The sequence below is a fragment of the Diceros bicornis genome, chromosome 39 (assembly GCF_020826845.1).
Source record: "Diceros bicornis minor isolate mBicDic1 chromosome 39, mDicBic1.mat.cur, whole genome shotgun sequence".
In the NCBI taxonomy this organism is placed as follows: domain Eukaryota; kingdom Metazoa; phylum Chordata; class Mammalia; order Perissodactyla; family Rhinocerotidae; genus Diceros; species Diceros bicornis.
This window is the reverse complement of record NC_080778.1, coordinates 11,474,086-11,598,702: the sequence shown is the minus strand read 5'-3', so window position 1 is coordinate 11,598,702 and position 124,617 is coordinate 11,474,086. Positions and strand designations below refer to the sequence as shown.

The window sequence follows — 124,617 nt, the reverse complement described above, 5'->3', positions numbered from 1 at the left end:
TCCCCTGGTAGTCAGGGTCAGTCACCCCAGCCAGCCAGTAACTCCCTTCTTCGCCTGTTGATTCAGAGGCATGAGGAGCCCAAGGTGGCCCGGTGACAGTCTTAACTTCCGGTTCAGTGGAATCATTGTCTCTCCTGGTGGAAGCGTTCCTTCCTATGGAAGTAAGACCTCTAGACCAGCAGAACATAAGGTCATGGGAATGAGAAGCAAATTTGTTAGAGGTAATAGGTAATATCAAGGACCAGTATACGTAGGTCCCTGATTCCTGGACCCATGAATCCTGGCTATGGGAGAATAGCACCATATTGGACACTGATTCAGAGCATATACAGCTTCCTAGAAAACCCTGCCCCAGCCCTGCAAGGTATTGCCACCTAGGCAGCCCTGTAATTGAGTCTTCAAAAAGCCGTTTCACCATTCTGTCAACCAGCTTCTTCAGGATGGTGGGGAACATGGTCAGACCGGTGAATTCAGTGAACATGGGCCCATTGCTGCACTTCTTTTGCCCTGGAGTGAGTTCCTCCTTCAGACGCAGTGCTGCGTGGAATACCATGACTGGATAAGGCGTTCTGTAAGTCCCCGGCAGCAGTTCCAGCAGAAGCGTTGCATGCAGAGAAGGCAAATTCTTATCCAGCATGTCTATACTGATAAGAACAAAACACGGCCCCTTCCATGTTGGAAGTGGTCCAGTGTAATCGACCTGCCACCAGGTAGCTGGCTGGTCACCCTGGGGAACGGTGCCATATCGGGGGTCAGTGCTGGTCTCTGCTGCTGGCAGATTGGGCACTCAGTGGAGGCTGCAGCCAGGTCAGCCATGTTGAGTGGAGTCCATGGTGCTGAGCCCACGCATAACCTCCATCCCTGCCACCATGGTCACTTTGTTCATGAGCCCATTGGGCAATGACAGAGGTGGCTGAGGAGAGGGGCTGGCTGGCATCCACAGAGCAGGTCATCCTACCCACTGGGTTATTAAAATCCTCTTCTGCCGAGGTCACCCTTTGGTGAGCACTCACATGGGACACAAACCTTTTCACAGGTTTTGCCCATTCAGAGAGGTCTGTCCACATACCTCTTCCCTAAATTTCTTTGTCACCAGTTTTCCAGTCATGTTTTTTCCAAGTAGTGACCATCCAGCCAAACTGTTGGCCACAGCCTAAGAATTGGTATATAATAACACGTCAGGGCATTTCTCTTTCCAAGCAAAGTGAACAACCAGGTGCGCTGCTCGAAGTTCTGCCCCCTGGGAGGGTTTCCCTTCACCATGTCCTTCAGGGATGTCCCAGGGAGGGGCTGTGGTGCTGCAGCTGTCCACTCTCGGGTGGTCAGCTCTTCCTCTGTCAGCTGATCGTGGATGATCTATGGCCCGTGAGGTCACATATACAGGCTGGGAGGAGAAGATAGTGGAGCAGGAGGGGGGACCAGGGGCATTTGGGCTGCTGCTTCATGTGACTGACTTGTGCCTTCCGGCCTGCTCGGGCCAGAGGTATCTCCCACTTCCATTTGATGATGGAGTGCTGCTGTGCACGCCCAGCTTTCTGGCTTGATGGGTCAGATAACACCCAGTTCATGATGGGCAGCTCAGGTCTCATGGTAACTTGGTGGCCCAGGGTTAACTGCCCAGTCTCTACTGAATAGCAGGCCACAAGCTGTTTCTCAAAAAGAGAGTAGTTATCTGAAGAGGATGGCAGGGCTTTGCTCCAAAATCCTCAAGGTCTGTGCTGTGATTCACCTATAGTGGCCTGCCAAAGGCTCCAAACAGCATCCCTTTCTGCCGTTGATGCTTCAACCACCAGTGGAGCTGCTGGATTCTGTGGTCCAGGTGGCAGAGCAGCTTGTACGGCAGCCTAGACCTGTTGTAGAGTGTTCTTTTGTTCTGGGCCCCCCACCAAGTATCTGGGCATCCTTTGGCCTAATCCAGTTAACACCTAAAATTAACCATCACACCCAGTGTCCACCTCCCATATATTCTGATTAAATTGATCTGAAGAAGGGGCCAGGAAAATGAAAAAGGAATCTAAGAAAGGAGATGACATGGAATACTCAAAATAATGGCCTCTGTGAGCCAGGAAAAGTAAAGGGAATTTGAAAGAAAGTGAAAAATTATCCATTGGATGTTGATACTTGGAAGATTGTCCAAGTGGCAAATTTTTTTCAGTGTACATTTCATTCTTTATGGGTTCAAACACATACATGGTTCTTATGTGATATGTTGATGTTTTGATTTTTAATTATTTGTATCAACCTTTAGATATCACAGAAGAGCTATAATTTTAGAATAATTTGTAATTTTTACAAATCTTGACTGTAAAAATTAGAGAAGTATTTGGAGAGGAGAGGTAAAGTCATGGTGGAAGAAAAGGTCGGTCTACTTGTCAACAAGTGACACCAGTTGCCTCCCACCAGAAGCAGCAGCCCCAGGATGTCGACCCCCTGTGGGGTGTGCAGGTGTCGGGGTCACCAAGAAAGACACGACTCACAGGCACTGGATGGAACAGCGCTTTACTCACATGGAGAAGAGACAGAGCAAGATCAGCTTCAATAATGAGCATCCGTCCCCCATGGCCAGCAGGTCTGGTCCCCCAGCCAGTGTAGGGAGATGGTTTGCACATGCCCCTCTCATGTGGCAGACAAAGGACCTGGACCCCTCCCCTCCAGGAACGGATAGAGCAGTAGGATTTCCAGGTGCCCTATGGCAGACATACTTAAGCAGAACAGAGAAGTACCCATCAAGCCTGGAACAGGGTAAGATATTCCCGGATAAAGAGCTATGCCCCGCACAGGCCTGAGGGCTCTTGATTTCAGTGTAAGGAACTGTTCCAGGCTTGAGACCACTCTTAGGGGGCTGTGCAGGGGTCTAAAGACTGTGCCTGTGAGACTGGCTTTCCCAACACTCCAAACAAAGGCTGGGAATCCAAGCTATTCATGTCTATTATTTGAAGTAGCGAAAGCTCTCAAGTAACTATGGCTATTTGAGTGATTGCTGAGTGGTACTGATGGCAATACTACTGAGTGAGGAAGGTACTTTTTTCCTATGTGTGTCTTAATTTTTTCAACCTGTTTGATTTAAAATCCTTTTCTCCAGGAAAGTAAGGAGAATTTGAGTTCCTTTTTGCGGGGACATTTTCCACAGGTCTTGCACTCTACCTGGCTTTGCCGGCTGTGCCAAGAAGTTGGAGCTCTGACTGCTTTTCTCAGGACTGTTGGCAGCAAGCATCATTGATGGATGAGATGATGTCTTCTGGAAGAAGAGCAGGCTTGCTTGCTGCTTGCTATAAAATGTGGGTTTCCCAAGCTCCAGGTTCCTTTCCTATAACACAACCCACTGCATGTGCAGGCTTCCTGCAGGGCCCTCGAGTCACCCCTGAGGGACTTGCAAGGCAGAGGGAAACCAATGCCCAGAGGCTGAAGCTCATGCTTCCTACAGTGCTGTGGATAATGAAGTCCTTTGTCTCTGACTCAGGAGTCTCGTGTCTCCTGCCAGCATCCATGAAACAGCAACAGACTAACGTATTTGCTTGTCAATAGGGCAAAATCACATCCCAGACTCAGCAGTTACTTTTGTAAGAAAACATTTTTAAAAACAAAATAAAAAGAAAACTAATAAAGCCATTAAAAATATATACACTCGCATAGTTGGTTAAAGGGTGAGGAATAATCTTTCACACCCCATCAGCAAACAATATAAAAGAACCAAGAGATCAAGTTTTTAGCAAAGCAAAAGATTTTTTCCCCCAACTTTATTGAGAGAGAATTGACATAACATTGTATAAGTTTAAAGTGTACAACATAATGACTTTATATATGTATATGATGCAAAATGACTACCACGATAAGGTTAGTGAACACATCCATCGCCTCACATAGTTATAATTTTGTGTGTGTGTGGTGAGAACTTTTAAGATCTACTCTCTTAGCAACTTTCAAATGTATAATACAGTATTGTTAAGTATAGTCACTATGCTGTACAAGGAGAGTATTTGAATGCTGTTGACAATTCAAAGGATAATGAGTGAGGTTGTCTGAAGGCCATTAACCTTCTGTGGAGAAGACTGTTTAACTTCTGAGTCAACAGTCAAAGGTCTTTAGGTGGGAATACATGTTCATATCTTAGGGAAAAAAAATTATAAAGTCCAATCAAGCAATCAGTCTAGGGTTGGCAGAACTCAGTGGAGAGAGAGAGAAACAGGATGTATATAACTTGAATCCGGGTACCTGGGCCACGCAAGACCAGCTGCTTCTAAGTTTTGAAGCACTATTTTTTTTAAAGGATATGGGCTTCCCACCTGGCTCACCTCTGGGAGCTGCCCTGCAGAGGGGGTGGGGAGCAGGGTGGGGAGGCCCAGGGCGTGAGCTGGTGGTGAGTCACTAATTCTGGAGAAAAGCCACTGACTTCGCTGAAAATAATGTTGCTTTACCAGCAAGCCAGAGTCAGGCTCTTCTCCTCTGGGTATAAAATGGTGTCATGACGTCTGGTGGTGAGCGTGGACACAGTGGCCACCTGCGGCAAATGCCTGGGCCCCTGGGGAACCCAGAGCCCCACCAGTTGTCCCTAGAGCAGCGGTTCTCAGCCAGAGGTAGTCTTGCCCTCGAGGAGACATGGCGATGTCTGGAGACACCTGCTGAGGGCGTTACTGCCAGCTGGTGGGTAGAAACCGGAGAAGCTGCTGAACGGCCCCCAATGGACAGAACAGCCCCCACAATAAAAAAAGTCTCCACCTAGAACGTCAAGGTTCCCAAACTGGGAAACCCTGCTTTAAAGCAAATAGACAACTGCTGTTTGCCTGGGGATCAATAAGTGTTTCGGGTACATACAGAAGGTGCTCAATAAATGCATGTGGACGAGGATGGAAAGCTATCGTCAATAGAATCTAACAGAAGAGCCCAGGGTAGTAGCTGGAATAGAGGGCGGCAGGAGAGGCTGTAAGGCTGAAAATGCAGCGCTTGGACCAGGACGCAGGACATGGGCTAAGATTGAGTTTCCCCAGTGGTTCTTTGGGGGTATGATTATGAGTGGTATTTATTATAACATTTTTCTGAGTTTTTTTTAACAAAATGAGCTTGTATTATAATTTTAAAAAAACTTACCCTATTAGAACGGTTTAGTTTCCCAAATCATCTGTTCATGGGACATACATTAGTACCAACTGTGAACCGGGCACCGATTCCGTCTACACATGCAAATCTCCATCCGCGCTGTTCAGTTCACCCCTGCGACGAGGAATCATCAAAAGTTTGAAGACCTTCCTTCCAGGTAATGTAGAGAGATCTGAATTGTGAGTTGGAGCCCTGGGCTCTGGCTGCAAGTCTGACGCCAACATCTGTCCCCTTGAACAAGTCTTGGGAGCTCTCTGGACCTCAGTCTCCTCATCCATAAAATACCAGGATGAGAAGAGACATGTCCCAAAGCCCTTGAGTCACTTACAGAAGAGTAAGGTGGGGGCTCAGGCCCACGACCTCCTGGCTTCAGCTGGGGGGCAGCACCTTTCTGGGACAGCCACCCTTGGGACTGCCCCCCAAGTAACCCATATGGGACACAGTCCCAGTGTGTTGAAGCGTAGGGCACAGTGTGTCTCAAAACTTTCTGCTTTCATCGCCCGTCAGCCCTGCCAATTCAAACGCAGGACCTGGCCACCAGGTTACACCGGCTGCTCCTGGCACATCTCACCTGGCAGGAGATAAAGGTGAGCTTGAGAACAGATGTGATCCAGGGGAATGCCGGGACACCCTCTTTTTCCTACAAACCTTCTTGATCTCGAAGTGGTCAGCAAGCACCAGCCGACTCCCACGGCAATTAACAGGGTGAGGTGCGGCTGCCAACTCCCTTCTATGAGAGTCATTGTCACTGTTTGCGCAGATGGGGAGATTGAAGTCCAGGAGTGGCACCCTCCGCTCCACGCCTCCCAAGCACCTCATAAGTTCCCAGCATCAGGAAGCACTCACTGATTTCCTTTGCCTTGAAAAACTCTGATCCTTCACAAAATGATGAGCCTCTAAAATAATGAGGGAGTTCTGTAATCTTTCTCCTTCCCCATGTAGATGTTAGTTGGGCTACAGGAAAGGATAACGGCCATCTCCAAGGTTTTTAAAAGTTATTGCTAGCACTTCGGCAGGCAGCTCCTGTGGCCTTCCCAGCTTCCTTCTCAACAGCACAGACTCTCAGACAAGTCCAAGTCGGCTGAGACTCTTGGAGCTTATTATTTGAACATTAAATCCAAGATCTTGTGATGTGCTTTGGCTGGAAAGTTAACCCAAAGCATGTGACAGGCCCCGAGTGAGGCCAGGCGCCTTGTTAATGTTGAGCAGTGGAGCTGGAGGCAGGGCCTTCTAGAAGGACGCTGGTGCCTGCACCACTCCCTCTTCTGGGGTGAGCTGGCACACTCGCCCACTGCTCACTCTGCTTTGCCTATATTTAGATTATTCTTTAAATGGATTCTGTTTCTGATCAGCACCTGTGTATTTTTGGCAGTCAGATATTAACAGTGGTTTTCTGTTTTGTTTCTTAGCCATCGGATATAACTAATTCTCGCATGAAGAGGTGAAAGGGTGGTTAGTAGCAGAAAGGTTAGGAGAGGAGGTGGACCTAGAATCCGATGTAGGACACTAGCTCTGCCCAGGATGTCTCGCTCACCAGCTCCTCCCCATATGGATAAGGAAACACTCTCAGGCTAAATTCAGTTCACTCCTTCATCTACTGAATGTTGGCTATTAGGGTTATTGAGTTCCCTGGACCTCAAGGAGATGCCATGTCTGAGCCACAGAGGACCACAGTCGGCTGAAGGGACCGCGAAGCAGAAAGGCCGTCAGGCAGGAAAAGCAGGCTGGATGCAAAGAACTGAAGGAAGGCCGTGTGGCAGGAGCGACCACACGTGGCCTGGGCTCCAGGCTGACAGTCCCAGCCCTTCTCCTGGAGTAACCAGAGCCACGACTGGACTTGCATTTCTAATGGCTTCCTCTGGCTACAGAGGGGAGAGCGGGTTGTGGAGGAAAAGCTTGAGCCCCCTGCTAAGGTGATGCTCTTCTGAGGACCCTGCCGGATGCCTGTAACGTGTCATCACACCCTGGCTGGTGACTCTTTGACCTATTTCCTGTCCCATGTGAGTCCTGGGAATTGTTTGGCCTATTGCTTTCTGGTGGTTCTGTCACTGTCCCCACAAACTTTCCTCACATGAACACACCCAACAATATTCACCCAAAGTCTTGTCTTTCTAGAACACTCTCCTGCAGGTCTCCAGAACACATAGGCGCTCTCGCTCTCTCTCTCTCTCTGTAGCCCCTCTCTCTCTCATGCTCAGCCCTTCAAATCCTAGCCACCTTAGTCTCCCTGAACTCGGATCTCTGTCTCCTCAGCTCAGTGAGACCACAGAACTATGTGGTTTCCCCTCCCTGTGCTGGGCCTGGAATCTGCATTCAGGCAGTAATTTGGGGCCATCATGGGACTCGCCTTGTTTTTTTCTCTCCTCTCAGTGATCAGAGTCCTGCATTGCCTGTGGTCTAATGTCTGAAACCATTTTTCATATATTCTATCGGTTTTTCTCTTTATTTAAGAAGGGATAAACCGGCCTCTATTACGCTATCATGGCTGGAAGTGGAAAACCTCTCGTTTGTTTTTTTTTGTTTTTTTTGAAGTTGGTTATTTTATTTAGGTTTTATGTTCATGGAAATGTGGTCACAAGACTTTTTTTTTTTTTTTTTTGGTGAGGAATATTGGCCCTGAGCTAACATCTGTGCCCATCTTCCTCTATTTTGTACGTGGGTCACCACCACAGCATGGCTTGATGGGCAGTGTGTAGGTCTGCACCTGGGATCCAAATCCGTGAACCCCAGGCCGCCAAAGCAGAGTGTGTGAACTTAACCACTATGCCACTGGGCCAGCCCCATATCATTTGTTTTTAAAATCTAAGGTGGGGGTGGTTTTCCCAATCACAGAGAATATCTTGGCACACACATTCCTCAAAATTTATTTTAGTTTTCAAGCATGTTCTAGTAGTCCCTGCAGTAGACATGACAATTTTACCATCATTTGGTTCTCATCTTCCCCTGGGCCCACTGATGAACCAGGCTTCCCAACCCCATAAAATTGGGCATCACTATGTGAATTGCTTTGGCCAAAGAAATGTGGTTAGGAGCAATGCATGCACTTGCAGGTGGAAGCGTGTCATCGCTGGCTCTCGTCTCTCCAGCTCTCCAGTCCCATGGTGACAATGGGAGTAAGTGTTGACATAAAGGGGCCGAAGGGTTCAAGGAGCTTGGAACGCTGAACCATCACAGAGAGGAGAGATGGCCTGGAGAGCTGCTGGGAGCCACGGCAGAATTTGCACAAGCAAGAATAAACTCCTGCCGCGTGGAGCCACTGAGAATTGGAGTTGCCTCTTATGCAGCATGAGCGCACTCGCCTGTCCTGCTTGGGAGAGTCTCTCTTTATTGAGCCAGAGTCTGAGTTCACCTCGACCCTAAACGGGTGTCTGAACATCCATTGGCTTAATGAAGCAGGAGTATTTGAAAATGTACCATTTGGAAAACTATCAACCCACCGTAAAATGAAGAGCAGGAGGATGCAGAACAAAACGAGAATTTACGAGAGCAAACAAACTATTTCTGTGAGATTGAATTCTTTTGTTGATGTGTTTAAATCACTTCCAGACGGATCAATCCCTTATGATTCAGAAGGGTTTATCATTCCCTTGCCACACATCTGAACAGAATGGAAAACAAGTTCGTGTAAATGGTAGAAATATGTATCTCTGCAACAGGAGAAGAACTGACCCCTGGTGAAGTAAACTTTTTCTTTCAGGAGCCCTCGGTTCTTGATCCTCTTCTTTTGCATGATGTTGGCTCTGCACTTCCTGGTGCCGCTGGAAATTTCTTTGCAGCTAAGATTTATTTCCCAACCACCTTCAGAGGTCCTTCTGTTAGCAGCTTCTTCCAACTTGCTTCTAGAATAGGAATTCTTGGCCTGGGGCCCATATAATACTGGGGCGTGTGTATCAATGAATCACATGTGATGGTAGGCAAATTATTCATATGCATGTTTTACATTTTTTCCCGGGAAAGGGTTTGTACCTTTCATCAGATTCTTAAAGGCGTAGGTGACTCAGTAAAGAGTCACTTCAAAGACAAAGTCAATTTCCTCTCCTAACCAGACTTTCATCTCACATTTCATCAGCCACATCCTGTTCTTTTTCTTGTAATTGCTTCTTCTTTTCTGTCCTTTTTTCTTATAACACTGGAACTGAAGGAATGTCCTGAAGGGGGCAGGATGAATAATTTCACAAGTCCATGGGAGCTAGTTTCTACTGAGTCCTCAAAAGTTGCCCCCCGATTACCCAGGTCAGCTGTCTGAGCGAGACACAGTATTTCAATCTGTGCTGTCGTTGTGGAAAGCGCCCGGGGCTCTTTATGCTCAGAACAACTGTGGCCAGCGAGGGCTGAGCGAAGATCTACTCTCACCCTTTGGCCAAATGAAGGGAGAAATGGAAAGGAGCTTGAGGAGAAGGGAGAGAAAGTCTTTCCTCTGAACAGCTCTGTTTTCTTTTGAAGCTGACTGCCCTGTGTGCTTGGCGTGGAGTTTTAGATTTCCATATACATCCTCACTCACCACCTCCTGATGAATCTTGGCACTGAGAGCCAGAGAAAGCTTATTTAACTAATTATGAGCAAATCCTTCTGGATATAAAGAGAGTGAAAAATTCTGGCTGTCTAATCAATATTATTGTCTAAATAAATATGTGAAAGCCACTGGTGGTCTGCTGGGCGTCGGAAGGGAGGGAGTGAGTCAAGCCTGAAAACAGCTGCTTCGACTGAAGATGCTCTGCTCACGTGGCCATGCTTAGATGGAGCCAGGCGTGGAGTCATCACAGATTTTTAATGTAAAAATAAGCTTAAAAACACAAACTATGGCGCATTTTTATAGTACAAAATCCACGTCCTCACTGAGAATCAAACAGAATACCTCTTTTGGAAGCTAGAGAAGCAAGGACTCGTAAGACAGATATGAGCCAAGTGACCTGAATTAATAGTTCACTTTTGCTTTTTATTGTGTTCACTAAACTGGGGCACATCCTTTTGTAGTTACCATTTTTTTATGTCTTACTTGGATTCATGTTGTTTTGTGATTAAGTCACATAGCTTGATCTGCAAAACTGCTGTAATATTTTTTCAGTTGCTCTCAGGTTTTTATTTCACTCTATCTTTTTATTCCACACTGCTGTAGAAATATGTCCGTGGGTCCAGTGACAAGTTGGTCTCCTGTTTCTAGAGCTGTGCTGAAAATACCCATGATCTGTGTATTAGTCAGCAAACGGGAAAACCACTTTACTCTGCTGAATTTGTCAGCAACACAGTGGAAAAACAAGTTCTCTCAAATAGATAAAATATGAAATCAGAGAGGCAGTGTAGCCAACAGAAAAAAACACTGGGTGAGAAGTTTGGAGGACTGTGTCTAATAACAAGTCCTATCAGGGCTTCAGTGTTCTCATGAACAAATCAGAAATAATTCCTGTCCTTTCTACGAGTCTTAAGTGGAAATTTGTTGGGGGCTTCTGGAGAAGTTTTTGTCTTTTTCTTATAAAAGAGACAGATACAGCTGGCATGGATTCCTTTCTTCTTTCTACCTCAAATATCGGTGTTATGCCTGGAACGGAAGCAGCCATTTTGTGGTCATGAGACAACAAGCCAACATGCTAAGAATGATGCAACAGAAAGAAAGAGCTTGCCTGGGTCTTTGATGACTTTGCTGAGCTGCTACCCCATCTGTGGGTGGCTTACCTTGAGACTTCTTGTTTATTTAAGACTTTTATAGTTGAGTTTTCTATTACTTACAGCCAAAGCATTCCAAAACACCTCTGGTACACTGGCTATGTTATTACAGGAAGATTTAACTAAATTAATATTAATCAAAATATTCCTTCTCCATATAGTAATCCACAGTTTCACTTTACTTTTCAAAACTAACTATATGATGAAGAAAATTTTAAGAGCAAATTTTTAAAAATTTATATTTCAATAATTTTTAAATGTACAGAAAAGTAGAAAGCATAGTTTATTTTAGATTTTATGTTTTATTTATAAAATTTATATTTTATTTTAAATTTATATCTTATTTTTAATTCCTTTAAAAATTTATATTATGAAAGTTTTGAAATATACAAAAAACAAATAGAGCCAGCCCTGATGGCCTGGTGGTTAAAATTCGGTGCTCTCCACTTTGGCAGCCCAGGTTCAGTTCCCCAGGTGTGGAACCACACCACTCATCTGTCAGTAGCCATGCTGTGGCGGTGGCTCACATAGAAGAACTAGAAGGACTTACAACTAGAATACACAACTATGTACTGGGGCTTTGGGGAGGAAAAAGAAAAAGAGAAAGATTGGCAACAGATGTTAGCTCAGGGCAAATCTTTCCCAGCAAAAAAAAAAAAAAGTGTACATATGTTACTTTGATATAAGTAAAAAACATTTAAAAAAAATAGAAACATAAAGAAAGTTTCTCCTTTCTCACATACCCACAGGATGGGGCCAGTCCTCAGCATCTGTCTGCATCCCTCCAGGGATGGGGAGCTTTCTTCTACACAAGGCAGCTTTTTATTTACCACAGCCCATCTCTAATTGCTAGAAAGGTCTTTTGGTCACCCCCTGTAACTTTTTTCTCTGCTCTCTGGAGTGACGATGTACAGGCCTTGTTATAAAATACTTCACGACATTTTCTCTGTCTATGGATCTTGCAACCCAATCAGAAAAGGGGTATTTCTGGAGAAAGGTTAAGGATAGAAAGGAAACAGGCCTGCCCACCCCTGAAATGAGAGCATGTTCGGGAGGCCTGTTCTTCCTCTTGTGCAGGGAATGCCAGGGAGGAGGGGCTTTCTCCCGACCCCAGGTCTATTTTCCCAGCTCACATCCTGGGGCACAGGGCTGCGGGAGACAGACCTTCATTGTCGGAGCTGCTTCAGTGGGCAATGACCGAGCAGCCAGATTCCAGTCTGAACACTCGTCCTGCCCAGCGGGTTCTCCCTGAGTGTGGAATTGGACTAACAATGGACAAGCAGACCCCAGCTGTTCTTGGCAAGTGAAAGGCCTCCCACCTGTGAGAGGTGTGCTTGGGTTGTTTTTCCAGCTGTGATGCTGGTTGGGGGCCCGAGGCTCAACTGGCAGCTGGCATGCTGTGTGTGGGCCTCAGTCTTGATCACAGACGTGAATGAAGCTCACCTGGCCTCCAGGGCCCACAGGTGCCCACACAAACTCTGTATCATCCCATCTAACCAATTGTTGACTTTCAGTGATACACCAGGGGCAAGGGAGGCACCTGGGGACCTCGGGCAGAGAGTGCAGGCGCCACGCAAACACATGGGGCTCTGAATCACTGGGCCTCTGGAGCTTGCTGAGCACACCACCATCTGAGTGGGACCCAGAGCAGCCAGGCTGCCAGGCACACGCTGATGGGGGAGGTTTACCTGGTGTCGGGGAGGCCCCGGCCCTTGGGCCAGCTCTGGTGCCGTCCTCTGAGGGTCCCAGTCTTGAAGGTTCTGCTGTTTGAGGTACATTCTGAAAAGCTAACAAGAGTCTACACTCAGTTATCTCAACCCGAGGTCATAAGTCCAGTCGTCTGTGTGTGTGTGAGGGTGTGTGTGTGTGTGTGTGTGTGTGTGTGTGTGGACAAATACAGATAGATCAGTGCCTCACATTCCTTTTCTACAAAAAAATAATAAATGAACTACCAAACACCCCCTCCTATTAACTCTACCCAACAGCCATCCCCCAGCATAAAGCCACAGAGCCAGGCAAGCTGTTCCTGAGCGCTGAGCCCAGTGACTTCAGACCTCACCTGCACCACGTGGCTCTTCCTACCCACAGTGGGTGGACGGTGGCCAAGACGCACAGCTGTTTCTGACACCAGAGGACCAGAAAGGAACTGGTCAATGTCAGCTCACTGACGGGCAGCCCTCTGTTCCTGGCTGTGGGCCTACAACAGAGAATGCAGAGCCAGCCTCCTCCTTCTCCAGTGACTGAGCTACTCAGTTTTTCTCTTGTGTTGTTGGTTCCTTGTGCATCGGTGTTTGGATTCTAGACTCTGGGAATGAAAGACAACAGCGTGAATCATCTGAGCTGCGTTGGCCCAGCGTCTACTTCAGAGGCTCAGTTTCCCAGCCAGCTCCAAGGCGGTGTTCACATGGCCTTCATTCCTTCACTCAACGAGGACTCGTTGAATGCCAGGCGCTGAGTGTCCAACAGTCACTATACACATGTGGCGCTGGCTTCACAGAGCCAGCGGGACATGGGGGACACACGTGGTGACGGCTTACACCTACACAGTGCCCACCACGGGCCACTTTACAAACACCAAATGTACTTAATTCCACAGCTCCTCCATATGAAAGATGAGGAATCTGAGGCATCGAGAAGTTAAGTAAATTGCTCAGAGTGGCCCAGCGTGGGAAGAGTAGATCCAGGCCTCAGACCCAGCCTGCCAGGCTGCAGTCCTTGCATTCACCTCCAACATGATTCTGAGTGAAGGTGACCAGGTAAAGCACAGATGAGTGAAGAATTCAAAGAATGAAAAGATAGGGGAACGTGGTGGGAAAACAGGTGGTCGGATCCCACATACTTGGGGTCACATGTAGGCTGAAGAAAGAAAACTGAGAAGGACCCCACTGGTGGACGATGGTTCATCCTGGCATCTTGAGATGGGCTCAAGTGGCTCATGGGACCAAGTGAGGGCGGCATGCCTGGAATTCGGGGGTGAGGGGAGAGTAGACGGGGGTGGATGGGAAGACAACAGGAGCAGGAGGGGGGCCCACACCCAAGTGCTGTTGGAAGCTGTGGCGAGGGGGTGACATGACTCACCCTGCATGCTATGTGGCGAGGAAAGGACGCAAGAGGCCAGTTACTGCCAGAGTCCAGCGACAGGTGGTCACAGCGGACAAGAAGAGAGGGGGCCCAGGCCAGGTTCACCTAGTTTGATGTAGAATTGATAGTCAGCGCTGGAGATGGACATCTCCAGCTCGCTTCCAACACCCCTGAACAGTGCTGGAAGAAACCTACAATCCAGCAGACTGGCTTTATTTTAAGTTCATGATCTCTGAGAAGGGCCACAGGAGAGGGGATGAGGGGTGGAGGGAGCGTGACGAGGGACAGTGGGGACAAGGGAAGGAGCAAAGTGGTGAGGGAAGATGGACGGGGTCAGACACATGGAGGGAAGCGTAGAGGGAGGGAGGGAGTGGTCCTCCCCATCACCGCAGGGAAGAAGACGATGCACAAGATGCAGTGATGGCAGGTGAGGGAGTTCTTTTCTGGGAAGTTCTATGAGGCCAGGTAAACTGCTGCGAGTGAGGGTGGAGGGGATAGGATGTGTGAGGAAGGAGGAAAAGGTTGACATAATTGTCTTGAAGAAAACGGGCTGAACTATAAAACTGTCCCGGATTAACAGGCAGTTGAGTCCTGAGATCATGAGGTTGGAATTCTAGGTGTCATAGCCACCAGCTGTGGTCTCGAGATTCCTTTTTCTACCAAAAAGAACCAGGGCTTCTTGGAGAAATGATTGATCCCAGGTCTTAGGAGTATAAAATGTACAAGATGAACCTGACACTGTCATACCAGAAGGCAAGGATCCCATCAGAGACCACTGGGGTCCTGTGAAGAGGACCCAGGAGCCAACTGGAAAAGGCTCCCACTGGCTGAAGAGGGAACATTTGGGGCATCAGTAAGGCTAAGGCTGCAGTGGACTGAAACACATCAAATATGTTTAAACTCAAATATGAGTTCCTAATGAAAGTGAAAAAAAAACTAAACTAATTGGTCACCGGTGGAGGGTGTTAATGGACCAGTTCACTCATTATTTTGAACGCTAGTTAGTAAAGGAAAAGAATCCTATTCTACCTATTTTATGTTATCATTGAATAAAAAATAGTAGATGGGAATTTTCTGTTTAGAGAAGAATTTTAGCTACTAAATGGAGAATAAATGGTAGAATAGAACATAAAGCTTTTGCAGGGAGTGTGGCATTGATGATCAATGGCTGCTACATGACAAAGAGGAACAATCAGACAGATGCTTCCTGATGGGAAGAACACACCCCCAGCCATGAAACAGAATCTTCTGGAGCCTCGGTATTCAACCACCGAGCTACAGATAATAGAGAGGCCAAAGGAACACGCTACAGGACATCACAGGGACACACTCAGAAAAATCCAGTCCGTGGAGGCCTGCTGGGCATGCAACCTAGTTTTTTCAACAAATAAATTGCAAAGGAAAAAAAGAAATGGAAGGGAAACGTATACATTAAAAGGAGCTTGAGAGACACATTAGTCACGTCGTGTAAGCATTATTTGTGTGATTCACACAAATTGTGGAAAGTGACTTACGACATTTATGAGACGATTGGACACGTGAACACTAACCAAATATCTGATAATATTAAATAATTATTGTTTAGAAAAATGACACCTGTCCCCAAGGTTATGCAATTTCTCCAGCGACGTTAAGGATTCCGAGTGAAGGGAGAGGAAAGCCACTAAGCAAATTCATGGGAGGTCGCAGTCTGGGTGAATGAATGAATTCATTAATTAATGAGTTCAGAATATTGGTTTTTTGCCTTAAATATTCACAGTGTTGTTAATATCTGATGAAAACTGTATATAAAAAGTACTTTGAAAAACTGAAACTTTATTTAAAGATTAGGGCTAGAAATCATTGAAAGCCAGCCAGTCAGTACACATAGAGACTCAAGAAACACATTATTTGCTGATGGGTTGATTTAGTTTGCCAGAATACTTATTGTGATCATATTTTTCTGACCCCAGAAAAGGGGCATGTGGTCTGACAAAAGGATATTTTCTGATTCGTATTTAGATGAAAACTCTTATTAAGGTATAAAATTTAAGTCATAATTAGTTGTACGTTTAATGAATCCCTTTTAAGGAAAGTACAAACGTACATGAAATTGACATGAACCCAGAAAATCTTATGTACCATCACCTTAATTATGCTCCACATGAGTCAGAGCCTCGTTAGAGAATTGTGTCCAGTGTGTCCACCGCATTTTCAGAAGTGGGGAAGGGGAAGCCAGTCCAAGAAAAACGGCAAGTGTAATTGGAGCGACGGAGAAGAGGAGGCACAAGGAGTGTTCGCAGGAACCCAGAGTGTTTCACCAGGAGAAGCTAAAGGGGTGAGAATCACTGTCTCCAAGTTCAGTGCATGCTTTTAATAATCTGAGGTCGATGACTAAATCCTCGGGTATACAGAGGGTCAAGCAAGAAGAAATGGGCAGTAAAAAAGAACTACTTGGTGCTGGCCTGGTGGTGTAGCAGTTAAGTTCGTGCGCTCCGCTTCGGCAGCCCAGGGTTTGCAGGTTCGGATCCCAGGCCCGGGGCTACACATTGCTCATGAAGCCATGCTGTGGCAGTGTCCCACATACAAAATAGAGGAACATGGGCACAGATGTTAGCTCAGGGCCAATCTTCCTCACCAAAAAAAAAAAAAAGAAAGAAAGAACGAACTACTTGTACCCCTTCCTGTCCTCTGAAATTGCTCTCATAAGGAGCAGCCGTGACCTCCACGTGGCTGAATCCAAGGGACCAGTCCTCATCCTACTGTACCCATCATAGCCTTTGCCATCGTTGAGTGCCACCTGCTCCTTGAGCTACTTCCCTTGGATTCCAGGACACTGTAACTGCCGGTTGTCCACCCACCTCGTGGGCCTCCTTCTCCCACTCAGCGCCACAGGTCAGAGCACCCTGGGCTCAGGACTGGAGCTTCCCTATCTGACCAACACTTAGCCCTCCAGGCCTAAGGCTTTAAATACCATCAACATGCTGATAACCTCCATATTTACATCTCTGCCCCAACCTCACCCTTGGACTCCAGACTCACGTAACCTACTGCCCACTTGACACCTCCACCTGCACTTTTTTTTGAAGAAGAAGAAGAGCAGCCCTGAGCTAACATCTGTTGCCAATCCTCCTCTTTTTTTGCTGAGGAAGATTGGCCCTGGGCTAACATCCGTGCCCATCTTCCTCCACTTTATATGGGACGCCACCACAGCATGGCTCGACAAGCAGTGTGTCAGTGCGCTCCTGGGATCCGAACCTGCAAACCCCAGGCCGCCAAAGCGGAGCGCGTGCCCTTAACCACTGCGCCACCGGGCCGGCCCATCCACCTGGGTTTTTAATAGGCATCTCAAAGTTAACATGTCCAAACTGCCTCCCTCGCCCCAGCCGCCTGCTCCTCTGACAGCAGTGTCCATCTCAGCGGATGGCAATTCCATCCTTCCATTTGCTCTGGTCAAAATCATGAAGTTGTCCAAAATCATGGAGTCGTCCAAACTCCTGTCTTTTTCTCATATCCCACATCTACTCTAACAGCAAATCCTGTGGTTCACCCCTCAAAACCTACCCAGAATCCAACCGTTTCTCTCCTCCCCACTCTCATCACCCTCGTCGGAGACCACCAGTGACCCCATAGGTGGCCCTCTCTCGTCTCATTCTCTCCCTCCCTCTGTCCCTGCACTCAAGTTTCAACTCAGCAGTTAGGATGATCCGATGAAAACCTCATCTGAGCATGTCACCGCTCTGTCCCCCTCACTCAGAGCAAAAGCCAAAGTCCTCACTGTGGCCCAGAGCATCGGGCCCATGTCCCCTCACCTCCTTTTGTCCAGGACCTCTCTCTCCTTAAGGTTTTGCACTGGTTGTTCCTGGCGCCAGGAATGCCCTTCCCTTAGATACCAATGCGGCTCCTTCCCTTGATTTCTTCCATTCCTGACTCTATCGTCACTTCTCAACGAGGCCTTTGCTGACCCCTATTTAAAACTGTTCCCTCCCCCATCTGGCACCCTCTGTGTCTTCCCTGCTCTCTTGTCCACACAGCACGGTCGCCACCTAGCATGGTATGCATTGTGTGTGTATTGGTGTCCCCTCTGTGTCAGGGACTTCTGTCCGGTTTGTGTGCGGCTATATCTCCTGCATCTAGAACAATGCTTGGTATACAGTAGGTGCTCAGTAAATATTTGTTCAATAAACCCATCGGTCAGGTAAGCATCACTGCAACGGACAACCAAAGAAGCTGTGAATCCTCCACTCCTGCAAGACTAGATGGTACTAAGGAGACTCATTTCTTCCCTGGACATGTACTTCTGGAGGCCCATCACGTGTCAGGCACCATTCCAGGCTCTGGGGATGTGCCCACAACAAATCAGAAACCCTGCTCCGGGAGCTTATGTTGCAGTGGGAGGTAGATGACAGACAGGATAAATAAGCAAACTGTTTATTAGATACTAGAGAGGGAGACGTGCTAAGGAGAAAAATAAGGCAGAGAGGGAGATAGGAATGTTGCAGAGTGTATTAGTCAGCTCCGCTGCCATAACAAGGGACCAGAGAGCCAGGGGCCTAAATAACAGACACTTATTTTCTCACAGTTCTGGAGGCTGGAAGTCCAAGATCAAGGTGTCTGCAAGTTTGGTTTCTTCTGAGCCTCTCTCCTTGGCTTACAGATGGCCATCCTCTCCCTGTGTGCTCACATGGTCACCCTCTGTGTGTGTCTGTGCCCTGATCTCCTCTTCTTATAAGGACACCAGTCATATTGGATGGGGGCCCACCCATGGGACCCCATTTTAGCTTAACCACCTCTGTAAAGGCCCTATCTCTGATTATAGTCACCTGCTGAGGTGCTGGGGGTTAGGGCTTCAACATATGAATTGTTGGGGGGAGGGACACAATTCAGCCTGTAACAGGGGGTTAGGTGGGTGGAGGGAGGCTCAGGAAGGCCTCACTAGGAAGACAATTTTTTAACACCCCTGAAAGAGTGAGAGCACCAGCCACAGAGATGTGCAGGGGAACAGCTTTCCAAGTGCAAAGGCCGGAGAGGGGCTCCTGGCACACGTGAGGAAGAGCAGCCAGAGGGATGTGCCCGGGCTCAACAAAGCAGAGCACAGCCACAGATGGTGTCAGGAGGAAGGGGCCAGGGCACGCAGGGCCGTGGCTCACAGCGGAGACGGGCTTCTGCTGAGGATGGCTGCTGACGGGGCCAGCGGGGAGGGTGACTTGTTCCAGGTTCACAGTTTTGGGGCAGGTGGGACAGCACGTGCAGGGGTGCTACGGTGGAAGGAGGCGGTCATTCTCCCAGAGCTGGAACGCTGCTCCTGGCTGAAGGGAGCTGCCTGCACCAAGGTTATACCTTCCCTGGAGGCAAAGACTGGTCGATGTATTCAGAACACCTCCGGGGCCACCTCACTCTGGACATACCAAGGGATCCCGCAGGGCCTGCATCCCAGTTCAACTTCTTCACTCTCCCTCCCAAGGGGCGTTGGGCCTGAGAGCCCCACCCACCCACCCAGTATACCTCCTGCAGGCAAATCCCCTGCTCAGAGTCTATGTCACAGGGCACCAAACCTAAAACAATGGGAAGCCAACAGGGGTCAGACCCTGGGTGTATTTCTGAGGCAGAGCCCACAGGATTGAGACCAGAGAGACGATAGGCCAACGCTGCCCCCAGCCCGAGGATTCCATTACCTTCTCAGGCCCCAGGGATGTTGAATACAACTTCTAGATACCCTGCACCAGCAAATTTTCTGGGTCTTTTCCACTCTCCTCAATTCCCATTCCCACTCTTTTTTGCTTATTGGGAATTCACCAAGGGCCAGGCCTCCAGAAAGATGGCACCACCTCCTCCTCCCCCTTCTCAGCAGGCACCCTTTGCCTCCTCACTGCTGTCTCCACGCCAGCCCTCCCATGAGCGTCTCCTCCCTTTGAAGAGCTGATCCTACCACCTGTGTTTGGGGGCCTTTCTCATCTCTAGAGACAGGACACTTTCTTTCCACGAAGCATCTTTAATTCTCCTTCTCCATTCTTTTGCTGCTCACCTTCCGACATGTGCAGGCTTGGCCCGTCTTGGAAAGGTCCCTGCTGTCCCCTCTGCCTGCCATCATTTTTATTTTGTGTTTCTCCCAGCCAGGCCGGTAGAGCTGGCAGATGACACTTACTGCCTGCATTTCTTCCTGAATTCTTTGCAAGCCGACTTCTTTGCCCAACCCTCTAATAAAACTGCCCGCTCAAAGGTCACCACTACCTTCTCTCCAGCCAACCAAGGTTCTTAGAGACCTCTCTGAGGTTTTCAAACCACTGACCACTCCCTGCTTCCCAGAGCTCTGGGTGGCCACACCCTTGGCTTCTCCCGTCTCTCAGGCTGCTTCTTTCTCATCTTTTCCTCCTGCCCCTCCCAGGCTCAGACAGCAGCCTTCTCCGGCCTGGCTCCACTCTCCTCCAGAGAGCAGCTCCCTCACAGCCGCCTCTCCATTTCTGGCCTTTCCCTCTGGGTTGCCCTCCTCATCTCAAACTCGGCACCACCGGAACCAGACCCACTTGGCCACACCCAGTTCCTGTCTCTGGTCACACCAGCTCCCACACCCAGTGCTCCTGTCTCTGTCGATGGTGCCTCCGCTGTCCCATTCTCTAAACGCTGGCTCCTTTTGGACCCCCCACCCTCCTTTTTGCCTCTCATGCAGTCAGGCACCGAATACAGCCTTTCATTTATTCCAAAGCTCTCTCCTCTATCTCTCCCTGCTTTGACAACTCGCTGGGCTCCCCGGCTCCCCAGGGCCAGACTGACTTCCCACACCAAGTCGGATTTCTTGCAGGATCTACTCTAGGCTGATGGAGATGTCTTTCCTTCCTCCCTTACCTCCTTCCCATCACAGGCCCTCCAGGAGGCCTATGTCTCAGGAGTGGGATGTGCCCTAACTTGCCCCACCCAGATGGGGGGGTCCACTTGTTTTCCCAGGTGCCACTCATGGTTTAGGTAGCAGAGCCGAACTTGCTTCCTGAATGTCTCAAGATCTGTTACTTTCTCCATCTGCTAACCGTGCCAGCACCCGGTGACCCTCTGCCTATCAGGGCAGTGTGTATATAAGGATGGTTCTTCCTCTGCTGCCCATGTTGACCGTCCCACTCCAAACCACTGGGCAGCGACGAAAACCCAGCAGGCTCTTGGCTCATTCAGCCAATTCTCAGAGACAGGGGAAAAGCCACCGTAGTTCACTGAGTCTAAGATGCACATTATAACATTGCCAAATTAGGGCACAGCTCACAATTTAATTAAATAGTTTAATTGGCAGCATTTCTTCTTTCTCGGTGTTACATAAAATAGTGGTTCATCTTACAGTTGACAGTGTCATAGATTCTATAAGCTGTAAAGCTTAAGTGCTGGTCTTGACTGTAGGGAAATTTCTAAAATATGTACAGCATGCCACTGGGCAGAGCTTTAAGTTATGCGATGTGAGGGAAGAGGGGGAGAGATAAGATAAAGGACCTGGTCCCCTCCCTAAGATCTTACTACCTAATTTGTGAAACAGGGCTAAGAGAAGAAATATAAAACCACTTCCCAAGCAACAAACGAGCACATGAGAGCTGAAGTGTACATCCATGAATCTGAGTGTCTATAAACGCTATTATCTGGAACCTCAGCATTCCAGGAAGGCTTCCTGGAAGAAGTGAGCTTCAAGTTGAAAAGGAAAGGAGAGGGGCCAGCCCGGTGGCCTAGTGGTTAAGCTCACGTGCTCTGCTTCAGTGGCCAGGGGTTCGCAGGCCTGGATCCTGGGCACGGACCTACCCACCGCTTATCACACCAGGCTGTGGCAGGCAACCCACATATAAAGTAGAGGAAGATGGGCACGGATGTTAGCCCAGAGCCAATCTTCCTCAACAAAAAGAGGAGGATTGGCAACAGATGTTACCTCAGGGCTAGTCTTCCTTACCAAAAAAAAAAAAGGAAAGGAGAAGTGGGCTAAAGGCTACTCTGCCTCATTTAGTGCACATGCTGTTCTCATGAGGAGGTAACATCTCCATTTGACAGTGAAAGAAACTGTTTGGACAGCTTATGAGCATCATAGCTGGGCTATCTCCCACATCATAGTTGAATTTATGAGCCAGGGGGCAGAAGGCTCAAGAATGAGATGATCTCTGCTGGTTGTTCACACTTACTTTATTCCCCAAATCATCACTTAGGAGGTTGTCCACAGGATGGAAAGTCATTTCTGGTCATTCCTGAATGTGTGCAAAGGCATCACAGTGTCCTGCTTGGCACTGGGGGCTCTGCTCCTTCTGGAACATGCCTAGGAGACAGACGCCTTGACTCATAGTCTTCTCCTTCTCACTGTGAGCAGAACCAGGTGAGAGAGGGGAACCAGGTCGGCTTGGGGGCCTGATGGAAACACCCTGATGGAGGTCTCTGGGGCCATGCACACATACCCATTATAGGAGAAGGAAATGAAACCTCCAAACCCACCCAAAGGGAGATTCCAGGTAAGCCTGGATGCCCCTCCTCCCTCCCCTGCAGACCAGTCCTGACATCCGGGCTAGAGCCCAGTGCCAAGAAGGGCCCTGCCTCCCCTTACTGCGAGGTCATCCTGGCACATACTCCACATACTCCGATGGACGATGACGGATATAAGCTGGTGTCCCTAGACCTCGAGTATGACCTAGCTTATTGTAGTATCTGCCCTTAAGTCGAGGACCATACTCAGCAGAGTGGGAGGACGGATTGCAAGTTGGAGGGGGAAAGACACAGTCAGGGAGAGGGGGAGAGCATCCCTCGCTCCGGCACCCACCAGCATCTCACAGCTGCCCCTGCTCATTATTTCCAAGCTTCAGCCCTTAACTCCTCTGACCCCGCACCCAGCCTGTAAGCCGGTGAGACAGGTCCGTCACCATTAGACAGGTGAGGACAGCAGGCTCAGAGATGTCAAGGTCGCATGGTCAGTGGCAGGTCTAGAGGTCATGGTCTCAGTTCTCTCCGAGACAACACACCTTTGATGCCACCAAACACACCAAAATTCTGCCTGGTGTGGAGAGTGGACGGCGATACCCTCACGTACAGAAAGCCAGTAAATGGCAACATTTATGGGACACTTTCCACTCACCCGGCACTCACTAGCCCTTCACGCGAATTAACTCGATGTTCATCGCAACCTTAGGAAGTTGGTCCAGTTATTAATCCCGCTTTCCCCGCAGGGCAACTGAGGCACAGAGTCGAAGTGACTGCCCAGGGTCGCAGAAGCAGAGAGGGTGGGAGGCGCAGCGCCCCGGGCCGGACTGGGGAGGGAGGTTGCCGGCCCCGCCGCCGGCCAGGCCCGGGCTGCCCATATAAGGCCGCGGGCGTCCTGTTGCGTTTTCAGGCTCATTAGGGCCCCCCGCGGCCGGCATCCTCCTCCGCGCCCAGGAATGTGTGGAATCCTCCTCCTGGCTGCCGCCCGCCGCCGGGGGGACTTCCTGGAGGAGCCCCGAGCGAGCCCGGGGCGCGCGGAGCCGACGCCGGGCCTCCCCGTGCGCCCTGGGAGCCGCGCCCCGGCCGGGCTGCAGCCGCCTCGCCGCTGGGGGGAGCGCGGCGCCGTCGCGGAGCGGGGCCGGGAGCCGGGAGGCGGGAGGCGCGCTCACCTGCCCGGGGCGGCGCGGCGAGGGCGGGGAGGCGGCCGGGGAGGAGCCTGCGCCCGCCCGGAGCGGGGGCCAAAGTGAAAGTCCTGGAAGTTGCGGGAGCGGCGCGCGCGGAGCCGTGGCGGGCTGTGCGCCCTCGGGCGGACGCGGCCCGCGCCCATGGCTCTGAGCAAGGGGCTGCGGCTGCTCGGGCGGCTGGAGGCGGCGGGGGACAGCAGCGTCCTGCTGGAGGCGCGCGGCCGCGGGGACTGCCTGCTCTTCGAGGCCGGCACCGTGGCCACGCTCGGTGAGTGCGGCGCCGCCCAGGGGCCCGGGCCGCGACCCCGCAGCGCGCCCTCGTCTCCTGCCCGCGGGGAGGGACGCCCAGAGGACGGAGCGACTGCCTCTGCTGAGACTTAGAAAAATGGGCACCTCCCTTCCCCGAGGTGACCGGTCCCCAGCGGCGCGGGGACAGCCGGGGCGTGGGGGTCGTGCGCGGGGAGATGGAGGAATGGGGGGTGGCTTGTTTGAATGAAGTGACGCCGGCGACGCCAGAGAGCACTTCTGGCCGGGCCCAGTGCGCACGGCGGCCCGCAGCCCCTCCTCGGGGGTCTCCCATCTGCGCGTTCGCCGAGGGGTCTGTCCGTGGAGAGCCGGCTCTGGCCTTTCATGCCCCGCGCTCCGCCGGCACACGTTACAGATTCGCGACGATCCGAGGGGGTTGACTTAGGAGCCGGCCCCACCATGTGCCTGGCGCCGGTTTCCTTTCGCACCCGTTGATGAAGCCAGTGATTGCCCGTTGGTTATGTCGGCTGGCTTCACTCCCGGAGGGGACGGGGAGAAAAGCACCATGAAATAGTCTCCGGAGAAACCGCTGATGGCACCTCTGCCGCTTGTAAATACTTGGCTGATTAGCGTTAGTACTACAGAGTCTAGAACTTGGAGGCAAATAACCTACCGGATGACTCTCCCTTTTTACTCCCTTTGTGGTCGAAGCGAGATACCAAGCCAGTCTATTTCCCATATGGGCTTCGGGAAGTCTCCAGACATTTGGCACATTTGGCATTGTGCCAAAGACTTTAGAGACAATCTCTTTTAATTTTTACAATTCTAAAAAAGAGCTTTTATTATCCTCATATGACAGATGAGTAGATTGTAGAGGCTAAGAAATCTGCTTACCCAAGGTGACCCAGCTCTACCTGACTCCTGTGTGGCTGTTTCTGTCATGTCATATAATGCATGGCTTCCTGGAGTCACCAACCACCCTGCCCCTTGTTTTGTGACTAATATTTACGAGGAAGGCCTAGGTAACACCGAAGTGAGCAAAACCAGGTAGGGTTGTTAGAACTTTAAACTTGGGCACTGGAAGCTAGGCTTACAACTGGTGTCCCGCGGTCCCATCTTCCCTTGTTTGTAGCTAAACAAAGCGCAGAGGGGGGTCGGTCCCCTGTCCTCTAGGTGGTGGACGACTAGAGCACTCACTCCCACAACACTTTATAAATGTCTCTAGTCCTTTCTTCCTGTTGGTATGCATCGATTCTTCGATTCTGATCTATGTCTTGGAAGGACAATTTCTTTTATTTCCACTTCCCTAATCATTTCATTAGCATATAGTTATCTGGTTTGTTTTCAGTCACTTGGTTACTGAAACAATGTTTCCAGTATTCTGAGCACCACAAGTGTGCATCGAATCATGGCTTAAATTATTATCAGATTATTCCAATTTGTGTTCTGTCCTGAAAAGTCCAACTTTGGTCATTTGCTAAGATCTTGAAAGAAAACTGCAGAAATTTCCATTCTATTTTAGATGTCTACTTCATACCACATTTATCAGAACCAAGAAGTTAATTTCATGGTATACAACTACTGCTTCACCAGAGAGATGAAAACGTCCTTCAGATGGATTATAGCAACCTTAAGCAGGGTTCATACACATTTCAGAGTTCCTTTGAAGCCACCTGGAGAAAAAGGCTTTATTTTTTCAAAAGCGAAGATTTAAAAGTGATTAATGAAAGTAATAGAATGCATATTTTCCATTAGGAAATTAAGTTTGGGCTGAGATGCACGCACATTATTTTGGTGATTACAGTACACTGGATACTAGAACAGACGGTGTAATGAAAGAAATTGGCAGGTCTTCAACTCATGTGCAGTCCACATTTGTTACTTAACCTAGTGTTCATTTTTCAGTAAACCTTGGGTTGAATACTTAATTTTTTTTTTTTTTTTTGCTGAGGAAGATTTGCCCTGAGCTAACATCTGTGCCAATCTTCCTCTATTTTGTATGTGGGTTGCCACCAGAGCGTGGCCGCCATGAGTAGTGTAGGCCCGCGCCCAGGAACTGAACCCAGGCCACTGAAGTGGAGCATGGCCAAACTTAACCACTAGGCCACAGGGCTGGACCCTGAATACTTAATTTTTAAAGTCTGTTTTTCTCAAATGAAATGAAATGAATCTATTTTTTTTTTTAATTTTTAAAAAAATTTTAAAGATTTTTTTTGCTTGAGGAAGATTGTCCCTGAGCTAACATCTGTGCCAGTCTTCCTCTATTTTGTATGTGGGACAACGCCACAGCATGGCTTGATGAGTGGTGTATAGGACCACTCCTGGGATCTGAACCTGCAAGCCCCTGAAGCAGAGTGCCTGAGCTTAACCACTGTGCCACTGGGCCAGCCCTGGAATGAATCTATTTTTAAAAAGCAGCTGTAGCATTTGGTGGTATCGCTGATCCAGAGAAGGATTGTAAGGGCCTTCTGTTACTAGAAAGTTGTTGTCTCAAACTTTTAAAATATCCTCAACATGTCACCACTGGATGAATGGCTCTGACCTTGAAATTCCCATCTGTGTTCCAAAGGGCTAGCTTTTTTGCTTTTTTTTCCTTGACAGGGTTAAGAGTGCTTTCATTTTTTTCCAGAAGGTTGCAGTCTCTACTTTAGGGTGGGACAGTACTCCTGTGGCAGCCGGCATGGCTGGTGGCAGAATCCTGACCGTTCACCCTTTCCATGAGGTTCAAGGTTGGGGGCGGCATCCTTTTCACTTCAGCTGTGGTTTCCTGTGGTGGATTCCTCCCCAGTGAGGAATGAGAAGCCAAGGAGACTTAAGTTGAGGGTTTATTCCCCTGCAGGTCGTGGTTTCTCCTCGGCCACTGAGTGGTCCTACATTCTGCCCAGCTCTGTGGCAGATGCACGCTGCGGCTTTTACGTGGAGCGGCAGGAGAGTTAGGTGGGTCCTACGTGCGTACGCACAGCTCTTGAAGGCACATTTTGCCCCATAAGGATCCTAACTTGGAAAGGCCTCACTGGCAGGGGCTCACAATTGCTTAGCGTTTTCAGGCTGTGCTCACAGACAGTCAGGGGCTTGAATTGGGTTTAGGAAAAGCTGATGATCCTTGTCGGTCAATTGCTGGGTACAGTCCTTCTGTTCCAACAGGACTTTGTAGCCAGCGTCCACACCAGGCCATCCAGCCTGTTAGCAAGACTTCCAGATTCCTGCTTCTAAGAGAATTAGGTTGAGAATCTATCTTTAATGTGGGTCAGTGGAAACAGGAATTCCAGAGGCAGAAAAACAAACACTGGCACCCATTTCAAAGGTTTTTATAAAGTTTTCTTGATGACCTGATTCAACGGTAGGAGGCTTCTCAAGTAGAGGTGAAAAGCCATCGCATGGAACAATGCCCCTTGGTCCACAATCCAGAATTAGCATACAGATGTTTTCTTCTTTGCACATTGGGATGAAAAGTACTTGCTGTCTTTCTCTTTGTCTCTTTGAGACCTAGTGTGGACCAGATGAAGGGACATGTGCCAGTTGTTCATGGATTTTATTCGTTTGCAGAGCGATCACTGATGCTACAAAGTTCAGTGTTCTCCGAAACCCCCCCCCCACCAAAGGGCAGCCCACGAGCGTCCCTGCGTTTGCACATGTGTTTGTGAGCGGGTGGAACCCTGCCTCTCCCTCCCCCAGCGGTGCTGCCAAACAGGCAGCAAGGAGCCGGGGTAGGAAGGAGGCTCGAGACTTAATTAATTAGTGAGTGTCCCTAAATTACTTTGAGCTTCTGGAGGAGAAGTTTCTGTGTAAACACTGGGCCTGGGAAATCCGGCTACTGTGTTTGTACAGAGGCCACAATGTCGCACTTTGTTTGAATTGGAGAGATGGCTGTGGAGCCAAGCAAGGCGGTGTCTGAGGCCACTTTCTGAGGCTTTGTGGCCCGGATTTATTTGCTCAGTGGTTTGAAGTTTGACCTATTTCAGAGCATCTGAGAGTCGAATGAGTGGCCATTCTATCAATCCTGCTGAATAAAGATTGAAGCACAGGTGGGGCCAGATGGGGGCTCAAGGCTCCTGACCTTGGAAACCTGGGCAGTGACCCGGGCCACAGAGCACAGTGGCTCGTGCACGGTCTTATCCAGTCCTTTCCACGTTGTAGGTTGGTTTAGCACAACATTTACAAAAATGCAAACTGGGTTAGTGTGGGCTTCTGCTTGTCTGTTCTGTAACTTACCGGCGAGACCATGATTTCACATCTTATCATGCCCATTTTTGGGCTGTGTGGCTCAAAAACTTTTCTTTTAACCTTTAATTTTGAAGATTTTCAAATGTATGCCTAAGTGGAAGGATACGTGAATCCCCGTGACCTGTCAGTGAGTGTTGACAGTTATCAATATATTTCAATTCTCTGTCATCCATCCCTATATTTTTTATGAAAAACTAATCTCCTAAAATTTAGTTGTTTCGGGTTCCACCTGTAGTTAGTGGCGGAGCCGTGATTTGAACATGATCAGGAGGCTCCAGAGAATAGTGTTCAGTAAAATCTCATGAGTAGGAAAAGAAGAAAATTCCGCGGTATATGAAAAATACTAGCTTTGTCTCACTGTGTGCTTATCTTGGGTTTCAACACACAGGTGTGGTCAGTGAAGTTAAGGGTTGTTGGTGAGCATAGCATCAATGACTACCAATTCCTGAATTGCAGCTGGATTTTCATGTGACAGTTTTTTTGTTTGTTTGTTTTGCTGAGGAAGACTGGCCCTGAGCTAACAGCTGTGCCCATCTTCCTCTACTTTACATGTGGGACGCCTGCCCAGCATGGCTTGATGAGCGGTGCCTAGGTCCTCACCGGGATCTGAGCCGGCGAACCCTAGGCCGCAGAAGCAGAGCATGTGATCTTAACTACTACGCCACCAGCCAGCCCCTGATACAGTTTTCTACAGAGGAGCATTCAGGCTTAGGGAAGCAGTTGCCCCCTTTCTGAGCAGCAGTGTGATGTTGCGAAGGGGAGATCTTCAAGGGAAGCGTGTAGGCTTCAGTCCTGTGTTCCAGCAGAGCCCAGGTCTGCGCGGGGTCTTAGCCATCTGTGTGGATGTCCCAGCACCTAGAGCAGAGCCCCATGCAGTCTCCAGGCACTGAAGAAAGCACCAGGTTTCTCTGCGTAGAGGCAGCAGTGAGACACAAGGCCCCCCAAGGACATGCTTCTGAGTGTGAGGACTGTCAGACAGCTAACGTGTTGGACTGGTGTCATCTGGAAAATCTCCCCTTTGAGTGGGGAGAGGTTCCTGAGGGAGTGTGCTGGGCGCCCTATAGGAGTGTAGCTTCCTGTCTGTCCTCTGCTTGTTCTGGGGGGCTGGGGGTGGCTCTGCCGAGTGGTGGACAGAACAGTGCTTTGCACCCGAGGCGGGCACTGGATCACTGCTGCGGGCCAGGCACCTTAGCAAAGGGCCCCGTCCAAGAATGCTGGGTGCACCTGGCCGGGTCCCAGGCAGGTGGCAGTCTGCACTCCTGGCCTATGACGCTGAAGGGTTGCCATTTGCTTGTAGAGCTTCCTGGTTCAGAAAAATGACTCCAGGCGGAGGACTCACTCTGAGCATGTCGGCTCTGGTGGACGGGCGGCTCCTTCTGGTGGCCCAGTTCACGGGAGCAATTCCAGAGTGCAAATGCGAAAGTCTGAACTTAATTTTAAGGCACTCTTTTGAGGACATGGGACTCTCCCACAGAGGCTTCTGTAACATCATGGGAGCTGGTACTTAATTCTATGCCTGCATCTATGCCCACTTCTGCCCTGCCTCCTCCCCTCCCTGAGACTGGGGCGTGATGGGGCTATCCCTCCTGGACCTCCTGGGACCCTTATCCAGCCTGAGGATAAGCTGCTGTGTTCTCCCCTTCGACTCTTTCTTGTGTGTTTCAGTGAAACCATTGAGCAGGGCTTCATCTTCTGCCACTTCTGCTCCTTGACAAGGTCTGAGGGGATGCTCAGGGAAAAACAGGTGATAAGAAATGAAGAGGAACTTTCCCCATGTTCTTTAAAGCAATGTGAGGTCTCACAGAGCAGAACTTGGGCCACCAAGTGTGCTCCTAGTTTCCGTGTTGAGGTGGGATTTGGGGGGTGGGGTGGGGAGAGGGCAGGGTGTTCCCAGCTGGTGCTCAGACCCAGCAGAGCACTGGGATGGTCCCACCACCCATCCAGATCTAGGAAAAGGGCCAGATTTAGGGTGAGCATGGCATAATGTACAGCTTCTCATCCCTGCTGGCCCACTGCCTTTTTATCTTCAACTTGTATTGATTTATTACTGATGGATGGTAGTAATCTCTACTCAGAAAAAGCAAACTACTTCCCTTTCTTCAGGTCTGACCCTAGAATGTTCAGTGACACCTCCTCCAAACCTTTCACCTGTTTCCTCTCCCGCTTCTCTGCTGGAGAGAGAAGCCCCGAATTCTGGCTCTGGCTCCGTAGGCTGTTCCTGATCTTGGGGGAATTTAGTTAATCCCTCCAGGCCTCAGAATGCTCATCTGAAAACAAGTGAATTACACCCTATACTGCCTTTCCTGTTCTGAGGTTCCATGTGTCTTAAAAAAATAAACAGAAAAATCTTAAACACTAACTATAGCACACAAGCACACCCCCTACTTCACACATCTAGTTAAAATTATAAACTACCCAGAAATTTGAATCTTAGTAGAAATAATCTGGCAAGGTAAAATCTAAAATTGCTCAGATCTAAGTCTGAGCTAAACCTAGGAATCTGATGTATACACTTTTTATTGGAGACTTATGAATTAATTAAAATGCATGGAATTATCTCTCCTTCATTCTGCCCCTTTCCTGTAACCAGGAAAAAATCTTTTAAAAAGCAATAGTAATTTAAGCTTAAATTAGGAACACAAAGTAGGTATTTATTAAAATATCATAAACTATGCTAATTCAGTAGCTCCTTTAGCAGATTCTTATGACTATCCATTGACATTCTGAAAATCATATCTTTAATCATATTGTATAACTTTTTTTTTAATAATCTGGACTGGAGGGGGGAGTCTGTGTGTCTGGGAATGTGTGGTCTTGTTTCCTCTGTCTCCTGTAAGTGACTGTGGTTCCATGAACTTTGGTTCACCATGAATCCTTTCCATGGCTGATAAATATTGCATGTTGGAAAAACTCTCTTTCAGCAGAGGAGACAGTTCTCCACAGCTCTTGCTTCCCATTAAGCAAAACGGAGGGCCGGTGGAGCCAGGCTGGATCCTGCTGGCAGAGAGGAGTGGTAGGATGCTGTCCCATGCGGTGACAGTCCACGTGCTCCTGCCGAACACAACAGTGACGCTCGTGTCAGCGCCTGTTTCAACAATGGGCTTGTTTGTTTTTATTTAAATAGTATGGATAAAAAAAATAATATTCAAAAACGAGGGCTGGTAATAAGTTGCCACTTACCCCGGCCTGAGCCAGGACCACCAGAAGGGAGGAGCCCGTGGGCCAGAGGAGAAGAGGCGGTGGACCAAAGGGGAGGAGCCCGTGGGCCAGAGGGGAGGAGTCCGTGGGCCAGAGGGGGGTGCCTGTGGACCGGAGGGGAGGAGCCCGTGGGCCGGAGGAGGGGGTGCCTGTGGACCGGAGGCCGGAGCTGTGGTCAGAACACATCGCAATGGGTGACATGGGAGGGCCAGCAGTGGAGCTGCACGAATGGAATTCCATATTGAAATTTTATGTCTCTGGAGTGCACAAACAGAATCTTATATTTCTCATTTCAAAGGGCTACTTGCCTCTTTCTCTAGATACACTATGTAAACAGTGTTTTAGGTTGAGGACTGAGAGATTTTGTCTGGTAGTATGAACTGATTTAACCAAAAGTAACAGAACTTTATTTAAGTTATGCCATTTGTTGACGGGGGAAGATTTCCATTAGAATGTTGAAAATAATGACAATTCCAAAAGCCCCAGAAGCCTGGGATGGGAACATAGGGGAAGGTCCAGGCCTCCTTGCCGGGTTCTGGGGGGTGTGGAGGGGCTGAGTTCCCATTCTCTCCCCCGTCCCGCATGCTTTCCAGGCTGTGACTGTTTGAATCTGTCCAGAGGGGGTACCTTTTTCTAATTCACAAAAAGGCGCCACGTGTTCTCCAGACTGCCCTGGAGAAAGTGGACCAGAAAGGCCTTTTTCTAACTCGTGTGGTAGGGGTAAAACTTGAATCCGACTGTGGAACTGGTATTTGTAGCTGACCCCTTTGACATAGGAACAGACTCTGTGAGACCACATATACGCAGTGAGAAATTATAATGAAATACCATTGCCTCAATGAATGGCTGCAGACTCCCAGGGTTTGGGTGTGGGTCTGACTTCAGCAGCACCCTCCCCCTTAGGTTTCTGGTTCAATTTGCTGTTAGGAAAATTGGGTTACTGAGAGCTTAATAGAATTTTGTCTTAAAAGAGAAAATAGACCCAGAGCGAAGACTTCGGGAGTGATCCTATAGGAAAAGTTTGTGAGCGTTAGAGGATGAACTGTGTGACTTTAGTTTGATCACCACCTTTCTCCTGGGCCCTCACGGAGGGTCTTCAGTCCTGTGGGATCTGTCTTCTCCCCTCCTGAACACTCTCGAGTCTTTTGGGTGTGCATGATAAGATGGTACACTTAGAAAATCCAGGAGACAGATCGTGAAGTATCTATGAGGGCAATGATACCATGTCTGGGATTTATTTGGAGACAGGAGACAGACAGATGGACACACTGGAGCACACACAGACAGCGGGGCGGGGAGAGTAGGTGAAATAAGATTGGGAAAACATTGATAGCTGTTGGAGCATCTCCCCCCATCTCCTGAGCTCACTCCCAAGTAGGTGTGTGGTGGTTCATTAGACTTAGTGAATTAATAAGTTGGCTGCTTTTCAAGCTCAGCAGATGAAAATTGACAGCTGTCCCCTATACCATCATAGTCGTCATTAGTCAGATCAGTCAATCAATTAGTCATGAGTCAATCATTAGAGTATGTGATAGGAAAAAAAGATTCCACTCCAGTGACAACAGTTTCTGAGAATAAACATAGTATAATATGTCAGGTCTAAAAGAAGAAAGCAATAAAACTTTACTGAGGCACCAAATAAATACAAGAAAGGTGTACCAGATTCTTGGGATAAGACCATCAACAGTATCAAGATGTTGGTTTTTCTCCGGTTAATCTATACATAGGCAAGTATCTATGCGTAAAATCCAGTTCAATTCCAACAGGAGTTTGATATAAAAAGTAATGGGTTGGTTGTAAAGTATATCTGGGGACCCCCCCCCCCAAACTCCTTCTTATCTTAATCCTCCCATTTTGGTTAATGGCAGCCCCATGTGGATGGGGCCGATGGTCAGGACAAAAACCTGTGAGTCATCCTGATCCCGCTCTTTCCCTCAACCCCATCCCATACACCAGGCAGTCCAGACCACTCTTACCTCCACAATATACCTGAATCCTGCCACTTTCCCCTGTTGTGGCTGCTACAGTGCTGATCCAGCCACTACTCTCTTTCTCTAGGACCAGCGGCCACTCCCCGGGCATCCCCCTAGACCGCACCTTTGTCCTCTGCCCTGGTTCTTTCTCCAGCCTCATCTCCCCCCATTTCCTGGGCTCACTCCTGAGTAACCCTGACTGGTTCCTGCCCAGCATCTCTGCACCTGCTGTGCCCTCTGCCCACGGTGCTCCCCCCTCAGACCTCTGCCTAGCCGCCTCCTCCTCCTGCAGGCCTAACTCAGTGACTCAGCGAGACCTCCCTGACTGCCCTAGGCAAGCCAGCCCATGGCCTCCATTCCCCAGCCGTCTCTGTTCCATCCCCTGCCTCTCGTCTTTGTAGCCTTTATCACTGAAATCACCTTCATTCTTTGCTCGCATCATCTGTCGTTTGCCGTGAGAAGGCGAGCTCCATGGGAGCAGGATGTTGTGGGTTGCATCGTCCCCCAAAAAGATACGTTCAAGTCCTAACCCCTGGTAACTGAATGTGACCTTATTTGGAAATAGAGTCTTTGCAGCCAAAATGAAGATGTAAATTAAGATGAGGTCATACTGGAGTAGAGGGGGCCTTAATCCAGTAGGACTGGTGTCCTTGTAAGAAGAGGAGACACAGAGACAGACACACAGAGAGAGGAAAATGTCATGTGAAGACACAGACACGGGGAAGACGGTCACGTGAAGACGGAGGCAGAGACGGGGGTGATGCTGCTGCCAGCCGGGGAAACCGTGGGGACTCCAGAAGCTGGAAGAGGGAAGGAAGGACACTCCCCTAAAGCCTTCAGAGGGAGCGTGGCCCTGCCAACACCTGGATTTTGGACTTCTGGCCTCCAGAGCTGTGAGAGAATAAATTGCTGTTGTTTGGAGTGGTGCTCTGTTACGGCAGCCCCAGGACACTGATGTGAGGGGCGCTGTCTGTCTCGTTCAGTACTGTCTTCTCAGCACTGTCTGGTGCGAGGAGGGCTCAGGAGACACTCTGGAATGAGGAAGGAATGGCAAAAATAGGCAAGAAGATTTTGGAAAAGATCAGCGAGGACACACTGTATCTACCAGATACTAAGACATACTGTAAAGCCATCACAGTGGTATAATGGGCAAAAATCAATACAGTAGAGGAGAGGGCTCAGAACAGACTCGTGTAAGAGAGTAATTTGGTTTACTAGAAAGGTGAGCATTTAAATCAGCCAGGGAAAAGGGTGGGTACTCAATAAATGGTGCAGTTGACAGATGCTGTGCCTGATATTCAGACCAGGGACCCCTTGGCTCATCTGGTCAGAAAAGAGAAGGGTGGAACCTCGGCTTGCCCGCAGGACAGGGCCAGCTGTCCCTCTGCCGGGGGAGTGAGTGGTCTTTGCTGAGTTCCTGCAGGTGACTGCTCGCACAGCCGTCCGTAGCTAGCTTCTCCTCTGGCTTAAAGCTTCATGCCCCACAGAAAGCTACGGGGTTTAAAACCCCCATAGGTATAGACTCCAAGGTTCACGCAAGGGCCATGCTGGTTACAAGAGTTATCACACTTAAGGAAGCTCCAAGTCTGGTGTCCCATCAGGGGTTTATAATTCATTTATGGCTCTTCCCCGTCCAGAAGCAATTTGCAAATGAAGGTTGTTTGTACCATAAGCAGTGTTATCTAGTGACATAGTTTTACCTTTATGGGGTTCCTAGGGAACAGAGGTGGAGAGTTAAACAAATGTGATTCTCATATGGAAGGGAAAAGGGTTTTGTTAAGACCGTGTGGACTAAGTAAGTTAGAGTCAGCCCTACATTAAAGCATTCATTAAAATAAAGTCCAGAGGTATTTAAGAGTTAAATGTAAAGAAATCCAACTTTTAAAGTATTAGAAGAAAATATAGGAGAAGCTTTCACTGTTTTATCGTCTGGAAAGCCTTTCTAAGCAAAACATGGAACCCAGAAATCATAAAGAAAAAAAACCCCTGACATATCTCAGAAATATTTTTTATTGAAGTATAACATATAGAAAAATGAACACATCCTAAGTGTACAGCTCTGTGAATTTTGACAAAGTCAATGCACCCACATAACCAGCACGAGATCTGGAAATAGAGCAGTGGGGACAAGCTAGGACCACCTGCCCCACCTTCACCATGTGTCAGATAGATAGATTTGACTCCGTAAAACTTTAAAACTCTAGGATATCAAAAGAGACCATACATGTAGTTAAAAGACAAGCAACAGCCTGGAAGGAAGCCATGTACAACACTTTGAAGCATATAAAATGGTCAGAGATTGATAATCATCGGATATAAAAGAGCATTTATAGATCATGAAGGAGAAGGACAAATAGTTCAACAGAAAAATTGGCAAAGAATGGACTAAGCCATTCTCAAAGGAAAAAAACAAGTGGCCGGGACGGTGGGGCCAGCGCCGCAGGCTCTGCCTGGCTTGGTAATCCATGTTGGTTGGGCGAGTGTTGATTCTCTGTCCCCTTTCGTTTTTCTCACCATCTGCCTCCTGTGATGCAGGCGTGGAGGCCCCGGCGGACAGACAGTGCACTCCACTCAGCGTCGCCCCTCCCTCCTGGCCCTGCAGCTGTGCCCTCACACCTGTCTCTCCCCTTAGGCCGACCCTTTTCCCAGGAGACCATGCACTGGCTCCCCAGGTCAGCCCCGCAGGCTTCCAGACAAGCCCAGACTTGCCTTGTCCTCGCGGGGACACACCTGCTCAGGACCCGGCCGAGCCAGGCTCAGTGCTGGGAACGTCAGGGCTCGGGTGCTTGAGGGGTGAAGAACAGCTGTGGCAGGACCAGGAGCGGCGGGAAGCAGGAGGGGGCCACTGGCCAGAGGTGGGGAAAGGCGGTAGATATGGCATCTTGTTCCAAAAGGCCAGGGGTGGGGAGGAGAAAATAGGCTCCCCGGAAGGAGGGTGGGACGCACTCAGAGGACGCAAAGTGTTCATTTTGTAAAGGCAAGCTTTCCCCAGAGAGAGGCTCCTGGAACAAAAGGATTTCACAGGCAAATGACTGGGGGAGTCTGGACATGGTGTGTTGTCCCCTCCACCAGCCCCCCCACCCCCCCACCGTGGAGATGTGCAGCTCGAGTCAGCATATGAAAACCTGAGGCCCTGCAGCAAATACACCTGCTCCGCCGGTGTTCCCCAAGCACGTTCGACCTTTTGTTCATAGACCACACATCAACACCTTAGGGTACCCAGGCTCCCTTGGGGTGCATTCGGGGATCCCTGCTGTGAAGTGAGTAAGGTTCTAAGGCCGGGTGGGGACCCAGCCGCAGCGGCTTCTGTTTCTCAGGCTGGAGCTGATTCCAGGTACAGAAAGCCTTTGGCTGAGTGGGAAGTTGGAGGAGGGAGTTTCCAAATCAATGAAACGGCGGTAATAGGGTCATTTGAGAAGGTTTCTTCTGCCCTTTTGTAAAAATAGTGTGAATATTTTCCCCCGATGTTGGGCGGGGCCTCGTGAATACGCAGACATGTTTAGTTAATAGACATGTACGGAGAAGGAAGCCAAACTAGTCACAACAGTATGTGCCCCCAAATATTACTGATGTGGGGATGTGGATAATAAAGCTCCGAGATGAACTGAGTGTGTTCATTCCTTCATCGTTCCTGGACCTGGGTGCCACTATGTATCAGAGGTTGGAGGGTCCCAAAGGGCATGGCTGCTGCTCTGTGACAGTCTTGGTGGGGCATCTAACACAGGTGAACAGGCTGGTCTAATCACATCCCTAACTGAGGCTAGTTTTTTCACCAAACAACAAAAAATTTTTCAAAAATCAGAGAAACCTGAGAAATGAATTATGACCTGTCTTCTGGATTACAATATAGAGTAGGATTGGGGCCGGCCCTGTGGCCTAGTGGTTAAGTTCAGCACCTTCTGCTTCGGCAGCCCGAATTCGGTTCCCGGGTGTGGACCTACACCACTTGTCAGTGTCCATGCTATGGCGGCGACCCACATACAAAATAGAGGAAGAGTGGCACAGATGTTAGCTCAGCACAAATCTTCCTCAGCAAAAAAAAAAAAAAAAAAAACACTAGAGAGAGAGTAGGAATCGACTTTTGGTAGGTTGATCAACTCTTCCCCCAGCTTCCAGGAACTGTGTCCTGTCCTCAAGTCCCTCACATTGTCAGCCTCTTCTTTGAACTGCCTTCACCTGCACCACTCCCTCAAACTGGGCCTTGTGGGAGGTGGGATGGGCATCCTGGGCCCCTCACAGCTACTCCCAGGCCAGGCTCCTTGCTCTCTGGAAAGGGCGCTCCTGTGGAAGCACATGCCTCCTCATTGAATCTTCCTTCCTGCCGGCCACGCTGTCCATTCACGGGCGAGCTGGGCTTCTGGCTCACCGCTGCTCCTGTCTCCATCCCAGGTGAGCACATGTCCATTCGCACGAGCCACCTGCTCTGCTGGCCTCTCGCTGCCCTCCCCTCCTCACTGCCCAGTCTTTCCTTCCATCTCACTTCACACTGCTAAGACCTTCTCACCACCAATTATTATACCATCTCGGAAGTTCAGCTTTAAGCATCCTTCTCTGCTACCTTCTGTCCTCCTAACTCCCTCCGTGCCCACCAAGACCTTTAGTCTATGGACTCCTAAACCTTCCCACCATCCTCACTCCCCTCACATCCTCTCTTCCCTCCTTGTCTTGCTTAGATTCTGATCCATGGTGATGGTTACTCTCCAGCATACACACTCCACTCTTCACTTTCTCTCCTTCGTACTTGGCAGGAAAAATCCCCAACGCTGAATAAGTCCACTCACGCATGCTGTTGCTGGATGTGGCTGGAGAAAAACACATCATTGACGTGTCTGTTGTAACCTTATAACATATTTTTGGTGCTGTTTGGTAATCTTACTGCATTTTCCTAGTCAGATTTCTCTTCCTCTCTCCAGGATGACTATTTCACATCTTCTTAAGCCTTCAATGCCTTGCCCTCTCAGCTAATGATTTTGCTTCCTATTTCACTGAGAAAATAAAAGTAATTAGAAAGAGAACTTTCACAACTCATCACCTCATCTGCTTGCCCGGTGCTGGTGGGCGCTGCCTTCCCTGCGTTACAGCGGGTGACCTCCTATGCGCCTGCTTGTCCACATTTCCACCAGCTCTTGTCCCCTCTCGCCTTTGAAGACTGCTCCCACAATTTTCCCCTTTCCTTCCTCGCTAGGTGATTTCCACCGTTACGTCAACAGACTGTCATATCTCATGTTAAGAAACTCTCTTGGCCCCAACCCCCACCCCCTTTCTCCCTTCCCCCATGTGAAGGGGTCGCCCATGCATGCTGTCTCCTCTCTCCCTCCTCCCACCTCCCTCCTCCCATTCTCCCATGACCCAGTTCCAGCCAGGCTTTGGTCCCCTCCACTCCCCTGAAGCCCCTCATCAGGGTACCCAGAGGCTTCCACCTTGTGGGTCTTAGGCCTCCATCCAGCAGTGTCACCCAGCGGATCACATCTGCTTCTTGAAGGGATGCTTCTTCTCCTGGTCCTATTCTCGCCTCACTGCTGTTTGCCCCAGGGCCTAGAGCAGCACCCGGCACGCAGGGGATATCTAGAATCCTTGTGGAGTGAGGGAATTGAAGTGTGACGGGAGGTGTGACTCTCCCCTACTCTCAGGCTCCCTCATCCCCAGAGCCTCTCTCCTCCCTGCGTCTCATGTAGCATAAGAAGACATAAATGGATCATACTACATGGCTTCTAAAGGGGTGTGTGTGTGTGTGTGTGTGTGTGTGTGTGTGTGTGTGTGCGCGCGCGCATGTGTGGAAATAGGGCTTCTCTGCGAGGGGGGAGGCACTGAGGTGGGGTTGTAGTGGGGGTGGAAGGGAGGGATAACCTGAGTGAGGAAGAAGAGAGGAGGAAGTACTGGGGAACTGGTTTGGCTGATCAGTTAGTGAAGAAACTGGAAAAAGTAGCATCCGGCTCCTTTTCCGGTTTCTCCAGCGCCAGGCCCAGGCCGTGGACCTCATCTGTTAGTCATAGGAAGCGAACTGAAGGGTTTGTTATATGAGGAAGTGACACATCAGGACTTGGGGGGAACGGGGAGACTGAGGACCTGGGAGGGAGATCTGTGGTCAGGCCATGAACGCTGCCCCCCCCCGCCATGTCTACAGAGAACATGCACACACTTGGGTATTTTTATGCTTCCTTGTTGTCCCCTGTTGGGATGGAGGATGCATGGCTGCCCCAGGCCTTCCCATGCTGCTGCTCCTAAGGTGTAAGAACTGCTGACCAGGGCTTGGGACCCGTTGCCTGGCTCTGCCAGAAGCATATTCAGCACTCTTCAGTATTTTTTTTAAGGCCTGGATTCCGTCTTTTTAAGGGAAAAAAGTCTCAACTATAAAAGCTCGGTGTCCTGCCCTGTGCTCAAGCCCTCTTTTCGAGGAGCCGGCCTCCTCCTCTGGCCTGGTCACCTCAGCCACCGCTGACCTCGGCACAGGGAGGGGAGTGTGGCGGGGCCAGCTCCTGCCCCACAGATGTTTTCCAGCTGTGGCTGCAGGAGCTGATACGTTTTCCTCTGATTTCCTCTGGCTGGGCTGTGCACGCTGGTGCAGCCTTGTTAGGTAGTGTTTCTGAGTGGCCCTCGCTGGCTCTTTGGTGTGGCCTGGACTTTTTGGTGAAGGAGAGAGGCCGTGGGGAGCTCAGCACTGTTTCTTAGCAGGGCTGACGTGTCTGCCCAGTTGGCTTTTGTCTTGGCTCTGCAGCTTCTGTTTCAGGCTGATGTTTTGATTTCCACTTTGCTTAGCAACCCTCCTGCAGCCTCCTCAGCCCTGGGAAAACCATTGTCTTTCTCAAGAGCTGCCTTAGCTCCAAAATGATATCTCTGGAGGGAAGAGCTCGGAGCTCATCTGACCTGAGCTCAGAATTAGCACATGAAGGAGACACTGACCTTGATCTGGATGATTTTTTCCTCTTGAGACCCTGAAATACAAGAAGGTGGTTTAATTTCAGGCGCAACGACGCGGCCACAAATGCTACCTTAGTCGTGGGCAGTCTGCTTTGTTAAATTGACCTACTTATTTTTCTGACCTGTGGGCTGGGCTCCGCTGGAATTTCCTTATGGCATGTTATTGTGGAAAATATTATGAAAGAAAGAAGCACGTGTGGTTGGTTTGCGTATTGATCCAGACCGGCTGTCTGCTGACCAGGATCATGGCCTGCCTGGCCTGGGTTTTAGGTAGCAGAGCAGACTCCGGCTACAGCCCTGAGCACGGCCACTCCCACTGAGACCAGCCCCGGCCTGGGGACGTCTGATGACACAGCTCTGTCCTGGGAACCGGAATTCATGGGCCAAGTTTGCTCTGCTTTGGAGCAAGATACTGTTTCCCCTGCAGGCCTCTCAAGTGGTGGCTGTTTCTCTTCCAGTCCCCTTGGCCCACTGGACCCAGGGTTGGGACATGAGTCCCCTAGGCTCCTCTTTGCCACCTCCAGACTGGTTGCCTTCCCTCCTCCATCAAAGCGCTTAACTTTGAATCTCATGTGCATTGCCCACCAGGTGGTCTTCCTAGGCTCACCTAAACATCTAACCTGTCAACACCGCACTCAGGACCCAGGGCGGGGACCACAGCTCGCTGGCAGGGCAGCACAGGGCTTTCTCCTTCTGTGAGTCATCCTCATGGCAGCCCTTGCTGTCCACACAGCCATCCGGAGGCCCCCAGGCACAACTCACTCACCTGGCGTGGATGCCAGGGCCGCCTTGCTGGGAAGTCTCACTCCCGACAAGATCCAGTATTGGGTGGCTGAGCTTCCAGGGTCTCTCAAAGGACAGGCCCTTCCAAGAGTCTCCACATGGCCCCATTGCTATTTATAGTTCACCTGTGGTTCCTCTCATCCAGATGCCTTTTATCAGTTGGGACTATTTTTATCATCAGCTGTGTTGTCTAGTAACACAGACAACTTTTATCAGGTTACCAGGGAAACAGGACTAGAAAGTTAACCTAAGGTCAAATTCTTCTGCAGGCTCTGTTAACCCTTTGCCCTCACACACCAAGGAACCACATCACCCACTGCCCTCCTTGAAATTGCCTGGTTCCTTGGTGATTTTACCTTCCTCTCTGTCAGTCTCCCAGATGCTGGGTCCTGTCTTCGTTCTTGGTACCCTCAGTCGCCATGTTGATCCTTCTGAAGACCTTGGCATTCAGTTCCCTGGCCTTCCCTCCTCCAATGAGTGTGTCCTCTGCCCCGGCTCAGCCACTCACTCCCATGGCCATGCCTTTGTCCCTCCACCATCTGTGTCAGCCATCCCGCTCTGCATCTTCCACCTCCATCTTCCTTCCCCAGCTCATCCCTCAGTTCCCCAACTCCAGTGACCTTTGACCCTACTGGGACTGTGACCCCTTGAACCCAGACCTCTTCACAGTCCCTGCCCTGGCCCCCATACCTCTCCTCCCTCTTCACCATCTCAGTCACTGACCCTGCCTTGCAGTCTCCCTCCCTCCCCTGCTCCTCCGTTGCTTGGTCCTACTCTCCTGGGGAAACCACTGGCCAGATCCTCCTCTCCTCACCTGTATCTGCCTCTGGGCGGCTGGAAGTTTCTGGAGACGACGCACTACTACACTGATGGGTCTCATTGTCACGTCATGACCCCTGAGTCCAGGGGGGCCCTTCAACTACGTTTCTGTATTCCGTTCACTCACCCACCTCCCCAGACGGCTGTTTCACACCTTCCCTCCTCTCAGCTCTGCCGCACCCTCTCCTCCTCCTCCTCCTCGCTCTTAGCTGATGGAGTCGCTTCTCATAGCGCTGAGAAAATTGAAGCAATTGGGAGAGAATATCCACACACTGCCTGCAGCACAGCTACCCGCCCACCCACATCTGCCCCATGTGTTCCCCTTCTCTTCTGTTAACCATGGTGGACTGTCTGTGTTTAAGGCTGGTCCCCACTTATACATCGGATTCTACTGGCCTACCTGAGGGCGTCGCCCCAGCAGCCCCTCTCTCTCTTGCTGCATCACTTTTTACCTCTCTTGGATCATTTCTACCAGTGTACAACTTGGTGTTAACTCCCTTATCTTGGAAAAATCTTTTTTTTTTTTTTTTTTGGTGAGGAAGATTATCCCTGAGCTGACATCTGTTGCCAGTCTTCCTATTTTCTGCTGAGGAAGATTATCCCGGAGCTAACACCTGTGCCAGTCTTCCTCTATTTTGTATGTGGGTCGCCACCACAGCATGGCTTGATAAGTGGTGCATCGGTGCACATCTGGGATCCGGACGTGTGAACCCCGGGCCACCAAAGCAGAGCTTGCAAACTTAACCACTACACCACCAGGCTGGCCCCTGGAGAAATCTTTTGATCCTACTTCCCTCTCCACAACCTCCACTTCTCTGCTCTACACACACACACACACACACACACACACACACACAAACACACACACACGTGCGCACACACACGCAGTTCCTCAAAGAATTCTCTCTGCTCACTGTCTCTGTTTTCTCTCTCCCTCTCCGTTTAGGTTTCAGCTCCTCAGTTGTACTGAAGCTGCTCTTTTCTGGCTCAGCAATGCCTGACTAAAATGGTGAATGCTCGGTCCTCATGTTATGGACCAGTGTCTGACTCGCTGACCACTCTTGCCTCCTTGAAATGCTTTCTTCTCTGGGCTTCCAGGACACATGCTCTTCTGGTTTTCCTTGTATCTTTGACCATTTCTCCTCAGTCTCCTTGACCTATGAACACACTGCTCCCTACACTCACTCTCGAGGTGATCTCCTCCAATCTCATGATTTTAAATACCTCTGTTTGCTCGGGACGCCCCCGTTTGTATCTTTAGCCAGGCTTCTCTGCTGGACTCCAGGCTGGAACAGATCTGTCCTCGACTTTGGGCGCCCACTGGTGCTTCAGGCTCAGCTCGTCTGACCTGAGCTCTAAAGCTCCACCCGGGCCTGTCCTGTCAGTCTTCGCCATCATGGGTAATGGCCACTCCATCCCTTCAGTTGTTCAGGCAAAAAATTTGGGATCGTCCTTGAACTCTGTCTTTCTCTCATATTCCACATCCAGTCTGCCCACAAATCCTTTTGGTACTACCTTCAAAACATATGCAGATATTTGATGATGTTAAGGAATTATGGTTAAATTTTTTCAGATGTGATAGTGGTATTGTGGTTATGTTTTTAAAAAGAGCCCTTATCTTTTAGAGATTCTTACTGAAATATTTATAGATGAAATGATATGATATCTGGGATTTACTCAGAATAATCTGGGGCAGTGATTCTTACTTGGAGGGCTCATTAAAACACAGATTTCTGGGTCTCAAGCTCAGAGTTTCTGATTCAGTAGGTCCGAAGTGGGGCTCCATAATTTGTATTTCTAACGGTGATTGATGTTAAGTCTGAGGACCACATTGTGAGACCCACGGATTTAAGGTGTAGGAGAGTCGGGGGATTTGAAGGAAACAAGGTTGGCATGAGTTGATAGTGGTTGGAGTAGGGGGTACATAGTAATGTGTGTACATAGGGTTCATGACACTACTGTACTTTTCTTTGGAAATTTCCATAATAAAACAGTGTGTGTTTATCTCCAGAATTTGACTGTTTCTCAGCACCTCCTCTGTTCCCATCTGGTCCAGGCTAGCATCATCTCATGCCTGGATCATTGTAGTGCCTCCTAAATGGTGTCCTTGCTTTTCCCCTTGCCCCTTATGGTCTGTTCTCAACAGAGCAGCCAGGGTGATCCTCAAAACTCTCTCTCAGAGTGAAACCTCAAGACTTTTTATGACCTAGAAAGCTCTTTACAATGTGGCCCCCACTCCGTTGCCTCTGTCAGACACAGTGACCTCGCTGGTCCTTGGATATACCAGGAACGCTTCTGCCTCAGGACCTTTGCACGTGCTCCTCTGGGCCTACAGTGCTCCCCCAAGCTCTGCTCAGCCATCTCTCTCATTTCCTTCAGGTCTGTGTTCAAAAGTCACCCTTGCAGAGAGGCCTTCTCAGACCATACTGTGTAAAATTTCACTCCCCATACCCCTCACCCCCATATCCCTCTTTCCCTACTCACTTTTCCTCCTTAGCTCATATCAGTGTCTATATAGTGCTTATTGGTCTTGTCTATCCCTCTTGGCAGGAAGCTTGCCTGGCACCCTGCCACTCCACCGCCTTCATGGCTGTGCCTCGGTAGTGCCACTGCCCCCGGCTCCCACCCCCACCCAGGTTGGCCTCCTCTGTCAGCACTCATCCATTCATGACACACGTCCCTTCTTTGCCACTGCCCAGTGCCTACCTCGGCTAACTCTGTCATCAAGAGACTTTTGTCTGTTTGGTTCCCGGCTAGATCTCGGTGCCTAGGACAGTGCCAGCCCCGGAAGGCTCTCAGACACACGTTCACTGAATGAATGGCCGAATCCCAGGGCAAGAGGTGGACGAGGAAGAGGGTGGGAGAGTAGATGAGAGGACTTTCCTTAACAGGCTGGAAAGTCCTGGCTGACGGGAAGGGAAGCAAGATCGTTCCCACATGGAAAAACCTACAGGAAATGCAGCGAAATGTGGAAGACAGGAATATTCTATTTTTGAGATATTAAGTAAGGAAGGACAGAAGTTGCAAATGGGCCGACCAAATACGGCCTGCAGAGGTGTGTGTGCAGCCCACACGCTGCTTAAAATAAATTTGGGTTGGTTGCCAACACTGGAAAATCAGGAGTGTCCTATTTCTCTTGTAAAACTGGAGACTTGCTGGCACTGGGCTGGCACGCCTACCTGGGGGCAACTGGCTGGAACTGACCATGTGTCCCTAGTAGAGGGCCGGTGTGTGTCATCTGGTCACCCACAGCCCCTTCCAGCAGCTTCTTTCATTCATGACCTGCCTGGTACCTGTAGTCATTCGATTTGTAAGCTCCCCTTTGAAGAGCAAAATGGATTTCTTCTTCCTTCAAACCTAACTGAGGACCAGTTGTTTGGGGCAAGAGGTGGTGTCGAGTGGTTTTGGAATAGGTTGCCAGGGAGGCCAGGCCTCTGGGAGAGTGGAGGTGGGGCAGTGAGAGCAGCAAGGGGGCCCTGCATCACAGTGGGGTCGCACCCTGCCACCCTGCTTATACACTGGAGGGGTCAGAAGGGGCGTTGGAAAGGAAGCCATTGAGAAAAGAAAATAAGTGTACTGGAGAGACGGTTTGCTTTAAAAGGACTGGCTCACCAAATGAAAAGATTACCAAGTGTTATGGGTTCAGATGTGTCCCCCTGAAAGATTGGTTGAAGTCCTAACTCCCAGTACCTGGGAATGTGACCTTATTTGGAAACCGGGTCATCGAAGAGGTAATTAGTTCAGTTGAGATGAGGTCATACTGGAGCAGGGTGGGCCCCCAATCCAATATGACAGGTGTCCCTGGGGAGAGACATGGAGACACACGGAGCGGATGGCCACGTGACGCTGAAGGCAGAGAGATTGGAGAGACACAGCTGCAAGGCAAGGGAGGCCAAGGATTGATGGCCACCACCAGAAGCTGGGAGGGGGCAGGGAAGGGTCCTCCCCTGGAGAATTAAGCCACCAGGTTTGTTTCCAGTTAGTCTGTTTGTGGTGGAGAAACAGCATCTCCTTACAAGACTCTCACGTCCGCTAAGGTCGTGACCTGCTATGAGTTGTCACATGAAAAGTCAGGGACAAAGACGTTTATATTAGGGAGTCAATAATTTACAGGATTTGAATGGGACCAGGTGGCCCTGTGGTGTTGGGGTTGTTTGTTATTTAAGTATGAGGATGAAAAGTCTTCTTTTATTTGTGTTTAATTTTCCTGGTGACCGGGGACGTGATGTGCACATTTGTCGTCTGTGATCCAGCAGGGCGAGGGGTCAGTGTTGTTTCCACAGCTTCTCCTCGTGGTTACATTCCCCCCTCTGAAGTGTGGATGCGACCACATCACTTTGGTTAGCAGTTTCCTGATGTTTTGTTTTATTTGCTTGGGATTATCTGCAGAGGTCAATGAATGCACAAAGACCTCCTTGTTTTACGGTTCACAAAATGGGAACCGAATGATACTGAGGCGTAAGCGTTCTGTTTGAAGGCTTTGTAAAGCTCCGAGGGTTGAAATATATGTTTTTGTGTCAGAATTATCCACTTGCGATTATCAACTTGTCTGTGGAGGTGAGGACCAGGAGCTCCTGGCTTACCTCTCCCGGGTTCTGCCTGCAGCCCCTGCGGACAGGGAGACCCCACGTTTGGCCAGGCCCATGGCCTGCAGGAGGGACGTTCACTTCTTCCTGTGAGGTTGGGATTCACAGGATTTACCTGTCCTAGAGCAGCGAGCAGGCCCATTTCCAGGAGGACTCTGTAGACACATGACACAGTGCCTGTCCCTTAACAGATGTGATTGAGTTAAGGACGTTGAGATGAGGAGATTGTCCTGGGTGTTCTGGGTGCGCCCAGTGTACTCACAAGGATCCTGAAAAGATGGAAGAGGGAGGGAGGAGCGGGAGAGAGAATGAGATGTGAAGATGGGAGCAGAGGTCAGAGTGATGTGATTGCAGGTTCTGAAGAGGAAGGAAGGGGCCAGGGGCTGAAGGATGCAGGCCACCTCCAGGAGCTGGAAAAGGCCAGGAAATGAAGTCTCTCCTAGAGCTTCCAGAAGGAACACAATCCCGCCAACACCTTGATTTTAACCCGGTGAAACCCATTTCAGAGACTTCTGACCTGCAGAATTGTAAGATCATAAATGTGTGTTGTTTGGGGCCACTGAGTCTGTGGTCATTTGTTACCACAGTCATTTATTAGGAGACTAAGAAATCATTTCACCACCTCTCCCAGCTGCCCTGTGGTCTGAGACAGGTTGAGGGAGTAGGTGGGACTATGGCCTCCCAGTCCTTTTCATAATTATCTTCAGGGTACTCTGTCCACCCCCCACCAGTCCCCCAAAAAACACTAATCAATCAGAAAAATTCGTGTGAGTGTTGTGGGACAATGTAATTTGTTAAACTGGTTCTTAACCTTTCTGGTGTCGCACTCCTTTGAGATTCTGATGAAAACTATGGGTCCCAGCCCCATAAAAATATACATCCAGAGCCAGCCCGATGGTGTAGTGGTTAAGTTCATGTGCAATGCTTTGGCAGCCCGGGGTTTGAGGGTTCGGATCCCGCACGCAGACCTACACACCTCTCCTCAAGCCATGCTGCGGCAGCGTCCCACATATAAAATAGAGGAAGCTGGGCACAGATGTTAACTCAGGGCCAATCTTCCTCACACACACACACACACACAAATATATGTATATATGTCCAAAAAATTTGCATACAGTTTGAGAGATTATACAGATTCCTCCAGTGTCTGCCTGGCGCCCCTCTGCCACCCCAGGTTAAAAGCTGTTGTATCAAATTCAGTTGAGGCTGAATGACTGCCTTCCTAGTAAATCTCCCTAATTGCATTTGCCAGGCCCTTATTTGAGGATTCATCCATGTTTGTATTTTGTTCTGTGCATTTAGAAACATTCTTCTGAGAAGGGGTCCCGAGGCCCGCCCCTGTGATAGCCAAAGGTGTCTGCAGCATCGTTGTAAAGGTTAAGGGCTCCCTGCTGCTAAGTGTCCTTCCCTCTGTCAGTTTTGCTTTTTCCTTCTGCTTTCCCCTGGGCTGTGTCTGGCCGTGGGTGCTGTCGGCGACTGCTGGAGACCCAGGGGCTTCTGCTCGCGCAGCTTGCCTCGGGAGTCACTGGGGGCACCCAGGCCTTCTGCTCAGGCTCCCTTGTGTGTTAGCAGGCCCCTGGGGACAATACGTAGGAAGGAAGGTCCTCCCCATCGGGTCACGATGACTCACCCCTGTTTCTGAGCATGTGGACTGCAAAGTGACAGGGCCTGGCCCATGGCATCTGCTGTGGGCTCGAAGCCAGTGCCTCTGGCCAGCCGGGGCCTCCCCTCAGCCTCTCCAGCCCCCGGGAAGCTGCCGGCACTTCCAGAAAATCAGACAGCAGGCTTTTCCTGGGAAGGTCTGAATCTCTGCAGCTCGGTGATTGGCTGATCATAAAGCCTCACACACATGACTTGGGGCTGAGTTTTGTCTGTGTGTTTTCTGTTTGGGGAGGGTGGGGAGCGGGACGGGGAGGCTGCGGTGAGTGGACTCTGACAGGGGATGCACGCTCATGTTGTCTGTGATGTGTTTCTCCCCCAGCTCCGGAAGAAAAGGAGGTCATTAAGGGAGAGTATGGGAAGCTCGCTGATGCTTATGGCTGCCTGGGGGAGCTCAGGTTGAAATCCGGTGAGTACCATCCAGACGGAGCAGCAGCTGTCAGAACGTGTGATGCGAGGCTTCTGAAGCTCTGGGCAGAGCCTCTTTGTGTTAGTTGGGGAAGACTGCAGGATTTAGGCATTTTATTTTAACTGTTGTGATCTTTTTAAATGTTTCTTTATTTCGCCGAGCCTGCACCTCCACGCTGGGGTGGAGACCAAGGTGAGCTTAGCCCGGCTCTCTCCACTGTCTGTGCTGGCGGAGGAGGAGGTGCGGCCAGCCCTGGTGCCAAGGAGGTCATTTTCATTGTTTGCCCACCAGGACCTAAGTTTTTCGGAAGTCTGGCCTGGGGGTCCGCCCAGGGGTTGTTTGTCCCTTACAAGGGATCTGTACTCTAGAGGGGTGGATGCGGGGAGTCTGTAGCCCCTGGACTCGCTGGGTGTGTCTTAAGGGAGAGTAGCCAGGTCTGGGCGATGTTGACAAGGAAAGAAAAGCCACCAGTACCTGACCGTTAGGCACCCAGGGTGGGCGAGAACGTTCAAAAAATGGGCCATGTAATCTGACTTGAAAAGGCAGAGAACTTATAGGATCAAGTGGGCATCCTTGCTCAGTATGAGACTTGCAGGGCCAAGCCATCGGCCGGCCACACTGCCGTGGGGGCCACAGCCTTGCCACAGGGCCACAGCCTCACCTCTGCACTCCTGGAGGTCGTGGGTCTGCAGTCCCCATCCTTCCTCCTCTCTCAGCCACCTCATTTATGTTGGCCCCACTCAGTGTCTTCAGTGACTTATGAGACCAGACCAGAGCACAGGTAACATTCCTGATTCTCGGTCCTGCTTGGTGAAAATGGGGATGGCTGTGAGTTGACCAAATTCGGGTGGTGGCTTTTCCTGAGCCCAGCTTGTGCGTCTCCACGTCTCACGCAGCAGCTGTTTTCCTGGACTGAGGATTTTAAAAGCCGACAGAATAGCAACTGTGGTCTGGCCTGACTTTTCTGGGTCTTTTCTTTCATGGGATGGTTTTTCCTGAATTATGATGATTACGTTGATCATTTCCAAACAGTTTTTAGATAAAACCCTCAGTCCCCACATGACAAAATGCATTTATTAATTGTCTGTTTTATGCCAAGGGCTAGCTATACATTAGCTTATTTCCTCCTAAAAATAAGCCAATATGATATGGTATCTTTTCCCCTGTTTACAGCAAAGGAAACTAGCTCAGAGGGTTAAAGTAACTTGCCTAAAGTAAGAAGCTTAGCTCGGATTCAAACCCGGATCTAGCTGCCTCCAAACACTTGCTTTTTCCAGGAGAATGTGCTGCCTGCCAAGGGTTTTCTCTGGGATTCCCCCCCTCCCTCCGGCAGTGATTTTTCAGAGGTTACGAAAAATTCCCGTGGCCCTTGCCTCGATCGTGATGGTGCAAGGATGACAGCTGACCTTAGAGCGCGTGCTCTGTGCTGGATGCTGTTTTAAGTGTCTTAGTGCATTAACTCAGCTCTCCCAACAGCCTGTGAAGTAGGTACTCATGCTGTCCTGCTTTACAGACACAGGAGGAGAAGCCCAGGTAGCCGAAGTGCTGTATTTCATCTCTTCTGTGACACTTTTTTTGACATTGTAACATCGAGGCACTCGGGATGTGTTACAGTTGTTGGCATCTTAGCGTTATAATTGGCAATGTTTTTCTTGTACTGAAGTTAATGATCCGTTTTGCATCTGGTGGGGACCTGGATTCAGGGCAGGGCCGTAACTTGCCCAGGGTAGGTCAGCTGTCCAGTGGAGACCTGGGTTTGAAACTCGTGCCTTCCGGCACCAGGGGCTGCTTTCACCTGCCAGGCTGTTCTTTCCTGAAAGGGGCAGAAAGGCTGAGCTTGAGGGACAGGAAGAGCAGTACCGTCCCGCATCCCAGGGAGAGCGTTTTCTCCTGGGCTATGATCTGAGATCAGCCACAGGAATTGGTCCTAACCGGGAAGCGCGGCAGCCCCCAGAGATATATTGTCAGATGCAGCCAGGGTGTCTACAGGTGCCGGCCCAGGGGTCCGGGCGGGCTTCAGCAGGAGGAGGGAGGGCGGCAACTCCTCGAGCTGCCCTAGAGGAGGCTCTCCTCGCTTCCGGCAGCCAGTGCCCACCCACCTGCCCCTCCCCTGAGGAGTGAGCGCACACAGCCTCTGGTGCCATGAGAGACTAGCCGAGTGGGGCCGTGCCCCGGCATGGGGGGCCGTCAGGTCTCCAGCCCCCATTCCTGATGTCCTCTCAATACCCCCAGCCCTGCCTGCCAGAGTCGCCCTCCAAGTGGGCTGCGAAGGCCCTTTGAGTGTGGTGAGGATGAGTTTGACTTTTGGAAGGTCAGGATTATTAGGCCTTTTTCAACGCATTTCTGTAAGTGCCCTAGCATATCTGAAGGATGGAAGGATGGGGCCTTACAATCAACTTTTCCAGACCCCCCTTTTTTACGTTGAAAAGCGTTTGGCTTTAACTTGATTTTCTTTTCCCACTGCACGTCCCCAACCTTGAACTATGATCTGTTTTGTTTTGGTTTTTTTCTTACCTGTTGAGGGTGTCGGGCAGCCAGGAGGGAAATTCCAACTTCTAGTTGCGACCCACGTGACCAGCCCCAGCGGAGGATGGGCTCCCTTTTGACTTTTTTAGGCTGAGGGTCTCTGTACAAAGACAGAGACTTCTCCTCAGGCTCTTAACTTGGGGCAGTCGTTCAATTTCCATCTTCCTAAGTGAAAATAGCCTTTTATGTAGGAAATTAAGAAACATGCACAAAAGTTGCATAAAAGCTTTATCTCAGGTTCCTAGGTTTTCATGGAGAGCCCAAAGTTCCTCCTTCCTCCCTGAAATGCCAGCAGGAAGGGGGTGGAGCCCCACGATTAGCCTGGGAGTTGGGCTTCCTGATATATACACAATACAAAACAGAAAGTGAGAGTATAGCAATAAAAAGAGTTTATCCCAATGATTATAGGGATTTAACTCCCTTTTAACCTAAGATCTCAAGGCCTGCCTGTTTCCTAGCTTCAGGGGTTGAATAAATTGAAGTCTATAATGAATTGTGTCTCCTGGAGTTGTGCAGTGCACAGCCTGTGAAGCTGTGCATGACAGCCCTATAAACTTTCCACCAGATAGCCCTCCTAGGTTCTAAGTCTAGCTTCACAACAGACTGACCTTCTGAGTTCATTTACTCTCTCTAGAGCTGTTTTCCCCTCCATGAAACCAGGAAAACCGCCTCATCTCTATCTTACAGTTCTTAAGAGATTTACATGACAGAATGAACATGGTACTGAGCATAGGTACTGAGTGGGAGGGGGCTGGCCTGCAGAGGGGTCCCTCAGGGAGAGCTGGGTGTGAGGTAAAGGCCCCAGCTGCATGCCTTTGGGCCGTTGACTCCGGGGGGATGGTGGATCTGCAGAGGCCAGCTAAGGGCTGACTTCGTGGGGGTAGTCGCTACAGAATAAGGAGTCTCTGGAGAGGGAAATTTGAGTCTTTAGTCTTACGAAATTCAGGGTATGCCGTGTTCTCCAGCAAGTCTGGAAATGGAATGGCCTTCATCAGTCTTAGAATAGTTTGTTTTAATACCTGTAGCGCGTGGTGTGCTGGTGAATAGTTGACATCCAGCTCTCCGGAGGGGAAAGCCCTGACACGCAGTGTTTGCCGGTTTCCGTGGTGTAAATGCGCTGAGCCTGGCTGATTGCAGGCTGTGGGCGCGGAGCTGGGAAAAGATACGCGCGGCTGGCTCCCGGGGGCCCGTGTAACTGCCGGCACCCCGCTGCCCACACCACTGTCGCGTTCTAGGAAAGGAAGGTGGAGGAGGTCCTTGTGCACGCGGAGAGGAGGAATTGAGACTTCTGGGCTTCTTGGTGTGGGGGAGGGCCTCGGGCATCCTCTGGCCAAAGCTCCTCACTTCGCGGTGGGAAGCCTAGTGTTCCTATGTCCTTTGTTCGCGGGTTTAAGTATGAGAGTATCCTGTACGAGCAGAAGGGTGGATAAGAGGGTCTGTGGGCACCCCAGGCTTGAGAGGGTACAAGGCTGGCCGGGGAGAGAACTCGGAGGCTGAGCCAACGCAGAGAAATGCCAGCGCAGGGAGAGCAGCGAGAACACGCCCAGCATTGTCCCCGAATAAACGGCATTGTGTCTGCGCATGACTCACCGCGATCCCGATGCCAGCCCCTCCCGGCCAGATGACAAATGGCCACAGCTAAACAAGACACGGACCCTCTTACTGCAGGGGTTGGGGGTACTGGGTGGCTTTGACGTGGAGCTGGGTTTTAAAGGCAGCCCCCTGAGGGAGAGAATTTCTAAGTTGATATTGAGGTTTCAGAGTTGTTTTTTTCTTTATTAGGGTAAAATATACAAAAGGTAAATTACAAATACCATTATAACCAATTTTAAGTGTACGGTTCAGTGGCATTAAGGACATTCACATTATTATGCAACCATCACCACCATCCATCTCCAGAACTTTCTTCATCTTCCCAAATTGAATTCCTGTACTCATTAAACAGTATATTTGAGGTGGTTGCATTCCATTTCCCTACCTGCTTGTTCAGGCTGCAGGCAGAATTGTCTAGACTGTGAGCTTCCTGCCCTCCGGAGGGTGTGTGTGTGTGTGTGTGTGTGTGTGTGTGTGTGAGACCCCATCTGGTTCTGCTGTGTCTTCTGGCTTGTGACCCGTTGCTTTCCCTCCCCGCCACCTCATCTGACTCTGTCCAGCAACCTCTGACCCGGGCCTGGTCTTGCTTTGGCCAGAGCCCTGGAACCAGAGTGTTTGAGCTGGAAGGGACATGGAACCCATCTGGTGCATCCTCCTCTGAGGCCCAGAGAGGGTAGGACACTTGCCTGAGGCCCCGCGGGCCACTGGAGGCGTGCAGAGCCGAGAGCCCCATCTCTGAGGCCGAGACGAGTTTGAGTTTTGTCTTTCCCTTGCTACAAGATCCTTACTGGGTTCAAGTCCCTGGACTCAGCCTCAACCAATGACTTCTGAGACCCTCCCTAGCCGGTTTACTACTTGGCTGTGAGAAGACTGATCCTGCCTTAGTAAAACCAGAGCCTGGATCCTGTGCTCAAGGTGAGCATCAGAGGGGACTTCCCACATTCCTGGGGCAGGTGACTACCACCAGTCTCACTTCTACCCCTGAGAGACACCTTCTTTGTAGGGATCACAGGCCAACACCGCACTGACAGGTGGGTCAGGGGGGCAGTGACCCCCCAACAGTCTGGTGCTAGACTCGAACCAGGAGCCTTTCCTTAAACCTGTAGTGTGTGGGGAGCACACAAGGCTGGTAAACAAGATTGGGGAGACGCGGTCAGGCCAGTATTGGAGTAACAGGAAGCCATTTACTGGGCGCGTCCCCCTCCTAGAGTGGCTGTGGCCTAGGGCAGTTCTTCTGGGGTCACCAAGACTGTACCCAGGACACAGACATGGTTAGTTCTAAGGAAAACAATTTCCAGGTCCTCGACTCCTTCCGATTATTGGTTTGTCTAAGAATGTGCTTGTGATGAGGGCCAGCTTCTCATTCCCTCTGTCCCATCCACAACCACCTTTCTCCCATCTTACCTTTCTCACAGTGGCCCAGGAAGTAAATTCCTCCAGGGTACCAAACAAAGGGACACTTCAAAATATTGTTGTCAGCCCTGTTGAGGAAATAAGTCACCTCAGTGACTAGGTGACAAATTTGTTTACAAGTCAGGTGATATTCAGTTGTTTGCTTTCCACAAAATTGAAGAACTTAATTGAAGTATCAGCCGACAGCATCAACAGTAATTTTGTCGATAGATCCTTGTTATTTTTTTTAGCATGTAACTCAGAAGGGCTTTGAAGAATTGACTGACATTTCTATAATGAAGCGCTTTGTATTCCCATTAATGTATTGATGTGAACAAGGTTTCTTAGTGTTCACATCTATAAAAATGAGAATAGAACTAGAGTTGATATAGAATCTAGTTTCATTCCATCAATAAATAATATTTATCCATGAATATGTGAACTAGAAGTTCATCCATCTCAGTAAGAGATGCCCTTCCAACAACTCTTTACTTTTTATGTTAAGTGATTTTTTAGCGAAATGTTTTGTTTACATTGTTTGATCAGTCGTGTGCTGAAAATCATTGCAATGATAACTCAAACCAGAAGCAACTCTTTTGAATCACTTTGAGCATTAGGATCAGATTCCTGCGCAGTATAATCAACACAAGACATGGAAGTACAAGATGTGTTATACCAGGGTGATTTTCTGTGGGGAAAGTGGAATGGAGATATGAGTGAAAATCCCATCTGTTAAAGAAGAACTTGTTCATATATTGCTTTAAATAACAGGCGATGATGAGAATCAAATCACTGTCTAGATTCCGTTGGATACTGGTAAAGAGGCCCACAACAGTTTCCTTTTCAGATGTCAATATTTAGCATATGCTGAAAATCTATTACTCACAACCATGTAAACTAACAATGAAAACTTTTGGTGTCAGTTTAAACATGAACAAGAGGCACATGGGTCAGCGACACTCTTAGGGAGACAACAAGCCAAAGTGATGGGAGACTGCTGGATCTTCGGGCTGGATGGAGCCCGGGCCAGGGCGAGACCCGTGTTTGCATCTTGGTTCCAACACAGACGCGCCGTGCCCTTGGGCGGGCTATTCAGCTCCCTGGGGGACAGCCCCTCATGTGTGACGTGGCAGCGTTGTCAGGCATGTTGGCCCTACGTCTGCGAGGATATAGTCAAGAACACCAGCTCTGAAGCTGGACTTGGCTTGAGTAACTTGCCCAGCTGGTGTAGCCAGAAAGTGGCTTTGAATCAACAGCTCCCCCACTGTGTTACCTTCACTAGTTAACCTCTCTGTGCCTCCATCTTCCTTCCTGTAAAATGGGGCTAAAAATGGTCCCTCCCCGGTGGGTTGCTGGGAGGAGGTCTGTGGACTGGTGCTTGGCGCCTGTAAGCACCGCCCTGAGAACTAGCTGTCATCAGAGCACCTGGCTGCAGCCACACGTGGCTCTCATTCACCAGCCCCCTCTCCTGAGCCCCTGCTCCCGGGACCAGGAGCCCGAATTCTCAGTGGTGGCGGCACCTTCCCTTTGTCCTCATTTATTTTAAGAGTCTTTTCGTGCCTGCTGCAGCATACTCATCCCCAGCCTCCCCCCGGCCGCTGCCCTGAACAGGAAGTGCCTACTGCCTTCAGAGCAACCTGGGACTCCTGCCAGGGACTCGGTCCCCCACGCAGAGGCTGTTGAGGAAGTGCTGCTAGACATCAACCTCACGGCTTGGATGGAGGGATGTAAAGTAAAATTTGCCATGCCTGTCCTTGAACCCAGTCCCCACAGAGTCTAATCTTGGGCTTGCAGCCTAGACCCCAGGGATGGTCTCTGGCCACTCCAAGGGGGCTGGTCTTGAACTCTGCTTGTCCCTGTGCCGAGCCCATCGGAAGAGGCAGAGAGGATGGCCGGGCATTGGTTCCAGCACAGGCTGTGGGAATATTTGCATTCGTGAGGCTGTGATTTGAGGACGGCAACCCCACATAAACCCCAGCTTGTCTTCCAGAAGTGACGCCTGTGCTACTTAAGAAACTCAGCCCCCGACACCTGTCACTGTCCGCAGCATAACTGCCTTTTTCTCTGTTCTTTTAAAATGGTTTCCTGATAAGCTGCCTGGAGAGGTGGAATGTGAGCCACTGGGTCCCCGTGTTGGACCTGCCCCCCACCGCCCCGCCATAGACATGGTAGGATTGGTGAATGAAGGCGTCTTAAATAAAAACCAGACATTACCTACCCCACGGAGCGCTCTTCTCCCTCGTGAGTGTGGGGAGGGAGTCGGGGGAGGTGGTGAGCAGGGGAACTGGCAGTCCTGGGGTCTTTCATCAGAGCCTCCAGAGATCTGGGAACATTGGCCGCCGTTGTTCTGCATCATGACCACTGACCGTTTGGAGCAGGTCTTGCTAGGAGTGGGTCCTTTAAACCTCAGCAGGGTGGGGGGTGGCCTCTGCACCAGAACCACACCAGCCCCTGAAGGCCAGTTAGTCCCCCAAGTTATCCCTTGGGCCCTCTCCTGAAATAGAGGAGAGTGGGGGCGCTGGCCCCACTGTCCCCAGAGCAGAGCTTTGCTGTGCACCCCCACTCACACAGCGTGTGTGTGTCAAGTGCCTTTGTGTGCCAGGGCCTGCTGTGTGGTGGGGGATGCGCAACAACCCTGGACAGTGCATGGGGTCCCCCGAGGGGGGTGTCTCCTCCTGGCAACAGGGTCAGCTGTGGTTTGGGTAACCCTTTCATGGGGGGTGGGGGAGGCTTGAGCTGCTCTCGTTGGCTTATTTAGGAAGCATTCATCAGATACTTGCTGTGTGCAGTGCTGGGATATAACAAGGAAACAGAGCCCTACTCCTAAGGAACCCCCAGTCTACTGGGGGACACAGATGGGGAAGGAGGTTGTAGCTTTGCATATGACGAGGGCTAACAGGGATGCTGTTGGCACATGGAAGGGGCACCTAACAGTGTCTTGGGAAAGCAAGGAAGCCTCCTTGGAGGAGGTGCTGCTGAGTTGACCCCAGAAGGGTGGAGAGGAGTTCTCCTGGAAAAGGGGTGGAGAGGTCAGGCAGGATGGTCCTGACAAGCACTGGGAAGGCTCGTGCTGTTCTAGAGGGTGGAGGGGCGGGGAAGGTGAGTAGGGAAGGAGTCGTGGAGGGCCTTGCTGGGCAGGTGGTGGTGGGGCGTCCTAGATAGAGGCAGCATCTTGTGCAAAGGCCCAGGGGTACAAGGGCGTAGGGCACATTTGAGGAGCTGCAAAGGACAGCCCTTGAGAGCCGCCGGGCCCTGAGTGTTGTATGTGAGGAGGGACAGGGTGGGCAAGGTTGGGATGGGAGGGCCCGAGAGGAGTTCCCGTTTTGGTCCTGTGGGGCGTGGCAGCCGTGGAAGGATTTAAGCAGAGGAGAGAGGTCTGCGATCAGGTGAGTTTGAAGGGTGACTCCAGTGACGGAGCTTGGAGGACTGACCCCAGCTGGGGGCCCGGAGCCAGTCAGTGGCTGAGGATTAGTGGGGAGGGTGCATTGGAGACGTGGCAGATATGGGCGAGGTGTGGGGCTGGGAAGGCTCCAAGCCAGTGGCCCTCAGACTCTGGTGGGCAGCAGAACCACCTGGGGGCTTGTGAAAGCATGGGCTGCCAGCCCACCTGCAGACTGCAGAGGTCTGGGAGGGGCCGAGAATCTGCATTTCTAATGAGGTCCCAGGGGCAGCTGTTGCTGGTCAGGGGCGTTACTCTGAGAGCCACGCTCTAGGTATCAGGCTGAGGTGACAGGGCGGATTCCTGAGACACTGACTTTAGGAACGAGATGCGAGGTGCCCCAGATGTGAGGGAGTGAACAGGAGGTCGTGAAGTTGCAGTAGGAAACTGGGCAGTTTGTACCCCTTTGTCACTCTGAGCTGTCCTGCAGCATCCACTGTGATCCTAAGTGCACACATCTGATTTCCTTTCCAGGTGGCACTTCCCTGAGCTTCCTGGTGTTGGTGACAGGCTGCACATCTGTGGGCAGAATTCCGGAGGCCGAGATCTACAAAATCACTGACACCGACTTTTACCCTCTTCAGGAAGAGGCCAAGGAGGAGGACCGCCTCACAGCCTTGAAGAAGATCCTCAACTCGGGGGTCTTCTACTTCTCGTGGCCCAACGACGGGTCGTGCTTTGACCTCACCGTCCGGGCGCAGAAGCAGGGCGATGACAGCTGCGAGTGGGGCAACTCCTTCTTTTGGTGAGGGCCCTGGGCCCGTGTCCCCTGCCCCTGGGTCACACGGAGGGCGGGCTCTGATTGGCGCCAGGTCGTTGATCTCAGCTTTGCATCATCCCCAGGATCCTGGCTTACCTCTGAGCCGTGATCGTGCCTGCTGGCTCTCAGCACAGTGAGAGGAAAACTAACCCGGATTCCCCACCCCCGGTCAGGAGAGGTGTCCAAAGGGGTCTAGTGTAGACTCAGGAGAGAGAATCTGCTCCGTTAGTGATGAGCATAAGAGCCACATCTCCGGCTGCCTCCTAAGGGTCCGGGCCCGTGCTCAGCGCTTCTGTGGGGATTCGCCCTTTTGGCCTTCTCGGTACCCTGGTTATCCTCCAGCGCACACGTATTTACTGCTGATGTTCATAAAGCACTCATGATCCAGGCACAGTTTAAGTTCTCTGCAGCTAGTAACTCATATAATCCTAATAGAAATCTATGGGGTAGAGTCTGTGATCCCCATTGGACAGATAAGGAGACTGAGGCTGGGACAAGTGAGGGAATTTGAACCCAGGCCTTCTGGCTGAAGATCCCATGCCAAGCCAAGCCAGCTCCATCAGTGGGGAAACTGAGTGATCCTGCCACAGTGATGTGCTGTAGTGTGGCAAGACATGTCCTGAAGCCCAGACAAAGGTGGCTGGATTTCTGTATGTTTAGGGTCATCTGTAGCCAGCCCTGGTGGTCCGGCAGTTAAGATTCAGTGCTCTCATTGCCTAGAGTTTGTTTCTGGGTCAGGGAACCACACCACCCCTCTGTCGGTTGTCGTACCATGGCAGCTGTGTGTTACCGTGATGCTGAAAGCTATGCCACCAGGATTTCAAATACCAGCAGGGTCACCCAGGGTGGACGGGTTTCAGTGGAGCTTACAGACTAAGAAGGACCTGGCCACCCACTTCCATAAAAAGTGGCCATGAAAACCCTGTGAATAGCAGCGGAACACTGTCTGATATAGCGCAGAAGAGGAGAGGGTGGCACAGAAAGACCAGGCAGGGTTCCGCTCTGCTGTGCACAGGGGCGCTAGGAGTCAGAATCCACTTGAGGGCACTAACCACAAAGGATCATCTGGGCGCCCCTTCATGGACATAGCTAGGTGTGGATGGCCCTATAAATATGTAAGTTATCTCTTGCCCTCTCTGGGCCCTGGGGTTCACGCCCCTGATGAGTCCTGTGAAAGGGGGCAGTGATTTACATACAGTGGTACCCAAGCCTGGGTTGTCAGTGGTGCTGTTCCCCTCAGATTCACCAGGAGAAGCAAATCAGAAGCAAAAGTGATGAAAATCATGCTCTAGAAATTGTCCAGTGTACCTCATATACTGAGATGTTGTCAGAATTCCAGTGTTGGCCTTTTGGGCCCTAAGACAGGATTGGCGAGGCTAATTTCGCCCTTTATTTGTGCCTCTCTCCCTTTGCCCAAACAGAAGAAGTCATAGGTTTCCATCACCAGATAAATCTTCTTTCCTTGGTGCTTCGGACCCCCCACAAGTGAATTCCTGGCTTCTGTCTGGGGAAACGGCGGCTTCACCATATCTTTCCATCTGTCCCAGTGCTCCCCACCCTCAAATCCTCTTGGGTTCTCTAGTTTTGTTGAGTTTTTTGGGCAGTAACATGCTCAAACTTCAAAACGCATGTGAATCTCCTGCTGATCTTGTTAAAATGCAGATTCTCATTCAGCAGGTCGAGGCTGGGGTCCGAGACTCAGCATTTCCAGCAAGGCGATGGTGGTGGCACAGCTGCTGCTGGTTTGAGGACCACACTCTGAGTAACAGGCCCAGGGGATGGAGTGTCTGTGAATCACTAGTTACATTTTGCAGGGACCAGCTGGTGCATGTGCCCCTTGAAGGCAGCCGAGCTTAGGGACACAGGGGCTGTGGATTATGAGGGTCTCCGTGCTAAGGCCATGGAGCCATTATCAACCCCAACTGTCGGGCGAGCAGAGGCGAGGGGTCTCAGAGGCTGTCACATTCCTTGGAAACATGGTTAAGGCTGTTAGAGATGCCTCCATCTGGATCCCCCCAGCACCTTTGCAGCTGCCCTTCCCAGGCCGCCTCATGCTCTGTGGTTGGAGATTCGAGGTACACAAAAAGTAGTAAGACAAAGGGGAGGTTCACAAAGTGGAGGCTGAGAGGGGCGTGGGAGGCCCCGAGTGGACACTAGACTCTGTCCTGAGTTGAGAGGAGGCGGCGGCCCTGGAGCGTGCCAGACTGCAGAGCTCTGCCACACTCTGGGGCGTGGTGTTTGGGCTCAGGGCGGCGCCCACGGAACTGACCACAGTTGAGTCAGCCCCAGCAGAGCGGTCATGGGCTTGACTGCCTAAACCCACCATTTGGGGTGGTGCGTTCAAGGTCTGGACCTACATCTGGAGTCAGATGGGGTCAACACTGAACATGGCCGGTGAACGAGGGAGAGGGTGCAGTGAGGGTGGTGAGGTCATTTTTCTGGGCTGGTTATTGACCCCACTGGTCACTGCTTCCCAGTACAGTCAAAGCTGTTTTCCTGTGTAGTTTTGGGCCTCTTCCTCCCGGGGGATGAGCTGCCCTCCCTCAGGGGGTCAGGCCAGCATGACTACAAACAAGGATTATTCAGAGTTGACCATTTGGCAGAAGGCTCCTTCTCCTGACCCCTAGTGACTGACAACAGCTGTAGATGTGTGGCTGAAGATTCTAGAATATTCTGGAGACTGTGCCTTGACACCACATGCAGATTTAATACGTTTGTTACTAGAGCTGGTTGATCATCTGAATTTTAGAGAGTGACTCAGGAGAAGGAAATGTCTTTTTGTAGAGTAGGGCTTCCTGATCATCAGCTTTCAGACAGACATGCGCTGTGGCCATGAGAGCTCAGACGTGGCCGTGCTCCCCGAGGGGGTGTCTCTTAGCGCCCAGGTGGAAGTGGTCACAGTCACAGTCCAGGAGGGTGGCCTAAGAGCAGGGACTCCTGAGATGTCAGAGCTCACAGCCCTCTTCTCCAGCAATGAGAAAATGCTGCCATCCTTGAGGAAGGCTCGAGGGCGGGAATAGTGCTGCCTTTGTTAAACAAATAGGGCATTGTGATCTAGATTTGCCTAATACTCTGTAAGAGAGAGGCTCAGCTGAGGGTTCTTGCCTCCCTGGGAGCATGTTCCGGGCCTCAGGACAGCACTGCTCCAGTCCCCTGGGCGCTGGGTGGACCCAGAAGCAGCTTGTGGTCTCCGGGTGTCCAGAGTCTCCACATGCTCTCCAGAGTCTCGATGCGGCTGCACACAGGTGAGGCTGTCAGTGTAGGGCTTCATCAAGAGAGGTGCGGGGCTGGACGTGCTGGGTGAAGAGCACGGGCTCTGAGCTTCCACGCCGTCACTTAGCGCCTCCGTGACCTTGGGCAAAGCCCTCCCTTCTCTGTGCCTCAGTTTCTGTATCTGTAACATGGGCTGAATGATGATACCTTTCACAGAGGGTTGTTTCAAGGATGAAGTGAGCTAATCCACCCCAAAGCACTTACAGTGGTGCTCGGTGTACTGGATACACGCTGGCTGTGTTCCCCACCATTATCATCATGGACACCAGGGGTCTCCACAGGCCCAGAACAATCCACCCACCGCCGATGGGGAGGAAATACTGGAACTTCCCTTCAGCTTTATTTTCATCTCATCCTTTTTTATTTATTTTGGGTTGCTTTGTAATGCTCTCATTATATTCCCCTCATGGGATGGGTATATAATTTAAATAAGCATGCATATATCTAATATGATTATTTTTTTTGTTATTTTATCATTTATTATTATTATTTAATCGTGAAGCATATGATTAATTTTTTTACTGATGGGATTTATAATTTAAAAATGTGGAGGCCACGGGTCTAAATGGAGGCATCTCTGAAATTCCCTGAAAGGCCCATGATGAGCTCACACTCCACACGTGGCTTCCAGTCACTGATACTGACAGCCTGGAAGTAGCTCTGGGAAAGGACTCCTTCCCTTTCCTGCTGCTCACCTCTCAGTGGCCCTGCTGACTGGGGTCTTTCAGAAGCCCGTGAGTGCCCCGGGCCGCGTGCCCCACGTGCAGGGTTCATGGGGAGCTGTGTGCATCCACTTCATCCTGAGTGGGATTGCCAGCCCCACAGGTGCCTCATCCCTACCTGCTTTGGGCAGAGTGTTTCCTGGAGGATGGGAGGTGACCTGAGTCTCTGTGGGGCTCTATTTTGCAGGAACCAGCTGCTGCACGTGCCGCTGAGGCAGCACCAGGTGAGCTGCTGTGACTGGCTGCTGAAGGTCATTTGCGGGGTGGTAGCCATCCGCACGGTGTACGCCTCGCACAAGCAGGCCAAGGCCTGCCTCATCTCTCGCATCAGCTGCGAGCGTGCCGGCGCTCGCTTCTACACCCGTGGCGTCAATGACGATGGCCATGTGTCCAACTTCGTGGAGACGGAGCAGGTCAGTGCCCAGGCCAGGCTGTGGCCTCTAGTGGTTCAGAGTAGACACAGCCTGGGCAAACGTGTTTCCCTTTGGGGGGTATGAGGCAGTTTCTGATGATCGTGACTATTCTAATATTATTCTAATAGTAAAACAGAACGTGTAATTGGGGCTCTGCCTGCAAATGTGGCCTCTGGTTTGCATGGTGTATCTTTTTTGATTCACTTCTCATGCTGGGAAAGTGTTTACTTGAGATATTTTCAGCTAAAAGAAAGCAGGAATTTTTGCTGTGGTCATGAAGGGTGGGAGTTATTCAGAGAGCAGCTGATGGATGAACCAGTAGGATTTGAAAATCTTTTTAAGACAAAAATAAGTAGATCAATACTGGAAGGATGAGAGAAGAAACAATTATTTTTCATTCAAATCAACCAAAACTTCACCCTTGTAGCCGGAATTAGCACCTGGGCGTTGTGAAATCTGCATGTTAAGCAGCAGTGGCTTTCAGCTCCCATGGAATATAACCATCTGCTTAATTTCTCATTGATTTCTTATTTCTAAATTCTGTTCTCATTCCCAGAAATGCTGTCTTACAACTGTTTTTTCTCTAACTTGCAATCTGTAGGATAATGCCGCCATGTAGACCAACAGGTATAATAAATGGCAGGAAAGGACCACCCCATGAAAGGCACAGGTGCAATATTGCTGTGGGCATCAGGCTGCAGACGGCCTGTGTTCATTTAGTGGTGATGTCACTCTGCGTCCCCTCCTTGACGTGCAGCTGTGAGAGGTGTTTCCTACGAGGGCTTTAGCCAATTTAATTCAGCACAGATTTGAGCAGCCGCCTTCCGTGTGTGAGCTGCTGCCTGCTTGCCTTTCAGAGGCACAGAGGTGAGGAGGGTGCTCTTGGGGTCAGACGCCGAGGGGGAGCATTTGGAACAAGAGCCTTAAGATGAGGGGCCATTGCTTGCCTGTGACTTCTGCTCACGCTGTCTGCTCTCCTGGATATGGACGAAGCTGGTAAATATATGGTTAAAAATGACGGAGAAAAAATGTGGCCCTCAAATGGAGACTATTTTCCTTTTTGCTGGGTGTCTGCAGGATGGAAATTACTTCCTTTTGTTGTCATGCCCACCTTCATTAACACAGTGTTTCTGCTTGTGTTATTAGCCTTTGAACCATTGGATTCATTCAACAAATCGTTATTTTTTATTGCCTGCCATGGACTGGGTGCCGTGCTGGAAACTGGGGGCCAAAGGTGCAAAGAATATTTGTACAAATCAAATACCGGAGAGCCTGAACCTGGTAACTGAGCCAGATGCAGGAGTTCACCACCGGACGGCCCCAGAGCGAGTCCCTGCAGCTCAGCTCATTCTGCGTCCAGCCCTTGCACAGATCATACCTTGCTTGGTCCTCTTGTTGGGTGCTCTCTGGATTTTTGCATTTCAACCAGCTTTTTAAAAAATTGGGGTCTCACCTACTGTATCTTATTGATAAGTCATTGGAAAATCAACTGCCCTCTATGTCACTATCCTTTCCTAAGAGAGAGGGCATTTTAACGCTAAAAATGCAAGAGGACCGTAGTAGTTTCCTCGGGCTGCTCTAACAAAGTACCACAAACGAGGTGGCTTAAAACAAATGTCTGTGAGAAATTTATTGTCTTGGTTCCGGACGCTAGAAGTCTGAAATCACAGTGCTGGCCGGGCTGTGCTCTCTGAAGGCTGTAGGGGAGGATCCTTTCCTGCGTCTTCCAGCTCCTGGTGGTCCAGCTCGTGGCAGCATCACTCCAGTCTCTGGCTCCATCTCCACGTGGCATCTCCTCCCTGTGTGTCTCTGTCTCCCTTTTATAAGCATAGTCATACTGGATTAAGGTCCCACCCCACTCCAATATGACCCCATTGCAACTAACTGCATCTTCACTGACACCATCTCCAAAGAAGGTCACATTCCGAGGTGCTAGGGGTTAGGACTTCAACATATCTTTTTGGGGGACACAATTCCACCTGTAACAAGGACATAATCTGATGTTAAAGGACTACACTTTAAAAGTAGTACATTTGGCTTTATGAAAAATCTCCTTGTCTTTGCTTTTCTCATTTTTCTGCAGACTAGGGTTGGAGTCTTTGCTCTGGTTGTTTCATCTCCGTGTGCCCAGTTTACTTGCTCAGGCTTAGAGGCAGGGACCTTGTCCCCTCCTACACCTTGTGGCCAGCCCAGCAAGGCCTTAGAGATACCAACAGCCTACGCCTACACTCCTGGGTCCTATAGCCTGGTGCTATTTAAATGGCCTCCCTTCTCGGGACTTGTGGGGTATTTCTTCCCGTAGCCTTTGTGGTCTTCCTGGTTTGTGTTTTTCCTCCCTTTCCTCCTCCGGGCTCTGGATCAGACAGTGCTGCTCTCTCGATGAAGCTCTCACCCCAACCTTGCTCCCAGGAGCAGCAGATGAGCTGATGGGCAGCTGGACACACCCATCTGCTGTCCACCCAGAGATGGCAGGCAGCTGTGAACACAACCCCCGCCCAGACCATGAGATTGCAACTTAACCCCACGGTGATTTCATTTTACCAGACGCACACTGTGGCAGGAGGGTCGTGGCCTTGCACCCAAAGCAGTTCTTTGTGGGGCGCGTACATTTCAGGCTGCTCTGGAAAGACCACATGCTCTCTGCTGTGGGAAGTAGGAGCCCAGGATGATTCACGCCATCACAGCCCCCAGACAGTGTGACCACGATGGCACAGGGGGAAGGCGACCACCAGGGGAGGGGAGGAGTCAGTTCCTAGGGCCGATTCCAGGGGTGTCCTTGTTGGTAACATGGAAGCAAATCCTGAGACCCTCGAGTTTGATGGTGAGCCTGCCAGGTGGGGTCGCAGCAGGAACAAGACAGATGGGCTGGCCCTCCCAGGCAGGCAGCTTCGCCCTCCCAGGGGTGCCTCCCACAGTCAGTGCTCAGCTGTGAGACTCCCACCTGGAGAGAGACGGGAAAGACAGCAGAGCAAGTGAGGGCAGGAGAGATCTGTGTGCTGGAAGACAGTGCAAGGTGGGAGGAGCAGAGGGGGAGGAAGACACAGATGAAATTGAGGAGGGCAGTGAAGGCGCATGCTGCCTTTGGAAAGCATCCTGCTGAGGGACGCCCCAGAATACCCATGGGACTGGGCATGGTCCCGATGGGGAATCCTCCCTTCCTGGAAGCCAGCTCCAGGTAGTGTATACTGTAGGAGCATCATCCCCTTTTCTAAACTGCTTACGGAGGCAGGATGAGCAGAGATGGCTGGAAGGAAGCAGCTGCTCCCAGAGAACGAGAAACTTGCATTGCTTCCACTTACAGCAAGAGAGCCACTTGCTTTCTGTCTCTGGGATCGTGGGATGTTTTTATCTGTGGTGCTTTGTAGCAACAGAGGTGCTTAGGTTGATCTAAGTTGTTTTCTTTTTTAACACACAAATCTTTCTCTAAATGGAATATGTACTTACTAGTGTTCCTGCCGAGCGGCAGCTATGCCTTCCTCCCCCTAGCTGCCTGCTGGTGATGGCACTTCTAAGGATACATCGGAGATTGGCGCCACGGGGAGGATGCTCAGCATGCAGGGTTTTGCTGAGCTTGGGGAAGCAGCTCGGGGAAGGGAGGACGCACAGTAAGCGTGAAGGAAACCTACCTGTGCCCCTGTCCACGTTCACCCAACTAGGACTGCGGTGATCTGATGGGATCCTGGAGAAGTCACTCACGGAGCCCTGCATGTCCTGTTCCCTTGAGCTCGTGGAGCCACGATTGTGAGCCCCTGGTCAGGGTCGTGTCGTGGGGCAGAGCGTGCCCTCAAACGTGTGGCCTTGGTGGCTTTGTTTATGGTGAAAGAACAGATGGTGCATCGCATCCCGTGGCCCTCAAATCAGTGATTGAGTAGACACGGGGGCTGGGGGGCGGGTAGGTCCTTTCAGGTAGCCCATCTTGCCTGCTTCGTGAGCTGACATCTGGAGAAAGGGCAGGCTTTGAAACTCGGCCTCCTCACCTGAGAGTGGCAGGAGGAAACTGGTACTGAGCCTGCGGTGGGAAAGAGACTGCTGGGGCAGCTCAGCCCCTCTTGGTGGCTACCCGCAGGTCACCTCTGGCCCGGACCCCCTGCTAGGGCACTGAGGCTCTCAGACCCAAGCCCTTAGCCTCCTGGGGTTGGATGTCCTGCCGTCAATGCATGCGGGGGAGCTGAAGAATTGCCGAGCTGTTGTCATTTGCAAACAAACAAAGGGACTAAGTAAAGAACAAATTGGCAACTGGGCTTCTCCTGAGTGAAACGCCCAGGGAGCCAGAAAAGGAGGTGCTTTCAGCACCATCCACTTCTGCCTGGTTTTAACATTTTTCCTAAGAGGGACAAACAGTCTTTCTCCTCCAAGGCAGGCTGTGTGTGTGAACGCACGCACGTGTGGGGGTGTTTTGTGTGTGTGTGTGTGCTTTTGTGTGTATGGTATGTTATGTGCATGCAGGTGTGTGTATTGTGTCGTGTGCACACACGTATATGTCGCATGTGCATTTGTGTGGTGTGTGTGTGTGCACGGGTGTGTGTGCAGGTGCAGAGTCACCTCAGTCTCCCCGGGAGGAAGCCTTAAGTCCTTTCAGCTCTGCTCTGAGTCACACCTGGGGGCTGGCTCTGCAGCCGTGACTCACCACACTGAAAAACAAAACCTCAAAAGTCCCCTGGTCTGCCAAAAGATAAATATCTGGCTATTGAAGATAAGGCCAATGATTAGTCCAGGGAGGTTAGGATGACTGTGCATGTCCTCCCAAGAATGCAGGCTTGCAAAGAATTGGTTTGCAAACACCTCATCCGGAAATCCTAGTTCAGCAAAAAGCCTTTTAGATAAAAGTGTATTTATGCAGTCACGAGGCTTCCTGCTTTGTCCCTTTCTCTTTGTGGTCGTAGAGTTTCTGCTCCCACCACTCCATGAAAGGGGCTGCTCAGGGTTGCCAAGTGCAGGGGCTCCCAGGCCTGGCCTGGCCTCGCCGTCACGTGGCCTTGGTGGACTCCCTCCTTCCCGAAATGCCTTGCTGGTCTCCCTCCCCTCTCTTGTCTGTGCTGTCCTGGATTAAACCCTCTTCCTGCAGTGCTCTGAGCCCTGCCCAGTCTTTTCTCCGTCCTCTGCAGGGCGGAGGGGTAGCGAGTTCCCAGCCTGAAGAGAACGGAGGCCTGCCCCTCGCCAGGATCACCCTGCCTCATTTACTCCTCCCTCTGTGACTGGGTGACATAACTCCATCGAGAGAGAGGGAAACTGAGGCTGAAAGTGGCTAAGGAACGTATCCAGGGTCATTCTGCTGGGTAATGGGAGTTGGCACATGGAAGCTGGACCCAGGCTGGTGTCCCAGAGCGCAGTGCCCACCTGCTTTCACTCTCCATCCTGCCTCTCCTCCCCCGGGGACCTCAAATGCCCTCTGTTAAAATTACCTATGTGAGGTGAGGCACTGCATCTCCCACTAGCATTAAAACCTATGTTCTTTAGCCCGGAAAGGAAAGCACCGTAAATCCCTCACTAGTGTTTGATGACCAGGTTTGTCCTATCACCTTGGGAACAAGGAAGGTGGTCCTGATGGTAGGATGGGGACACCGAACTAGAATATTTTCACGTGGGAGGGAGGAGTGGAGAAATTTGGAGGCATCTTTTCTTCTGGCCCCAGGGGTGGGGGCTGGAGCACTGGGACTGCCCCTTGGTGTTTTCTGAAGCTGGTCCTGTGCAAGTTGCAACTCAAGAGGATTGTGGTCTCATGCTGGAAGTAGTGCAATTAACGTGTGTTAATTAAAGTGAAGAGTAATAGTTCCTTAGCTTAAATCAGATCCTGGGCACTGTTGAAGAGTTGCCTTTATAGAAAGATGTTGGCTGAGTTGGTTGCTTTCTCAGCATTCTGGACCTGTGCAAGTCACACCTGCCACTGGGTCTTATGCACTTAATCTCATTGTAGCCAACTATGCCTGCAGTAGTTTAAATAATCTGCTACTTTCTTCTCTTTTTGTCAGTTGAATAATGGAGAGTAACAAATTGGCTGCTAGTCAATATCTAGAAACAGACAACAAATTCTTAACCCAGTGCTTTTTTCCTTTGGGGATTAAAGGATAGAATTTCAGCTCAACAACATAGCCACAGGCCCATGGAATTCCTGTAGTCCAGGGAACCTGCGGGTCTGATGTTCAAGTCCTCCACTGCAGAATTACTAATGCATGTGTGATCTGAGCGTGATCTAGCTGCCTGGAAAGCTACCCTGTAAGGGAGCAGGCTGGTAAGAAATGGAAAGGACCAGCAGCATCGCCCAGGCCGGCCTTGGCAGGCCAGGGTAGAGTTACTCAGATCAAGGGCAGCGCATCCGATAACTGCCACAGCCTCCCCCTCGTGATGCTCAGAACTGTACTTTTTGTCTTTTTAAAACTCCCTTGCACTACATTTCAGTGGGGGCCAGCAGGCAGATGGGGAGTTGGTGCACTCTGAAATAATTGTGTGTGCGGATGGAGGAGGAGAAATATTCTTTAACGTGTAAGTATCATCTGCTTCTATGCAGGTGCTATCACGCTAGAAGCTTGTGGAAGCTGTGTTGTGTTGACTTAGTGGCGTGTTCAAGAACACGGTGGCATAAGGTCAGGACTGGCTACAGGTTCAAATCAAGTCTTGGCTTGCCTTGTCAAGTAGAGGCCTGACTAGTGCAGACAACTAGATCTTTGGGCTGTAGTTTGTTCATTTCATTCAGTCCTTTTCTAGTCACTCTCTGCTACTTGGCTGTTGACCAGGTGAACACAGAGGGATTAAGAAAGATCTTAGTTAAATCCCAGAGCACATTTGCTTCTGTTCCTAACATGGGGTGGGGGGCCATTGCTGGGTTTTGAGGGAGCTTGGCAAGGTGGTGCAAATTCCCTGCCAGCTGCAGCAGACCCTGGGAGAGCCCGCGTCTGCTCTGGACTCCTCGGAGGCGGGTCGGCAGCCAGCATGCCCATGAGTGCACTGGGCTGGCCTGTGGGTCACAGAGTAGCCCGGCCACGCTGGGGACAGGAGCAGAGGGCGCTGGAGTCGCCGTCTGCCCTTCATTCCTGCTGGTGTCGGGTCTCAGGAGCCGGATCCCATTACCCAGCCCCAGGACGTTCGATTTCGTTGAAGAATACTTTTCCCTTTTATGTTTCCCTCTGGTGCAGACGATTTACATGGATGATGGAGTGTCGTCTTTTGTCCAGATCAGAGGCTCGGTTCCACTGTTTTGGGAGCAGCCAGGGCTTCAGGTAGGTAATAAAAAAAGGTATGTCCACTTGTGTCATTGTTCACCCTGCCTTGGCTTCTAAACAGCTGTGGTTTGTTTCTTTTAACCATGTTTCTTTCATGGCACAGTTTCTGGTCTTAGTCCTAGGCCCAGTTGTATTGAGCTGAGCTGTCAAAATGTGTGCAAGTGTGTGCAGTGTTTATACAGAAACATGTACATTGTGTGTAATTTTCTGATCATGAGCTCGCCGTTGATGCAGGTGAAGTGGGAAGGTCTTTGCTGATAAGTGAACCACAGTGTAATTGAGTAGAATCACCTTAAGTTAGACGCCAAGTTCAGTGTATTGAAAACGTGGCCAAAGATTTTTTTTGAGAGCCGTGACTGTCCTAGAGGGCTGTGAGAGGTTCTCAGGGTCCTGGTGGCCGTGCAGCAGGTCTGGCGTCTGGAGGTGCCTGTTGTGGGGCCACGTGAGAATTGCACAGAGCTTTCTTATGATTTCTAAAAATACACCTTGCCATCCCAAACAGGGCTCTGGTCAGTGCCAGAGGTATTTGGCGTTCTGGCTCCTGGGACAAGTTCAGGGTGTAGTGCCATGTCCCAAGAACACATTTGTCGTCAATGGAACACACGCTGCCTCATTCAGTGAGTCCCTACCCAGGGGGTCACGGGCGAGTGAACTCGAGATTCCTCAACACCGGTCCTGGATCCTCCTCCCTGGCTGGAGGGAGCGCTGGTGCACTCAGAGGACCTCTCTGCCGTGGCGTCTGTCGCGTTGGCTCTTCTTACCCAGGGCTCTGTGTGATGGCGGTTGGGTCATCAGCCAGTGGCTGAAGAGGCTCAGGGCCATCTGCCAGGTTCTTGGAGTGTTTGCCCTTGACTTGACCCAGTGTCAGCAGTAGACACTTTGTCCTCATGCTGCATGTCATCGTGCTGCAGTTGACAGCCACGGAAAGGAACCATGTCAGTTCTTCGAGTGAGATGGATGGATGGGGATCTCATTTAGGCTCTGACTTCTGTAGAGGGAAAAAAAAAGCTTTATTAACATTCAGTCTTTCCATTAGAAAGGAACAACTCAGATGTATGAGGATGGCTGGTGGCTTTAAGTGATGGCATAGAGAAGCACTCCTGAGGATAATTATAACGTGGAAAATTCCTCTGGAGCTCATCCCAAAAGAGTTATTTTTTTTTAAACAGCTGTACTGAGATATAATTTACATACCATAAACTTCACCCATTTCAAGCATACAGTTCAATGGTTTTCAGTGCATTTCCAGAGTTGTGTAACCATCACCATAATCTAATTTTAGAACACTTTTATCCCTGCTAACAAACCCTGTAGCCATCAGTGGTCACTCTCCATTCCCTCCTAGCTCTCCCAGAGCCCTAAGCAACTATTAGTCTACTTTCTGTCTCTATAGATTTACTTGTTTTGGACATTCCAACAGGGTTCTTGAAATTTGATTTTCTTTAGATTTAGAGTTTTCCTTCTGAGATTTCTGGAGCTCTGCATTTAGAAGAATAAAAAGTGAAGATCAAATGAGTAGAGTGCAAAAAGAAAAGAGGGAGCCCATGTTATATTTCATGTGAAAATTTGTAAGAAAGCCAAAAACTGGGGGCTGATCATGGTAGCCTTAGAATTTGGGAAGGACCCTTTGAAATCCATCCGTTTCACCCAGTCACCCAGTTCAGGGGTCATTCTTCCAGGATCTGTGAGAGGCTGACCTCCAGACACTGAGCTCAAGGCCACGATTTGGGATGGCTGTGTTATTAGCCAGTTCCTCCTTGCATTGCGCACTGTTTGTGCACAGGGTGTTTGGGAACACTCCAGAGTAAGTCTGATTCCTCAGACCTTTGAGGAGGATGCTCATGGCTCTCCCTTTCTCCATTTTGTCTTCTCTAGGACTTTCTAGCTCCTTAGGGCGTCTACTGTCATATTTCTAGGACTCTCCATGTTCTGGTCTCCCCCTTCTAAAAACAAAGCAAAACTCATTCATCATTTTCGTTTTTAATTTTGGTCCCCAGCTTAACCCTCCTGATGCTCCAGATGTAGCCTGACCCTGCCCTGGAGCAGCTGTCCCCCGATCTGACACAGACGGTGTCCGTGGAACCTGGTGGCTCGCTTTTTAGCAACTATAGCCTCTTTCAGATTCATAACACTTGTGCTTCTCCAGGGCCCCCATGGTTCTTCAAAATAAGTTTCAAAAGGCTTCAGTGTTCATTAATCTTATTAAGGATTTGCTAACCTTTGGGTCTAATACTCATGTTTATCCTCTAGATACCATCCATCAGCAAAGACAGATTAGGTCATCTTCATCAAAGAGGGCAGCTTTCAGTGGTGGTCCACAGTCACCCTACCTGAACTATCGATAGCAAGCCTGAGGATTGATTCTGGTTGTTTTTCTCCATTTTGAGCTTTTCCCTTTCCTTCTGCACTCACATGAGATGAAAAATGCAAAGATTTTTGGGTGAACAGCTTGCATTTTAAGTTGCAATGTTGCACCCTCTTGAGGCTGCCCCGGGGAACCCATGAGCCCTGCCAGGGATGGGGGCACGCAGAGAGGACTGTGGGATGATGGTTTGTCTGCACGTTTCCATGGGAATGGTACCTTCATGACAAACTCCTGGATCCTGACACCATTTCTAGCAACAATATGCCTTTAACAATTTCATCTTTACCATGTAAATAGGTTTGCAGTTTATAAATAGCGACATTGAAATTTTACCCTTAAAGCTAATTGCTCTCCTGGTATAGTTATGGAGTATATTTTTTATATACTGTTAGTCTGTTGAAGATTTCACTCCACCTGTCACTTTAGAATCTTCCTCCCCCGTAACATGCATATATAGACTCATGTCTTGTAAAGGTTGAGGTAGGTCTGTGTTTTGAAGGTTCCTGTGACTCAACCAGCTGGAGGAGGATGCAAAGTAATTAGTCCTCTCTGCTGCTCCCACGTTGCCTACGTTCGCCACCTCCTTGTCAAGGGCTGTTCACTAAGCGCTTGGATGCATGGCACTGTGTGTGCTCATTTGTGTGATGTACAACCAGAATGTGGATGTGGGATGGCTTGTAGCACAACAGTTTCAAAGAGAATGAAGAGGTTTGGGTGAGAGGAAAAATACTTATCATGAAAATCAACTGAAGCCAAGATAAAATTGCACGCGCAGTGCAGGCTGTGGGTCTTGTGTGCTTACATGAAGGTCCTGAGCTTATCAGCCACCATCACAGAGAAAAACAAGGTTGCAAGGCTGCCTGTCACGTGATCCAGAGCATAAACTTTGACGTTATACTGACCTGGGTTCCAGTTCAGGTTCTGGCTCCCCCAGTTAGCAACCATATACTTTTTTTTTTTCCTTGGGGTGAGGAAGATTGGCCCTGAGCCAACATCTGTTGCCAATCTTCCTCTTTTTGCTTGAGGCAGATTGTCCCTGAGCTAAGACCTATGCCCGTCTTCCTCTACTTTGTATGTGGGATGCCACCACAGCATGGCTTGCTGAATGGTCTAAGTCCGCGCCTGGGATCTGAACCTGCAAACCCCAGGCAGCTGAAGCCGAGCATGCGAACTTAACCACTATACCACGAGGCCGGCCACAGGAACCATATACTTTTGAGAAGTTTTTATCTCAAAGAAAAACTTCTTAACTCAAAAAAAATGTTCTTATCTCAAAAAAAAAAGCTGAGAAGCGTTTATCTTTGCTAAGCCTTAGTTTACTGTTCTATAAAATGGGATTAACAGTACCAAACTCAAAGGTTATGGAGAGAATTAAATATCATAATGTATATTAGAATTTAGCACGGTATCTAGAAAGCACTCAAAAATAGTAGCTGTTAATATTGTTATTAACATGAATAAATTATAACATCTAGGAGACAAGAACACAAGTTGCATTAGGAGACTCATGGCTCTTTGCGTCTTGTGAGTGGATTTAGAGTTTCCCCCTAAGTCCCCATGAGGACACTGTGAGGTGTAGTGACGGTGTCCTCATATCTCCCTATCAACAAGGACTGGTCTCCTAGGCTGTTGCATCTCCCAGCCCTCAGAGACACCCCAGAGTAAGACCTTTATTTGTCTCATACTCATTGAGCATCTGTGGGTACATGAGGGCACGACATCAGATATAGCCCCTGCCTTCAGGGAGGAGGGGACAGGACATGACAGTGTTGTGTGAATAGAGCCCAAGAGAGAGGAAGACCAAGACCCTGTGGCAGCTCTGGAGAGGGCTGGCTCACCCAGGCTGAGGGGTGGGTGTCTGAGCTGACTTGGGAGGGACAGGACAGAGTCACCCAGGGAAGGAAGGCAGCCTTTGCAGAGAGAGCCACAGAGGCAGATATTGCAACCCCTGAGATCATGGCAAATCCAGAGAATCACACTGGCTTGGCTGCTTGCAGTCCTAGGCGTGGGGGACATGGCAAGAGGTGAGGCTAGAGAGGCAGACAAGGGCCAGATCAAGACGGGCTTTGTATGTTATACTAAGGAATTTACATTTTACCCCAGCTAAAGGAGTGGTACCCAAACTTTGCTGCACATTAGAATCACCTGGGCAACTTACAAAACTCCTGACATCCAGGTCGCATGCCATCCCAATTAAATCACAGTGTCTGGGGGTGGGAGCCAGGCATCTACTTTTTGAAGACCCCTAGATGACTCCAATGAACTTGGAGCTGGGAAGAGATGCACGCACAATCAGCTCGTGAGCTGGTTGGAGCCGCCTCCAGCACACACTGGACCACGGCATGAAGGGTGGAAACCTCCAGGGGAGGGTGACATGATTCCACGTAAGTGTAACAGGTTTTAGTTTGGAGGGAGAAGACGGAAAGTAAGGACACCAGATGGGACGGTTGCAGTGATCCAGATGAGAGATGCTGGCAGCATCTGGATGTGAGGCGAGAGATTCAGAGATGTCTTTGTGATTGTGGGACTCATTCAAGTGCTGGTGCAGACTCTCCTTCGACTAACGCAGCCAGGAGTTCTCTAGACTTGGATTGTTCTCATGGCCAACTCCCAAGGCTCCGTCTGTAGTCTATAGCAGTGAACTCGACTCTAGACAGGAGAGGTTGGCCAAGGGTCCGCCTGGCCAGGGGGAGGAGGCTGGGTGAAGGAGAAGGAGAGGAGACTAAAAATAGCAGTGGCGGTCAGTCCAAGTGTGCTGGTGCCAGCAGTGGTTTCTTTCCAGCCCCTGACTGAAGCTCCTTCTTGAGGCTTCTGACACGCGGTGGCCTCAGGACTAGGTGACACCAGAGAGGAGAGATGCGGGTCAGTGTCAGAGCGGGATAGGGGTAGGGGGGACGCGAGGCCTAAGCAGCCAGACTAAAGAGATGATGGAGGAAGGGTGACCTCTCCTGAGAGAATGTGCAAGGCCCCGCTTCTGCTCCCGGCCCTGTCCACTTCAGGAGGTGGGGGGACACAACCTGCGGCAATGATGCCCAAGGAAGCAGCCCTGGGCAGGCTGGGCCTGGTCACAGGGTGCCCTGTGGCTGGACAGGTGTGGACACAGCCCCCCGAGCTCGTTTCTCCGCTTCCTTATCCCCTCAGGCATTTGCAACTTGAGCGAACGGGCGATGGAGGAAGAAGTTGGAACCAGCACTTCTCAAAGTTTAGCGTGTGTGCGCGTGCATACACGTGTGTGCACATGTGTGCAGGAATCACCTGGAGGGCTTGTTAAAACACAGATTCCTGCTTGTTCTCAGTACACAGGGGCACAGTTTCTGTCTAATTAATTTGCACCTGTTATGTAGACCTGTTAGAAACCTTGAAGTGTGCTTCTAGGTCTTTCCTAGAGTGATCCCAGTTGGGTGGGAATCATCCAACGCAGGGAATCCAGGGACCCTCGTCTCCTTCCCAGAACCGTGTTGACTCGGGATGTCTGGGTGTGCTCACTAACTCAGGCCTGGACTGGTTATGGAGTGTGGAATGGGACTGAGGTAATTTTTATAATGGGAGGAATTTGGAGCCCAGAGATTGGACACTCCTGAGTCCCGTCATCTGTGACTGAAATTTCTACCTGTTTAGGAGAAGAAACTTTAGGTTATGACTCAGGGAGAGACAGACGTGTCCAGGAAGAGAACTTGTCATGACTAAAAGCCAGGCTTCTGAGCCCTGAACTCTGGTTTCTCTAGGCTCCTCTTTCTGTGTTCCCATGGGAACGATTCTAGAAACAGCTGCGGCTTATCCCTGAGGCCAGGGGAGATTTCTTGTGATGACTGACAGACTGACATGGAGCAAGCAGCCCCTTCTTTTGGGTTTGAGCCTTCGGGAATATCAGAGTGTGCCTGAGAGGGACATAGACCCACTTTCCTCCAGCACCTTCCTTGTAAGTTCAGAAGAAAGACAGAGCTGACTTGCCTTGGAGAGTAGGGTGGAGCAGTCTTCTCAGAACTCAGGGCTGTGAAAGCTTTTGGAATTAAGTATCTTGCAGGTGTTGATGGCCATTGGGAAAGGAGGGCAGAGTAAGCACAAAATGAAGATGTTTTGGTTGAGCCTTTCTTGGGAACTCGCAAGGTTTCTTAGGACTAAAAGGGATTTGGGACTTTATTTGTAGAATCATTTAGATGTGCAAACCTAATCCCAGTAATTTCTAAATCTATTGCTGAGAAACCAGTTTTCTAGATGGATACTTTCCTCAAGTGTGAAGAGGGGCAGATGTATTCATACTCAGTAATAATCACATCTGATGTGGATGGATCTAATGACACCACTTTTACAACGCTCAATAACAAGCAAGACTAAACAGTACATTTTAAAAAACGTTTTGTCTTGAAATAATTTCAGACCTACAGAAAAGTTGTGAGACCAGTAGAGAGAAATCCCATTTGTCCTCTACCCAGAGTCACTAAATGTTAGCATCTTGCCACATACGCATATGCCATTATTTTTTGAACCATTTGAGAGTAAGTTGCATATATCATATATCTTCTTAATATGTCGGGATATTTTTCCTGAGAGCAAATATATTCTCTTATATCACCACGGTTTAAGTGCATATTTAGGAAATTTAACATTGACACAATACTTTAATCTGCAGTGCATATTCTAGATTTATCAATTGTCTTAGTAGTAATGTCTGTCATGACACCCCTTCCCCTTCAGGCCAGGATCACATCCTGCATTTAGTTGTCACATCTCTAGGCTCCTTTAGTCTGGATCAGTTCCTCTGCCTTTCTGTCTCTTGTGACATTGACATTTTGGGAGAGTGCAGGCCTTTTTCTTTAAATCGAATGTGCCTCGTTTGGGGGTTTCCCGGTGTTTCATTATGATCAGGTTCAGGGTATGGATCCCTGACACCACGTCCTTCCAGGGTGTGCCATCTGGAGGCCCACAGTGTCCATCTGTCCCTCTGTAGTGATGTTAATTTTGATCACCTGGGCAAGGTGCTGTTCTGTTTCTTCACTTATAGTTAATATGTTTTTCTTTTCACTTGGTAAGCATCTGTGGGAGACTCTGAGATTATGCAAGTATCCTGCTCCTCCTCAAACTTTCCCTTAACATTATGATCAATGGATGATTTTTGCTAAACAATTCTTCAGTATGATGGTTATAAAATGACAATTTTCCACCACTTCCTCCACATTTATCTGTTGGTATTCTACTGTAAGGAAGAGCCCTCCCTTCTCCCCCATCCACCTGCCCACTCATCCACCCACCCATCTACCCATTCACCCACCCACTCACCCATCCATCTATCCACTTGTCCAGCCAGCTCTCATCTGTATAGATTCATGGATTCCTATTTTATTCATCAGGTTATAATCCATTGCTGTCCTTATATAGTTCAATGCTCAAATTGTCCCAGATTTGTCCAGAGAGAGCTCCTTCAAGCTGGCTCCAATAACGATACATAGTTTTAAGTTAGTTTTTTAAACTTCCAGTGTTAAATAGGTAGTTCTAAATAATAAGGCAAATTAGTTTGCAGGTAGTTATAACTCAGATTTGGGGGCAGTCGAGGTCCCTAGAGTTGCAGAGAAGGCTGAGATGTGGTTTGTCTCTCCCCGGTTGGCTTATTTAGCTGCCCCTCTGCACTGTGGAAGGGTTTGCGGATCTGATGTGGGCCTCATGGTCTTAACCTAAAGTTTCTCTTCTGTCTGTGGAAGAATTCCAGCCAGCATGGTCCATGCTGCAGTTGGGACTGGGCTGCAGCAGAGCCAGACTCGGCTTCAGGACCTGAGGTCATGGCCTGGCCTTCCTGAGCTGTGAATGGGCCACGGAGGGGGCCGAGTGGCTGCTGTGTGCAGTGAGAAGCTGATGGTGCTGGCTGGCAGTGAGAAGGGGGAGGGGGAAACAATTGCTTCCTGGGTTCACAGAGCAGGAGACATCACTTGTGTTATTTCTCTTTGCTTTAGGTTGGCTCTCATCATCTGAGACTCAACAGAGGCCTGGAAGCCAACGCCCCTGCTTTTGACAGGTAGGGTTGTCTGACCCCATCCTAAGCCTGTCATCCTTAGGAGTCTTCCTCCCAGACAGCAGCACAGGGGACAGGGTGCAGTGGGAAGGGAGGACCCCAAATCTGGACTCTAAATCTGCCTTTTCCTTTGGTTCTTTATGCGAGAAGGGAGTTTACTTACTTATAAGTAAGAATTTTTACTTACTCTCAGGTTTCCCTGAAGGTTCATTAATAAATGCTCAGGTAACACTTTGCAATTATTTTATCTTATCAGTTTCTTCTTCAGTGAAGCTTTATCCATTTGTCCTGGTTAATAAGGGGTAATCTAAATTATAGGATATTTGTAGCTATTTGTTTTTGTTTTAAAAGTAATATAGTCCCAGGTTGTAAAAAGTCACAGTATAGAAAGGTATAAAGTGAGAAATAAAAGTATTCTTACTCCCAATTCCTACTGGAGATTTTACGATTAGTTTTTTCTGTATCATTCCAGAAAAAATTTTGATATATACATAGTTCATTTTTTAAAACACAAATTGGATCATAACACACTTACTGTTTTGCAACTTGCTTAAGAAAAGCCACTGTTGCTGAACCAGGTTCATTTTGCCTGTCACACAAAAAGCCAATCACTGAGACGATGAGTTTGCTGCAGAGAAGGGGTTTATTCACAAGGCAGCCGAGCGAGGAGACAGGAGAATGAATCTCAAATCTGCCTCCCTGAAAATGGGGATCAGGGATATTTCTGGGATAAAGGGGGGAGGGTGGTCTGAAGTGTGGGGATAGATGATTGAAGGTAAAGAGAAGTGAGGTAATTGATGATCTGTGCAAGCGTAGTCAAGCTTCATGGCTCTTCATAGGACGCATGTTCACAAAATGGCGGCATTGCCATGATCTGAGGATGGAGTTTTTGGCTCCCTGACATCTGGAGTTCACCTGTGGGACACCTGCACAGGCCCAGTTGGTGGTCTTGACCAGCCTGAACCGGCCAGGGGTTGACTCTTAGTTCCTGAAAAACAACTCAGGCATCTATTACCATGGTGCCCCAAGTGTTGGGGGGAAGTTGTCTATGAGGAACCTAGTAGGAGTCAGATAATATATTGCCTATCTACCTGTCTTTTAAAAATAAACAGCATAGCTAACAATGAGTGGGCAAACAACTAAAGACTGCAATTAATAATTGCCAAAAAAACTTTAGTTACTAGCTACCTAATCATTAATGGCTAACTGTCCATAGGTTTCTTCATCGCTAACCTGAACTGTTAGTCATTTGTACTTGAAATAGTTAATAGCTTCTTAAAATATTTGCTTTTTTAATCTAAATACTAATTTAAAAAGTTATCTCAGTGAATGTAATAAAAATTCTCAAAGCATAATTTTGAAAATGTTTTAATCATTCCACCTGACGCTTCATTTGGACCTTAAATTTGCTTGCAGCCTTCTTGTTTACCGTAAATCTGCTAACACCAGCCCAGCTGTGCCCCCTAATTAGCATGTTACCAATGGTGAGCTTTTACTGGAAAGAGATGTATAATCTATTAGTGAAAACACTCTTGCCTTTTCCTCAGAACACTATTATTGTGTTGTACACATTGTGCATATAGAGTTCTTTTAGGTGACATTGAGCTATATTAAATGTTCTTAGGAAATAGTCAACATATAACCGAAAATGAAATTCTTCCTGAGCTGACCAGAAGCAAAAGGGAAGGGGCATGCTGGGCTTGTTTCAAAAAGCTTCATGTATTTATAAGTTTGTTTTTTTTTTTTCTGAGAAAGATTAGCCCTGAGCTAACATCTGTACCAGTCTTCCTCTACTTTATATATGGGTTGCCACCACGGCATGGCTGACAAGTGGTGTAGGTCTGTGCCTGGGATCTGAACCTGCAAACCCAGGCTGCCAAACTGGAACATGCTGAACTTAACCACTATGCCACGGGGCTGACCCCCCAAAAAATATTTTAAGAACATTTACATAGACTTAAAACTTTTTAAATCCTGTTAGTATATGGTGCGTGTGTGCGTGCGTGTGTGTGTGTGTACTCGAGAGAATAAGCTCTCTCTTTTCTCACAAGCCCCTCTTCCCCACATCCATTGGTAAACTTAATCTCTTTGCAAATCATCAAACAACTTTCTGAAACTGTAGTAAGTTCTTTTTCAAGCAGCAACTGCTTAAACTTTTGGCTTACAGTAAGTTTCTTTTTTTCATGCGTTCTAACCATGAAGGTTGACTAGAATTGAGCAGCATTACATTCCCAGTGGAAAGAGCTGCCCGTTCTCATGCTGGTTGTGAACTGTGTTGTCCTCATTGAGAGTGGGGTTTGGAAGTGAGATCACGTGTTTCTCTAATAGACCATGGTGGAGCACTGGGGGCTCCCCTGAGCAGCGGGGCTGCCATCGCCCCCTAGAAGGATGCCCCAAATCTCTGGGACATCACAGGGCTCTCTCTCAAGAGTTTGAGTTCTTCGATGTATTTAGTCCGGAGTAAATCCCTTCCCCACCCACCCCCACAAATACCCTTTACATCGGTAGTCTTAATACCCACAGCATGCTTGTTTCCCACTGTCAGTGCTGTACTGTTTATCCAGGTTCCTCATTGTGTTCTTTTATCTGCCATCTGTCTGAAGGAAGGGGCTGTTTTAAGCAGCCTCTGGCTGTGACTGCTAGAGGAGGATCTTGTTGCGCAGCGTGGTTGTGAGTTGATGAAAGAATTAACCTTTCACCATTGTGGGACACTGAAGCTCTGCTCCTTCCTCCCTCTGTCACCTGCCTGGAGCTGCTTATGTCCGGATTCTTTGTGTGGGCATCAGGGGTGTTTAACCATTGGTCCCTCAGTGATGCCCTGAATTGTGAGAAGGATGCTGCCAAATGGAAATCTGACTCCTCAATGTCCTGAAAAACTGCACGGTTTTCCAGGAAACTCCATATAACAGTCACATATGCGCAGAGAGAGTGAAAAAGACCCTACATGCACAGAGCCACCTCACTGACCTCGGTGTGGACTCCGAGACTCTTCCCGTTGGAGCCAGTGAAATGAGTTTTTAATTTATCAACAATAAGCGTATTATCTTATTTTAAAATTAAAAGGAAGGAAAGAAAAACCAACTCCCATATGCCAAGCACTGTACTTGTCACTTTTCCTCGTCTTTTTAGTCCTCAGAACCATTCTTTACGTAAGGAGGATTAGCCTTATGGTACAGACAAAGGAGCTAGCTCAGAAGGGATGAATAATGTGATTGAGGGTATTTGGGGCTGGGGACATGAATGATGATGTTTCTCTTCCAACCCTGGAATTTGGAACCACTTGAGACTTAGGTGCAGGCTTCAGGCACTTGGAGATGAGACATCAGCCTTATTTCTGATAAGCTGCATTGTGGGACACGGCTTGGATGTGTGGCCATATGGCACTTCTTCAATTTGGTGTTTCAGCACCAAATCAAAGGGTCTCCATGACAGGCAGAGCTGAGAAGCCCAGACTGCCCACCAGAGCAGAGCCTGCTTTTGGCTCCACATGGTGGCCCTCAGGCCAGGATGCATCTTCTACGGGCATGCAGATCCAAAAGAGGGCCCAGAGGGGCCGACCTACGCACACCTCGTTTCTTCTGGCTCTCTCACCCAGGGCTGCCACATTGCACAGGTCCAGGGACAGTGCACAGCCTGTCCACGTGTGCAGAGCCTGTTTTACCCCATCTCCTCAAGCCCTCTTCTTCCCCGAGGAGAGACTACAGGGAGGGCAGGCTGCCAGGAGCATCTTTCTAGGAGAATTCCTCCACACAGAGACAGGAGCCGGGGGTAGACTCACCCTTAACTCGTCAGCAGAGGAACCTAAACTACCCACTTGAGAATCCATATTCTTCTACTGCACACAGTTAGTAAGAGTGTTTTTCTCTTATTGGGCTAAAAATGGTTCTTTTGTAATAAACTTTTAAAAATCCATTCATAAAAGAGGCACTTCATCGTAGAAATTTGGAAAATACAAAAATATATAAAGAAGAAAAAAAATCACATAAAATTCATCACTTTTAACGTCTTGGAGTGTTATCTTCCAGTCTTTTTTCTATATTTAGGCATACGATCACACTATTAAAATACAATTTTGCATTTGCCTTTTATATTATCTTTTTCTTTTTTTTTAAAAAAAACTACATGTTGGGGCTGGCCCGGTGGCGTAGCAGTTAAGTTGGCGCGCTCCGCTTTGGCAGCCTGGGTTTCCTGGGTTCGGATCCTGGGTGCGGACCTACACACCACTCATCAGGCTGTGCTGTGGCGGCGGCCCACATACAAAATGGGGGAAGATTGGCACAGATGTTAGCTCAGGGCCAATCTTCCTCACCAAAAGAAAAACTACGTGTAAACATTTCTAACGTTATTAAAATTGTAAAGTTCCTTTTCAAAAGCTGGTGATAAAGGATAAATATTAGAGTCTCTCCCTAATCTTTCAACATGTGTATTTAAAAAATAGTCTCTGATGCACAAATATTTTCCTAAAGCCTGAAATTTTGGTGTGCCTTCTTGTTTGGGTTAAACATAATGAAATGCAGCGCTTAGATAAAAAATTGGACACTGAGGTTGACAGCTCTCCTACCAGTTTCTCCAGTTTTGAGAAGGAAGGTACCAAGTGGAACCAGAAATTGATTTCAGAGATATGCATGTCACATTTATAAGGTTCTGTTAATGAAAGGCCAAGTTAGCTGTTCTGGATTTCCCGGGGGTACTTAAAGAAAGTCCAGCATATCCTTCGTCTGATGTTATGCTTGTGTAGATGTCTGGTGTGCTGTGAGTTACTCTTGGTCGTGCCTTCATGCAAACAGACTGTTGGCGTGCCTGTCTCTGACAGTGGGGTTGAGTGAGCAGCCAGGGGGCTGGGAGAGGTTGGTTTTCTCCATCTCTTGGGCTCATTTTCCCACACTTCCGGTCCTGGGGAATGGCTCATCCTGGACCTCTAGTGCCCCGTGGGTCCCTTCCACACCCTCTCCCCTGTGCCTGGCCACATGGGGTCACGTGCTGCCCTGCTGCCTTGCAGGCATATGGTGCTTCTGAAGGAGCAGTATGGGAACCAAGTGGTCGTGAACCTGCTGGGGAGCAGAGGCGGGGAGGAGGTACTCAACAGAGCCTTCAAGGTAAACCCTGTCCCTTGCCAGCTTCTCCACGTGGGCGGGGGTTGGGGGCGGGGGGCGGGCAGTGAGGGAGCCCAGGGCCCTGCCCAGAGGCAGGCTTCTGTGGGCACTGGAAACAGTTGTGCTGCTCTCGCTACCTTCACCATGTTTGAGGTTTTTTTTCCACAGCTCTCCAGCATTAGGCAATTTGGGTTCCTGACGTATGAAGCTTAATTTTTATGAACTGGTGGCTGGGAGAATTTTCTCAAAGTCAAAACAAAGCATCTCCCATCTCCAGCTGTACTTCCTCCTGGCTCCCCCCACACACACACACATGCATGCACACGTGCACACGCACACGTTTGGGCTTCATCCCACGCATCCCTGACCTGCTCGGGGAGCCCGAGTTCCTTCCTTGGTCTGGCTCAGCTGCTGGCTGGCACCTCCTGGCGAGCTCCCCGACACACCCGTAGGGCACTTGTGCCTGGAGTGGCTCGTTAGAGCTCTGGCTTGGTTTAAAGCAAAGAATCTTACATGGTTTCCTCCTGCTAACCTGGAGCCTTCAAACCTTCCATCCTTGTTTGGGCTGCCCCAGAAAGCTGTTTCCTGTGCCCGGCTCCCTGTGGGCTCCCCAAGGCTTCCCGGGCCATGTTCAGGGGAGGTGCAGGGAGAGGCCCTGGACAGGGGAGGCAGCAGTTGGAGCGAAGTGTCCACCGGCCTCTCCCAGGTCTCTCCCTGTTCCAGAGCGCCCATGCGTATTCAGTCTGCTACATTAAAAGCTCCAGAGTGAGCTGTGGGTGCCTCCACAGTCCTTTCTCAGTCGCCCCCAGCTTAGTGGAGAAAAGCCCTCTGGTTGTTCAAAGCTCAAGGAAGCCCCTTATGGAGAGAGTTTGAAGTGCGACTTCATCTCAGTGGGAAGGGAGGGCCAACCTCTGCGTGTTCCTTGCTGTCCCGACCCCTGACTCCTGGCTGGTGGAGGCTGAATCCAGCTGCTGCTCATTTCTCTGCTCGGAAAAGCCACGTGCTTGGAGCAGACTTTCTGGTGGCCAGTTTCATTTGGGCAGACCTGCTTTTCCTGTTTGGTTTGTTGCTATTGGCAACAAGCTGGGGAGTATCTCCCCTCCCACCCATCTTGGCAGCAATGTTGGCAGCTTATTTTAAGGAAGAAGGGAAAAAAAAAAACCCCAAGAACCTCTTCTCCTTTTGTGTCTTGACTTATGGAGAGAGGACGTCCTCAGCCCCTGTGTTAACTGGTGGAAGTGTCCCCTGTGCTGGTGGGCTCTTTGTCACAGAGGGGCAGGAGATGGCAGTGGTCCCATGGCCCACGTGGGGGAGGGCAGGCTCCTGGGCAGGTAGGAGGTAAGAGGTGAACACTCCACTTGGGGGAGACCTGACTGGGCTCTGGCTCCCTCAGCTCGTCAGTTCTGCCACGCTGAGGTCCACACAGCGGGGGCCGGCCTGAGACCAGCTGTTGTCAGGCCACAAGTGGACAAGGCACTTGCTCTAGAACATAAAGCCAGCTAAGCAGCACACTGTTCAGTTCAGCTGACTTCTTCTTCATAGCAAGACTTTCTTAACGATGGCAGCGTGCACTGATTTGCATTCTGGCTCATGGTGGATGGGCACTTTTGAGTTGTAGGGACCAGACAGCCCGAAGTCCTTCCTTCAAGGTCATTAGATTCTCTGGATGGGCGAATGCTGGACAGGTCTGACCTGAAGCCACGCAGGAGGGTGCGGGGTGGGGGAGGCCTGAGGCCAGGTGCCCTGGGAAGGCAGCCGGTTCACCCTTTACTGTCTGGCGAGAGAGCTGAGGAGTTGTCAGCTGAGGTTTCTCGTGTGGAAGGGAGGCCTCTGCCTGGTGCCTACCTGCTGTGCCTGCCCATCTCCGGCCCCACCTCCATTCCAGTTCGTGTGCAGGCTGGGCCCACTGGCCCCGCCACTCGTCTCCCCCATCCTGAAGTTTCACTGGGCTGCACATCCTCTCAAGGGGCCCCGAGGACCGGCCAGGACACTTGGCTGCTTCGGAGCACACCCACCCAGAGGCTTGCGCTTATCAGGATGGGGCTGGTTACCAGGGCGACGGTGAGCTGGATTATGAGCTCCATAGCCCACGGCCCTGCCCTGTCCCTGATGGGCCCGTGGCACTTGGGTGCCCAAAGAACAGAGCAGCCCTTCCCTCATCGGCGCCCCCCGGAGAGCCCTGCAGAAGGGTGGTGTCGGTGCAGGGGTGTGGGCTGCCCCTGGGAGCCACACCCACTCTGGCTGTCTTGCCCCATGTGGACCTTCCTCCCTTCTGCAGGCAAGATGCTCTTCGTGGTCTTGTCCCCGGGGTCTTTGTTCTGTGCTTCCCTTTCAGGGTCAGGACTGATAACTACTTGATCCACTCTAAGCTTTAAAGCTAAACTGTGCACTCCAGTGAGTGAGCCACTGGGATTCCAGCTGTGAGAGGAGGTTTGCAGTCACCGTCCCTTCCCTCCTTCCCTGCCACCCTCTTCCTTTCCCCTTTCAGAAGTTGCTCTGGGCTTCCTGCCATGCTGCTGACACGCCTATGATAAACTTTGACTTCCATCAGTTTGCCAAAGGCGGCAAGCTAGAGAAATTGGAGAACCTGTTGAGGCCCCAGCTGAAACTCCACTGGGATGACTTTGACGTGTTCACCAAGGGCGAGAATGTAAGTCCACGGTGAGTCTCCGCCTGCGTCTTCATCTTGCTGTTGGGCGAGCTAGCAGCGGGAGGGTTGTGTGCCCTCCCTCACTACTAGCTACCCTTGCAGTTTCCTGGCCACAGGCTCAGCGATGTTGGGGATCCTGGGTTCCAGCCTTCTCCTTTCCCTTCTGGAATCAGAACATGCTTTTGAATTTTGCAAGTAGATGGTAAAGCATGGTTCTATGGCAAAATAAATTTACTAATAAACGGAACTAGGTTAAAACGTGGATCCATGGTGACCATACAACTTATTGTCCAAACCGTGATGAGAACCCCTGAGAGTGAAGGGGGACAGGTGGCATAACCCTGATGGCCCAAGGAAGCCGGGACGTGGACTCCCTGCTCAGAAGAAAAAGGAGGTCCAGTTTCCTCAAATCACAATACAGTCAAGCCTCGTTATTGAGATTCTGTGTTTGCAAATTTGCCCACTTGCTAAAATTTATTCGTAACCCCAAAATCAATACTCATGGTACTTTTACAGACCTGCTCAGAACAGTGAAAAATTTGAGCCATCTAATGTGCACATTCCCAGCAGGGGCGGAGCAAGGCCATGCTCTGCCTTCCCGTTTCAGCTCTCCTGCTGTAAACGAGTGTCCTTTTCATAGTCTATTTAGTGCCATGTTTGTCATATTTATGTGCATTTTATGGGTATTTCTCTGTTTAAAATGGGCCCCAAGTATAGTGCTAAGTGCCATCTGGTGTTCCTAAGCACAAGAAGGTGGTGACATGCCTGATGGAGAAAATAGGTGTGTTAGAGAATCTTCCTTCAGGAATGAGTTACAGTGCTGTTGGCATGAGTTCAATGTTAATGAATCAGCTGTCTTTAAACAGAAACACATATAAAACAAGGTTCTGTGGTGACTAGTTGATGAAAATGTGTGACCAGAGGCTCAGAGGAACCTTACCCTCTATTTCTCCTAGGAGCAGTGGTTCAGCATTTGCTAATTTGCTAATGGTTCAACTAGAGAATTGTTCATGGCAACATTCTAGAACATAACTGTGGCAGATAATGAGAATTGACTCTGTTTATAATGACCCAGGTGTGCAGGCCGCTGAGCATGTGCTCTGAGGTCTGCCTGCTGCTTCAGCAGTGCTGGGGTCCCTCGGATGCTAGGGTCCATCAGGAGGTATTCTGGGGGTCCTGGTGGGCTACTGGGGAGGAGGTGAGTTTTGATGCAAGTTTCCTCAGGGATCTCCAGTCAAACATAGGCCATCATGCTACAGCCATTGCTCCTTCAAATGTAACTTGTAACCATTTGAGTTTCCTGTTTTCCTAAGTTTTCAGAAAGGCACTTTGCGGATGAATTGTCTCGACTGCCTGGACCGAACCAACGCGGTGCAGAGCTTCATTGCGCACGAGGTCTGTCCCTGCCTCAGCCCCAGGCCATATGTGTCATGTCCTATACTTTCAGTGGGGACTAGGCTGTGTGCCTTCATCAGCAAGATAAGGGTAGTGTCACTGGGCTAACTTTCTGACTGTGGGGAGACAGGACAGGGATGTGCCGGGCATCTGGATAGAGGTTTTCCTGGGTGGCTGGCTTGCCTGTGCCCCAATATGCCTTTGACCCATCATAGGCACACTTTTTCAGACCCTTTTTGGAATGCATCCCAGACGTGGTAGCCCAAGGGTGCCAGGTGCCACTTTGAGAAACAGTAGTTCTGTGGAATGATTATTGTGAATATACCGTTGGGCAAAGGCAGTGTCAGGCTGGCTGAGACGAGGCTGAGTTTGAAGCCGGGGAGGGAGACCTGAGTCTGTCTAGTGACCCGCTGCCTGGGTGACCTCTCCTAGCGCACTGCTGGGGTGGGGTCAGCACTGTCTGTCGTCTACCCCTGCTTGCTGTCCAGCCCTCTGGTAGTGGGGGTGGAGGGGTCAGGAGTGAGGGGGTCAGAGGAGGGCTAGGTGGAATGATAGGTTAGATAAAGTTGGGGTGAGTTGTGGTGGGAGGTCCCGTTCTCTGCTACAAGGATTCTTTGTCCTCTGGAGGGGCACAGAGTAATCCACGATCTGCCGAATAAGGAACTCACCGGGATGACGCCTGGTGACGTTCCCCCCAGGCAGCTGTGGGGGAGCTTCTGGGCGAGAATGAGTGACAACTGTCCCTTCTCCCACAGGTCCTTCATCTGCAACTCGAGAGCCTAGGGCTGAATTCAAAGCCCATTGCTGACCGCTTCGTGGAGTCCTTCAAAGCCATGTGGTCTCTGAATGGGCACAGCCTGAGCAAGATGTTCACGGGCAGCCGCGCCCTGGAAGGGAAAGCCAAGGTAGGGGCGGGCTGTGGGCGGAGGGTGGGGGCCTGGGCAGAGGATGGGGCCCTGCATGGATCCCTCTCACAGCCTGTGGTCTGGCTCACGGCAGGTGGGGAAGCTGAAGGACGGGGCCCGGTCCGTGTCTCGAACCATCCAGTCCAACTTCTTTGATGGGGTGAAGCAGGAGGCCATCAGGCTGCTGCTGGTTGGGGACGTCTACGCCGAGGAGTCTACAGACAAGGGAAGGATGCTCCTGGACAACACGGCCCTGCTGGGTAAGGGGCTCCCGCTCTGCCGGCAAGGAGGTGTCCAGCTGCCCTGCCACCCGGAGGGCGTGGGGGGTGGCATGCTAGCCAGCCCTTCCCACCCCTCCCCATGTAATCGCAGGTGGCGGGTGGCAGACACTCCCCTGAGCTGTAGGACAGAGGGAGAGAGCTTCTGGGCTCTGCACTTCCAGCCCATGACTTCAGGTTGACCAGTTGACCTGAGCATCTTGCAGCTGTGTTTTGTGTTCTTTTATGAGGTAGGTAGTTAGTCATGTGCGGCCACAAGAGGAGGCAGAGGAGGGGCTCAGGAAGAAACAAAGTTTATTATACTCACAAGTCCTAGAGATGGGGCATGGGCACTGCATGCAGGACCACATGGAAAACCCCAGGGTGGGCAGGAGGCAGGAGCTAAGGGAGTTTCCTTTATTGGGGCTTCCGAGAGAAAGGTGGGGCAGAGTGAACAGCTTAGGGTTGGCCAACTTGAATATTTCCTGTGGGCTTTGGGCTAGAGAGGTGGGATCTACTTGGATGGTACCAGTTCCTGGGATGATTAAGGCAGAGGAATATTGCCTCTAGGGTGTGAGGGCCCACAGAGGAGGTGACTCAGGATTGGTTAGTTTGCACATCACACCCACGCTCTTGGCTGAGTCTAAGAATTGACTAGCCCTGGGAGGGGCCATGTCTCCCCAGCCAGAAAGGTTTTTTAAGATGACAAACATTATAATATACAGAAAATAAAAAGATATGTACAATACCGGCTGTCACTGTACTTCCTGGGAGCCTGTGCTTTCTGGCCTCAAGTATGAGCCTGCTCTTGTACTCTCTTAGTTTGGACTATGTTTCCAAGCCCAGAGGAGGGGAGAAATCAAGAGGACTCGACAGCAGTCAGTGTGCTATTCTAAAAGTGTCCATTTCTTTGAGTGCTAACTCACACTAGAAACTCTCAGCCCGAATGGGTTCTTGGTCTCATTGCCCGGTCTCATTTGTCCCCTGGAGTCTCCTGTGAGGGCGGCCACCTGTCTGTTATGGCCCCGGGACCCTGTAGAAGTGCAGGAGGGCGAAGGACACAGTCATCTCCTGGGATGAGAACACCTTCTGCTCTCGGGGCTGAGACTGTCATGATTCCGTCAATAGCTAATGGTTTCCTTTTTTTTTTTGAGAGACAACTGACATAATATTCTCTGAGTTTCAGGTGTACAACATAATGATTCAATATTTGTATGTATTGGGAAATGGTCACCACAATAAGTCTAGTTAACATCCATCACCACACAGTTACAATTTTTTTCTTGTGACGAGAACTTTTAAGACTTCTCTCATCAGCTTCCAAATGTACAGTACAGTGTTGTTAAATATAGCCTCCATGCTGTACATTACATCCCCAGAACTTATTTTATGACTGGAAGTTTGTACCTTTTGATCCCCTTCACCCATTTCACCCACCCCCTATCTCCCACCTCTGGCAACTCCCAGTCTGTTCTCTGTATCTGAGTTCAGTTTTTTGGGGGCTTTTTTGTTGTTGATTTTTTTTTAGATTCCACAGATAAGTGAGCTAGTGGTTTCTTTGGGAAAATTTTAATGGCTTCTTATCCCATAGAGCCTGTAAACATTATAGGGTGAATGGAAAAGAAGGGGAGACCCAGCATTTTTCCTTATAGGAATGTATAAGTCTTGTTTTAGAAATTTTCGGTGTTTTTGAAAAATTAATTGGCCCATGTTTAAAATAATTCACAGCCCTTTTCTACTGTCATTCTTCCATCACTAGGGGAACTCTTATTTGGCTTCTAATAGCCAAGGTGCTATTTGTCTGCCCTGGAAATCAGGCCAGCTCAGTAAAAGCTGAGAGGAGCTCTGAGTAGTACAGTGAGTCTTATTTAGGAGCAAGGCGGATAGGATTTAGATGTGGGTTAAGTCACTAGTTTAAAAATGGAATACATTTTGGAAATCTAGAGGATGGACGTGGTTCAGAGTAGTGATTTTTTAAAGCCCTGAGTCTGAGGTAAAACAGAACATTTCAGGCATGCAAGATGGAAGGTGGAAAATGCCAAGATGGGTGTGAGACATTTAAAGTTTTATATATATTTTGAACTATAGTAAGTTGCGATGTCCCCTTGCCTAAATTCCCGCTGGATCCTGGAGGGATTGCTGAGGATGAGAGTCCCTGTGATCTGATGTCACAACCTCTGTGGCTCTGGTTGGGGGAAGGGTGTGGAGGGAGGAACATCCGTGTTTTCAGGACTTTGTGGCAAAGATGCCCTAGGGAAGTGTACTGGTTATGCAGGATTCTAAGCTCTTGTCATCTGCGTAAGGAGCATTGTTTGGCTCATATCTATAGGATCGTGAATTCCTCTCTCTCTGACAGGGAGCCCCATCTGTGTTTTGGGGGATGTGTGGGGTTTTGGAGTGCAGGCAAACATGCCCTTTTTATGTGTCCTTACAGTGACTCCCAGGATCCTGAGAGCGATGACGGAGCGCCAGTCGGAATTCACAAATTTCAAACGGCTCCGTATTGCCATGGGAACCTGGAACGTGAATGGGGGAAAGCAGTTCAGGAGCAACCTCCTTGGGACGGGGGAGCTGGCTGACTGGCTGCTCGACTCGCCCACACTGTCCGGAGTCGAGGAATCCCAGGGTGAGCACTGTGGCTTCGGTGACAACAAAATACATATTCCATCGAGCCCTTGGGTCTGACCTCTTCCAGATTCGTTCACTTGTGAAATCTGGTGTTTGGCGTTCTCACTCCTTGGAATGTTTAGAAAGCGCCGTGGTCTGACTTTCCAGAACACTGGTGAATTAACTGCTTGGTGCCTTCTGTTTTCCAAGTGTTTAGAAGAGTTATCAAAGTGGCGAATCTCTCTTTTCTCTTCGCATATAGAGATTTTGCAGTTTTAGGTTTCGATCATGAGAACCTTTTGTTGTAAGGATGGTGTGGCTTCTAGAGCCGGGTCACCGTAAGGAGCTGGGTGCTCCTTTCATGTTGCTTCTGACCAAGAATGACTTGTCTCTGCCTTTTCCCAAACCAACTATGTGACTATATTCATCTGCTTTAAGTAGTCATGAAAGAATTTGTGTACCTTTTAAGAATAAAATAATTCCAAATTTGACACCTCAACCCTTTATCTTATATCATGCAAGCTAATATTTAACGGCCTCAGAACTCGGGATTTGAAGAATAAATGATTTTTCTCCAGGTAGCATTTATCCAGGGGCCTGGCTTTTTCCAGCTTCCTTGGATTCTGGCAGAGACTCGCGAGTCAGCTCTCTTCCTGTTGATGTGCAGGAGCCTCTCCTTCTCAACAGCTGCCCCAGGCGATGCCCAGCACCCTGTCCCCTGCTGTCCCATGCACTGTCCACACCCCCCTTGCTGCCTCGGCGGGGCAGGGTAGCTTAAGTCCACAGATCGGAGTCACTGAGATTCTCTCTCCGTGTTGGGGGTGACTGTTCTGAACGCCCACCGGAGCAGGCTCTGTACATGTGAGAACATTAGTGCAGCCTTGCCTGAAGAAACTTCCCTCCTCCCTCTTCATTCACCTGCAGGAACGGAGTGGGTGGCAATAGCAAGCTGGCTGTTCCTTTGCAGGGGATTTTATTGTGACAGTGGGCCCACTCCTGCTCCCACTAGAAACTCACCAGATTCAGGAGAAGGAAGAAGTGCTGTGTTGCCAGGCAGATCAAACAAAGGAAAACATATTTTTTCTTTAAACAAAGAAGAGAAAAGAAACTCTAAGCCGGTTAAGCTTGAAGTTCCAGGTTGCCTTGTGGGAGGGAGTGGACAGCCTGGCCTTTCCCGATGGAGTCGGGGAGGGAGGGTGTCACTTTCTACTGCAGCCGGGCTTGACGGCTCAGGCCTCTGAGCATCAGGAGGACACGACTAGAGAGATGTGGCAAATGACTGCAGGGTTATATTAAACCCTGGCCTTCCCTGTGAAAGGGAACAAAGAGAGAAGGGATGAGTAACACCTCCTGGCTCGCTGTCCTTCCTGGAAACCAGGCATTTCTGTAGCAGATTTCGTCAGAGGGGTTCCCGAGCAGGGCTGGGTCTTCTCTGCCCCCCAGGACAACTGTGACCACAGTCAGTCATTAACCAGGCAAGGCTGGGCCCAGCCCTGTGAAAAGTACATGAGGGACACAGACAAGTAGGAGACAGCACTGGCCCAAGTACCTTAGGTCTGGTCGGGGACAGGGGTCTGATGCATGTGGAAGTTCTCAGGAAGGAAGAAGGGCCGACAGGATTATGGGGGGCCCACGTATAAGCTACCTTACACGTGCCATCTGATTTACACTTCATGACCACCCTGGGAGGTGCCGGTTACTGGCCCTTTTGCAGAGACAGAAGCAGGGGATGGAGAGGTTAGCAACGTGCCCCGGGATGTAGACAGAGAAAGGCGTGTGCACAGTGGGAGACGGAGGGAAGGTCCACACTCTGCCCTTGTGGCCTGGATGAGTGACTGGGCAGTGGGACAGTGGGGCTCACAGAGGCAAATGTGGCGCCCCACAAGTCGGGTAACAGTCCTTGTTGGGTCTGATTTCCTTCATCTCCTGCCTTGTTCTCCAGATGACAGCAGCCCGGCTGACATATTTGCCGTGGGCTTTGAGGAGATGGTGGAGCTGAGCGCAGGGAACATTGTCAATGCCAGGTAGGCGGCCAGGCGCGAGGGGTGCAAGAGGGTGCCGTGAAACTCACCCAGGTTTTCCTGAGCCGGGTGCCTGGCTGGGAGCAGGGCCCCTGAGTCCTGTGTCTGAATACGCTAACCTGTGCCCCTCGGTGGGTGGGTCCTTCTGACTGATGGAATGGTCCTTCCCCATAGGCACAGATACGCACCTCCCCGTTCCTCCTTCTCTGCTAATTAAGGAAATCCAAGGAAGGGCGGGTTATCGCTGTATATGAGGTGCTGCCACCTCGGTCACTTGTGGAGGCTCATTCGTGCTGCAAGCTGGCCTGTGTGAGCCTGGAGGGTGTGGGCTGAGGGCTGGGCTGGGAGGGTGCTGATTCACGATTCCTGGGCAAAGGTGAGAAAGCATGAGTGCAGGGAGGAGGTACTCCTCTTCTCTCCAGCAGGTGTGGAGGAAAGAAAAACACTGCATTAGCATTGGGTATAAGGGCCACTGGACTTTTTTTCCCCTATACTGGTGCAGCTTTTTAAAAAAATTATTTTATTGGTGTCATATTGGCTTATAACATTGTGTAATTTCAGATGTACATTATTGTATATCAGTTTCTGTGTAGTCTGCATCATGTTCACCACCAATAGTCTAGTTTTTTTTCTGTCGTCATTCATATGTGCCCCTTTACCCATTTCGTCCTTCCCCCACCCCCTTCCCCTCTGGTAACCACTAATCTGTTCTCCTTATCTATGTGTTTGTTTATCTTCCATATGTGAGTGAAATCATATGGTGTTTGTCTTTATCTGTCTGGCTTATTTCACTTAACATAATACCCTCAAGGTCCATCCGTGTTGTTGCAAGTGGGAGATTTTGTCTTTTTTTATGGCTGAGTAGTATTCCATTGTATATATATTATATATATACACACACACACACACACACGCACACACACACACACATATATTGTATTTATATGTATATATGTGTATGTATACAATGTATATATGTACATTGTGTGTATATATATGTATATATATACCACATCTTCTTTATCCATTCATCCGTTGATGGGCAGTTGCTTCCACATCTTGGCTATTGTGAATAATACTGGTGCAGCTTTATTTCAAAGAACTTTCTGAACCGATAATAAAACCCGATTCTCTGGAGCTCTTATGAGCAAGGTCCTGGGTGGGTTTCAGGCGGGGGATGGGGGAGGGGTATGTGCAGTGATGCCTACAACACAACCAGAAATATATGGATAGTCCGTGGCAGGAATTAGGGCATGACACTAAAATGGGACTGCAGGCAGTACACAATCAGTTCTATAAGAAGAATAAACCAAGAGCTGCAGGAGTTTGTGGGTGGGAGAGCCCACTTCCAGCTCACTGTAAACAGCATCATTCTTTTCTTTTCCTTCCCAGTACCACCAACAGGAAGATGTGGGGTGAGCAGCTTCAGAAAGCCATATCACGCTCTCATAGGTACATTCTCTTGACCTCGGCACAGCTGGTGGGCGTCTGTCTTTATATCTTTGTGCGTCCGTACCATGTCCCATTCATCAGGTAAGAACATTTAGTTTCTGAACATCTGGGGGGAACACGGGATTGTTTGTCTTGCTGTTTTGTTCTGACTTCCTCCTCCTCCTCCCCTCCTGCAACAGGAATCAGAACCTGCCATTATTCTAGCAAAATGTAACAAAACCCCCGAGAAAAAACTAGGCTGAATAGAATATTGTCTAGCAATCAGAAAGTCACAATGGAAACCTTCTAGCTCAGGAAGCTGAACTCTTTTAGACGGAATGTTTCATGATCATTGTCACCCAAGCTCAGTCTTGCATGAGGAAGGGGATTACTTGCTGAAATTTTAGACGGGAAACCTCTGACTAAGAGCTGAGTGCCTCATCAGGAAATGCCAATTCTTTTGTCTCTTTTAAAAAGAATTCTAAGTAAGATGTGTGGGCAGAAAGCCTCTACCACTGTCACCCAAAGTGTCACCAAAGTGACAGCTTTGTAAATGTCAGAAAGGGGAAACCTTAGGAAATGAGTGTTCTTTTAGGAAAAGCTGTGCGTGCATGTGTGTGTGTGTGCATGCGTTTGTGTTTTAAGGTTTGAGAGGAATTCACCTCTTCCCTCAACCGTCTCATAGCTTCACATTGCTGCCTGGGCTCATTCACGTCATGAGAATTTCCTCCGGTCTTTCTCATTGTCGATACCAGGCGTTGAGCCAGCCTTCCGTCCTCCCGGGTTGAACTCCTCCACATGTTTAGAGGGCCCCAGGTCTGCCCATGGCAGCACTTGGAGACCAAGACTGTGCTCCGTGTTCATGATCATCTTCTGTGACTTTGGGAAAATGTTGACGTCCCCGTCCCCCTGACTGTTTGTCATGGCAGTGTGGAAGTGTCCAAAGTGAGTGAGTGAAGGTCAGCTAAGGTTAGAGTAAAGGGAGGGTTAGGGCGGAGGTTAGGGATGAACATGAGAAAGGGCGGCATGCTGAGGAGTTCCAGATTTCCCAGACGCCACCTAAGGTCCCGGACACCTGTGTCCTCGACTCTCGCTCCTTCGGCCTCCAGCTTACTAGCTCGCACACCTGTTGGCCAGTTACCCCCTCACCTATGTGCCAGGTGGTCGTCCCAAGAACAGGTGTGGGCCTCAGTCCGGGCTTCAGCCCATGGTCCTGTGTGCATTATAAGTTGGCATTTTAATGCAAGCAGGAGTCTGCCTCGAAACCGCCTACCCAGCCCAGCATAAATAACTGGATGTTTCCTGTGTCTTAAAATGTGGATTAGCTGAAGGTCCCTCCTGTGCTGTACAGGAAAGCTGCATGGGGTGGGGTGGAGGGTGGTTATGTCCACGCTGCTTCTGTAGCCAGAATGAGAAAAGGAAGCGGAAAGCAGGGATGGAGGTGATTCAGCCTCGCTGGGTTTTCAGGGGTGCTTTTGTGAGTGCAGAGCATTTCAGAGTTGGGGCCCTGCAGCCGATCCTCCAAACCTCCCACAAGGCAACTACCGGCAGTGAGAGGAAGGAGGTTAGGAGTGATGACAGAGTTGATGGCGGTCACGCTGGTCGCTGTGGCCTGGCTGCTGAGGACGTGACTAAACAGTCTCTGAGCTGACGGCTTTGGAGTCTTCAGAGCCGCAAGCTTCACACTGCTACCCAGCTCTTCTCTGTAGCAAAACAGTTCATGCTTTTCCTTCGGAGCCACTAAGAAGTCACCGCGTGTGCACATTCTCTGTTCCAGGGATGTGGCGATCGACACGGTGAAGACGGGCATGGGAGGGAAGGCAGGGAACAAAGGTGCCGTGGGCATCCGCTTCCAGCTCCACAGCACCAGCCTCTGCTTCGTGTGCAGCCACCTGACGGCCGGGCAGTCCCAGGTGAAGGAGAGGAACGAGGACTACAAGGAGATCACCCAGAAGCTGAGTTTCCCGATGGTGAGCCCGTGGCGGCCAGCACCGCTGATAGGGCGCGTCTGCTGGCTCCTGCTCAGTTCGGCCCCACACGTGGTTTCCTGAGCTGCTAATGTGGGCAGGCATTGGGGACGCACCATAGGGGTCTCCCTGCCTTTGGGGCTCAGCACTGGGAGAGGGGAGATGACCTGGGACGGGGAAATAGAGTTAAGCCCAGGGAGTCTGGCCCTGGAGTGTTCTAGCCCCCTTATCTCTATAGGCTTCCTGAACGCCCTTATGAACCCTACGTTTTCTTATGGTGTGCATTTTCCAAGTTTCTAATCAAGGGAGTGAAATGGGGAAAGAAAACCAACGTGTCCACGCTTTGTCCCAGTTAGTGGTACATTTGAAGCCAAACAGTATAAGGCTCGGTTTTCTTGAGATTCACAGCCTTCACACCTGCGTTCTGTTGTGGCTCCGACAAGAAGGCCCGTTTTTGAAATCAGTGAATTCGCGACTCAAGAGCCCTGGATGCTCCTGGCTGGTCTCCAGGTTGCCAATAACATGCATCACACCGCCCTCTAGTGGTGGTCGGAAGTTTCCATTCTGGGGCTGGCAGATTCTCTTTTCAAGTTCAGATTTGAATGTTCTCCTTCCTGTGCAAAGATGACGGCCCGCACACCTTCAGCCTGGTGCAAGCACCTGTTTCCCAGCAGCGAGGGTAGACTTCAGCTCTGCTCGCCGCGTATTCTGCCAGTGTCTGTGACACGGTTGGCCGGGTCCTGGAGCTCTTCCATATGAAGCCGGGTCCCTTAAAACTGACATCCCAGATACTAGGCTGGACATGCGCTCAAGGCAAAAATTCTGTAGTTTTCATTAATAAGGGCCGTAATCCTTGTTGTGGTGTTTATTTCTTGTCTTAAAGAAGAAACAAATAGATGAGTTGGGAAATTTGCGATTTGTAGTTTTCCAGATTATGTAGGACATTACACATGTTTCCTTTGTGTGTCTATGTAGTTAAAAAAAAAAATGTCCAGGGCCGGCCCGGTGGCTTAGCGGTTAAGTGCACGCGCTCCGCTGCTGGCGGCCCAGGTTCGGATCCTGGGCGCCAACTGACGCACTGCTTCTCCGGCCATGCTGAGGCCGCGTCCCACATACAGCAACTAGAAGGATGTGCAGCTATGACATACAACTATCTACTGGGGCTTTGGGGAAAAAAAAAGGAGGAGGATTGGCAATAGATGTTAGCTCAGAGCCGGTCTTCCTCAGCAAAAAGAGGAGGATTAGCATGGATGTTAGCTCAGGGCTGATCTTCCTCACAAAAAAAAAGAAAAAAATGTCCAGCCCTTCTCACTTAAAAAAGTGCTATTTTGAAATAGTAAACTTGGGACACATTCAAAATATTTAAAGGGCTGTGAGCTTATAATACAGCTTTTTTTTTCAACCACAGAAATATTGAGGGTACCTGCAAGTTTGTACTCTACACCTGCGTTGTCCAGTAGAGTAGCCACTAGCCACAAGTAGCTATTTAAATTTAAATTAATTAAAATTAAATAGAACAGAAAATCCTTGGTTGCACTGGCTGCATTTCAAGTGCTCAGTGGCCACCTGTGGCTGGTGGCTCCTGTTTAGATGGCGTGGATGGAGAACATTTCCATCACTGCAGAAAGTTCTATTAGACATGCTGCTCTACACGCTCATTTTATTTGGTTGAGATAATTTCAGTCTTCTGTCCAGATTATTGTTGTGGGTTGGGGGAGTGGGAATGCCACCTAGTGTAGTGAAACAGAAACAGATTTTGGAGTGAGGCAGATCTGAGTTCAAATCTTGTCTTTATCCTGCACTAGCTGTGGAACCTTGAGCAAGTTTTTCTGAACTTCTTTCTTTTAATCTAAAAGAGAGCCAATAGTGTGTGCTTCACAGGGTTGCTCTGAGGACTACATGCCCCCGGAACAGAGTCTAGCCCTTATAGACAGTTGATTCATATCAGCTGCTGTCGTGGTTGTGATTCCTAGGTGGGGGAGAGAGTGAGGATCCGGAGCCCTCCAGGGCTGCGCTGGTGGACCGCGGGCTCAGAGTGGCTGGGCAGGATGAGGTGGGAAGAGAAATGAGACGGAGGCTCACAGGATGAAAATGTATAAAATCCGTCAAGTTTTACAAAGTTGCACATCCTCAGGGCTGGCCTGGTGACATAGTGGTTGGGTTCGTGTGCTCTGCTTTGGTGGCCCGGGGTTTACAGGTTCAGATCCTGGCGTGAAGCTATGCACCACTCATCAGCCCATGCTGTGGAAGCGTCCCACATACAGAATAGAGGAAGATTGGGGCAGATGTTAGCTCAGGGCCAATCTTCCTCACCAAAAAAAAAAAAAATTGCATATCCTGAGCATTTATAATTATTTTCTTTTCTGTTTTTTTGGGGGCAGGGAGGAAGATCAGCCCTGAGCTAACATCCATGCCAATCCTCCTCTTTTTGCTGAGGAAGACCGGCTCTGAGCTAACATCTATTGCCAATCCTCCTCCTTTTTTTTTTCCCCAAAGCCCCAGTAGATAGTTGTATGTCATAGTTGCACATCCTTCTAGTTGCTGTATGTGGGACGCGACCTCAGCATGGCCAGAGAAGTGGTGCGTCGGTGCACACCCGGGATCCGAACCCGGGCCGCCAGTAGCGGAGCGCGTGCACTTAACTGCTAAGCCACGGGGCCGGCCCCATATACTTATTTTCCTAAACCTCATTGTCATAACACTGACTGTTTGGCAGTTCTACTTAGGAAATAGACATACAAGCAGGAGCACAGCCTGATCCTCGAGGTGGGAGCGGCAGAGTAAATACTGATAGTCATGCTTCCCTAGTGAGTGTTGGAGTTTTTTCCAAACTACCCCAAAACACTATTATTTAAAATAAGAAAGTAAGCCACGTAGAAGTTCCTCAGTAGGTTTATGGGATTAGTGAAAACTGAGTTGGTCTAGTAGAAGACTTTTTTTTTTTTTAAGTAACATGTTAAGAAAAACGCATCTGCTTGTCATGTGCGTGGTGAGCTGGGTTTTCTCCCCCTCCCCTTCCTTGCAAGATGGGCCAGAATGATCATGATTTTCTTTACAACTTAGGGAAGAAACATCTTTTCTCACGATTACGTGTTTTGGTGCGGTGATTTCAACTACCGCATCGATCTCACTTACGAAGAAGTCTTCTATTTCGTTAAACGCCAAGACTGGAAGAAACTGCTGGAATTTGATCAGCTACAGCTACAGAAATCAAGTGGAAAAGTAAGTTGTACTTTTAAAATATTTTTTAGCAGCTGCTCCAATAGGAAATAACAGCTACTGCATGTGTACGCTAGTGTTTGGCAAATTAAGTTCCACAAGTGGATTTAAGGATGAGTCCAATATTGTAGAAACACGTGTGGCATATGAAGTTAGAGAAACGTGGCGTCCATTCATGCACTCTTCCTGTTCCTCCTCACATGGCTTTCACTGGCCATTCAGGGACTGTGTGTCTTCTCATGGCCGGAGGGGCCATCACTGTATGAAAGGGCTTGGTGAGCACATAAGCCAGCTATAGGAGCTAATGTGAATGCTAATGTACGCAGGTCCACCCCATCTCATCCTCATGTGCAAGGCTTGTAGGCACTGCTGTATTTCAGGTATACTAAGCCACCAAGTGACACTTTAGACTCTGCTCGAAATACTTCATTTTGGTGCTATCTCTGTTTGAACACAATAACGAATTATAACAATATCCAATACACTTTTCACACCAATTTGTATGGGTAATCCTTAAGACCATCCTACAAATTAGGTAGTATACCCATTTTCTAGATAAGAAAACTGAGGCCAAGGTCAAATAACTTGTCCAAGACCACGCAGTCAGTACACAAAGCCATGATACAGCCAAGGCTGTCAAACTACAGGGCTGTTTCTCCCCTATGTGACCCCTGTGCAGTTTTCAGTGACTCTGTAAGTCATGACATCATAGGAAAGATTCAAGTAGAAGATCTGTCCTCAGTTCTTCAGGGTCATACTGGCCAGTCTCCAGATGACACGAATCTTATCCTCTCACCCAGCTAATACTGGTTGTTTATTTTGGTGCCTGTTGGCTTCCCAGCAGGATGAGCTGAGATGAGGGAAGCACAGCTAAGTTCCATTTACCTTTTGAAAATGCAGCTGGTTCAATGTGTGAAGATAGGAAAGTTAAGGTCTCTGACAACGAGATTCCAACGTTCCTCCGGGTTTCTCTGCCCTCCCTGCTCAACCCTGCGAGTGACATGGATTGCTGTGGGGTGGCCAGATGGAAAAGTCACCACAGCATACCTTCCTGAGACAGGTTTTTCTTTCTTCCTCCTGCCAATATTCTCCACACCCTTCCACTCGTCCACGGAGTCAACATCTGTTTCTGGGTCTTCCCACGGCACCAAGGCTGGATCTAGAGTAAATGACGACAGTGGAGAGCTCGACTTTAGTTCTGGGCTTCTTTTTACCCCATCTGTTTAGTTAACAAATATCGATTAAGGCCTTGCTAGGTATGGGCTGGGCGCTGCCCTAGGCCTGGGATGTGCATCCTTGCCTCGTGCCTTTCTCTGTCTTCTGGAGCACTGACCAGCAGACGGTGTCATAGCTGGGGTACCGGAGGTCGGAGGAAGATCCAATGGTGGTGTGTAAGTTGGCAGAACAAATAGATAATCATCGCTTTTTTGCTAATTAAAAGGCACACATACGTCCAGTTTTAGACATCTTCACAAATATAAAGTAGATTCTGTTACTTTTTAGAATTAGAGCGCTCTGGAAGGTGCCTTTTCATTTTTTGTTTTTGCATGTAACACACAGAATCTAGGAGAACTAAAGTGGTCTTGTGACTTCTGTTTCTCCCAATAGATTTTTAAAGACTTTCATGAAGGCGCCATTAATTTTGGACCGACCTACAAGTATGATGTTGGCTCCGCCGCCTACGACACGAGCGACAAGTGCCGCACCCCCGCCTGGACAGACAGGGTCCTGTGGTGGAGGAAGAGGCATCCTTTTGACAGAACAGGTGCGTGAGACGTGTCTGCTTTCAGCGCTGGTGGAGGGCGAATGATCGATACCAGAGAGAGAAGATCACATTTATTCAGCCCGGCGCTCTTTGCTATATAAAAAACATTTTCTTGATAACCCAAAACTACACAAAAGTCATCCCAGATGTTAGCCCCTACACTTTGGAAGTTGTGCTTTGGGGGAGTGCCCCTCTGGCCCCTTCTGGAGACTTATCTGCAAATGCACCTGCTCCTGGCTCTCCCATCCCTGCATCACAGCTGTCCCCCGACACCACCTCCTCCACTGTTTGTTCTGGGCAAAAAATGAGCAGCGAGGCCACAGCTCTTTCTCTCCAGCATCTCTGCCCTCAACACTCATGCCTTTATCCAGTCCATTTTGTTCAACCAAAGTCGTATCTGCTTAAAGCTCCAATTCCACATCCAACGTGAGCAAGACACAGGAAAGATAAGAGCTTTTTTATCAATTAGTTGTCAAGTATGTTTTGAACGATTATTGATGCCCAGCTAGGAAGTGCAGTTCATTTAAAACTAGAACACTTATCAGCCAGTACATGAACAGTTAAACTTTGCTGGTAAGATGTGTGCTGAGGTTTCAAAGCCAGGAAATGGCATCTGCAGATTGAAAAGACACATTTTCGTTCAGATCCGTTTGTGGACATCTGCGTGGCCCCAGTGCGCTGAGCAGCAGGGGTCTTTGTGTTGTTAGCCTCTGTGTCTCCTACTGGACAGAGGGCTGCAGATCTCCTGTGTTCCTGTTCCCCCAGCAGCGATTTCTCTGTCCTCTCCCAGTTTACCTGCTGGGGAGGGTGAGGCAGCTCTGGTCTTTCTGTTTTGTATAATCTATATGGGAGAGCTTTTAACCCCAAGCCCCAAAGCTGCCATGGCATGGTTTCAAACACAAAGGGTTAGAGCGTCTGGGACATGTGGTGGGCCGTGACATAGACCCTGTTGTAGAAGCTCCATAACTGGCATTCATATGTTGATACAATTCTGTGTCGTCTGTGGGTCTCTTGATTGGAATCCCTGCGAGTAGCTGGAGAACTCAACCTCCTAGACAACAATCTAGATGCTAACACCCAAGTCAGACACACCTGGTCTCCTGGTGTCCTCAAGTATTATGGCCGAGCGGAGCTACAAGCGTCTGATCACAGGTATGGTCCTCGCTGCCATGGGCACATTCTCCTGCTGGGGAAGGCAGTGTCTGCTGCTCCCCACAGAGAACAGACGTGCTGTCCCCATCAGAATGCGTGGGTGGAATACAGTGAAGAACAAAGAATAGTATGACAAATAGCTGTGTGCAGACCACCAAGAATTAACCAGTGTTAGCATTTCGTCACTGCTCCATATCATAAATGACATCATTTATGAGAATTTCAAAGACACAACCTAGAGTATTTTGTGTCATTTAAATTCTCATAAATGATGTCATTATGCAACTTGCTTCTTTTTTATTTAATATTTTTGAGATACAATCACGTTGATATTATAGTATTCCAGTATTCCACTCAATATATGCATGGAATTTTCCCATTCACCTAACTGATGAATATTTTTTCTAATATTTTCTTATTACAAATACTGTAGGGTTTTTAAGTGTTGGATTCTGGATTTTCAAATGCTCGGTTGACTTGGCCTTGTGAGTCCTGTGTGAAGGATGGAACACAAGCAGCAGAGCTCAGTGTGTGCTAGGCCCGGCTCAGAGGGAGATTATCTTGTGGAACACCCTTAAGGAAACAGAGATGGTGATGGAGGGTGTAGATAGGAAGAGTCTGATCTTCCCACGGATGCTACCAAAACTAGATGTCTGTTCCAACTTTTACCAGGAAAGAAATGAAGAAAGAGAGTTCATGGTGAACAGTTGGTCAGCCAATAGGTCTAAATCTTTAGATACTTCTAAATTCTTTAGAAACCTGTCGTTGCAAATACATACCTAGAAATGAACCATGGGAAATCTTCAGATATGTGACTTGCAGGTTTGCTAGTTCGGTGAATGTATTTAGAAGCCTTCATTTAACCACTATTTATTGAGGGGCCCTATAGACTAGGCCCTGTTTTGGGCACTGAGGATGAGCAGTAAACAAAGCAGACAAGATCATGCTGTCATGGAATTTTCTAGTGAGGACAGACAACCAGTAAACAGATATAAGTGCTGTGAAAAAGAAAAAAGTAGTGGCAGAGGTCAGACAAGGGATCGGTGCTATTTTATACCCAGTGTTCAGGGAAGGCCTGTCAGATAAGATGGCCTTGGAGCCGAGACCTGAAGGAAATGAGAGTGTGAGCCATGTGGATGTCAGGGGGAGAGAGTTCAGAGTGGGAAGCGTGGCAGTGAAGATCCAGGAGGCTGGAGAATAGAGAGGCTGGAGTGAAAAGAGTAGGAGAAGAGTTACAAGGTGATGAGGTGAGATGAGCAAGGAACGCAGACGAGATGGACCCCTGTGGGCCGTAACAAGGACGGTGGATTTTACTCTGAGCTGAGGAGTGGCGCTATCTGACGAGGTGTTAACAGAATCACCCAAAGGGACTCCAGTGGGGCCAGGGTGGAAGCTAGCGCAGGAAGCAAGGGAAGAAATGGTGCTGGCTTTGGACCAGAATGGTTGTGGGTCATTGCGGCGAGAAGTGGTTGGGTTCTAGATAGATTTTGAAAGTGGAGCCAACAGAATTGGCTGATGGATTGGATGTGGGGTGTGAGACAGAGGAGATGAGGATGACTCCACGGTTTGGGGCCCGAGCAGCTGGAAGGATGGGGTAGCATTTACTCAGCTGGAAAGACTGGCAGGTGCAGATTCAGACATACTGGTTTGACACTTAGACATTTATTGATTTTTCTAATTACAAAAGCAGAACCTCTTGGTTATTGACAATTAGGGAAAGATAAACAAACAAATCATCCATAGTCCCACTCTCTGAGACAATGACTAGTAATGGTGTGTGATGTGTCTTTCCACTGCATTTTCCATGTACATTAGAAGATTTTGCACCAGAATGTTATCCTGTGTGTGGTGTGTACTCCTGTGCACATGTGCTTATAGATATATAAATGTGTGTAAGAAAATTAGGATAAATGATGTGAACTGTCATCACATTTGCTTTTTAATTTACTACATTAATAATTTTTAAATTAAAGTTTTTATTTTGAGGTAATTGTAAATTCACATGCAGTTGTAAGGAATAATAGAGATCCCGTGTATCCTTTACCCAGTTGCCCCCAGTGGTGAGATCCTGTAAGTCTATGGTACATATAGATACGTGATATAGATATTAGCATATTGATGTTGTTATGGTCAAGATATAGAACATTTCCATCACAAGGATGCCTCATGTTTCCTTTTTCTAGCCATGCTCATTTCCCTTACTCCCTAACTCCTATCAACCACTGATCTTTTCTCCCTTTCCTTAGAATGTTACATAAATAGAATCGGAATTGGGGGATTGGCTTTTTTCAGCCAGCATAATTCTCTGGAGATTCATCCAGTTGTTACATGTATGAATAGTTCGTTCCCTTTTTTTTTTTTTGACGTGGAAGATTGTCCCTGAACTAACATCTGTGCCAGTCTTCCTCTATTTTTTGTATGTGGGACACCATGATAGCATGGCTTGATGAGCGATGTGTAGGTCCATGCCCGGGATCTGAACCCGCAAACCCTGGGCCGCCTAAGCGGAGCATACGAACTTAACCAATACGCCACTAGGCCAGCCCCTATATAGTTCATTCCTTTTTATTGCTGAGTGGATAAAGCTGCCTCCTCCTGTTTTCATCAGAGATGCTTCAATTCTCTCCAACACATGGGGCTTGTCTGAAAACTTTTTCTGCCACAAGTTTTTAAGAACACTTGCTTAGTGCGTATCCCTGTGTCAGATTTTTCTCAGTCTTCTTTGTTCTTGCTTTTAGATGCAAAAAAAATAGTCATATAAATTTGTTGGAGGAATAATACTGATGTTATCGCCCACACGTCTTAATTTCTGTAGCATTCCTTAGTTTTAAAGGTTGCCACCATATTATGTACTATTTTGTCTTATGTTTGTTTCCAATTAATATTGTATTATAAATGTCTTTAATAAGGTTACATAAGCTTCATAATAAAGGATTTTCTAAATTTTTGTTGAGTAAACCCATCCCTATATCAAAATTACAGTAATGATTGCATTATTTCCTGCTGATCTGTTTTCCTGTGTATGTCAAGTAGATTTCTGCAGTGTTCTTCTCAGTGATTGCATAGCGCATTATCATATGACTGCACCCTAACCTAACTCGCTCCCTATTATGGAACAGTTAGATTGTTTCTCCTTTTTTCCCTCCCATCAACAGTGCTGTAGTGATCAACCTTGTCTGTAAATCTTTGTCTGAATCTCTGGTCATTTTCTTAGAACAGAGCCCTAGAATTGAGATTAGTAGATCAAAAGAGATGAACGTTTTTGAGATTCTTAACTCAAATTGCCAAATAGCCCTCTGAAAAGCTTGACCCCCTCACAAAAGGAGATTTCCCACTTCTCTACATCCTTGGCAGTACTGGCGATTACTATGTAAAAAATCTTTGCTGATAGCTGGTATTGTTTTCTCTCGAATCATCTTTAGATAAAAATGCCAAGATAACGCTAAGATTGGGGAACTATAAAGACTGAAACCCTAGAACAGGGCAGCCAGGCTGCAGGGGCCCTGCTGGGGCCACACTCGTAGGCGGTTGATGGGGACTGTTTAGCAGAGCTCTGAGGGCTGGGGTTGGGGGCTGGGTAGCTCTTGTCCTGGGTTAACCGTTTCCCATCTTCCCTTCGTGTCTAACGCAGACCCGTGCTGGCGATCGTGGAGGTGGAAGTACAGGAGGTTGACGTGGGTGCTCGGGAGAGGGTGTTCCAGGAAGTGTCCTCTTTCCAGGGGCCCCTGGATGCCACCGTCGTGGTCAACCTTCAGTCGCCAACCTTAGAAGAGAAAAACGAGTTTCCTGAGGATGTGCGCGTGGAACTCATGGAGACCTTGGGGAACTACGGGACAATTGTTCTTGTCAGGTAACTACTGGCCTGGCTGGCATGGGCTCTGGTGTGCACGTCAGTGGGAATCCGTAAGAGCTGCCAAGTCACTCTGGGGGTTGACTGGGTGTGTCTCATCTATTCCAGGATCAACCAAGGGCAGATGCTGGTGACTTTTGCAGACAGTCACTCGGCTCTCAGTGTCCTGGATGTAGATGGTATGAAGGTGAGTCATGCTTGGTTGCTCGTGGAGCGGGCGCTGCTTAATCCCTATGGTTTTTTCACGTGGTCATGTTGTCCGCTCTCCTTACCTATGTCTTTAGGTGTAGGCACCACATGAGGGCAGGAGCTAGGACTCTTCATTCTGCTATCTAATTCTGGTATCTTCAATGAGGAATCTAATGTCCAGCACTGGCTACTTGCAGAATTTGGGAGAAAGGGCAAGTTAAAACTTAGTTCCCACTGAGTTACTGGGTCTGTCTTTGCTCCCACATCCACGTGGGAGTGTTGCCATCATTCTCTTTAGAGTACATAATTTGGAATATGCAGTTTACAGGTAGTTTCCATGTTGATAATATCCTGGTTTTAAATTCACATGGAATGAAAAGCTGGAGATGATAATTCAACTTTATTTAGACCAAATGTGAGCTGTGCTGAGCCTGCCCTGAGGTCTAGACTCTCAATTTTTCTTGGCAAAACACAAAGATTGGCCTGACTCCCAATGCATAAGCTTGAGCGAGATGCACTTTGGGATCACAGGGAATTGTTCTGACATCTGCGTTCATTCTTGGATGGCCCCTCTGCCCTCACAGGTGAAAGGCAGAGCAGTGCAGATCAGACCGAAGACCAAGGACTGGCTGAAAGGTTTGCAAGAGGAGATCGCCCGAAAGCGGGACAGCATGGTCTCCCTGTCTCCCACCGCCAACTCCTGCTTGCTGGAGGAGAACTTTGACTTCACAAGTTTGGACTATGAGTCGGAAGGTAGGTAACCCTGCGAGGACTTCTCAGTCGGTGTGGTGAGGCGGGCAGGTGGGCAAGAAGTTCTCCCCACAGCAGGCATGAGATTTTTAAGATCCCTTCTAGAACCTTGCCTCGTAAAGGTTAGAGAGGGTACTTGCAGTGCAAGCATTACATTCCATGCGATAAGTTGAGCATTGTCCATGTGCAGGAATGAAATGGTAAATGGGACCTGGAGACATCTAAAATTACATTGGAAAAGTGGTTTTGAGGATGTCAGGGCTGCGGGCTTGGTCTCCTGTCTCAGGCATGAATGGAATTGGGGTCCTGTCCCTGCTGACATGTGGGTGCCCGTGGGCTGCTGGCAGCTGTGTCACAGGTGTCCTGAGCCACAGGCCTTGATGTTGAACAGACCCACCCATGACAGGCTATGCCGTTTCACCCTGATTGTTTGCTGTGACTCATTTCCTTCTCTAGGCGATATTCTCGAAGATGACGAAGACTATTTGGTGGAGGAGCTGGGTCAGCCTGTGGTCTCAGACAGTGAACTGGGGGGAGACGACCTTTCTGATGCCCCCAGCTCCACAGCAGCAGCACCTCCCAGCAAGTCACCTGCACTCACCAAAAAGAAGCAGCATCCGACCTACAAAGGTAGCTTAGACCTTCCTCTTCTAAATGGACTTGGGATTGAATTCCCTCTTTCTCTCAGTGGTGGCTGCGTCCGTGCTGCCAATCAAGTGTGCACATCCCATGAAAAGCTAAAGCAAGTCTGCTATGGATCCAGCTACCACCACACTGATCTTCTCTAGTGATGTTTATTTTTCTACAACAACTGGTACCCCTGTAACACACCAGGTTCATGATAATTCCTGTTTCCTCTGTAATTCAAATAACCGCAGCTCTGAACTGGTTTTACAATTGTGATTTTTTTTTCCTGTCCAAACCTTTTCTGATTCAATCTCATAAGAGACATATTCAATACCTATGGCCTGCGTTGGCATATTTTTACATTCTTATAACATTATATTATTATACAATAATATTATACGTTAGCATCATTGTATCATTTTAGACTTAAGTAAAGCAGGACTGAAAGTCATGTGGATTGAACTGCAAGTCCCTAGGTTAAATAGTATAGTAACTCTTTTGAATAAGTTTTAAAACCCAGAAGCGTTATATGGGCTGGAACGTAGGATAGTTCATATTTCAGCATCAGACTCCTTTGGCACAGTTCCGTCCACAGCCACGAATGCCTTCCAGCTGTTGGTCATTGTGTCTCCCCCGCTGGAGGAAAGCTGTAAACAGCTGGTGCAGGAGCTTAGCCATGTGTCAGGACCCTTTGAGCTGGGGCTGAAAACAGAGAACAGGAGTGAAAGTGAAGTAAGATGCTTCCCAGGGAAGGCTCTTTGCTGGGAGAGGTCAGAGACCCTCACGCCCCTTTGACTGTATACTGTCCCAGAGCTGGTCCATAGCCTAGCTACCTTGAACCATCAGGAGCTGTTACACTTACAGGTTGGTGAGCCCCATCATAGAGGTGTGGATTGGGCAGGGGATCCTGGAAATCTGGCATCTCATGCATCTCCCCAGCCGATTGGGAGCACAGCCAGGTTTGGGGACTGCTGCCCGATACAGGACCGGCAGCCTTCATCAGCATGTCAAGGTGGTTCTGCATGCTGCTTGCCCAGAGGGCTCCTGCCCTGAAGTAGAAGCAGCTAAAGGGATGTGTTCTTGAGACAAGAGGCAGCCCTCTTCTCCAGGGGTGGCTGTCATTCAGGCAGCCTCTCAAGGGGAGGGCAGATGTGAGAGCAAATGCCTCTTTGAGTGAAGAATAGAGCCACATGGGGCTATGTGGGCAGCCTGGCTGCGTGGTGGGCATCGAGGAGATGAAAACACCCTATGGGGTGTTCAGGCATTCCCATTAGCAGAAATTTTGCTTCTCCCCAGCTCAACCTCAAAGATACGTGGCAAGGAGCTCTTGGATTTGAGGATTGGAGTATCTAAGCCAAAAGGAAATGAATCAGACTGTGTTGCAGTGTGGGAGAGGAGACCTAAAATTGTCCTGAATTTAAATGTAATAAATGTTTCCGTAATAAAACAGAAACAGTCGCCTCCTCATGCCGCTCTTAGCCTTAGAAGGTTTTCATGGGACAAATCAGGAAGGCGAACACTTGTGAAGTAGCTGGCATTGGGACTTGATGAGGGAGCAGGGATACCCCATACTAGCAGCTTGGCGCTGGACCACAGGCTGCCCTGCTGGCAGAGAAGCGAGAACAGTCTAGCTTCCAAAACAGTTGTCATGTCTTAGAGGGAGGAATTAAAAATGAGGAACTCTGGTTTTCAACTGTCTCCTCTCCTCTGTGTAGAAATCTGTGGCTTATTTCAGCAGGAAACACACCTACACTTCAAAATATGATTTCAGTGTCTCTCGTGTCTGGACAGCAAACCTTGTCCACGGTTGATTGAATATTCCAAGCAGGCATTGGGTGCCCCCGCCGTCCCTCCCATGCCAGCAGAAAGGGATGCACCTCCACTGTCCTGCCTCTGTGCAGACCCGAGTCTGACCCCCGACTCGCCTCACTCACGTTCCGCCGTGTCCTCCAGATGATGCTGACCTGGTGGAGTTAAAGCAGGAGCTGGAAGCAGTCGGAGATTTCCGCCACCGCTCTCCGAGTAGGTCTCTGTCGGTTCCCAGTAGGCCTCGGCCACCTCACCCGCCGCAGAGACCCCCCCCTCCAAGTAAGACTTTGCTTGCTTTCGGCTTACCCCAATGCCTGCTGGGAATCATTGTGTCTCTCCTGCTACTGGACACATGGCTCTCAATCGACTTCTTTCTAGGCATTGAGTCCCCACAATGCTTTTTTCCCTCCCTGGGCTCCTTTCTGTCTTAGATCCGTGACACGTTTGATATCAGAGATAACTGTGTATCTCGTGGCAGATTAAACGAGTCCTCTGTAAAGCTGTTCTTCGTCCTCCCGTAGCTGTGTTTTGGCTTTAAGATGCTTTCACTTTGAAACCTTATAGGATGGAAAATTGGGGCCGCAGCCGAACCAGCAACTTTTTTAGCTCCTTCCTCTCGACCCTCTGCAGCATCTTTCAGAATCTTCTCTCCTTGACTGCTAACCGCCCTCTCCCTACTTATTAGAACTCCAGTAAGCCCGGGAGCCCTAACACACAAGTGATTGCATGCCCGCCTCTAACGAGGCGCCATCCCGGCTGTGAGCCCATGCCTGCGGGCCCCTGGCATTCCTCCACCTGAGGACCAGCTCGTCCTGGCCTGGGTCTCATAGGATGGTGCTTTTCTTCCTGGCTCCTCAAAAAACAATGCTTTGCCCATCAAACTTTCCTTAATTACTTGCAAATAAGGTTGTGACATGCTTTTTTTTTTTTTTTTTTTTTGCTGAGGAAGATTGGCCCTGAGCTAACATCTGAGCCAATCTTCCTCTATTTTGTACGTGGGTCACCGCCCCCGCATGGCTTGATGAGTGGTGTGTAGGTCCATGCCTGGGAACTGAACCAGAGCCACCAAAGCGGAGCATGCTGGACTTAACCACTAGGCCATGGCCCCATAAAGCTGTGACATACTTTTGATCAATTTCTATTTTACCTCTACTGTTGACTTCTCCCATCCCCCACCGCCCAAAAATTGTGGCAATCAGATATATAGATTTTTCTAATGCTTTACTTTCACAATTGGGTTCACCTTGGCTTGCATCACAATAGTCATCTCTGGCAAGCCAGAAGCACGTGACTTTTTAAGTGTATTTTTCACTTTTCTGAGTTGACACTCTGAAAAATAAAATATAAAATAAAAATTAAATAAAAACCAAAGTGTATGTTATTGCAGAAAATCTACAAAAATAGATAAATATAAAGAAGAATAAAATTTTTAAATTCACTTGACTACCTAGAGATAATAATTGTTAACCAAAAGACTTCCAGCCTTTTCCAATTATATATATCTATATCTACAAAGAATTTTTTTCTTTTCTTTTTTTTTTTTTTTACAAAATTGATATCCATTTTGTTTGGTCATTTGTCTGTCATTTAATGTGTCATTAAATGTTGTTCTAAAACATGATCTGTTAATGGCTGCAAGTGTAATTTAATATAGTTTATTCCCCTGCTGTGGGAGTTTTTAGATTTTTCCCATTAACCATTTTTTAAAATTTGGTCCTAATAACAGTAGTGTGTTTTAAGCCACTTAAAAATGAGTTGACTTTTATATCAGATTTGAACGCCCCAGGATGTTAGATTAAAATGTGCGTTCAAATAATGCTTCTCCAGAAAACCTACATTCATAGGCACAAGCTGATGGACAATCAAGAGAGACTTAACATCAACTCTGTAAATACCCAAGGGCCGTGTGCACACTCTGACCCTCACTGCCTCTGTGGTCAGCCTTGCTCTCAGCTGCCTTGAAGCAGCCGGTGGCTTCACTGAGACTGACACTCTGTCCTCCTTGGTTTTCACAGCTGGTTTAATGGTGAAAAAGTCGGCTTCGGATGTGTCCATCTCCTCCGGCACCCACGGGCAGTATTCGATTTTGCAGACAGCAAAACTTCTGCCAGGAGCACCCCAGCAAGCAGTGAGTTCCTCTGTATTCAGCTCAAAGCGAAACCGGCCAGCATCTCAGACCCGAGGGGTTTGCCCCGTGGTTCCTCCTCAGCCCCTGCAATCATGCGGGATTACCTCCTTTCAGTGAATATGTAGATTTGCATCTCTTTAACCCTCTGCCTGTCCACCAGCTCGTCCCCAAACCCCATCACTTAGTAGCAGGTCCTTTATAGGGCTTTTGAATGGCCGTACAGGGCGTTAGAGGGAGAATCACATTTGATGGGAAATCCCAGGTGTCCTGTGTGGCGGGACTGCTGGTTTCCAGGCTCAGCTGCTTGCTCGCCTGATGCTTAGCTTTGGCCTTGGTGGACGATTGCTGGTTAGTAGGAGGGAGTACAGGAGACATTCAGACCAGTTGTCTTGACAAAATGCTGATCGTTCTGGCATGAAGTTAGTTAAGCAAAGAGGCTAAAAAGAGATCTAATGGGCCTAAAAAACGTAGTAGGGGAACGCTAGTGACAACAGTCCTGTAGGATTTTGGAGATGGAGAGTTCCAGAGAATGGCAGCGAGCTGCTGAAGAAGACTGCAGGTGAAGGTCAATGGAGTAGAGGCGAGGAGGAGGGAGGTGAAGCCCGGGTGCTGGGTGGAAGCTAACTTGTCCCGCGAGGGTGCGGAGAGCTGGGCCAGGCCAGATGCTCACGCGTTCACAGCAGGCGTAGGGCGTTAACTGGGTGTCAGTGGTTCCTAGTAATGAAGGCTGATCATCAAAGGCAGTCCAGAGGTTTGGGTTAAGAGGTAGAAAAAGCACTTTGAGAAAACGTGTGTCTATAAGGTGTTTTAATGCCTCAGCTGGGCTGTGGAAGGAGTGGTCTCTGCTTATGATTTCTGGCTTTTCCTGGGTATTGAAATAAAGACAGAGGATGGTTTATCCACATTGCAAAAACCTATAACCACCCAGTTTGGGAAACGAGGGTCATCGGCTCTAGATATTATTGCATTCCTCTTCTTGGTATGAGAGTGCCCTGGGGGAAAAAGAGGCTTGAGGGATGGAGTTTAGGTTGGAGTTTGTGTATTAATCGCTGTCTCATGGAGCTTGTAAGTCTCACACTCGCGTACAGGTCAGTAGGCAGTGAACGCGCCAGGTGAGGCTGTCTTCCTGCCCATGTTAATACACTTTCCTCCCTGATTCTGTCCTCAAGCCCAAAGCTAGGACTGGGATAAGTAAACCTTACAACGTCAAGCAGATCAAAACCACCAATGCTCAGGAGGCAGAAGCAGCAATCCGATGTCTCCTGGAGGCGAGAGCAGGTAGGTGCTCCCCTAGGGCTCTCCTCCCCGGCCAGGAGAAAAACCCACTCTTCTTTTCATTTCATCTTCCTACTGAAAGGCGCCTAGAAGAGAAAATAACATTTTTTTTCTGGAGCCAGTATTAAATGAAAGTACCCTTTAGCAACATTTTATAAAATTCCACTGCTAAGATTTAAGTCCATTTAAAATTATATATTTAAAATGCAGTAAGTATATAAAAATAATCCCAGGATTATTAAGCACTTAAGGGAGAGATTGAAATAAATGAAAATGAATATTAGAAAAGAGTGATGTTGGGCCAGCCTTGTGGCTCAGCGGTTAAGTGCACGCGCTCCGCTACTGGTGGCCCGGGTTTGGATCCCGGGCGCACACCGACTCACCGCTTCTCCAGCCATGCTGAGGCCACGTCCCACATACAGCAGCTAGAAGGATGTGCAACTATGACATACAACTATCTACTGGGGCTTTGGGGAAACAAAAGGAGGAGGATTGGCAATAGATGTTAGCGCAGAGCAGGTCTTCATCAGCAAAAAGAGGAGGATTAGCATGGATGTTAGCTCAGGGCTGATCTTCCTCACAAAAAAAAAAAAAAAGAAAAGAATGATGCTGCAGGCACTGACTCATTCTGCTGGCTCTGTAAAAAGAGATAGTTAGGTATGCATCCTATTTCAAGCACAAAATCTATTTTTTAAATCCAGCAACAACTGTAGATTCTTTACTGCCAGGCGGGGACCTCTTCTCTCCCGCACTGCCTGTTCATTTTTGTTGCTGTTACTCTAACCCATGTTAATCATATTGTAACTTGGAATGTCTGCCATGCATTTCAAAATCACTGGTCACTAACATTTTTTGTTTTGATTTTGGAGAGGGGAGATTACACCTCTGAAAAGCCATATGTAATTACGATTGCCTGATTTGCTTTTATTCCGGATATTTAATTTATTTGGAATTCCTGAATAACATTTAAGGAGGGCATAAATTATGAGGTTGTGAAACACTGTTGTAGAATAAGACCATCACAAGTGTTTTTTTATTTAAAAAAAATAACTAAAATTATGTGGATGTAACAACCCAAGTGTCCATCAACTGATGAATGGATAAAATGTGGTGTATCCATACAATGGAATATTATTCAACCATAAAAAAGAATGGAGTACTAATACATGCTGTATCATGGGTGAATCTCAAAAATAGTATGTTAAGTGAAAGAAGCTAAACACAAAAGGCCGTGCATTGTATGATTCCATTTTACAAAGTGTCCAGAATTGGCAAATCCATACAGATAGACAGTTATTAGTGGTTTCCATGGGCTGGAGAGAGGAGGAAATGGGGAATGATGGCTATGGGTATGTATGGGGTTTCTTTTTGGGGCGATGAAGTTGTTCTGGAATTAGATAGTGGTGATGGTCACACAACTTTATGAATATACTAAAAACCACCAAATTGTATCCTAAAAAAGAGTGAATTTGATGCTATGTGGATTATATTGCAATAAAGCGATTTTTTTAAAAAAATTCTGTAGATGTCGAGGTTAGGAGAGGTTTGAGGTTTGAAATCTACCCAGGGTCTCAACTTAATATTTTCTTGGTCGTGGGCCCTGCTGAGATTTTGAGGAGTTTTGGGTCATCTCCCCTGAGAAATGCGCATAAAACTTTGCATGTGACGTCAGGGCCTCACTGATGCCCCATCAAGACCATCCACGGACCCAGATCACCATCCCTGGTGAGAAGGTGAGCATGAGAAGCTGGGGGCCGAACCTAGCTGGTTGGTCTTGACAACCTTCAAAAATTTTTTTTTTTTTTAGAAGAAAGGAAATACACTGTGTTAATAAAATATCCTTAGAATGTAGACTGCCCGAAGATTAATTCATGCAGCAAATTGCCTTGATCTGTACACTTCAGCCGTGCAATTGTATGTTTCAGGTGCCCCAGGAGAAGCCCAAAATGCCACAGCCCCGAGGGACCAAGGGTCTTCCAAACCAGAGCCCACAGCAGGGGTGGCCCCGCTCCTGCCCCGTCGGCCGGCACCCAGAGTTCCTGCCATCAAGAAGCCAGCCTTGAGAAGGACAGGAAAGGTAAGAATCTGGTAGCATAAATCTCTTACTCCCAAGTTGCTCGAATGTCTTGTTAGATAAGAATTACGTCTCCGTTAAGTCTGGTCTCTCCATACACATTCCTAAGTTCCTGACACAGCCCCATCGTTGAGGAAAATGCTTGGCAATCGCTTTCTCCTTCATATCCCTGCCGCATTTCGGCTCTAGCTGAGCAGAAAAACCAGGAGTTTCTCACCATGATGGTAACAGCTTAGAGGTATCATGCTTCCGGAATGTTCTATTGGAGTCCCCAAATAGAACCACTGTGGGATGCTTTATTCCAAATGTTCCACCATTTCCCATTTATGTGTGGTCTATGTTATGTGCACATGGTTTCACGTGTACAGATTTTGTTCGCATTAGAAAAGCAACAGATTTCAACATTAGCCATGTTGACAAGCCCTTGTGTGGCTGGGATTCTGGAGGGTCCACAGCATCTCGTGCCACTTTTCTTGCAGATTGTATTCTGCTCTCGCTCTCAAGCTTCTCAGCCTTGCTTGCTGCTTCAAAGACATGAGTTTGTCAGGACAGTAGCAGCCCAAAGACTGGCGCCTATAGAGACATCTGGATCTTCCGTTTGATCTCAGTGTTCTCGTAATGGGACTCTCGGTAATCCCTGGCTGGTCATTGCAGAATGCCTGCTGTTTTTCCACCTGTAGAGTGTATGAGCCATGCCTTTGGTACTTTGTCCTTCCAGAGCTTGCTTTGTGTTTTCTGGGTTGCTCATGCCACTTCTGCTCGTTGCATCTGTCCATTTTCCATGCTCCTTACAAGTACAGCCGCCTTCCTCCTCCTTTCCCTGTGCCTACTTGCTCTTTTCTTTTAAAACCCAGGGGCAGAAATGGATTCATTTACCCGACTGGCTGCACAGGAGTTACAGTCGAAGGCTGTTGGGGAAGGGATTGTTTTCAGTTTGTTTCCTAAAGAACCAAAGGAAATCCTGAAATGCGGATGCTGGAACTACGGAGAGCCATTTCTGTACAGAGCGCCCTCTTGTGCTCTGCAGTTGTTTTCTTTGTGATAGTTTTGAATCAGAACTAAGGAAGTTCCTGTGTGAAATTTTCCTTTCGGCTGTATTTAAATATCAAAGATTCAAGGAACACATATATCCAGTAGTCCTTCCGTTAGCTTAATGCCGTGACCTTAGTCACTTCAGCCTAGCACAGTGCAGACTGAGTTATCAAAGCTGTGGCCTCAAAGTCTTCAAAGAGGTTCACTTTTAATAAAGGAGGAGCAGAACCCATTTCCTAAGGTAACAAAGAAAAACTTGTCTCAAATTATTCGCTGTGGCCCTGGTTTTAAAATTGTCACTCATATTTCGTTGGACCTGCTAAAAGTGTGTGTTTGTCCTGTGCTCTTTCGTACCTGGTCTTATTTCCATATCCCAGACATTCTCAAATCTTGAATTTGCTAGAATGTCAGCTTAGTGCCATCTCTGCTCCCTTCCTGACACTGAGTGCTCTCTGATTCCCAACCACCCCCCCTCCACCCCGGGCTGGGTTCTTATTTACGCTCTTGGTTGTGCTTTTTCTCAGCCCACTTCACCGGAAGAGCACTTTGGGCAACAGACTGCCCATTTTACAATCGGGCCCCCGGAAACAAGCCTTGAAACCCCTTCTCTAGCGACAGTCCCGCCTGTTCCCAAACCAAGAACACTTCAGCCCGGGAAAGGTGCCGAGAGGAAGCCAAGTGGTGGAAGGCCAGCGCCAGACGATGCCCCTCCAGTGGCTGGAGCCACCATGCCACCCCCTCCGGAGGTCCCACCTCTTGTGCCCCAGGTCCCCCCGAGGAGGAAGAAGTCAGCCCCCGCCTCCTTCCACCTGCAGGTTCTGCAGAGCAACAGCCAGCTTCTCCAGGGCCTCAGCTGCAGCAGCAGCAGCCCCAGCCGTGACTGTCCCCCTGCACCCCAGCCTGATGGGGGTGCTCTCCTTCCACAACCGGCTTTTCTTGGCACTTCATCTGCTGCAAGCCCCGAGACTGATGGCCCCAAGGAGCTGAAGTCAGAGGCGGCCTCCCTTCTGGGTGATTCTCAGGATCCCTTCTGGAGCCTTCTCCAGCACCCTAACCTGCTGAATAATGCCTGGCTTCCCAAGACCTCTGACCCCCTGGACGCGGGGACCAGGAACCTTGGAAGGGCACACACAGCCCCACCGCAAGTCCGCACCTCAGCTGCCGAGGAGCCGCCACCGGAGCACAGGCAAAAAGACTTCAGTCACTGGGTGACAGTCAGTGACAAGGACAAGAGGACGGTGCTGCAAGTGTTTGACCCACTGGCGAAAACATGAGTGGGAAACCTTGACAGCCGCTTTCTTGCAGAACGTGTGCCTTCTTTCCTTAGACATCACTTACAGGGAAAAGCCCAGAGCCTTGGCCTCAGTCCCCCAGTCAAAAGAGACATCTATTTAAAGGCACACTGAAAAAACATTTGTACTTCTGTAACTCTTGTGTGGTTTACAAAAAATTGTGTCTCTTATTCAATAAGATTATTATTCAGCCACCAAGCTATGCTTTATTCCAGACTTGTGCATTTCAAGTTTCCTCTCAGGGGTATGGGAAACCTCTGGTTAGGTTCAGTGTATGAATTTTAGGAGAGGGAATCTGGCTGGTAATACCCAAGAAGTTTTCTCCCATTGAATTGTAGATGGTTGTGCAATTTATGTGTGTATCTGGTGTTTTTAAAATTTTGTTTGTATTTTACAGAGTTGGAATAACTTTTTGGTGAATCACCTGAAGGTTGATGCATAAAGTAAGGATTAGCCTAGAAGGTGGTTGGGACCATTAAGATCTGTACCTGGCCCGCTGACACTGGGTTACAAAATGTCAGAGTTAGGGGCCGGCCCAGTGGTGCAAGCGGTTAAGTGCACGCGCTCCGCTTCGGTGGCCCGGGGTTTGCAGGTTCGGAACCCGGGCGCACACCGACGCACCGCTTGGTAAGCCATGCTGTGGCGGCGTCCCATATAAAGTGGAGGAAGATGGGCACGGATGTTAGCTCAGGGCCAGCCTTCCTCAAGAAAAAAGGGGAGGATTGGCATTGGATGTTAGCTCAGGGCTAGTCCTCACAAAAAAAAAAAAAAAAAAAGTCAGAATTGGAAGCAGCGGACAGATCAAGCAAATGACTAGACTGTACATTCCTGTGGGCCCTCGTTTATTTACGCACATGTATATTAACCTTGGTTGTGTGTGAGCCCTGTGGGAGGTGGTGTCTTACACTGTTCTGGGTCTGAAACACATACCCCATTAGCTTAACCTGAGCTTAAACTGGCTACAGATTCCTGTTCCATGACTTAGACATGGCATGCCCCATACATTGCTGTAGTCCTGAGCCCTGGTGTGCTACTTGAACCAATTTTTACACACTGTCTGTTCCCTATTAAATGAAACCTTGTGGATTCTTTATTCCCCTTGTATTCCATACCTGGTAAAAGCACAAAATGTGAAAACTCGTACTGGCACATAATATTGATCCTCGTTGTTATGGTATGAAGAATATTTGGTTTAGCCTGGTCCGCCTGGCTATAGCTACAGGAAGGAAGGTACCACGTGTCCCTATATATAAGAAACCCCGGGGCAGCATTGCTGGGGTTTGCTTAACTATATGTTTATTAGGTTTATTTTTTGCATATGCATTGTTCCTATACATTTCCAACAGTACCTCTTGCCTATTCAATCATTTCATCACCATACTGTTTTACATTTTTAAAATAATGTTATAAGGCCTAGAATCCATTTGGAGCAGATATCATATTTTTGTGAATAAGAAATTCACTGGCAAAGTCTTGTGTGCCACGTACCATATTTAGGAGTCTTTCCTGTCAGAATCGTACAGCAATGATTCTGTGTCGTCCCTAATGTGACTGGGGAATTCCTGTGCTAAATGCTAATGGTTAGGATGGCAATAGTTGTCTTGCCTGGGGATTACCACTTTCTTTTTACTGATCAGACCTCTGGGATTTCAGAATTATTTGTCATTGCCACTGTCAAGATATACTGCAGATGATTTCAATCTGGCACTCAAAACAAAGACAAAACTACAACGTTTATCTCATTTCATCTGAAAACTGATAAAAGAAAAAGGTATTAGTGACCCAGAGAGATAAACAGATAATACATGTAGTTGACCAGTCATAAAAGATGATGTTTCTGGCCTTGGCTGATTAAGGCCCCTTCTGTAGCACTTACGTACTTTATATCATTTTTACCTGTTTAATAAATGCAAGAAGTCAACAACGTGATCCTTGAAAGAGTTAGGGGGAGAAAGATAGCAAGGTGGGCAATACGCTCAGAGAAGTTAAATGATTTGCCAGGATTTGCATTGCTACCAAGGGTGCGATTGGGAAGGGAAGCAAAGATTTCTGAATTCAAATGCTCTTTTCTCTATAACCTCTTTTCCCACCAAAGAGGAGGTGAATTTGAAAGCAGATACAGGTAACAACCAGTCAGAAAAGCAGAAGAAACATAAGTACCATAAGAGTTGCTTGCAATGCTGGGACTAGGCCTAATTTTCAGGTTTCTTCTTTGTTCTAGACAGCAAATAAATGGTACGGAGAACAGAATTTCAATTAAGATAAGTGCTCATCACTCAAGTAGCTTTTAAGAATCCAACAGTATTAATACACAAAATTGGGGAGGCAGGTCACAAGAAAAATTACAAGTAGTTTAACAAGAATCGAACAAATATTATTTGATCATGGGTGTTCAAATTTAGTGAACAACATAGACTGGATTTTGAGTTGATATGTGAGGTTCTCACACCAAGGTTCTCTTTAACAACAAAAAAGGGACAATTGGAATTGCCTTATTTATTTTTTAAGTGCTTAATCATTGGTAGGTTTCCTAGGTTAACAGCAGAGTCGGTTGAATAATCTTGATAATGAGCAGCTGCCATCCTGGGGATTTCTTTCTGTGGTTTTTTTATTTTTAGTCTGCCTTTGATGTTCCCACACAGGCCTTTTTTTGTGTGACCTTGCAGTTTATTTCATGACTGTTCTGTAAGATGTTACACTTCGCTGCAGACCGTTTGGGGCACGGTACTTCACAATTCAACGTTGTCTCTCTGACCCTGATTATATTCCCTTTTACAACATAATCTTCTCAGACTTCTTGCCTATTTTTTAAATTGGATCCAGTAAATGATTGAAATTAGGACATCTGCCCAAGCAATTCCTGTAAACGTTTAAAGTTGTTGAAGTTCAGGACACTGAATAAAATTCTGCTGACATGCATATAAATGTAAGCACATTTACTCTATAATGAAGTAATTTCATCAGAAAGAAAAGCTGCAAAAATTATTTATTGGGTGACTAGCAATTAATAAAACCCTGTAATGTTTATTTGAAGTGGTAATTTGTACTGAAATTGTAAAAAATACCTATTAAATGTTTTGTCTTTTTTTTAATTTGGCTTCTTTCTTTTCAGATGTGAGGAGAATCTTGGGGTATCTTCTTTGGCTAGCCTTCTATTCTAGATGAAATGTGATTACTAGTTATTCCTCTGTTTGAGTTTTTTTGGGGGAGGGGATTTTTCCAACCAGAAGAAAAGCAGAAAAGTAAAAATTTGGTTAAGAATTTATGACTTGAATGCTCCTAGCTGGGACCACTGCCATAACAGTGTGATAACTTGATGCTACAATACCTACAATAGTGAGAGATGCTGGAATTCATTTTCCATAGACTCTTATAGCAAACTTATAAAATCTTAGACTGCTAGAGTGGTTTGAGTACATCGCTGTGTAGAGAGAAGAGAGTAAACAATCTTCAAGTTCTGTCTAGGTTTGTTCTTAGCTAATTAACACTCAAAATAAAGTCATAAATGTTCTCTGGTGACTTTCAGGAATAAGAATATACTGACAATCTCAATAAAGATGGCTAGCCCTTCTTGAACAGTAAGTACTGTACTGAATTTATTCAATCTGAGTGCACAGCCCTGGGAAATGGATGGGGAGGAAGGAAACAGCCAAGTACAGTACCTGCCTTTTCCAACGTAGTGGGAGAGAGATTTGAAACTCACTCTCATGCAAGGCAAACTGTTTGTGCCTCTATCTCCATGAGGAGACCAAGTGTGGGATTGATTAATTTGTGAACAGAGAGGTCATGGCAGATTTGAGAGAAGAGGATTAAGAAATTGACAAGTAGCAAAATGGATTTATGTACACGGAAAGCATGTTGGCTGATGGGAAAGAATTTCAGAGGACCCTAAATGAAAGTTTAGGATTTTATTCTGTAGATAATAGAAGTAATGAGTAGTGGAAATACCTAAATAAATCTGTGTGTTAGAGTGTTAAGATTACAGGCTTTGCCTAGGCTAACAGCAGCTCTTCAAAGCATCTGGAAGATGGTTTATAAATGGTGTGAGGTAGGGGGTCCAACATCATCTTCCTGAGGGATAGTTATATCATGCTGTTGAGTAAATAACAAACCAATGCTCTCTCATCCTTTAATTAGGTTTCTCAAGGGGTTATTCACTTTTACTGACACTTTCAAATAACATTGGGATTTAGATATCCTTTCTATTGTTTTTAAAAATGTTTTCTGTCAGTTTTTAAACATTTTTCATTAACTTCAACTTATCCTTAATTTGCACCCTTTTTCTACTTTTTAATTTTGTTCTTTTCCTAATTTCTTAATTAAAGGTAGCACTGGATTCATTATTTTTAGTTTTCCTTAAGTAAATACATCTAAAGTTATATATTTTCCTCTAATTATAGCTTTAACTTTACCCTACACATTTTGGTGTGAAATATTCTCCTTTTCATTAATTTCTAGATTGTAATTTGCTTTTATTTCCTCTTTGATCCAGGGGAGACTGTGTAATGTTCCAATAGTTTGGGTTTGTTTGGCATTTTAAAATTGCTCCTAATTTTATGGATTATGACCTGAGAATATGGCCTTGCTAAACATCTACTTTTTGAAATTTATTAAGGTTTGCTCTGTGGTCAAGTGCAGAACTAATTTTTGAAGTGATTTTTTCAGTGTAAAATAAAAATGTTTTTTAGTTGTAGGGTACAAAAGTGTGTGTGTGTGCGCGCACGTGTTTTGGCATGTCAGTTCCTCTGCGCCCCAAATGGAACAGGTCTTTCTGCAAGGCAGATCTGTGGAGGCATCTGGGCAGGCTCTACGTCTAGCTCCATTGCTGTCCTCCCATTGTTCTCACCATGATTCCTTAGATTTTGTTGAATAAATTCTTCTCAGTTTGTTGTCTTTTGATCAATCTCTAAACACTTTGAATGATTGCCTTTGCTAATTTTGACTAGTTTAATAGTAGATGTCTCTTTGGGGGAGAGGTTTCCCTGAGCTCTTCATTATTGCCATTCCAGAATTTCTGCCCCGTGGGCAATCTGTTCTGTGCCAATACTACGTTGTCTTATTTCATTTAACTTTGATATCTGGTAAAACAAGCCCTCCTACCTCATTCTTTAGAGTGTCTTGGCTATTCTTGACCCTTTGGAATTCCATATAAATTTTAGAATCAATTCATCAAGTCCTATTAAAAAAATAAAACCTATTGGAATTTTTGACTGGGACTGCGTGGGATGGAATAGACATCTTTACAATATTGACTCTTCAATATAAGAACATGGTATGTTTCTCCAGTTAAGGATTTCATTAATGTATCTCAAAGTTTTTGTTATAAAAATTTTCAAACATATATGAAATCAGAGGGAACAATTTGAACCCTCATATACCCATCACCAGGATTTAATAGTAATTAACATTTTACTATATTTGCTTTGATATTTGACTCCTAAATACTTCTAATGTGTATCTCTAAATAACATTTTCTTTTATAACCTTCATACCATGACTATATCTAACAGTTTACAATAATTCTTTAAAATTCGTTTGCTATTTTTTGCTAGTGTACTTAAATAGGAGTTTTTTTTGTGTATTGACTGCATCAAGCAACCTTGCTAAACTCTCATAAAATTCTAACAATTTAGTGTATTTCAGTGTATCTAATATACCATCAATTATAAGATACACCATTTATGTACTATTATTCTTAAAAAGATGCTATGGTCTGAATGTTTGTGTCCCCCTAAAATTCATATGTTGAAATCTTAGCCCCCAAAGATGATGGTATTGGGAGATAGAGTCTTTGGAAGATAATTAGGTCATGAGGATGCAGACTTCATGAATGGCATTAGGGTTCTTATAAAAGAGACCTCACAGAGCTCCCTCGCCACTTCCACCACATGAGGACACAGCAAGAGGGTGCCAGCTATGAACTAGGAAAAGTCCCCTCACCAGAACGCAACCATGATTGCATCTTGATCTTGGACTTCCCAGCCTCTAGAACTGTGAGAGATAACCGTTTGTTGTTCACAAGCCACCCAGTCTGTGATATTTTGTTATAGCAGCTCGAACAGACTGAGAAGGCTTCCAACTAATTTATGACTCATCTATTCTGAGATGCAGCCCAGTTACAGAGATGTTAAAATATTTCTAAATGTGTCTTAAAATTGATAAAATATTGTATCATCTGTAGATTCTTTGGGATTTTCTATGTAGACGATCATATGATCTGCAAACAATGACTTTTGTTTCTTCTTTTCCCATCCTTGTACCTTTTTATGCCTTTTTCTTGGCTTATAGAGGTGGCTAGGACATTTAGTACAATGTTAAATAATAGGCATTCTTGTGTTATTCCTCTCAAAGGGAAAGTGTTAATATTTTTGCCATTAAGTATGATGTCTATTGTTTTTTGTTCTTTAGACATCCTTTATTAGCTTGAGGAAATTCTCTTTCTGGATTGCTGAATTTATCTTTTTCATGAATGGTTGTTGAATTTTATCAAAGACATTTTCTATGTGTATTAAATGATTATGATGTTTTTCCTCCTTTTGTTGGTTAATATGGTGAATTACATTGATCAGTTTTCCAATGCTAAACAACCTTGCATTCTTGGTATAAATCAACTTGGACAGATCACATTATCTTTTAAAAATATTACTGGATTTAGTTTGTCGATATTTTTGTTTAGGATTTTTGCAACTATGTTCATAAGTAAGATTCTCTTTTTTGTACTATCCTTGTATGGTTTTGGTATCAGTTACACTAACCTCATAAGTTGGGGAGTACACTGTTTTCTATTAGCAGAAAGAATTTTGATAATATTGGGATTATTTCCTCCTTAAATTTTTGGTAGAGTTCACCAGTAAAGTCAATGGGGTCTATAGTTTTTTTGTGAGAAGATTTTTTTAGTCACTAATTCTGTTTAATAGTCATAGGACTAGTATCTACTTTATGGGCAAGTTCTCTACTTCATGGGCAAGTTGAGTAAGCTATAGTTTACTTGGAATTTTCTATTTCATCTAAAATTTAATATTATTGGCCTGAAAGTATTCATAATATCCTCTTATCTTTTAATGTCTACATTATAGTGATATCTCCTTTTCATTCCTAATATTGGTAATTTGTGCCTTCTCTTTTTCTCTTGATTGGTCTCACTAGAGGTTTATCAATTTTTTTAGTCTTTTCAAAGAATCAACTTC

At 48.5% G+C, this 124,617-nt stretch overlaps 1 protein-coding gene and 1 long non-coding RNA gene across 4 annotated transcripts; one reads left to right on the top strand and one right to left on the bottom strand.

The window, feature by feature from the left end:
* Positions 1-12,455: 12,455 nt before the first annotated feature.
* On the bottom strand, positions 12,456-22,190 carry LOC131399788 (uncharacterized). The gene is made up of 3 exons (XR_009217227.1): positions 21,957-22,190; positions 12,815-13,060; positions 12,456-12,542 (listed from the first exon to the last, which is right to left on the bottom strand). It is a non-coding gene; the product is annotated as an uncharacterized LOC131399788 (long non-coding RNA).
* A 1,223-nt stretch (positions 22,191-23,413) lies between these two features.
* Positions 23,414-120,522, top strand: SYNJ2 (synaptojanin 2). Of its 3 annotated transcripts, none has more exons than XM_058534078.1 (27): positions 23,414-23,691; positions 48,152-48,238; positions 57,663-57,933; positions 62,131-62,356; positions 69,487-69,570; positions 77,884-77,945; positions 82,942-83,038; positions 85,524-85,696; positions 86,999-87,080; positions 87,836-87,985; positions 88,080-88,245; positions 90,677-90,868; positions 92,792-92,873; positions 94,263-94,403; positions 96,079-96,271; positions 99,332-99,490; positions 101,096-101,252; positions 102,287-102,404; positions 106,036-106,254; positions 106,363-106,441; positions 107,028-107,196; positions 107,650-107,823; positions 109,774-109,908; positions 111,645-111,757; positions 112,927-113,035; positions 114,958-115,109; positions 116,663-120,522. In XM_058534078.1, exons 1-27 carry the CDS (start codon positions 23,565-23,567, stop codon positions 117,410-117,412), a joined length of 4,467 nt encoding a protein of 1,488 aa, XP_058390061.1. In that variant the 5' UTR covers positions 23,414-23,564; the 3' UTR covers positions 117,413-120,522. The 3 variants fall into 3 exon arrangements, with proteins under 3 accessions (XP_058390061.1, XP_058390064.1, XP_058390063.1); XM_058534081.1 differs by lacking the exon at positions 116,663-120,522 and adding an exon at positions 115,586-116,630; XM_058534080.1 differs by lacking the exon at positions 109,774-109,908.
* The last annotated feature ends 4,095 nt before the right edge of the window (positions 120,523-124,617 follow it).

What these genes read in the sequence shown, in the direction of transcription:
- SYNJ2 (XM_058534078.1), top strand. Translation starts at nt 23,565, where the DNA reads ATGGCTCTGAGCAAGGGGCTGCGGCTGCTCGGGCGGCTGGAGGCGGCG. An exon ending in GCAGCATCCGACCTACAAAG is followed by an intron (nt 107,824 to 109,773) that starts GTAGCTTAGACC and finishes CGTGTCCTCCAG; the next exon opens with ATGATGCTGACCTGGTGGAG. An exon ending in CAGGAGCACCCCAGCAAGCA is followed by an intron (nt 111,758 to 112,926) that starts GTGAGTTCCTCT and finishes TCTGTCCTCAAG; the next exon opens with CCCAAAGCTAGGACTGGGAT.